The 130,251-nt window shown below is 41.9% G+C and overlaps 4 protein-coding genes across 6 annotated transcripts; 3 read left to right on the top strand and 1 right to left on the bottom strand.

The window, feature by feature from the left end:
* The first annotated feature begins 57,010 nt into the window (after positions 1-57,010).
* Positions 57,011-87,894, top strand: crim1 (cysteine rich transmembrane BMP regulator 1 (chordin-like)). The gene is made up of 15 exons (XM_031278940.2): positions 57,011-57,761; positions 62,018-62,179; positions 62,575-62,748; positions 69,768-70,010; positions 73,366-73,545; positions 75,794-75,997; positions 76,821-76,949; positions 77,309-77,462; positions 81,020-81,141; positions 82,546-82,764; positions 84,171-84,386; positions 85,542-85,763; positions 86,589-86,711; positions 87,100-87,278; positions 87,688-87,894. The coding sequence occupies exons 1-15, from the start codon at positions 57,464-57,466 to the stop codon at positions 87,880-87,882; spliced, it is 2,820 nt and encodes a 939-aa protein (XP_031134800.1). The 5' UTR covers positions 57,011-57,463; the 3' UTR covers positions 87,883-87,894.
* Positions 87,895-91,030: 3,136 nt separating this feature from the next.
* eif2ak4 (eukaryotic translation initiation factor 2 alpha kinase 4) lies at positions 91,031-114,745 on the bottom strand. 2 transcript variants are annotated; one of them, XM_031278998.2, is made up of 39 exons: positions 114,369-114,745; positions 114,105-114,220; positions 112,518-112,620; positions 112,268-112,441; positions 111,556-111,636; positions 111,268-111,419; positions 111,089-111,189; positions 110,828-110,985; positions 110,169-110,707; positions 109,421-109,536; positions 108,439-108,593; positions 107,880-108,307; positions 107,702-107,774; positions 107,524-107,613; positions 107,306-107,428; positions 106,576-106,680; positions 106,293-106,356; positions 106,113-106,192; positions 105,874-105,975; positions 105,727-105,777; positions 105,388-105,624; positions 104,429-104,504; positions 103,983-104,104; positions 103,591-103,640; positions 103,092-103,260; positions 102,349-102,465; positions 102,148-102,213; positions 101,875-102,045; positions 101,644-101,778; positions 101,321-101,428; positions 100,776-100,904; positions 97,937-98,023; positions 97,660-97,772; positions 97,514-97,569; positions 96,973-97,070; positions 96,087-96,155; positions 95,184-95,228; positions 94,150-94,265; positions 91,031-91,519 (listed from the first exon to the last, which is right to left on the bottom strand). In XM_031278998.2, exons 1-39 carry the CDS (start codon positions 114,498-114,500, stop codon positions 91,462-91,464), a joined length of 4,965 nt encoding a protein of 1,654 aa, XP_031134858.1. In that variant the 5' UTR covers positions 114,501-114,745; the 3' UTR covers positions 91,031-91,461. The 2 variants fall into 2 exon arrangements, with proteins under 2 accessions (XP_031134858.1, XP_035850738.1); XM_035994845.1 differs by having other exon boundaries at positions 107,711-107,774.
* A 2,263-nt stretch (positions 114,746-117,008) lies between these two features.
* LOC116035720 (actin, alpha cardiac muscle) lies at positions 117,009-120,367 on the top strand. The gene is made up of 9 exons (XM_031279006.1): positions 117,009-117,139; positions 118,179-118,329; positions 118,433-118,561; positions 118,744-118,854; positions 118,946-119,030; positions 119,308-119,469; positions 119,552-119,743; positions 119,844-120,025; positions 120,122-120,367. Exons 2-9 carry the CDS (start codon positions 118,201-118,203, stop codon positions 120,263-120,265), a joined length of 1,134 nt encoding a protein of 377 aa, XP_031134866.1. The 5' UTR covers positions 117,009-117,139; positions 118,179-118,200; the 3' UTR covers positions 120,266-120,367.
* Positions 120,368-121,218: 851 nt separating this feature from the next.
* Positions 121,219-128,199, top strand: arhgap11a (Rho GTPase activating protein 11A). Of its 2 annotated transcripts, XM_031279002.2 has the most exons (12): positions 121,219-121,989; positions 123,000-123,067; positions 123,172-123,268; positions 123,361-123,617; positions 123,786-123,949; positions 124,047-124,187; positions 124,453-124,527; positions 124,854-125,027; positions 125,129-125,258; positions 125,540-125,648; positions 126,389-126,503; positions 126,615-128,199. In XM_031279002.2, exons 1-12 carry the CDS (start codon positions 121,855-121,857, stop codon positions 128,102-128,104), a joined length of 2,955 nt encoding a protein of 984 aa, XP_031134862.1. In that variant the 5' UTR covers positions 121,219-121,854; the 3' UTR covers positions 128,105-128,199. The 2 variants fall into 2 exon arrangements, with proteins under 2 accessions (XP_031134862.1, XP_031134863.1); XM_031279003.2 differs by lacking the exon at positions 124,453-124,527 and having other exon boundaries at positions 121,220-121,989.
* Positions 128,200-130,251: the final 2,052 nt, after the last annotated feature.

Below are 130,251 nucleotides of genomic sequence, written 5' to 3'. Positions count from 1 at the left end.
GCAGTGTTTTGACCCATTAATTTATGATGAAACCTCTCGAGGTATCGTCAAGTCTTTAATTTTCATTTCAGTTATAAAATTTCTCTTGGCCAATTTCTCAGCACACACGTAAAGGTACAGACTGAGGAGTCTGAGGCTGACCTTCTGTCTGTGGTGGTGACGGGGGGCTGCTGAGCATGTAGTAGTAGGCGTGTGAGGTGCACTGAATGTGGTTGTGGTTATAGTTTCCTGCGGATCCTGAACGCTGAGCCAGTCCCTGTAGCGCCCTGTCTCACCATTGGCTCTTGACTTCCTCTTTGTGCTACTCCTTTTATAACATGGCTATTGTTCATCGGTTCATCTTTCTTCTTAATTTATTTTTTTCCTTCTTATTTATTTTTGTATATTTACCCATTTCTACTGTATACACTTGTGTGTGCAATTACTTCTTATTTTCCTTTTTATTTTTTTTATATTTTTTTGGTCTTGGACTTATATGCTTTAGTTGATTGACTGTGCAGAGCAGGTTGGCCTGCGTTGTACCTGATATTGCTTCATGTGATACTTAACCCCAATTCTACTTTTTTAGTATTGCTCATCTCCTGTAGGCTCTAAGAAGTTTGTAGTTTTGCCCTTTATGAAGAACAACAGCTATTGGCAGGTAGAATTCATGTTGGTTACAATGGATTTCAATGGTGGTTCAAATGTTTGCACAGTGCAATTACGTTCCACATGGTCATTGTTTCGCCAGACTCCACTGCTCCTTCACAGCTTTGAGGAGGACACTATTGTGAGTAAGTAGTGTATTCATCCATTTATCCAAAATGTAGCTGTTGTTACTATTGGAATGCATTGTAACCAACATAAATTCATTGTGACCACAGCTGCTGCTCTTCATGAAGAAGAAAACTACAAACCTCACCTTTAAGCCTACGGGATGGGTGTTTGACACTCAAAAAATAGATTTTGGGTGGAGTATTTCAGTTAAAAGGTTGTGATTTTCCAGGAAATGGCCTAACCAATTCAGACCTTTTTCATTATCTTCCACCACCCGATTCACCAGTCATCATGGGTAGATTCACAAAATGTGGTTTAGAAAAGCAGCAGCTTCGATGCATTTTAACCTTTCAACAGGATATGACCTTTCCTTTGTAATTAATGAGTCATTACCCACCCATTGCTAATGATACACATGACATTAGACATGCTTCAAAACACCTAAAAAAAGTTTTCCTTCATATTAAGTCACAGGGCGTTTGTTTATGTGTTCAATTCTTTAACCTTGATCATTGTGTCGTAATCAACATGCACTGGAAAGTACTTTGTTTCTGTAGATCCATAGGGTCCCTTATCTGTTGTGTGTTAATGTCTAGTATATACTCTGGATTGTTCTTTTGGGCTAATCTTGCCATGTGTCAGACGTATATATCTGTGCATTGACTAAGTAGGCTCGGATTGATGGCCTGTTTGATTTATTGGAAAGGGAGACAAGCCACCGTGGTGCCCTGTATAATTTTTTTAGAATGAGGTTCCCAAGCTGCACTCATCACATTACATGTGAGTGTGGAGAATCCCTAGAGTGGGACATGTATTTTATGGAAACCATCAGTGTCTTGAATTTTGTAGTCCACTTTATATAAATTTGAAGTTTTCAAGGAAGGTTTTGATTTTGAATTTGTTTTTTTAACGATAACATTTGTTCTTCATGGTCTTTCGTAACTTTTTTAAAATGTATTTTCTTAAGAAAAAGGGTCTGCTTTTTATAAGGACAGTTTGTTTGCTTGTAAAATAATTTTAATACGAGTAGGATCCTTTTGAAGTCCATGAGATCAAGGGCATTTTTTTTTATATAAAAATGAACTTGCAACATTCCTTGCACATCTCATCGTGGTGTAAAAACAAAACCAAGCAAACCAAAAGAATTCATGGTTGTGGTTAACTTGGTCCATGAGCGTATAGCTATGGAATATTTGCTCTTCTTTAAAGAACAGATAAATTGTACATGCATTTCTAAAACCCTGGAATATGCCTTTAACTGCTCAGTTTCAATGAAGTCTTGATTATCACACACTCTCTGTATACCAAGAAATGAGACCCAGCGAAAATGTAGCATTTTTGTAAACATTGACTGTGTGTTTTCGAGACTCTACTGTGCACTCATTTATGTGTTTATATATTTTTTTGGTTGTTGATATAATATGGAAGTAAAGACAATTTGTTATGTAGTGCAATATGCTGTACATATGGAGCTTTGCTCTACAAATCTTTTTTTCTGGATTTCTTGTTGTTTATTGGTACTTTTTTTTCAATAAAATTTTATTGAAGGTGTGAAGTTGAATCCAGTGTATGTCTTTACAGGGACATGTACTACCATGGTACCCATGCTCGTCTTAAGACAAAGACAAAAAGCTTCCAGTTTTCCTTAAAGCTTAAGTGTGTAACTTTTTGATATTAACAAACGTCTGATACATTCAAGCCATTGCCAAATGAGTTGCTACAAAGCTAATTCAGACTATCAGCTCCACACAACTCTCTCAGTAGTTCTCAGTATGGCTATGTTCAGAACTAGTGTCGTCCGGCGACTTTCACACGCAGAAACCGAGTGAAGATAATTACCTCTTCTGAAGAGTCCATCCTGTTGTTTTAATCCTCCGTGTTTTCCTTGGCTACTAGCAACTGTGTGGAGGAGGGGTGGGGGGGGTGCGCGATCACGGAAGGCTTGTATCATGTGGACGCGCCGACAGTGTTGTTATCATTACTTAGAATTCCTCCTGGGGGCGACAGAAACTACGCACTCTAGCTGTGTAAGAAAAATGTGAAAATTCAGAGAAATACAACTCCAATGATGGCTAAAGCGCAATAGGAAAATCAGATGAGAAATAAAAGTAACATAAATCAAATTGTTGCAAAATAAACATACATACACTAGTTTTAGGTTGATAACGATTCCAGTCTTTCACACCTAAAGCCTTGCTGTTTTTCTCTTCACTTGAACTATAATTCGATGCTTCTACCCCTGAAGAATAAATTCCCTCCTTTGCTCTTTTAAGCCTTAGCTTTTGTTTTAAGGAGTTGTACTGGGAAAGTAAGCCACTGGTGGATTAGCCAATTGTCTGAGGCTAGCCAGGCATTTAACAGAGACTGTGCTCATCACATCCCTCCTGCTGTTAGGTCATTAATTTAGTGGGAGTACCGGGGATTCCAACCCTCTATAATAACCACTGTCTGCATTCTATGTACATACAAGCAAGTGTTGCATTACAACTAAATGAGCCCATGTATAGAGCAAATTAGTGGAGTTACCCCACACTGCATTTCTGTTGCCTCCTAAAAGGTTAAGGCCAATGCTGCTAAGCTTGCAAGCTTGCAGATTAGTTACACTGCAACATGGATCCCCTCGAGGCATGGGAGTGATTGATTAGTCTTGACATATATAAACTTGAAATGTGTGGGGAGCAAAAGTCCTTTCTTCTCATAGAGTTTAAAAAAAATTAGTTTTGTATGGATGATGTTTTAATATCATTCCAATATAAATTTACTTTTGTTACAATGTGCTTACAATCACACCTTGTCGCTCTTTTATTCACCAGAACAGACAACTTACAGTCACCTCCCTCGGGGCTAACGCGTGGCACTTCTATTATCATCTATGCCAGGTACGGTTTCATGCTTCGCAGACACCTGACTTACCTGTTTGGCCACTTGCAGCAAAAGAACTCCCTTGTCTGCCCCCCCCCCGACGCAAACACATGCACACAATGACAGAGTGTGTCAGAGGATGTGGTTGAAACAAAACAACAGCTCCTACCCCAGTCACAGTTGGTTTAGTGTACCCAACTGTTCAGTGCTCCCCTTCTAACCTGTGTCTTCTGTGTTTTCAAAGGGGCTGTACTCGATATTCAGAACATTCATATAGCAGTAAACAAATATTTGCTTTGTAAAGATATAGTGAAGTAATCCTGAGTCCCAAGCAGAGAATGAAGTCACACTCCCTCTGTGTGTATTGCAATCTGAGCTTCTCTCTGGCCGCGCATGCATGTTAGTGCATGTGAGTGACTTGTGCATGAGTATCTGATGCCAAGGGCCGTGACAAAAGTGCCGTTATTTGATGATTTGGGGAACGGTCTGACAGAGCTGTGTTGAGGCAATCCCCAATCACTTTTTTTTCTGAATATCGAAAACAGCCCCTTTAAGTTTAGGGATTTCAAGCCTTAATATGAGCTAATTAACAGTGCTATTTATACAACTGTCAAAACATATAAAGATCATGAGTGTCATCCTGCAGAGGGGGTTGCTTTTTTAAAGATATTATCCTACATTTTAAACTTGTGTGCCAAGGATGTCCCCTGTCTCCTTTGCTGTTTACCTCGGCTTCATGGCTCCGACGTTCCCCTCCTCTAGGCTCAGCACTTTAATGGGGAGAGCATCAGCTTTCCCTGGCCCAAACAATGGCTCCTCTGTTCCCCTGGCCTGGCCGCCTGCTGAAAGAGACACCCATTAGAGAAGCGTCTATCTCTGGGGTCAGGCCCAGAGGTCACGCACAAGTACGGCTCTTGTTTATGTCTGCAAAGCCAATGAAAACATTGCAGCCTACGTCGTTAACTCCTACTCGCCTGGCTCTCTGGCAGACTGAAGAGGAGTTTCTGCTTGAGCTAAAGTCACAGAGTGCAACGCATTTAACCACAGCTTCAATTTGTTCCTCTGTGCTGAAGTGGTGCGTTGTGTCACTAAGTGAATTGCATTGACAGGCACCTCAGCACCTGCTCTGCACCACCAGCCGCAGATTCTTCCCCCATGCCCTGACAACCACTTTAAGTAGCTCCTCACTCCAGCACACACAGGCAATTACTAAATTATCACCTGTGAGCTCACCCTTTTCATTGAGCTATAATTTAATGTAGGTATGATTTGAGGAACTGAAGTGACATTATTGTGACATTAATCTGAAGTGACATTAATGAGTCTGTGACTCTTTTAATGTGCTGGCAGCAAGATAGAAAGGGCTTAACAGAAAAGTTTAGGACTAAATTAAGTGTTTTCAACTTCTGGAACGTCAGTGAGGAAGCTTTATGAGTGACATTTCACAGTACAATGTGCACACGAATGGTTCCTGTCCATAATAAGTAACTTATGGATTGCCATGAGATTTTGTACATTCATGGTTTCCCATAATAAATCCTACTGACTTTGGTGACTTTTCCTATAGCATCACAAACACGTTGTCATTTTGTGTGTGTGTGTGTGTGTGTGTGTGTGTGTGTGTGTGTGTGTGAAATATCTCCACAGCTATTGGGTGGATTGCATTGAAATTTAGTAGAGAAATTAATTTCCTCCAGAATGAATTGTGATACCTTTGGCGATCCTCTGACTTTCTGCCATGTAACGGCATCATCAAGTCAAGTTTTAATTTGTCCGATACTTTGCTACTCGCTACTGCTACATGCTACTTTGTGTTAAATGCTAATTATCAAATGTTAGTATACTACCATGCTAAACTAAGACAGTAAACCCATACATCCATTGGTGGACCCAGTAAACATTAACCCTGCTAACATCAGCATTGTTAGCATTGTCCCGGTGAACATGATGAGCACCATGAGTTTAGGAGGGGCACCCGAACCCACCACGAGTTTACCAAGGACACCTAAATGCAACATGAAGTCCTGTTGGAGCCCACATGCGTTTGTTACATAACTCCAGGGTAAGGGAAAATATTGCCACACCGGTGGCTTTTGGAAAGCAGGGTTTTCCAGTTAAGTAGTTTTTCATTTCTCATTCATCATCTCCACCTCCAATAGTGGCCATGGTGTCTGGAAAAGTGCAACTGCAGGCAACCAGTAAGCTAACACTGCCCTGTGTATTTAGCTATATGCTACCGGTAAGCTAACACTGCCCTGTATATTTAGCTAGATGCTACCGGTAAGCTAACGCTGCCCTGTGTCTTTAGCTGCATGCTACCGGTAAGCCAACGCTGCCCTGTGTCTTTAGTAGAGTTGCCACCTTTCATGCATAAAAATAAAGGACCCCAAAGATATTTTTCTTAAAACAACGTTGATTTCATACTGAATTGTGGCTTCTACAGGAACGGGACGCACTATTTTATTTTGAAATATGGGACGATTCCGTATTTTAAGGGACGAGTGGCACTCGAAGTCTTTAGCTGCATGCTACTGGTAAGCTATCGCTGCCCTGTGTCTTTAACTGCATTTTACTACGCTACCTAAGTTATGCTGTGTTGTCGGTGTGTTTTCTGTTTTTCTTCGGTGGGGTGGAGCAATAAAAACATATAAAAATAATATAAACATTGAATTGAAGTGAATTTAAATAGATTGGCCCCATTGTTACGGTACCCGATTCAGCTATTTGGGTTAGTATCGGCCGAAAAAAAAAATATATTTTTACCGCTTTACCTTCCATCCCGTCAGACAGCTCTTTCCTTTGGCACTACATTTTTTTTAACTGTATGAAGATAATATCTGCCATGTGTGAGCCACCAGCACCACATCCACTCCCACCACCCATACTCCCCCAACAGCCCCAAACACACACCTAATCCTCCTCTTTCAATCCTGACACCACAAAAACACTGCAGGCAGCCAACTCTACATTGAATTAAATGGAATGGTAATAAGTAGATATGCAAAAATGCAAAGTTTTTTTTCTTTGTTGAACATTACTTTGCAAATACCATTGTGTACTTACATGCTTCAGCTTTGTGTCAACTAAAAATAATAGGATTTAATAGTGCATTTGGGAAATGTCACAAATCTGTAGATACATGCGTACAAAACATTTGACACCAAACTTAACTCCTTCTAGTGTCAGTCAGGGCAAAGGAACGTCACTCCCTCAGCCGTAGATATATTTGAACACTTTCCATTCTTCCTTCTCCGTCTTTGCACACATCTGGTGCTCAGGCGGGCAGTTGTCATGGGAATAAGCGGTTAAGCCAACAGTGTTGCATGTCGCTGTGCAGGGGGAGAAGGGCTGATTGGGGTTCAGCTGGGCATGCCGTTGGCGCAGCAACTCAGCAACCACCCCCAACCCCCTCTCTCTGCTGTGACTGAACACAGCTGACCTCCTCTGGCAAAGACCCCACCCCCAGCCTCCTCCAGCCAGCACTGCTCGGCGGCCGCCCTATCACAGCTGGGAGTAGAGCATGCAGAAATTGATTTGATAACACTTTGTAGCTGATAATCAAATACATAGTCCTGTAGCTGATAATCAAATAAACAGTCCTAGTTTTTGCTTTTGCAACTGGGTCTTTTTCTCACTTTTAAAACTCCCTGTTTCTAACTTCTCCTTTAATCTGCTGTGCTCGACCGGCTCTTTTCTTTACTTTCTCTGTTAAAGGAGAGGTTGGGCAATCACTACACAGCACTGTGAGTTCCCTTTGTTTACCAAGAGCAACCCAGCAGAGCACAGTGCTTTGTTGAGCAGCAGTCACTCCCAGCCAGCGTCACAGCTGTGACACACACACACACACACACACACACACACACACACACACACACACACACACACATGCACAGAGCTGAAATCTCTGACTCACAAACACTAGCAGTATCCTGTGGTCAAGGGGAGGGATTTAAAATCCTCAGAGCATAGCACATGAACCTGCTGAACTTGTCCTCTCCGACTTCTGCTGGCTATTTCTTACTCTCCATATATTCCAACTTTATTACTTTTTCAAAGTCTTCGTACATATCGACCACCATTTGGACCCAATTAAAAGATACACCCTGTAAAGCCTGCACACAGCAGGCAGCTGTCTCTCCCCACATGTTAAAATCCATTCACTCGGCATGTAGCTAAGAAAGACGCAAGCCCAGCCTAATTATGATGGGGGATGTCACTCAATAGACAGTACATAAACAAGTGGGGTCATTGTTGGGAGCTAATTGGCAGGAAAAAGGTTCCTGTAGCAAGATAAAAATAAGCAGTCACTGTGGTTTCCTCAGGACACACAAGGAGCCCTCTGCGCTGGCACGGCCTGTGGTGTGCAGTAATAAGAGAAGAACCCGCCTCATGCCCAGTTTCCAGACGAACTGTCGTCGCAAGCAGGCTGCATGCATAAAAGGCTGGATAAAGCCTCCGAGCTACAGAACCGGGCTAGTTCAGTGAGTGCGTTTTTTTTACTCAGCAGGTTGGCGGGGCACCAGAGACATCAGGCAGGCAGCCTGTCTTGTTAGCACACCTCACCTTGATAACAGGAGTGTGGAGAGAGGGATGAGGCCCAAGGAAGAAAAACAACCAGCACACCAGGGGTGGGACTCTGGGACAAAGTGTGTGTGTGTGTCTGTGTGTGTGTGTGTGTGTGTGTGTGTGTGTGTGTGTGTGTGTTTCAGTGCGTATGTCGACTCACGCAATGGATCTCCTCCAAACAGTAACAACTGCAAAAACATTGGGTTGAGTGTTAAACTCAGAGCAGTTTTTCCGAGCTCATGTTTCACAACAGAGCATCAGGCGCTCCCTCCCTCTCTCTCTCCTTTTCTTTCTTACTCTGACTTTTTTCCTCTTGCCTCCCATCCCCCTCTTCCCTGGTACTCTTTCCCTTCTTTTTGTCTCGCTTATTGGCCCTGTTTTTCTGCACTTCCTTGCTATCTGTATGTCTATCATATACACATACACACACAACTTCTCAATCTCTCCTCCGCCCCCCCCCCCTACCATCTATCCTTACATACATGCCTTCCTCCCTTTCCTTCACTTGCTGGCTGTTGTTGCTGACTGACAGTGCTGATTTACTCCAGGTTTGGCAGGCTGCCAGCTCATTTCAAACAATTGCATGAGCCACAGGGCCGGCTGGCGGAGCCAAGTTTGGATGGCAATAAACAAAGTCGTAGATTGGCTCCTCTCCTCTCCTCCCAGTCCAACCCCAATCTTTGTGATCACTACAAAACTTTAAGAACATTATTCTTTAGATTTTATTGTTACCAAATGTTTTGAGTCCCTCTGAGACCCCTTACATGGATTAAATATAGCTGCACCGTATTTATCCAAACAAGACTTTCTTCAATCTTTCTATTACATTACCTTCATTGTCTTTATATCTTATTCTCTCTATTTTCCTCTGTCCTTTAAGATTCAAGATTCAAAATCTGTTATTATTCCCACAATGAGGAAATGCACACTGTTGCAGCAGCAAGGGATATGGGGAAAATTACAAGACACATATAAACAAGCAATAAATAAATATAAGTAAAGAGAATAAATAGTAAAATGTATTGTCCCTTAGAGAGAACAGTCCAGACGTTGACCAACCAGTTCATCTCATCTCTTCACACACAGCCTTCTCAGCACTGCAGCTAACTGTCGCTATCCCCGCACACTGATTGGCTAATGCGATTTCCCAGACGACTGTGGGTAAACTCTTCAACCCGTACTTCTCAAAGACAGTGCTTGAAATAGGGAACCACTTGGGACTGAAGCTCAGAGTAGGAAACAAACTCCAATCGTCTCATTTCTGGCTTTTCATCATTAACCTGTGGTCACCTCCATAGCACCATGGGAGGACATGAAAACCCTGTTTAATATAAACAAAACAACAGATACACAGAATCTCACTAATAACTTTGGGGAAATGGGACATTCGATATTTTGTGCAGGGATTATAATATCTGTAATGAAGCTGTAATTATATTCTTGTTTTCAAAAACAGCAAACTTTTTGTCGCTGGTGTTTTGGCACAATGGCTCCATTAAAAAAAAACTGTGATTCTGACAGGCGGTCCCTGCAGAACTCCATCAGGGGAGTGCAGTAAAGCAAAAACAAGACAAGCCATTCCAATGAACAGATTTGCTCATAAATAATTCTCTTCTAAGACAGTTGAATGAATTTCAAATGCAGACAGAGATGAGGGTGGGCTGGAAAACAAAGTAACGGTATGATGTGTTGATAATCATGGTTATGATCGTGGTTATGATAAAAAAATAAATAGCTTACCGCTTCAACTCTAATGCTGTTTGTTGCACAAAAGTTCACCTACAAATACTATTATGGCCTCAAGGGTTGACCTCAGTTCTTTGGTATTTCACTTCATGCTCCATGTAGAGCTGTGAACCGCTACATGCTAACTATATGCGATCTGGTTGAGTTGACCCTGTGACGTTTATGTCTGCTCTTATTACTCATTATTGTGCTTACCAGCAGTGACCTTCTTGTTCAGAGAAAATTGTTTTGGGTCTTAATCTACTCCCAAGACCTGACACTACACATAACAACAACTGCAGTATAACCCACTGAAGATGATGTGAAACTCCTACGACAAGAATTTGAAAGTATCACCGTGGTGTGCTTTTGTGGCATGCACAATGTTCCTGTCTGCGCTGTGACATCAAGCAGACAGAACAAGCAGCTTTGCAGACTTGTGACGGGTGTGAGGATTTCATGTGACTGTGGCTGCGCGCTTGTGTTGTGGTGCGGTGAGGTGTGGTGAGGATGGGCCCTGCCTACCGAACGGCTGCGACGCCGGAGCGAGACGGTGGTGAGCCTTGTGGTCGCAGCAGACGAATTGCGGCTGCTGAAATTCACCACACTGGGCAAAATCAGGCAGGGGCTCTCAACTGTAGCCTGACCACTCCGAAAGCCACCAGCATACTATGTTATTACGTCTTATTGAGCATTATAACATGGCTGATCATTTGGGTTTGACATGCAATGACCTGCCAGCTTGTCACAATTGCAGTGTAAAGATGTCTGCAAAACCGCAAGTCCCCTCCTATCTCACTGGCAAATGTTTATATAAATCAAGGCTGTTTTGCAGTCGAGAATGATACTGTTTTCAAGGTTTCCCGGGGAAAACATGCATGTCTCATCTGCCTCAAAGTTGATAACACAGATGTAAATAACTCCTCATCTCCAGCTTCGGTAATAACAAGAGACCTAACACCATTGTTTTTGGCACACGCTGACCTATGACAGTTGTCTGCATTTGACAAGATCACAGCCTGACAGATAATCGCACGGAAGTTGGCTCATACTTGAAAACAGAGAGAGTTCTTTATCATCTCCCCTTCGTTATCTTACCTCCAGCATGTCCCCTAATGGGTTTACACTGAAAATTAAGCAGATTAACAGCATTAGGCTTAATAAATCCAGTCATGGATGTGATAAAAACAGGGCTGGGGAATCTAAGCTGTAGCCGGTCCCTCCCTGCTGGGCTCCAACATGGGAGCACTGCTCTAATCTGGATACCAGCGGAGGGATTTCACACTGGGAAAAATGACTTCAGTTCTTACGCTCCACTGGTGGAGGTCATGGTGAATATTTATATCGAGCATCAGAGAATTTGTAATGAAATGCAAAGATGGCGCAATGGGACCTGAGAGGTCTACATGGTAGCAATAACTCAATATAACAGTATGAATGGTAAATCTCTTACTTTTAGCAACTGTGTAGCTACGGCAACTTTGTGTCCGACTATGACAATGTGGAGCCACAGTCGGTCTCATTTAGGCTGGTTGCCTAATTCAATACAGTGTCACACTGTATCATTTAGCGGTCCAGTCTCAGTCGACTCATTCAAACACTATGCTCCTCTGAAAAACAGATTTCTTGTAAAGGCCGTTCCACCTCAGTAAATAGAGGGCACCCAGGGATGAATGGTGACTGCTCTCACAGGCCCCCAGACAATACTGACTCCTACAATGCCTTTAGCTGGCACACAGATTTCAGTAATTAGACTGTGACTGTTGCTGGCAGGGGGCCAGGGTCAGAGCCAGAGGAAGGGGGTAAAGGCACTGTTCACTTGCACACACATGCACTGAATGCCCATTGCTTTCCCCTCCCGCTGCCCTGCCATGTTTGCCCTTATAAGCTACTATCCTTCAACCCCCCTCCCTTCCTCTATTCTCTTGTGTTTTTATGAGTCTGAGTCAGGGTCCCGGGGTTTGTTGGGTTTGTTTACCGCTGGGTAGTTTTGACTTTTTTTTTGGGGTAATTACAATGGTGGGGAAAACAAACAGAGGATGGAGCGATATGGGACTTTGCCCGTGGTCACATGGGAGCTATTTATTCATTATTGGTCCAATGGGAACCTTTGTTTTTGTTTTTTTTTGCTTTAGGATGTTTAGATGGGAAGGTGCCGACAACAGATATATTGTGGACCGGTAAATCTGCTGATTCATTAGTGGGCAATGACAAAACGTGGAGCCTACTTGTCTCATGATGTAGTTAATATGAAGTACTACCATGTAGTTTTTGGCTTGTTATTTCCATTTCTAAAAACAGATCAGCGTGCAGCAGAGGTGGAGTTGAATAGGCATCTGCAGAGCTTGGTGCACTGCTGCTGGCTTGGTTTTGCTTCTCCCCTCCTTTTTGCTCTCTCTCTCCCTTTCTCTCAGACTACCTCTATGAACTCAGGCTGAACCGTCCCGTACTGCCGAGGTTTTATGATCTACGTACCATGGTCAGTCACCCCAAACCAGCGCTGGTTGGCAGAGTGGCGTCGAGCGGTTAGCAACACAAGACAAACTATCCAGATACAATCTTGAACTTCTGAACTTATCGCAGATATACAGCAAGCAGGCAGTCAGTCTCACTCATTCTCTTTAAATCTCTCTCTCTCTCTCTTTCTCTCTCTCTCTCTCTCTCTCTCTCTCTCTCTCTCGCTCTTTTCGTCTTTCAGGCTCATGGCAATTAAACTTGGCAGTGAATTTCCTAACACAGACAGAAAAACTGTATGTCTGTGGTGTTACTGTGATGTTTCGTTGCAAACAATCGCCTCTCATGATCGTTGTTTTCATGAGTTTGAGCGGCGAGAGTCTGGACATCGTCTTACCCACTCCAGCCTAGCGTAGCTCCAAGTTTTCCCCAGGGGGAGTGCAGGGGGAGGTGGGGGAAGGGAAGTTGGCAATCCCCTGCTCTCACGCAATCCCTAGATTAGAACATTAGAAATCACAAGTAGGGAAACCCAAGACAGAAATACCCTCAGTGCCCCTCCTCCACCCTCTGCGACCCCGGGGTCATCTGCTTGGTAGTGACCCACAGCTCAGCTCACAGGGATCAGCTTGTCGTGTCAGTGGAGTTGTTTACATATACGGAGGCGATGAGTGCAGTTTGTGCAGAAGAATACGAACAAGGAAAATGCTATTAATCAGGAAATTAAGTTAACAGGGAACACCACAAGCATTGAACAAGTTCAATTTGACATGGAACAGTGATTCATCTTTTGAAAAAGGACTCAATAAATATATTTGAAAGTCAGATTTTGTCAGTTATTTTCTCACGCATTAAATGGTTTAAATTCAAACAGGAGCTCCATATGAAAATACATAGATTCAGATTTTAGTTGATATCTAGCAGTTTGTTGCGTCTTGCTCTGGGTAGTAAGCATCTATTAATTACTGATTGTGTATTTAATGCTCTAGAGAGAAGTATCACATGCTATCACATTATCTCCTCTTCCAATCTCTCTTCCCAATTTCTCTCACAGCAGATCACTTGACTCGCTTATTTGCGTTGGCAGCACAAGCCAAGTGAATGTTTGCGGTACAGGCCCTCGTGTAGCAGTGTTTACCAATGGCTGTATTAATTCAGTGTCATGCTGCAGCATTTGAATAATGAAAGCTGCAGCAGCTGGGCCTCTGAGACCAATAAACAAGAGACATTGTCTCCCTTTTTCTCTCACTCTCTCTTTCTGTTTTTGTCCTCTCAACAACTTCTCTCACGTGGTTCTCACACCCTGAAACCTCACGCTTTCAATCACACCCATGAGGTTTGAGTATGTTACAATGGCACCAATTCCCTGGAGTCCACAGAGCCAAGTCATGCTCATGTTGCTGCATGGGACAAGGACGTTTGTGTTTGAATTAATGCGATAATCAGCACAGAGAATTCACATTAGTATTATTTTTATGTCGTAGAATATGCACCCTGTAACTTTGTAACTGTTTACAATAAAGGCTTTACACATATGTGTATATCAGCAATTAAAGGCATAGTTTGCTATATTGTGTCTTAACGTTTGATGTATGGTTCATAAACACCCTGGTTTGTTTACATGTGACACATGGATGGCTTGATGCACAGTAGTAAGCCTGTTTATTGGGATTGAATGGCTGTTTGGCAAAATGTTGATGCCTAAAGGCTGAACTAATAAGAATTATCAATAAAGGGTTAATAACTTGACCTTTAGCGACTCTCTGGGTAAATTGTGCTTGGAAATCCCCCTCAAAGAGCGGCACTTCATCTGCAAAGCTTACATTTGTCCCCCTTCCCCCATTAACTTTCAGTCAACCTCTAACATCTATCCGACACCCCCCGCCCCCGGTCAGCCTCTTTATCAGCTGTAGTGCTACAAACACCTTTATACTGGTTGGTCCATAAATCAACTTCAATCTCTCGATGCCCAAAGGCCTGTGAGGATGTGTCAACTACAGTTCAATCATATGCCTAAGCTGCGATGGTTTACTTATCAAAGAAGTCAGTGTAAAACAGCTACTGTGTGTTACTGTATGTTCGTTATCTGGAGGAATTTTAATTTATCTTTCTCCAAACAAAAATAAGAAGGGGCCCGTTAAATTTGCACCTCCTACAGAGCTTTTGCATTAGGGAAACACGTCACAATTAACTTGAGAGGAAATTTCATTTCACAAATTGGAGCTGGCATGTTGCAAATTTGGAGAAACAGGCCCAAGGAATCAAGAGAAGTAAGCAAGACTTTCTGGAGCAACAGTCTGAGTCTGAGATACTGAGGTTGTGATTGCACTGCTGATATGCAAGAGTGTAATGATACATTTTCTGGTTCAAATAAACTTGTCCATCTCAGAAAGTGCATCTCCCATTCATCAGAATTACTGCTGATAACATCCTAAAATCTTTAGGAGAGAGTGGGACATGCCGAGTATTGATTCCAAAATCAAGTCTGATCAATGAACAGAAACAACTAGGAACTCTGCTTTAGGGTTTGTTTTCCCTTTGAGGTGATCACTGACCAACTTGAGGTGGATAAGCGACATATGATGTTGTTGGTTTGTATTGAAGACCACTGGATCCCTGAAGCATCCTGATCCTGTCTATGCTGGAGCCATGCCTGATGCTCATCTGATTGCACAAATAAAAGATCAGCAGATTAGACTTACTTCTGATAACAGCTCCATACTAGAATCGTCAGGGTTTGTATGGCGATTACTGGCTTAACCATGTGCAGTGACCTTTTGCCTACAGCCTTTACTTCATTGCCTCTATATTTAATCGGAGCAACTGCTGAGTAGAATTACTGTGAAACGCGTTATGTCTCTTACTCTGTCTGCCCCTCTCTCTTTCTTTGTTATCCTCTGGTGTCTCCGACCCTGATCTGCGGAGTTAAACTAAACAAGCTGATGTCTTCCTGGCCAGCTATTACTGCGAGGAGGGAGGAAGCCAGCAGAGGCTCCGGTCTGAGGTAATCACACCACCGGGGTAATTGCACTCTGTAAAACACTAACTGGATGTTTATGTCCAGGCCCAGAGGGAAGTCATTAATGCCATTTTAATTAAGGGTAATAAAGCTCTCTTTTTTGCCTTTTTGGGATGTAGGGACCTTGACTTGATCTCTGTTGCTCTGTATGGGTCAATTTAGAGACTCTATCATTCGCTAAACATGTTTTTACAGCTACACACAGCATTAGGTTTACCCTTCACCGCTGTGGCTTGATCTTTGGTATGGAGGAAAGAAGATGATGGGTTTTGTCCACTCTGTGTGTTTGTGTAAGCATATGTGCCTGTTCTGGCACATATGCATGATTGTGTGTGTTTTCTTATGCTGGTTAATATTTTCTGTGCCAAACCAAAAACCCTTGCACACACACACACACACACACACACACACACACACACACTCTTCTCTCGACAAACTCATTTCACTGAGGCCACATCTATAACAACAAAGCGGAGAACAATGAATACTTCATCAACAGGTCCTCTGTAACTTTCCCCTCTGCACAGTTATATGATAAATAATGCTGGGCACAATGATACTGGGAAATAGTTAAGCTCGACAAGCATTTCAAAGTAGTTGCTTCAACCACTGCGGCAGGAAAAACAGCCTGTCAGGGTTAGGCTGACTCAGTCATACAGTGACTGTAGCTCCAGTGGCTTAGCAAGAATAACACTGGGTCAGAGAGGGAGAAAAGGAGCACACACTGATATGAGTAATGGCAAACAGCTGCTCGGCCCGGCCGCTAAAAATACACACGTGTGTGACAGGTGCGCGCATATGTGTGCATGTGTGTATATGTGTGTGTTGTAAACTGCAGTGTAGTGCATGCTTCATCTCATATGAAAAGATAACATTTAATAACTGGGAAAATGTACTGAATTAGCACCACAGAGTGAGCATGAAAGATTGTGGTAAAGATTGGGAGGTACAATGGTGGATGAAATATTTGCGTCCTTTATTTAAGATAAAATAGCAATGCACTAAAAATACTCCTTGTAACATTCTGCATTCAAAATCTTACAAAAGTAAAACTACGGAAGAATTATAAGCAAAACGTATCTAAAGTTTTAATAGTAACTACTTGATATTTAGAGAAATGCTGCATGGTATATTATTATATATTGTGTTGTCTGGTCAAAGTGGAGCTGATTGTAACTACTTTATGTACTTAAGATTGACAGTTCATTCTCAACCTTGGAAACAGAAGTTGACAGAACAAACTCCACTCAAGGGCTGCTTACTTGTTCTGGACCTTTTGGTAATCTCACAACAGTCTTCAACAGCGGATGATAAAGTTTGCTCAGTTGTCGTAAAACTGTTGATGTTTAAACTTTTCATTACTCTGAGCACTTTAAGCACTTCTTCTCAATTTATGTTTATGGCTTTAAATCTGAGGTTGTCAATCTATTGTTGACCTTGGAAAGTTCACAAAACAATCTCCACTCAAGGTCAAATTACTCACTTGTTCAATATTGACAAGAAGTATTAAAAGCCCTCAGACTAATGGAAAGATTAGAAGATTGTTTTGTCAACTAGTTTATGTACCGTTGGGTAGTTTAATCTTGAACAACGCATCAATGCACGTATCTTATGAATTGATTATATGTTTTTGTTATTTGAAAACTTGTACTTGTACTAGTAGCGCCATGGAGCAATGTTTTCAAGCCTGGGTCCCCGTTTTGTTTGTTCATGTGCACAAGGACACACTTATGCTCACATGTACGTAGGTAATGCATTTTGGTTAATGTAAACAGTTTACAAGAAAACTCCACAGGGCTCCTTTAATCTGCCAAACAACCTGTAACTAGAGCAGTCACATTAAACGTATTGGAGGAAAAATACTCCTTTCCCTCTGAAATGTGGTTGAGTAAAAGTATAAAATAGCAGAAAATGGAAATAATCAAAGCACAAGTACTTCCAAATTTTTCTTAAATATTTGAGATATGTTCCACCGCTGCTATTTTAATGCACATCAGTAAAAACAATCTATTTAAAATGACGTAAACTGTTAATATCTCTGTTTTTGGGTTGCAGTTTCATCTCGCTCCCGCTCTTTATGTCCAACTCTCGGCGGGAACACTGTGGAAAGGTCCACAGTTCCAGTAACAGGATCTGGAGAGGTAGGGTCTGGACCCCAGGCAGCAAAAACAATCATCCGGCTTCTACTGGGAGTTAGGAGCAGGCCCTCCGCCAATAATAACAACTCTCATCAACTGAGCAAGAGAGAGCAAAAGAGAGCAGCGAGGGGGAGTAAAAGTGTTTATCTCTTGTGTGTTGTGTAGGTGGTTATGAGCATTTTCAGCGATGCCTTGCTTGTGGGATCAAACGTCTGAGGGACTCAGTGCCACAAAGTCAGCCTTGTGACCTTTTGTTCCGTCACATGCACAAACACACATACACAAACAGCAGAAGAAGCAACAGGAGGTACCTCTCACACCCACTGCCAATGCCACCATCCTCCACCACACACACACACACACACACACACACACACACACACACACACACACACAAAGAAAAAGAAAAAGAAAAATCTTGTCTCATCAAGGACAAAGCTTCTTCTCTTTGGCATAGGTTTGTATCCTCAAACACCATCATGCAGCTCACACAGAACAACCACAAGCTTATCTGTCTGTTAGTATAAAAATGATGATAAGGTCAACACATCATGCAGGCCATGAAGAGCTATGAATACACATCTAGATTTGCTAAATGGCTGTTAGTGACTGTGCATGTTTTCTAGTTTTGGAAATTCTGAATAACAATGCACACAGAAAAACAAACAAAAACAAAGAAACACAGATGTAAGCAAGCAAACTAATTTAGTCATATCCTGTTTTCTTTCGAAGCTCTTCCCCTAAATGTAGCGTGTGTGTGTGTGTGTGTGTGTGTGTGTGTGTGTGTGTGTGTGTGTGTGCGCGTGCGCGCGTGTGTGCGTGTATGCGTGTGTGTGTGTGTGTGTGTGTGCGTGCGCGCGTGCGCGTGTGTGTATTAGTGCGTGTATGCATGTGTGTGTGTGTGTGTGTGTGTGTGTGTGTGTGTGTGTGTGTGTGTGTGCGCGTGTGTGTGTGTGTGTGTGTGTGTGTGTGTGTGTGTGTGTGTGTGTGTGTGTGTGTGTGTGTGAGATTGCAGTCTAACTAAAGGGATTAGGGAGGCCTGTCTTAAATATTCTGTCTGGTTTCCCCTGAGGCCTTCTGGTGAGGACAGATCCTTGCTGGAGACTGACTCTGTCTGCATGAATCACAGCGTGGGCGTGTGTATGTGTGTTTGTGTGAACGTGCCTGTTTATATGTATCGGACTTTGTTTGTTCCCGCCCGTTTGCTTTGCGGTCCATCTTATCCCTATTTCCCAGATTTCCCCCGTGTCTCTTATCATTATTTTCTGCCTGACAACTATCCTCCGTACAAAACATCACCCATAGCCAATGTCATTTGCAGCGATTTAAAAAAAAGGCAAGCTCTGGTCTTCACTTCTGATTGGCTGAGTCACATTCAAGGCTGCTGTAAAACACCACATTAACACACACTTGTGACCACACAACAGCCACCCACACCAGTGCTTATGTGCCATTTAGCAGTGTTCAGCTGCTGTTGAAACTTAGAAGGACATTTTTAAAAGGACTTCATTACCCAAAAATTAGCAAAGTCAAGACTCCTTGTTCTTAAATGCCTGTCTGTTACAAATAACTTACAAAACATATGAAGTTAACCTTAACCAACTATAACAGTAAAATGCTTATTTTACATTCATGCATGAGTGGTAATAATAACCGAATGATATAATATATAATAGTACAACAGCCCCTTTTTCAGCAGTGAACACTTTTACTTTTATTACTTGAAGTGCATTTTCCTGATATTCTAAGTAACTTCTTTATTGCAGGAGTTTTACTTTTAACAGTGTGGTATTAGTGCTTTTACTTAAGTAAAGGATCTGAATACTTCCTCCACCACCTTTACTTCTTGAAGACAAAGAAGAAAACTTTTGCCAGCACTGAAAATGCAGTTAAGTCACACTCTCCCCTGCTGAATTCTGGAAGATTTACAGTAGACTGAAAAGAGGGGTCATTTTTTAAATAAACATCTAGTGAACATTTACATTTATTGTTTTTAATAAGGCTGCTTTTCTTAAAGCAATAAGTCTCTCCCCCTATGAAATACAGTGACTCAAGAACAGCTAGTGTATTTCTACTCCACTTTGTGTCACCTAATGGCTCTTAGTCGTCCTCAAATCACTGTAAAATACAAACCTCTAATATCTTTCTGCTTAAGGGTGGTTGAGTAAAGAAATCCTGACACTCCTCGTGTTGAGAGAAGAGAGCATTATTCTGTTTGAGACAAGCTGTGATGTTGGCCACTTGTGTGGATTTCAGGGTTTAAAAGTTCAGCAGTCAGACACATGGAGGTTTAACAGGGCGGTGCTGTGAAAAACCTCTACAGTCGAGGACCCACTTGTGTGTGTGTGTGTGTGTGTGTGTGTGTGTGTGTGTCTGAATATGTGTGTACGTGCCAACACGTCCTTTGCAGAGTCAAATGCAACCCAGTTAACTTGCTCCTCCAGCAGCAGACATATACTCTTATCTCCTGTGTGCATCTGCAGTGTCTGTGAAGAGGAGGTGAAGTCTGCGGTTATTCCTGCCTTTCATCGCATCGCAGTCTTTTACAGCACTGGTCGGCTAACCTGGGGTTGACTTGTAAGCTATAGTCTCGAAGTTGAAGATCACTCGCTCATCATGACACGTATTCTTCGCAGAATCAGTACAGTTTATCGTGATTCAGACTAAGTCACACAGTGTGTTTAGCTCCCTGACTTCACTGCTGCACCACACTGTATATCACAGTTACAATTCATCAATTTGCCAAGTACAATAGATGCATAAAAATGACCACAGGACTCCAGCTTTGTTGAAAAACCAGAGGTTGTAAAGGCATTTGCGGACCTCAACTCAAATTTGAGTCAGACCTTTCCTGTACAACACCTGCGGTGTGTTTCTGGTTATGTCATGAATGTCAGGTCACAGTGTTCCAGTTAGGTCCATAACTGCTGAGAGGATTTGTCACCACAGCAGGGACACATCCTGCTGACTGAGGACTCAGAAGAAAAGTGTAGTAGTTGGATTTTACTGTGCCTGTTAATTACAGAGCCTGGTTTAATATAAAATAGATAATCACTTTGTTGTTTATATATTTTAGGCAATAATCAATACATATGTGGTTAGAAAAACTGGTTGACCTAACTTAAATTGTCCAGAAACATCACCATCAATAAGGCTGAGTCCTAATAGATAATCTGGTTCATTTGTTGGAATGAGGTGATAAAGGTTTTGTGAAAAAGAAAAACTAAAATGTGATCATTTTTACCCATATTTCTTCCACTTCAGCTCAGGAGGTTAGTTAAAAGGCTAAAGAGTGTGTGTAAACACTGGAAACTGAGAAAAGTGTGCATCTGTTGCAGGTTGTTTTTCTCTCTTCTTCTTTCTCCGGAGCCTGCAGGGTCTGCCTGGGCTGTTATGATTTCGCAGCGGGTGAGTGGCAGCCTCGACCCCACCTGACCCCAAGCCCGGCTTCTGCTGATGTCAGCGTCTTGCAGCAGATTGGAGCGTGTAGTTTTTAAACAAAGCCCCGGTCTCGGCCCCCAAGGGGGGCTCATCCACTCCTTTCCTTAAAGGGGCCATGCACCAATTCAACTAGTGGCTGTTTGGATCTCTGTTTTCTAACAGCCTCTGCTTGTAATTTCTCCTTCACATGGATGATCCTGTGCAACTACCGGCTTTAAAACCAGTTAGTTGTGTCACTACTTGGTATGTAAGCCAGAATAATTTGGAGGCAAAACATAACAAGTAACGCCAACGACAGTGCTTGGCTGGATGTCGTGCCTGGTCAGGATATCCTGCCCTCTTCTTGTCTGAATGAGCTCTCTGTGGAGGAAGAACAGACAGCATTTTGAAACCTACTCATAACTTGTCCTCTTATCCCCATTGTCTGTCTCTTCTCTCCCATCAGACACACTTACCCACATCACATTCATCAGATTTATTGGCTTTTTTCATGCTACAGAGTTAAGTAAACATTTTTTTCTTTTTTTCTTGCCTATCTCTGCCAGGACACTCGCAAAAATGAGATGTATAATGTCAGTGAGGCTTTTATGGTAAAAACAATATGGTTAAATGCCTTTCTGCAATTAAATCCATGATGTGAAACAGACAGCAGCCTACACAGGAACAGGCTTATGACCATGCCTTGGTTTGATATGTCTCAAAAGTGAATACAATACAAATGTTAAAGTTTGTGTTTTAGTGTGCCTCAACAAATGTGGCTTTTGCATGCTGAACTTCGTGTCTGTGGTCAGCTAATAGTTATAAAAAAAATAACAGACACACACACTGTCATGGTGATTCATTTGTGCATCAGATTTTGCAATAAGCCAAAAGAGGTTTAGGAGACAGTCTGCACAGAGACAAAACAGAATGAGTGACTGCACAAAGAGGAGATCAGCTTGGTTAGGTCAATGTAAACATCCCATACAAAACACCCTTTACATTCATGCACTACACACACACACACACACACACACACACACACACACACACACACACACACACACACACACACACACACACACACACACACACACACACACACACACACACACACACACACATACACACTGAAGTCATAGTGCTGGCATGTTGTCTGCACCTGACCCAACTTTATTGCCCCTGTGTGCCCTCTTTGGCTGAGTGTGTTGTGTGTGGAAGTTTTGTGTGAACAGCTGGGTTGAAGACTCCAGGCTCCAGAGCCCAGTCATCTAATATCTCCTGGCTGGCCCTGAGGTCTCCAGTCCTGGGGAAACACCATCCATAAAGAACCTCTTATCTGGACTAGGCCCCTTTACATTGTGCTGCTAATAAAACACCACAGAGACTCTTTGCTCGTAGTCTAAATCCCTGCCATATTTTAGATAACAACTTTGGATCAAAATAGTGAATCATCTAGGGTTTTGCCATCTTAATCTTTCTGTTATTTGTTTGGTTCAGCCTAACTCTCATTCCTCCGAATGAAATTACACATGAATCAGTTGTGTTACAGACAACTGTCCTTCTCGATTACCCTGGCAACAAAACGAGGAGTTAATTATTTGACAGCGCCAGAGTTATTTCAGGCTTTCAAATGCAGACATCAGTCGATTTAACCTCTTCTTAGTTTATGCCTTTTTCAAATCTAATCAGTCACACAGGATGATTTAAGGAACCACCATTTAAATGTAATGTTACTTTTACACAGATCTCTGTGAATCACATAAGAAGTCATTATCTAACACTGGCGCCACTGTCTGTGAAGCCGTACAACACTGCTGACCATCTCATCATGAGATTCCCATTAGTTTTTCATTAGACCAGTGTCTGGCCTAGTTCATGTGTGTCATAAAGAGGAGGAGAAAGAAAGCATCACTGGCAGAGATTTAAGGGATACATTAATTCAAAGTTAAAAGTTAAAGTTCTCCTCCTGACACATTTAATGTATGTCAAAATACCAATATATATTTAGTTTAACATTTTCCCACATAAAAAGTAAAAAAAAAAAAAAAATCTGAAAAGGGGCTGAAAGCACATCTACTCTTTCTTCCTCATTGAGAAATTCTGGATCTGGCCCCGCCCACACCCACTGCTTGCGCTAGGTTGAGACTCACTCAGTGATCACATTCTAGCATCTACCTTAGGTTGACGCATCAAAATCGCTAGAAAAATCAGAGAGATTCAGCCAGTCATAGGCCTACATGTTTGAGCATCACGCCGGGTTCAGACAGGAGGAGGCGGACAGATGGAGCCTGGTCTCTACAGTCAGGCAACCTCACTTACTATAGTTTTGGCATCCTGTCTGAACCCGGCGTCAGTCAGCCACAGACTCAGATGAGTAATCTGTTGTTCACCAAAATAGGCAACTAGCAGATATTTATCAGAATGCTAAATGTAATCAGCATCTTTCATTTGTTTATGTTGTGTTGTGCTAACGCCTGTAACTGTCAGTGGCTGACAGCTATGATAACAATGTGTTCTTGTGCACTGTAATGACAGTCCACTCTGCGCTAGAGGTTTCAGGTTTCTTTGCTAGCTTCTGCATATTAGACAGCGATTGGTTTATGGATTAGTAGTCTCGCTTTGCCAGACCAAATAGCCTCGGGAAGGAACTTGTTTTGGTGAAACGTGTACATTAAAAAGTAGTTTTAGTCATGCAACAGAAAACTCAGATTGGACAAATAGTCTAGCTAGCTGTCTGGATTTACCCTGCAGAGATCTGAGAAAAGGTTAACCATAGTCCTCGTAAATCGGCCGTAGTTTAAAATGCCAACACAAAGGAAGCCCAAGGCAATGGATATCCAGCCTAAATAACGGGAACGGCGCAATCCCTGAAGTGGAACGTTAAGGATATAGACTAATGGATTAGTGAAGTACCAATATAGCTTGCCCGAATCTCAGATTTCAGAAAAGTGCACAGACATTTCCCCCTTTAGGATGGGAATGTGAAAACACCTCACAAGTGACTAATTTTGCAGAGATCAGTATAGTCAGTATAGTCAACACACAAGAAAAACACACTTTTGAGTGGTTGGGGACTTGAAGATTTTCATGGTATCAAACCTCATTTATATCTATTCAATGTATTTGCATTCTTTAATTTCCTGTCTACATAGTACTTATCAGGGTTACTGATGGTGTTCGCCTTTCCTGCAAATTGTGTACCCACGAACAGAGATTCACAGATGCATGCACATTCTGGATGTGATACAGCAGACACAAGTTTGCATTTCACACATTAATTGTCTATGCTCACTGATTTTTTGGGGTGTGCTGTCAACAGATACACCAGTTGCCTCTTCCTCGCTTATTTTAAAAAATCACTTGCTGTTGCCACCAGTAACCACAGGAGTCGCCAAATCAAACATGGCTAAAATCTAAATGGATATAACTTTAAAGGGGCTATAATCACATTTCTTTTCTAATAACAATGACCAAATGACCATGTATAATGTGAAAAGGGGTCACTCTTAGTGACGAAGATTTGTCAACTGACATCCAGACTAAGTGCAGCCTCTGTTGTAGTGGCCACTGAGTTCCTCTGGAGGGTTTGGGGGCAGATGTGCCTTCCACAGCAGAAGTTATGGAGTGACACTTGACCTTGTGGTCTCAGACTTGTTTTTCTAGCCTTCAGGCCACTGCTGCTTCATATACAGTACATAACTCTTTTTCTGTTAGTCCTGGCATCTCCCCAGTGCCTTAAGCCATCTGAATGGTCACAGGAGATCACTCTGTCATCCAGACGAATCCCAGCGGAGGCTGGCCGATTGTTTTAGATCCTAATGAGCTGCTTATAAAAGCAGCACTTCCTTTCTTCCTTCCCACATTTTACAACCGCACAAGTCCAAAATCAATACCACCAGATATTATTAAGGAAATATTAAAGGATTCTTATGAATTTCTTTCCCTCTGAAAACATTTTTTTTAATTTCAATAATGTTTTCATTGAACCTCTGCCATGCTTTGCCCTCTGCATCACTAGTAAAGAAGGGACATGAGGCCAGTTTGGTGGGCAAGGGTCGCTTTTTGGCAGAAACTAGAGAAGTTCCATCCAAGATTACAAACGCAGATGACAGTAACATAAATCCATTGTGTAATTTTTGGGCAAAGGGGCATTAAGTGTCTCAGTGCACTAAAATTGCAAACGTGGACTTAACCATCATGAACATGTATTGTCCTTATGAAACGATGTGTAGTCTTTGCATTTAGAGAGAAAATGAAAAAAAGGTTGTATAAGACTTAAGAGTATTACTTTATTGCTATATTATAAGGCATTGAGTCTTCTTTTTCAAGTCCTTATCTTGCTGCTGTGATGTTTTATTGGCTTAAAACAGCCTGTCACTGTCTGAGCACAATTAACATAAGAAGCATCTAATATTGAGAGTCATTACAAGGGGGACAATTAAATGGCAGAGTTGGTAACCACAATGTGACTCAACATACAGAGAGTTTGCACACACACACGCACACACATGCATGCACAGCAGTAATTAAATCTCCCAACCCAGAACAGTGAGCAACCATAGATTCATGTCCTGACATATCCCCTGACCTCAGCGGAGAGAGAAGCAGTTGGAGGCATAAATCCACAATTAATAACTCTGACGTTTTGCTTCGGCTACAATCTGCTGCTCCCGGCAATAATTTGAAAGCAAAATAATATCCATCAGTTTCCAAATGTATCCTCTCTCTAATGAAGTTACAAACAGGCTCTACTCTTGCAAAGGGTGTGTATGACTGACACATGCTGCTTTTGAAATAAGCTTGTCTTTTGGACTTGTGTTGCCTTCTCCTCCAGCTCCAGCACAATGTGCAACATAAAAGCCAGCCACTTCAGAGAGCTTGTTGAGCTTTTAACTTCAACATGTGCCTCCTGAGACCTCCACTCACTGTCAAAGCGCTCAGAACAAAGCACACCATCCACACAGCAGCGCACAGTGTGTGTGTGTGTGTGTGTGTGTGTGTGTGTGTGTGTGTGTGTGTGTGTGTGTGTGTGTGTGTGTGTGAAAGATAGTGGGGAAGGCATACTGCACTACTGCATGGATATACTGTTGCATAAGGTTGCTGTTTATCATTGTTTGGTTTCTATCTTGACTGACATTGATTTGGGTTGCTGTGTTAGTGTTCAAATGGCATTACACACAGTGTGTCAGTCAGAGAAACTGTATTAAACATGATGCTTATGCATTTGGCATGGACTAGATGCTTGCGGTATTGCAATGATGCATAATATCACAACTTAGAATAAACCTGCACAGATGTGCAACCCTCAAGCAAACATCATAAAAGAGTTTCCCATGAAGAAATAAGAAGTGTATGTCATGTGTATACATAATAAAATGCCCTTTTGTTTCTCTCCACGTCATTCGGACTCTTAATTATACAGTGAAGCTCTGGACAGTTGGAAAACCAAAAATATGGCAAAGCTTAAAAGCAAAAATGACTCAGATGACTATAAGCACACCTAACTAAACTGCAATCCATGCTCATTCAATCTAATTTGTCTCTGCTTTTATGTTGTCCTTGGCTTAGACACAAACACATCTTCAAAGGGAATAGTTGACCCATGTTCTGCATCCCTCCACCCACCCATACACTCTGTACCCCTAGCCAACACACTTTGCTTTCTAAATCTCCTTGAAGATAGACACTTCAAAGAAATCCGTTGGAATGAGTGACCTTGTCTGACCACTATGACTGGAACCTAGTTTCTTTAAACAAGCACCACTCCAAAGCGAGTGACTGCAGGTCACCTGTTCCACCACAGCATGTGGGGTTGGAAGGGGTGAGGAGAGTGAGGCTAGAGGTTTATTTTTCCCTCCTCTCACACACCTGCAGAGGTGCAATTTCCTTTGCAGTCCTCAGGTTCCTGTACTCCTGTCTCTTTTAGACATGTAGCCCCACACCTCCTCTCTTCATCATTCTCTCTTCACCTCATCTGGGCGGCATTAACTGTGCCGCTGACACGCATGGCTCTGATAGGCGAGGAGCAGTGTGGAGACATGCAAAGTGTGCCAGTGGAAAATTCTACTCTCAACCTAAAACAGCAAGCCCTTAAAGCCAGGCCACAACAATACTGCCACCTGGCTCAGCTGGACGTTTGCACTGGGGCTGTGGTGGAAGAGCAGTCCCAGAGGAATGATAAGGAAGGTTTAAGAGAAAAAGAGAGAGATACAAGCCTTTCAGAGTGCAGTGAATTGTGGAGTGAGCGGACAAGAGGTCGGTCCTGACCTGTCACTCAGGTTGATGCATTAATCTGTTGACAAGCCCAGCTGCTCCCACAGCTCAAGTCTTTCCAGAGAGTCTCTGCTCAGAGCAAATTGGCTGTCCGCTCCAGTCAGAGCTGCCTGATTCAGATCTATGGGCTTAGCTGTTACCTGAGGCGAGTCAGGCCAAGAGGCCGCCTCCCTCCCAGCCTGCTCTCCTAAATTACAGCCTTGCTTTGTTCATAGTGCCTGTGGCCGTGTGTGTGTGTGTGTGTGTGTGTGTGTGTGTGTGTGTGTGTGTGTGTGTGTGTGTGTGTGTGTGTGTGTGTGTGTGTGTAAATGCAGTGGCTAACCCATTGCTTTATACATAAACACAAGTACAGGCACCAACACCCACAGAAAAACACAGAAAGAGAGACAGGGACTCCTTGCCCACTTATCTTTGTACAGAGTGTTCCAGATGAGCAGCTCCAGCGACGTTGGACGTCCTCCCCTCCAGACAAAACTATATGTTGTAGTTATCCTGTAATATGGCTGCTAGCAGTAAATGCTCTGTGCGCAACAATTTTATATTCCTTTAGGAAGAAGCCTTAGGCATTGCCACAACCTGCATATTCACACTCTTGCTTACAGTATAAGGACAACAATGTGTAGTATGTATAAAATATATAGTTTAACTACATGCTATATAGGCTTTCTCCCCACATTGGACAATTTCTGACCATCTCTTTATAATTTAGATGGGTTGGGGAATTTAAACCTGGGTCAGAGTTGCTGGTTGCCTGTTGGAGCAGTGCTAACCACTGAGCCACTGTGCCACCGAAGTTGTAAAACGTCATAGCATAGTATGTCCGAAAAAGCAATTAAAAACTCATAGTATGGTATGTTGATAAAAGTGATAAAAAAGTCATAGTATAGTATGTGGAAAAAAGTGATGAAGTCATAGTATAGTATGTCGAAAAAAGTCATAGCATAGTACGTTGAAAAAAGTGATAAAGTTATAGTATTGTATGTCTAAAAAAAAAGTAATGAAAAGATCCACTGGGAATTGAACCGGACTGAGAATTGAACCTGGGTCAGAGTCTACATTGCCTACTGGTTGGTGACAGTTGGAGCAGTGCTAAAAACCAGCCAATAAAAGAAATTATGTTGGAAACAGTTATAGCATAGTACGTCAATAGTATAGAATGTCGAAAAAAGTGATAGTCATTGTATAGTATGTCGAAAAAAAGTGATAAAGTCTAGTATGTTGTAAAAAGACATTAAAAAGACATTAAAAAGTCAAAATAATGTCATAGGGGGCCAGCCCGGACTGTGTATCAAACCTGTATCAGTCTGCAGTGACTACTTGCTGGATGCTTGTTGGTGCAGTGCTAACCACTGAGCCACTGTGCCATCAAAGAATTTATGTCAAAAAAAAACATTAAAAAGATGTAGTATAGTATGTTGAAAAAAGTGATGAAAAAGTCATGGTACAGTGTGTCGAAAAAGTCAGAATATAGAATGTTTATAAAAATTCATAGTATAATATATAGAAAAGTCATAGTATAGTATGTTATAGTATAGTATGTCGAAAAAAGCCATAGTATGGTATGTCGAAAAAATTGATAAAAAAGTCATATTATGGTATGTCGGAAAAAGTCATAGTATAGAAGTCTAAAAAATATATATGGTATAGTTTGTCAAGAAAAAGTCATGAAAACGTCATACATTTTAATATAGTATGTCGGAAAAAGTCATAGTATAGCAGTTTAAAAACTATATATGGTATAGTATGTCGAAAAAAGTCATAGTATAGTATGTCAAAAAAGTGCTAAAAACGTCATAGTATAGTATAGTATGTCGAAAAAAGTGATAAAAAAGTCCTGGTATAGTATGTCAAAAAAAGTGATAAAAAAGTCATAGTATAGCATGTCAAAAAAAGGGATAAAAAGTCATAACATAATATGACGAAAAAAGTCATAGTATATAGTATGTAGAAAAAGGTGATAAAAAAGTCATAGTATAGTACGTCAAAAAAGGTGATAAGATAGCCTGTAGGAACACAACTTCTGTCTTCATTATTTGTATTTTTCATTCCTGTGATAGTATAGTATGTTGAAAAAAGTGATAAAAAAGTCATAGTATAGTATGTTGAAAAAAGTGATAAGAATCATAGTATAGTATGTCAAAAAAAGTAGAAAAAAGTCATATAGCATGTCAAAAAAAATCATAGTATAGTATGTCGAAAAAAGTGATAAAAAAGTCATAGCATAGTATGTCGAAAAAGTTATAGTATATAATATGTCAAAAAAAGTGATAAAAAAGTCATAGTATAGTATGTCGAAAAAAGTTGAAAAAAAGTCATATAGCATGTCGAAAAAAAATTGGAAAAAAGTCATAGTATAGTATGTTGAAAAAAGTGATAAAAAAAGTCATAGTATAGCATGTCGAAAAAAGTGATTAGAAAAAGTCGCAGTACAGTATAATAATAATAATAATAATAATAATAATAATAATAATAATAATAAGTTTATTTGATATAGCACCTTTTACAGACAAAGTCACAAAATGATAAAAAGTCATAGTATAGCATGTCGAAAAAAGTAATAGTATAAAACTATGTCAAAAAAGTGATAAAAAGTCATAGTATAGTATTTTTAAATAAGTCAAAAAAAAAGTCATAGTATAGTATGTTGAAAAAAGTGATAAAAAAGTCATAGTATAGTATATCGAATTAAGTCAAAGTATAGTATTCAAAAAAGTCCTAGTATAGAATGTTAAAAAAATCATAGTATAGTAAATCGAAAAAACGTCATAGTATAGTATGTCGAAAAAAGTGATAAAAAGGTCATAGTATAGTATGTCGAAAAAAGTCACAAGAAAGTCATAGTACAGTATTTGAAAAAGTCATAGTATAGTATGTCACACATAGTCATAGCATAGTGTGTTGAAAAAAAGTCATAGTATAGTATATCAAAAAAGTAATATTATAGTATGTCGAAAAATGTGATAAAAAAGTAATATTATAGGAAGTCGAACAAAGTTGAAAAAGTCATTGTATAGCATGTCAAAAACACCGATAAAAAAAATCATAGTATAGTAAGTCAAAAACAGTGGTAAGATAGACTGTCAGGAACAGAACTTCTCTCTTCATTATTTGTATTTTTCATTACTGTAAAGAACTTTTTAAAGCTACTTGCACCCTACAGGATTTGAACACCCTACCTTATGTCCTCCAATCATTTTCTTATCACCCTAAGCTATCCAACTTGATACAGAACTTCCTGTTTTCGTCATATTTGTCTCTTTCACAGTCATATTATAAAGAAAAAAATATATTTTAAAAAGTCATGGTATAGCATGTCAAAAAAAGTTGTAGTATAGCATGATGAAAAAAGTGATAAAAAAGTCATAGTATAGTATGTTGCAAAGGTCATAGTATAGTATGTCGGAAAAAAAACATAAAAAATACCAGCCTGGACTGGGTTTCAAACCTGGGTCTGAGTCAACATAGTATAGTATGTCAAGAAAAAATCATGAAAACGTTATCAATTTTAGTATAGTATGTCGGAAAAAGTCATAGTATAGAAGTTTAAAAACTATATATGGTATAGTATGTCGAAAAAAAGTGATAACAAAGTCACAGTATAATATGTCAAAAAAAGTGCTAAAAAAATCATAGTATAGTATAGTATGTCAAAAAAGTGATAAAAAAAAGTCCTGGTATAGTATGTCAAAAAAAGTCATAGTAGCATGTCGAAAAAAGGAATAAAAAGTCATAACCTAGTATGTCGAAAAAGTCATAGTATATAGTATGTGGAAAAATGTGATAAAAAAGTCATAGTATAGTAAGTTGAAAAAAGTTGAAAAAGTCAGTTTGTCGAAAAAAGTTGAAAAAAATCATAGTATAGTATGTTGAAAAAAGTTGAAAAAAGTCATAGTATAGTACGTCAAAAAAAGTGATAAGATAGCCTGTCAGGAAAACAACTTCTCTCTTCATTATTTGTATTCTTCATTCCTGTGATAGTATAGTATGTTTTAAAAAGTGACAAAAGAGTCATAGTATAGTATGTCGAAATAAGTTGAAAAAGTCATAGTATAGTATGTCGAAAATTGTGATAAAAAAAAGTCAGTTTGTCGAAAAATTTGATAAAAAAGTCATAGCATAGTATGTCAAAAAAGTTATAGTATATAGTATGTCAAAAAAAGTGATAAAAAGTCATAGTATAGTATTTTGAAATAAGTTGAAAAGTCATAGCATAAAACTATGTCAAAAAAGTCATAGTATAGTATATCGAAGTAAATGATAAAAAGTCATAGTATAGCATGTCGAAAAAAGTGATAAAAAAGTCGCAGTATAGTATATAGAAAAAAAGATTACAAAATGTCATGATATAGCATGTCAAAAAAAGTCATAGAATAGCATAACGAAAAAAGTGATAAAAAAGTCATAGAATAGCATGACGAAAAAAGTGATAAAAAGTCATAGTATAGTATGTTGAAAAAGTCATAGTATAGTACGTCAAAAAAGTGATAAGATAGCCTGTCAGGAACACAACTTCTCTCTTCATTATTTGTATTCTTCATTCCTGTGATAGTATAGTTTGTTGAAAAAAGTGATAAAAAGTCATAGTATTGTATTTTGAAACAAGTTGAAAAAGTCATAGTATAGTATGTCGAAAAATGTGATAAAAAAAGTCATAGTATAGTATGTCAAAAAAAGTTGAAAAACGTCAGTTTGTCGAAAAAAGTAGAAAAAAGTCATAGTATAGTATGTTAAAAAAGTAGAAAAAAAATCATAGTATAGTATGTCAGAAAAGTCACAGTATATATAGAATGTCGAGAGAAAGTCATAGTATAGTATGTCGAAAAATGTAAAAAAAAAAGTCAAGTATAGTATTTCAAAAAAGTAGAAAAAAGTCATAGGTCGAAAAAAAGTGATAAAAAAGTCATAGTATAGCATGTCAAAAAAAAGTGATTAAAAAAACTCGCAGTATAGTATATAGAAAAAATTATTTAAAAAAGTCCTGGTACAGCATGTCGAAAAAAGTTGTAGTATAGCATGATGAAAAAAGTGATTAAAAAAAAGTCATAGTATAGTATGTTGAAAAAGTCATAGTATAGTATGTCAAAAAAAAAAACCAGTCCAGGCTTCAAACCTGGGTCTGAGTCTACATCAACCACCTTTTGGTAGCAGTTCTAACCACTGAGCCAGCATGCCACCAAATCAAATTCATGTTGAAAACAGTCATAGCATAGTATGTTGAAAAGAAATTCATGAAAAGTGGTAGTCCTGGATATTGAACCTGGATCTGAGTATGCAGTGAATCCTGACTGGTTGCCTTTTTGGCAGCAAAACAAACCACAGAGCCAGTGTGCCACTACAGATTTTAATAAAAACAGTGATAGCACAGTATGTCGAAAAAAGCCATTTAAAGGTCACATTATAGTATGTTCAAAAAAGTGATAGAAGAGTCATAGTTTAGTATCTGTGATTAACTGAAAGAGTCCTGGTAAACTTCCAATTGAAGAAGCCTGAAAAAAGCCATATTGATATATCATTTCAAAGTGAAAAAATGTGGGCATTGAGGTTAATTACAGCCTTTAAAATAAACACAACAAAAAGAGATTTGCAAAGTTTAAACCTGCAGCAGAAATTATTTTTATTTTTTATTTTATTGTTTAGACTTAATGCAAAAGAACATTTTACAATTAATTTAATCTATATTCTTTTCATTTTAACAGAAACAAATTTTCAGAAACACGGTATTCAACTATGCTGTCATGTGAATTATGGAGATTACAGATCACAGATCATCACACCTCAGCACATAATACAGCAACCTGTTACATAGACCCCATTCAGCAACACTTTACACTGCCTGTAGAGCACATGATGATAACTTCAAAGTGGTTCTCACACAAGGCTTTTATCTGCTCCAGGATTTCTCATTGTGCACTCATTGTTATGTCACTGTAATAAAAGCATGATGTTGATTTAAGCACGTATACCACTACACTGAAATGTTTTCATTGTGTAATATCTAACCTCTGCAACAGTTTTCCTTGAAACCACCACTGCAGGTATAATGTTCAGTTATCAATAAGTAACTTGTTGGGGTTTCTTATGTCTAAACCACAACAGTTGCATGTTTTTTAATCTTTGATTTTACAGCTGCAACTTTCACAATGCCCTAACCAATCCATTACAAACTGAAGGTCCTGTGACAGTCTTAAGATTTGGTTTGAAGTTTGAGGTTTTGACAGTGAGAGCCAAACAAATCTGTCTCTAGTCCTTATAATTTAGGGTTAACGCCTATTATCGGTCTAAATGATGAGACATTCTCACTGTCTCAAGTGTCTGCATGGAAAAGGACTGATACCTGCAAATCCAAGTAGTCTGGGTGCTGTCAAGTCAAGTCAAGTCAAGTCAAGTCAAGTCAATTTATTTATAGAGCACATTTAAAACCAACCTAGGCTGAACAAAGTGCTGTATAAAGTTATATTATGTTATAAAAACAAAGGAAGACAATAAAATCCATACAAACAACACACTTCTATACAAATGTCCCTAAACTAAATCATACGCCAAAGAATAAAAACGTGTTTTAAGACGAGACTTAAAGATCTCGGCAGGAGAGGAGGACATAATATGAATGGGAAGTTTGTTCCAGAGTCTCGGGACCACAATGGAGAAGACACGATCACCCTTTGTTTTCATCCGAGACGATCTTAGGTTCCTGGAGGAGTGATGTAGGGTGAGATCAGCAATATATAAAGGGGCCAATCCATGTAATGCCTTAAAAACAAGTAACATTACCTTAAAATCAATTCTATGCTTGACCGGTAACCAGTGAAGAGAAGCCAATATCGGGGAGATATGGTCCCTCCTTCTGGTACCAGTCAACAATCTAGCAGCTGCATTCTGGACAAGCTTAAAGATGATTGGCAAATCACAGAATACAAGGAATTGCAGTAGTTAATACGAGACGAAATAAGAGCATTCAATGTTGGATTAAAGATGCTTCCCAAAATTACAGAAACAGCTCAATAAATGTATGGCTTACAAAAAGCCACAGTTACACTGCTGAATTTTGGAAAATATTTAATGTTTAAGTCATACAAATTATATCCAGGGTAAAGGGGAATAGCTACCTAACAAATAGTGCTAGTCTCTTTGGTACACGTTACATAAGGTTGTAAAAATAACATGTTGTATATACAATATAACTACTTGAATAGCCTAGCTAAAGCTCCTTATTATCATATCAGCTTTTACTCCTAGTAGTTCCACCGCACTGAAACCCAGATCAGTCACATGTAGGTTTAGATAATATCATTGTTACTAGCTAAAAACGCAATAAACAAACAAATGAATTAGTTAATAAGATATAGTCAGAGCTAAAATGTATTTATTGATGTTGATGTTATTAGCTAATTATCCATTTAAGAGTGTGTGTTTGTCTATGATTACTAACTAAATACTATATCTTTGGACAAGTACAGTACTCAGTCACTATTTACTGAAGGCTGTTCTTACTGGCAACACGTTTAGTTATCTGGATTGATGAAGTAATGAAGTGACTGGTCTTGAGAATACCTCTGTCTTAAACCCCTCATCCAAAACAAAAAGACATAAGTTAAAGAAAAAACATGTGAAAGCAATAAAAAGACAGATTTTAAGCAAAAAAACATGATCTAAAAAATGAAAAGGGAAGTGAAGTATAAGTGAAAGACATCTTGACTTGAAAGAAGAAACCAAAACTGAAAACTTTTTTTCTTCAGATACTTTGAAAACTCTTTTCACTTTCAAAACTTCACTTTTCTTTCAAAATGTGACTGTAGGTGCCCTAAATTAAGTACCAAAATCATGGGATTTAACTATACCGTCAATGTGAGCGAGAGGGTGGATAAAAGAAATGGGAACAGAAAGACATAGATAAGAAGATAGAGATGTCACAGACAGTGACAGAAAGAGTGTGTGTACAGTCACTGTTCTTGAGGTCTGGTGTCTTTGATGTCGACCGAGTAGTGCCCACATGTCCAGCCCCTCTCTGCCAGGAAATTACAACTCCGTCCCCCTGGAGCCCCGCTGACTGCTGGGAGAAACACTCTCTGTTTGATGTTCTAAAGAGGGATCTCCAATGCAATTTAGCCTTTCATCTCTTCCCTTCTCTTTTGTCTGTGACTCATCCAGACTCATTTTTCACAAGTCAGAAGTAATATTGTACTGTTTCGTAAAGTAAACAACTTGTGAGACAAAGAGAGAAATGCAACAATAAGCAGAAGGACATGAAGTATGTATAACCTCTGTCCCTGTAATCATTAGACATCAGTGATGGTCATTTGTGTAATAATTCCATAGACAATAAATTATGTTACCACTGAGTGTCACCAGTGTAATCTCACCTCAATGTCTATTTAGTAGCTGTTATGGAACTTTTGATCATATCACAATTTTTTAAGTTTCCGTTTTCTGAGTACTTTAAAGCTGCTATGATCAGTAATTGTATGTTAACAATGTATCAATTGAGTATGTGTAATGTGATCATAAGATGTGTTATCATCTTTTTTTGCATTTCCCCTCAAATCTACAGAGCAATTTAGCATCGTTTAGGTCATTGTTTTAGTTTTACTGGCCGCAACTGTTTTGATTCAGCCCCTGCTCTCATTAGCATGGTTTCCACACAGAGCAGGCAGACATTTAAGCAAAAAAAGCAACTGTTAAACCCAATGTACACTACCTGCCCAGCACCTAACAGCTGGCAGAGTCAAGTTAGTGACTAGCTGGTAAGCCATTTAACTGCTAAAGTGACAAATTCTTCCCTCAGGAGTTGGTGGTGGTCAGACCAGACACACATCTACAATACCATGACAACTGAGCAGGCCACATCTACTGATACAAAACATTGAGGGGACTGAGCATGTTTTGTCAACTGCAGTTTCCAAGGTTAAGACTAAACTTAACACAACTTAACTATGTTATTGTTATTTTTGAAAGAGAAACTAAAATCCTGTACTGTAGGTTTATTGCTGGGTTTAGTAAACACTGTATCTTATAGCTGTAACTGTTCAGCTTTCAATACAATTCACTGGCCATGCTGACCTTGGGCCAATAAGTTAAAAATGCAGCACTCCTTTTGTCTTCCACCCTTTTGACAAGTGGAGCTCCTTTCCCCTCAGAGCCGTGGATGTTTGGACCATAACTCAGCAGATCTGCCAGTGTACAAACTCAAGGTCCAACATCTGTCTTCTTTCTGTTGTGAAAAGAGCTTGGAACTCTTTTACATTGGATAGGGTTCAGTTTCAGATTTTATACCCGACCAAAAAAAGAAACCAGCTTCTCAGGATTCATAAGCCATCGTTGATGGGTTCATGCAGGCACAAACAGCTGTTTTGGTTTGCCCTCCGTTTGCTCTGAGTTTTATTAATCAGCTCTTGGCTCACCCTGGTGATTTATGATACAGTTTCAGTCTTGCATTGGACTGAACGAGGAGAGAACATAGTACAGTCTGCAAACGCAGCTGGGGGTGTTTGCCTTCATACTGAGTCGGATTAATGTTCAACAGGCTGTTGTTTGGCTAAAGCTAAGATTGCTTTTCAAATGTGGCACCACCCCACCTCCACTCCGTATCAACTCCACATCCCTCTACCCACTTCTCTGTAACTAGAGTTTACTACATTCATGAGGTTGTGTGGAAGACCAGGTGATAAAAAAACAACACCCACTGTTTAAACTTAATTTCTGGTTTGGTTCCTTCTTCTAATGTGACTGGGTGACATCCTTTTTAACCAGCGAGGCAAAAATAAATAAATGAAAGAGACCGCTAGCATCATTTGATTGTTTTAAAGAAAAGCAGATCTTTCATGACACGGCCACAGTGTCACCACCACTGTTTACAATGTTTTATTCTGAGAGACAGGTTTTTCTTTTACCGCTGGACCTCAGCCTGGAGAGTTAAGCAATAACAGCCTGGCTCTGGTTGACCCTAGTGAGCATTAGACCTGTCCCCTCTGACTCTGGTTAAATAGCATCTACCCAACTTTAACAACCCATAAAGCAGAATTTATCAGTGGTGGAGAACTGCTTTCTCAGAGGTGAGACAGCCATATTGACTTCAAATGCACTCAAAAGTGCAAAGCATGGGCAACCGACTTGTTGTGCACAGTCACAACAAACAATGTAATTAGCAGGTCAGCGAGAGTACTGATGAATGATGATCAGACTGACAATATTTGACAGTGTGCAAGTATATCATCATTACCTAAGCCAAACAACACCAGTCCATCTATAAATGAGTTGTACTTCGCCCAATTGTATACAATTGGACTGTGCAGTCAGGGGATTTGTTTTGAGTTAGCCTCAACCTGAAACATATGGAGCACTATAATTTCTTGGCAGGCTTATGTGGCAAGTGCCTGACCTCTTCCTGTGGTTCTTTTGTTCCGAAAGGGGCCAGGGAGGTATCAGGGGATTGCTTATCACTCTGACACAGGATGCCAGCAGGGGTCATGGTGCAAGAGGGGAAGTGACAGTGTGGCACTTGCTTGTTTTCATGGGGAATGAGGCGATATTGTGACACACGGCTGTGCACCTCAACGAAAACAGGAACAGTAATGACGTCCCTGAAGATTGTCAACTGCAATGGGTGCTATTATTTTCTGCTGCATAAACTTGGTGATATTGCTGAGTTTGTTACATTTTCCATGTTGCCTTCTTTCTGTCTTCACCTTGGGTTCACTTTTCATTATGTAACTGCAGAAGTGCTTAAGAACACCTATGGAAAGATGAAGTGAGCAGGAATGGGGCAGATATGGTGTCATGTACTGGTGTTGGGTGTATGTGCCTGGTGAAGGGATGTGGTTCTCAGGTCAGGCTTAGACAGGGGGGAGATAATCTCATTCTGTCACAGGTGCATTTCCCTCGAGTGTCTGTGGTTTTACACACGAGTCACACAGCTGTACGTGTTTGCGTAAACTCTGCAACAAAGAGACAACAGCTGCCAAAGTTTCAATAAGAAGAGTGTGACGATAGTGACCAAATGATTTTTGGAATTCGTGGGGAAACACAGGACTGTTTTTTTGAGTTTTTGCTATAAACTATTACATGGCCTTGATTTTCTAGGATGTTTTTTGATAAACACGTTGCTATTGACTGTTTCCTATATGCATTTCCAGGCATTACAATGCCTTTATACTTAGCTAATGAGAAATGGCACTTGTCTGGGTCAGTGTTGGAAGAAGTACTGCGACATAATGTATTGATGTTCACACTATCTGATTAGTCAGTGGTATGTTCAGTGCATAGCAGCAGCAACAAGATGAAAGATCCTAATAAACATATTCAGTGGTGGAATGTAACTAAGTAAATGTACTCAAGTACTGTACTTAAGTACAAATTTGAGGTACTTGTACTTTACTTGAGTCTTTTCTTTTCATGCTACTTTCAACTTTTACTTTTACATGTCAGAGGGAAATATTGTACTTTTTACTCTACACTTACACTTACTCTCACTACATTAATCTGGCAGTTTTAGTTACTAGTTACTTTTCAAATTAAGATTTTTGCACACAAAACACATGTAGTTTATAACATCTTTTTATTTTAAATTAAACTACCCAACAATGTATAGGCTTACAAGTACAGCTGAAATGACCGATTAAACACTTAGTTAATTGACAGAATTGTTTTGACTGGTTCCAGTTTCTATAATGTGAGGATTTTTCTGCATTGAGTTATTTTACTTTTAATACTGTAAGTACATTTTCCTGATGATACTTAAATGCAGGACTTTTACTTGTAATAGAGTATTTTTACAGTGTTGTATTAGTACTTTTACTTAAGTAAAGGATGCTTCTTCCACCACTGAACATATTACTAAAGCTTTTTATCCTTGCTGAAGTTTTGCACATTTTACTTTACATGCAGTAAGTGAAAAAGGTTAAAGTCGTAAGTGTCCAGCCAGATAAAAAGCTGTTCAGGAACAAAAGTCACATTGTGTGAAAAAAGAAAAAGAGTAAAAAGTCCATTAGCTTATAAATCATAGTTGAACATGTTTGTCTTGTGACTGTTCTCCACAGTAAGAAGAACGGAGGTTAGGGCTGGTCAAACGTCTCCACCCCCCGTGACCTCTTGACCCCTGATCCCCAGGTCCCCTTCAGAGCTCAGACTTGGAGGTCAGGGGTTAGACCTCACCCGCTTTAACTCAGCGGGCTAATGGGCTGCCACTGTCACCGCCTACCACAGTCTGACAGCTCTATGAGTCCTCATCATTACACTGGGCAAACCAGAGAGCTGGACCAAGGGGCAGGCAAAGAGGGTTTGTCTGTGTGCTTCAGATCTCTATATGCATTAGTGTGACACAACACTGATTTCTGTTATGCTAGAAACACACATGAGCAGTAAGCACAGAAGCTGTAGTTGAAGACATGAACACAGTGGGATTGTGTGTTTATAGTCAGTGGAAGCATGTGGAAGCATGTAAGCCACAGAATATTAAAACAAGGGCGACTGGTGGTCACACGAATGGCAGTGCAGAAGGAGAATTGTGTGTGTCTGTGTTAAGAGGTCCTGTGATGCCGAACAATGGTTCCTCTTCATCTGGTCATGTGGTGTGTGTGTGTGTGTGTGTGTGTGTGTGTGTGTGTGTGTGTGTGTGTGTGTGTGTGTGTGTGTGTGTGTGTGTGTGTGTGTGTGTGTGTGTGTGTGTGCATGTCTGATTTTGTATGCCACTATTTGAAAGTGTGTGTCCCTTGCGGTGCAGCTTGGTCACATGAAAATAGTGCTAATGAGTACTGTTCACAGCTGGCACCAGGGTCAGACACACACAACACACAACACACACACACACAAACACACACACACACACACACACACACACACACACACACACTGCCAGAGATTAGAACGCCTGGCATGGAATCATTTTCACCAGGTTTCACTGGGAAGGTTCGTCCTGTGACAGAGGTCACATGTTTTTCACTAAAGATGATTTAAACCACTACCCTCACACTGAGTTCATACACACTTGCATACATGAGTATTCACTCATATTCACATGTGCACACCAGCACATACATACAGACAGTTAAGGAGCCTATTCAGTCAGTAATCATTGTCCCATTAGGAGGCTTTTGGCCATAGGGGTCTGTTTTAAAAACCTTAATCCATTGTCCCAGTGGGGGGCTTTTGCTGGCCATTGCCCAGTATCCAGGTGATACATTATAGGAGGGCAGTGGATGCTGTGTATGTGTGTGTGTCTGGCTCACAGAGTTTCTCATTGGAAACTAGCCAGCTGACAGTATTTGGCAGCGCCTGTTGAGTCTTTGTGTGAAAACTTTCTTCAGCACAGCACACAACACACACTGTGTACTCGTTGTTTGTGTCAGACACAATCTACTACAATGTGCAGTTATTGCAGCAAGATGAAGATGGATGTCCATGTTTGAGTCATTTCGGGAAAACAAAGGATTTTGGGTTGAGTTTTTTTTCTTTGTTTGCTCTTCTGCTGCCTAATTAGAGACTTTGATTAAAGCAGCCAGCATTACTCAAGAGCAGCCATCTCATCCCTGCTTCTTTTGATGGAGGAGATCCGCTTCTTTAATTACTGGTCTACATTCATTCATGTTTCACTCAAATTGCTCCATGGTCACATGATGGGGATTATCCACTACTCGTGGTCATGGTTGGTTGTTTGAAGATCACACAACTTCTGAAGCACTGATCACACAAACACACCAACTAACACTTTAAAAAAGCACTTTCACTCGTCAGCTTCAACTCATTAAAGCATTATACTGCCTGATGCAACACAAAATCTATAAGGAATCAAGGCTACTGCATCAGAATTTTTTATCTTATCTTGCTGATATTTATCAAAGTGCATATTCATGAATCCCAGGCTGGTCAGTGTAGAAAGAATAGAAATAAATGCAAATATTCAAAAGAAAATTGTACAAAAGAGGGATCTGATTGTACTTTTGGAATAATTTAGTTACTGACTCCTCTGAAATTTGGATTGCTTCTCTGGATCCATGTGTTTATCTACTGTAACTGCTGCTATGTATGCAACATCAGATCCTGCAAGGAAACAGATGCACTTAGTCCATATGGTACACTGGTCAATACTGAGGCAACCTAAGAGAATGATTGCTCCTTGGCAGGATTTCTGCTAATGAAAACCATACACAATTCCTCTGGCCAGGGGGAAGATGTGCAGTGGAAACAGTAGACGAGCCTGAGGCCATGAGTGAAACATTACTGCCTAACCTTGAGGGACTGCTTAGCTGACAGTGGGATCAGAATAGTGCAATCAATGCCACATGCCGCAAGAAGTGGGAATCCATCACATCTCCGTGACAAGACGGTCTTAAAGTTGTGTTTCTGTTAGGAAAATGTCTTGATATGGGGTTACTGCGTGTGAATGTACACGTGTGCTAAAACAGAAACACGAAACAAGTGAATTAAAAAAAAAGAGTGAGCGAGGAAGGGCTATTTAAACCATGTGGTTGGGGCAGTGCCATACAGCTGAGGGAAGGAGAGATGGCAGAGTGATTTTGCAAGTGACAAAAAATTGAGGCTCGAAGAGCAGAGATGTGTGGAAGGAGGACGGCCTGGCAAACTGTGGTCATGGGGATGTGGAAATAAAGTTTTACATCCCCAGCTGTTTTTAAGTACCATTTACTAGTTAGCAGGTGCCAGGCTATTCAAATCTCCCTTTACTATTAAAATTACATCAGAACGACTTGCACAGCCAGTGTGTGTGAAGACAAATAGGGGATTTGCAGTAGGGTGGTAGCAAGTAAAGATGAGAAGCAGGGAGAAGCAGGGAGAAGTGTGGAGGAGTGAAGGAGTAACGGGTTATAGGTTAGTGTTGCAAGAGTTGAATCACCCCGAGTTCACAAACTTATCTGTGGTTCAGCTAAAAGTTTGTCTCTTCTTTGCTACACACACAGGGATGTGTGTAATTAAATATGCTCCCTCAATATTATACACAAATGCATGTGTGGCTCCTCACACACAAATCAGCGAAGCACAGAGAGAAAGGCACTCCCTCTCACGCAAAGAGCCGAGATTGTGTCAGTGCATCGGGTGTCCTGCCAAAAGGAGGGGGAGTGAAAAGGTTTAGGTGGGGGAGGGGCACACAGGTGCCGAGCTTTAAGCCTGGGGGAGGAGTGGAAGGAGGAAAAATCAGGGAGACTGAGGCAAGGGGATGCACTAGGAAAGAGGAGAGAAGAGGGAGGGAGGAAGCTAGCAGCTCCCCTCCAAAGCTTCTCCCTTAGTCTGTTATTCTCCTGTGAGGATGGGCAAATGAGGGCCAGCACACATTTTTATGACTCTATAACAGCAAATATCCTCAAACAGGACAAGGAGGGCAACAGCACGCCAAGGCGTGTGACAGAAAAGGCTAAAAGGGAACAGCGTGACATCCGAATGTGTCAACAAAAGGAACTGAAGCGTTTTCTAAAGATATCTGAGCCATGACATATGCTTGCACTGCTGCATGATAAATGCTTTCCATGAGCTTTTCCAAAATTTGTGTGAGAGAGGAATAACTCTGAACATAAAAACATGTGTTGTGTGAAGATTCTCAACTACTGACTTTCTAGAACTAGTTTTCTCTCCCTTCTCTGTCCTCCACTCAAATGCACACACATGCACACACATTAAATTAGCTGCTTTTCAAAAAGAAAGAGAGAGGAGGGAAAAAAGAAACATGCTGGTAGATTGTATTTGCACAGCAGAATTTAATATGAGCGAGTTGGAGGTGCTTTTCTTCTGAGTCCAACTCCCTGGAGACACATCCATCTCTGGGAGATGGTTGTGAGGACAAAGGAGGACTGCCCCCAAGGCTCAGCCCAGGCATGCTTAAACACACACACACACACACACACACACACACACACACACACACACACACACATACACACAGACACACACACACATACACACACACACATGCACGCACGCACACACACACACACACACACACACACACACACACACAAATACACACACACACAGAGTATGATCATGCACGCAGAAATCAACAGTTGCAAGCACACACATAGTGCACTTATTCACACAAGTGAAGTACTCAGACAGAGACCGCCTTGTCTGACAACAACTACAGACTTTTGGTCTAACAGAGGAAGAAGGAGGGAGAAGGGAATTGGGTAAAAAAAAGAGTTGAAAGGGACACCATGAGGTAGAGACATGTACTATGAAGTAAATGGGTGGAGTAAAGGAGAAGGCATTTATTAGAAAGCGACATACTGGATGGAGGGCATTGAAAGCCAGGGGAGGTTACTTTGGTGCTGGTGAGAGAACACTTAATGGAGGAAATAGAGAAAAGGCAAAGTGATGGAAGGTTGTAGTAAGCAGTAATGCCCTGTGACAGCCATGTCAAACTGAGAAAACAGCATGAAGACATGTGTATATGTAAAGTTGTTGCAGGTTTGCCAGGCTGCACACTAACTTCCTGTCAGAGGCTGTCAATCATTTCAGGCATCTGTCTGACAGCTGATAGCCCAGGTAACAATGGTTCATATTCTCTGAAATATAAACAAAACTGATAAAATCTGACCAGATCTAGAAAATAAGCCACTTTAAAAAAAAAAACCTTACCTCAACATATCAAAACCAACTGCAACCTATTATACAAATGTAATATGTAGTTAAGGGAATTGGGTAATTGTGTTTTGGTTAGTTGGTATAAAAAGTAATCACTCGAGTGTGAACCCCCTAGAGGATTCATGCCCTGGAACAGCCCCTAGCCTTGCTTAGTTAATTTCCTGTTCCTGGCGGAGGCAATGAGGGATAATAAGCTCTACACTAGGCTTACTGCTCTTGATGATGTGGTCACACAACCTCACTAATAGGCCAATCAGAGGAGAGTTAGAGAGAAAGGGAAAGATAGAGAGCTGTCTCACTAAATCCCACTCTTGTAATGATGGATGTGACGGTTACAGAGCGTTCCCCAAGAGAAAACTAGGAAGACTGTTGAAAACATGTCATCAAGACCACAAAATGCGATTCAACCAAAAGGAGATTGCTCATCTCCATGTCTGAAGTGACGGCTACAGTGAACCACTGGGTGCTTAAGTCCCCTGAGGAACATTGACAAGACAGGCTGTTCTCGACGGAAACTTTAAAAGATCATATTTCTGGCCAAGGGGGCTCTACAATGCTGCTGTCAGACAATTGTGATGGTGTATGAAGAGGGATGAGTGGGAGTATATGCGCTGTTAGCCACCAAACCTTGAGTGTCATGAAGTCACATTCTCTCAATTTTAGGTTTTCAAAACAATTACGACAAGCTATAACATGTGAAATACTGCTGAGGCTGTTAAATAAAACACATTTCAACGATGCGTGATTATACCGAAACCAATAAAATGGGGGATGTGTGTGACTCATTTTACAATCCTGCAGCTTGAACCAAAATGAAATGTGATTGCTACCGCAGCTTCATTCACGCCCTCCGTCCCCCACAGCACTCCCCAAATCATAAACAGATCCTCCGTTATTCCACAAACGGTGGTGCTGCCTGGGTCACATTTACCCCAGCCTGGTCGCAGATACCCATGACCAACCTTATTACACACTTACCCAATTACCTAGCAAGAATGGGCAGGTGGGGGTGGAAAGAGGGAACACACCACACACACACGTAAGCACACAGGGTTAGCAGGAGGCTACAGGGGTCATCAAGTGCACAGAGAGTGTGAGTGCATTGAGTTGCGTCCAGGCCTGGACTCTTGCCAGCTGGCTTTGGGTCACGATACAGGTGCCACACTAGATCACCACCCAGACCTCCATACATCCTACACCCTACACCCTACACCCCCCACACATACACATATCACTCTCCGGTTAGTGTGAGCCTCCACAACAGGTGCAGTAGGTTAGGCTGCAGGCCCCAACATGCGAGGAAACAGACTGTTATTGTGGGCCTTCTTTCCATCATCTCCTCTTCTTTTTTCTCCCCCCCTCTCCACCTCTTCTCTTCCCAACAGCCCTGGGGAGCAATCGAGAGGTCCAACCTGAACGTGTAACCTGAGTGCAACTCTTCTGTATTGTGTAAGGATGTTGAAAAGAGGAGGGGGAAAAGTGGAGGAGATGGTGCACATGCAGAGGATTGGACAGCTTGGCAGTAAGTGAGGATGTGTGTGTGTGTGTGTGTGTGTGTGTGTGTGTGTGTGTGTGTGTGTGTGTGTGTGTGTGTGTGTGTGTGTGTGTGTGTGTGTGTGTGTGTGTGTAGACATGTGTGCACGCTTGTGTGTATCGGGTATATTTTGGAAGCAGTAAATACGTAATAAGACCGTGAAATGATAGATTCCTTACCCTGTGGCTGGCAATGGCGCAGTCAGTGGCAGGATTAGACACACTGCTTTCACTTGCTGACAGTTAGATTGCAATTCACCCATCTGTCAGTGTCTACCAATGGTGACATTGTAAAAACACAAACATGTAAAATGGTGCTCATTTAACTGTGCATATTATACATGTGCATTAAAAATAACAACTGACATTCACAGTGACTACCCTCTCTACTGTATATTTGCACAGGAAAACTTTGCAGCCCACTGCATTTCATTATGAGAAATCCAGATGTGCTTCTTGGCTGCCAGTGAATGTCTTCAGCTGTGTATGACACTGTTGTTGGCCTCCATGCACCAAGTGCAGACAGAGAAAGACACCTCAGGGCAAGACTTTCTGCTCTCTCTCTTCCTCTCTCGACCTACTCTTGCTGATCTCCCTCTCCTTTGTCTCTTTCTTCTTACCCTCCTCCACTTACTCCCACTTTTTCACCCGCTTGCCTGTCGCACCTCTCATCTTTTTTGCTCTGTTGTGCCCAGGCTTGCTTTTCACCATCTCTCTCTCTCTCTCTCTCTCTCTCTCTCTCTCTCTCTCTCTCTCTCTCGCTCTCTCTCTCTCTCTCTCTCTCTCTCTTTCTGCCACTCTTATCACATCATCTGCTCAGAGAGACAAAGTTGGTCTGACCAGTGACAGGTAGTCAGAGGGCATGTGGGAGTCGGCTCCAGAAAGTCTGCCTACCCACTTTGACACTGGCTCTCCCTCTTTCTTTTTCTCACTCTCTCTCTCTCTCACACACACACACACACACACACACACACACACACACATTTGCAGCCTGCATGGTGGACCAATCATGTCAAATTTCAGTTAAGAAATTTGTCAAAGGAGCGTTGAAGGTTCAAAGAGAGTTAGTTGCTGATATCTGTCAAGCCACACACTCCTTGCCGCAGTATTGGCAAATTATAGCTCAGTGCTTCTTCTTTTCTGTTCTGAGTCAGAATAATATGGGACCCATGGTGCACAGTAATTGCCGAAAAAAGTTATGTTTTCCCCTGTTAAGAAACACCTACTGTTCCTGAATCTACACTACACAGATGATAGTTATGAGGGAGGTTTGTGGTGTGATTTTATAGATATATTTTACCATTGATTTTCTGAATAATGAGGTACATCACAGTTGATCTTATGCACACCTCTGAGCCTTCATACCAGCAAGACCATTGTTCTACCTGTGGGATCACTGCAGCATAGTCACTAACAATGAAAGTTATAACACTTTCTCTGTCAAATGATTCTGTATTATTTCTTAATCTGAGCGGATCAATAATCACCTCACTGTGCCATAAAATGAAATTGCTATTTACTTCTATGCAGTGACCTTAAAGAAACCCTGAATATTGGACAATTGTATCATTCTGCCCTCTATTGATTAAATCATGCAATTGCAAGATAACATTATCATTTTTAGTGCTGATTTCAAACATGTTTGACCATGTCAGATCTTATCATTTTTACCTCTAACATAAAGCAATACAACAAACGCTTGTCACATAAAGAAAAAACACAAATCCACATGATCCACAACAGGTTGCACAATGTTGGGGAAATTCTCAAAGAGCAGGACACATCAGAATTCACCTTCAAGTTTGAAATGTCGTCCATAAATGACTTTACAAGCATTCTTTATTTCTGCTAAAATGTCTAACAAAATAATGAATGAATGTACAGTATTTTTACTAAGCACAGTTTTGCTTCACAAAGAAAACAGTAAGGTCAAGCCCAGATCAGTATATCACAGGGCTGTCACAATAAAGTGTTGCCAATTAACCTAACATGCATTACGTGCATACACGATTGGCAAAACTCCACACAGAAAAAGGTCCAGAACCTTCTTGCTGTGAGACGACAGCAGGGGCGTAGCACAAAATGTTGGGCCCTGTAGAAAGGTATTCTCTATGGGCCCCTCCCCGCATCCACACCTTTTCATTCTATCTTTTTGGGCCCTCCTCACATGAGGGCCAGGGTACTCAGTCCCATTTACACCCCCAGTCAGACACTCCTGGACAACAGTGCTGTGCCTCTCTAACTTATGTCATTTCTTTTGTCAATTTGATGTCCTGATGCTCCTCGTTGTTTATAATAGTGGATGGTGTTAAGTCACTGAGTCTCAAGACGAGCTGACTGATGTGTTCATTCTGGCTAGGTACTGAAGTACTGAGGTACTGAACTTGTTTTAATGTGCTGCCAGAATTTGAGTTGTTTTTTTTTTTCAATTGTAATACTCTGTATTGTGTGCCGTGGGTACATTCTTTAGAACACTTACTGTAATAGATGTTTACACAATTCTGCATAGAGCTGGGCAATATATCGATATTATATCAATATCATGATATGAGACTAGATATTGTCTTAGATTTTGGATATCGTAATATCGTAATATGGCATAAGTGTTGTCTTTTCCTGGTTTTAAAGGCTGCATTACAGTAAAGTGATGTCATTTTCTGAACTTACCAGACTGTTGTAAATGTTCTATTATTTGCCTTTACCCACTTAGTCATTATATCCACATTACTGATGATTATTTATCAAAAATCTCATTGTGTAAATATTTTGTGAAAGCACCAATAGTCAACACTACAATATCTTTGCGGTATCGATATCGAGGTATTTGGTCAAAAATATCGTGATATTTGATTTTGTCCATTTCGCCCAGCCCTAATTCTGCGTGAAGGGTTTCAACTGGATGTTTCTCCCCATTTAAAAATTCCTACAGTTTGAGGGGGTATTTCACTATCATAAAGTGCTGTTTGCTCAATAATTGCTTAGAATATTTTCAGTTCAATCGAGATATCTGTAATGATCTTTATACAATGTAAAATGCTTTTTTCTTTTATCTATTATTTCACAGCCAATTCAGAATGTCAAGTTATTTTAATTCCTGAATATCTGTAGTATATTGTTTGTTCAATTGGGATGTTTCCACTTTTTTTTTTGGGGTCAACTACTTTGGTTTTATTAACATTTATTTTCAAGGCCCAGGTGTGGCAGAATATTCTCAAGATATCCATCCAGCCAAAAACATGAAATGCCAAAAATAAAACTAATCATGATGCATTGTTGAGGTCCCTCAGAACTAAATCACCAGCATAAAAAAAAAACATTTGATTTTAATATCACAAAAAGATAGACCTGACACTGTAGAACACTGTAATTTGTGTGTAAGTTAATTTATAGAGGTTAAAGAGTGTAGAAAAAAAGAGTGGAAAAAGTCAGTTCTGTTTGATCCTATTTGACTGCACACTTGCTTCAGTAGTGTCGGTGACCTCAGCCAGACAGTTCAGTTGTCGTAGCTGTTGTTGAGCTGCACACTGAATCAGATCAGATGCAGCTGACGGATCGGTGTCTAGACAAAGAGTAGACCCCTTCCTAGTATTGTTTGCTGGTGTTTAGTGGTGAGAGAAAAACAGGATGTATGTGAGTTTGTGACTAAGCCAGTAACAACCTGGCCAGGGAGGAATAAATGCTTCCTGCCTTTAGATATTTCCTCTCACACATAAGTTGACTGGCAGGCAGGCAGAATTATTATCAAGTTTATGCTATGTGTGAGAAAATGAGCCTGAACACTGCGGGACAAAGTGAATCTTTAGTTATTCTGCACCGCCTGCATTTTACCACATGGTGGCAGCACTACATAAAGACAAAAAGGTAATTTCAGCAACAGTTTTCTGTTTCTCTCTGGCACCTAAGCTCACACCTCTCAGACCATGCAACAAAGGTACCTGGCTGGGCTCAAACCACGCAATTAAAGGAATAGTTTGACATTTAAAACAGTTTATTATTATTCACTGTCTTGACAAGAGTATTATGAGAAGATTGCTGCATGTTTCTATGGTAAATATAAAGCTTATATACAGTAGGCTATCAGAAGAATAATTCACACATCTATTTCATGAGACAGGTGCATAGGTTGCAAACAAATTCCCACACACTGTCTATCTACAATGTGCAAATGTGTCAATTGTTTTTGCAAGATAGATCGTGTGCGGGACTTTGCAAAATATCAAGCTCATGCCAGCTGCCAGTTAGCTTAGCTTAGCATAAGTACTGTACAAAAGGGGAAACAGCTAGCCTGCCTTTGTCCAAAGGAAAACGAGTCCCCCCCCTATCTTTATACATCCACAACTTATTGTTTTTACACTTTGGTTTTTGTACAGATTTAACAACTGAGATATAATGTGTTAAGTAGTGAGCCTTTAAGGTGCTGGTAGGCAGATTTTGATACTTTTGTACACAGCAAGTCTAACGGTTTTCCCCTGTTTCCAGTCTTTGCACTAAGCTAAGCTAACTGGCTGCCGATTCCAGATCCGGACAAAGATAAGAGTGGTATATTTCTTCTAATCTAACTCTACTCAAGAAAGAGAATTAGTGTATTTCCCATAATGTAGCATAAACTTTTTTTTTTAAACCCAAAGCTACCAGGGCACTCCAACTTTAGAATTTTAAAGAAAGAAATTGTAAAAGAAAATGGCCTTTCCACTCTTACCTTTGCTATGAAGTGATAGTTCAAGCAATTTGCATCTCTGACGTGTGTTTTATATGTCAAGTAAACATGAAGTTTATGGATTCACAGAAGTATTTGTACATACATAGCTTACCCTCTCCTCCTCATTTCACCTGTATGTACTTTCCTTTGGCCCATGTGACCGCAAGCACGCACATGCCGCCTATGGTAATGATGTCAACTCGTTGCTTCACCTTCATTAAGGTCAGAGAACTCGCACATTTCTCACATTCTTGCTCCTGCCGTCTCTCCTTCCCCCCACAAAGACAGGAGTAAATCTGTGTCCCAGACATAACATTAAGCACTGATCATTTACCTTTCGCAAAGGTGGTTGTTTCACCTCAATGTTTGAGTTAGTGGCACTGTAATTATGTCAGAATTTACAGCTGAAACACAGGTTGTGACATTCCTCTGCCAGCTGGAGATCTGCCTATAAATCTGGCACCTTTACCTGAGGATCCTCCCCTCAAAGACCATAGAAAGTGCTAGAACCATTCATATAAAGCCACAGGTGAATGTTTGTACCTGCAGAGTGAAAGCAGGATTTTATATGATTTAATGAAGATGATGGACTGCGAGGAGATAGAGTTAATTATATTTTCATAATTCATAAGAAGCCTCATTATCTTGATTTATTTTTACTCAATGAACATGCAAATGATTTAAGATAATGAGTTGATATTTGATGAGTGAAAGTGTAATCAGATTACTTACTTTTGTTTTCATCATCCAGTTGTAACAGCAACTCTAAAAGATTTAGATGGTTGGAAGATGTTAGTGACATGGTAACACAAGTGGTCCTACTCACAGAGGTCAACTAAATTGCTCCTCATCAGAATAGAAACAAGTGTAAGGTTTTTTAAAGCTGCACTAATTAAGTTTTTACATGAAAGAAATGGGTTAAATGACTACATATATAATGTGAAAAGAGTCACTTGTAGTTACAGACTCAAGGGGAATTATCACCTGACTCCGCAGTTCCCCTCAGCGCTACCTTTAATGTTCTGGTTTAGTCTCATTGCTATTGTCAGTGTTGTTTCCAGACCTAGCATCTTATAAACTCACCGTATGCTACCCTCCGTTGGCGACTATTGGTAAACATAGTGGAGCATTTAGCAGCTTAAGTGCAAATTTTTCCTTTAGGAGTTGGCGTAGACAAAAAAAGAGAGCTCAAAGGAGAGTGATTTATGGCCAGAAAGATGACTCCAGATTAATGCTAATGCTTCGTCAGTGCTTGGCGTGTGAATAGGCAACTGTTTGCCCACACTTTTGCTAACAACAGCAACTTTATATGGTGATAATATGTCAATGTTTACAAAATAATATCTGTTCATGTCACCCACATAATCTACATTAAATTACCAAGTAGTTTCCAGTGGAAACTGCACTTCAGGCCCATTAGAACTGGTATATAAATGAGAACCCAAGCACAAGACAGCTTCAGATCATCTAGATGACAAATATTTCTAGCTACATCCACTTAAAGTAGTTTATAACCAGGTAGAAAATATGGGTTACAGCTGCCACTTTCCTCATTTACTGTAACTGTAGACCTTCCAAAGCTCAATAGTTCTTTAGTCTAAATGATCTTGAGTCTGAAAGGGGAGATTACACCGGCCAGGTGTTGTGGGAATGGGACACAAGGGGTCTTTTAGGTTCCAATCCACTGAGGAATTCATCATCTTCACATAGATTTTCAGATTAAAACTTCTGAGGGATCCTCTTAACGTTCCAGCGGAGCACGACAGGGGTGAGCAACTATGCCACTTACAATTGTCAAACAAGCTGGTGGCCGTTCGCTCTGCAAGGTCACAGAATCTCACGGTAGAAAGAGATGGGAGAGTGAGAGGCCCAGAGTTGGATATAATCTGCAGCCAGAGGATTCAAGCCATGCCTGTTGGAAGTACCTAGGACTGAGTCATAATGACTCTTTTTTTAAATTTATTTTTTATTTAAAGTTTTTTTTTTGATAGTGACAGTGGATAGACAGGAAAGTGGGGGGAGAGAGAGAGAGGGGATGACACGCAGCAAAGGGCAGCAGGTCGAATTCAAACCCCGGCCGCTGCAAAGGACTCAGTCTACTGGGTGAGCTAGAGGTCGCCCCAGTCATAATGACTCTTGATGCCAATCGAACCCAGAAACCTTATGTGTCATTGCAGTGCTTTTAGAAAGTGTTGATGTAGTTGGTAACAGAACATGTTGTTGTAAGTCGACACTGTGTTTGGTGTAGAGTTTAGGGTTATTCTATTAGCACTAAAAGGCTGGCTTAGACTTTGTTACTTTATCCATGGCTGATTTGTGCTCCAAAGACCTCACAAAACACGACTAAGTGATCTACAGCCACATGAGCAGTTCTCTGAGGCTGTACTTACATGTTGATGTTTAGCAGGTATAATGTTTACCGTGTTTACTATCTCAGTTTAGCATGTTAGCAGCACCAGGTATTTGGTCACAAACCAAAGTATTGTACACATTAAAATGTTGACCTGATGATAGTGCTACATAAAATGTTTTTGTTACACATCATCCTGAGGGGAACATGAATGTCTGTAGCAAATTTCATGGCAATCCATCCAATAATTGTCGAGACATTTGAGACTAGATTGCAAACATCAACCTCATAGTGGCACTGGAGGAAAAGTGGGAGGATCACCAAACTATTTAATGTCTAGGAACCATGGTATGTCTGTACAAAAATGTGTGTGCCAAACCGTCTTGTAGATGTTGAGATATTTTCATAGAATACGTCAGTAGGCTTAATTCTCTGGGTACCATGAATATCTGTAGAGAATTTCATGGCAATCCATCAAATAGTTGTTGAGAGGAGTTGATCAAACCCAAGTATTTGGGACCGCTAAAGGGCTAGTCCTTCAACACTTGACCAATTAAATCTCATCTGCTTTGCCCCCCTTTATGAAAACAACTTTGAAAACATTCACATTACCTTACACAGCAGTGATTTACATGTCAATATTTAGGATGCATCACTCACTAGATGACCAGGCATCTGCTCAGATTTACCACCTCACCCCATTACCTCACAGAAAACCGCCAATTGACTACAAAGACAAAGTGGAGTACCTCACCCTCAGGGCTGGTTGAACTCACTGAACCCTTTAACGTTTGAGCAGAACTGCTTAGAGCCAGAACAAGAAGAGAAGGGAGGGGAGGTATTTTTTGTATCACTGCTGCTGTGATGACTCTGGGGGTTCTGCAAAACAGAGAGAAGAAGACAGCAGGAGACCCGACGGTGTCAAAACACATTATTATAGTCCCCGCATGGAAAACAGCAACTGGACAAGACCTCACAAAGAGAAAGACAAAACACAGACTGAGGAAGCAGAAAGGCAAAACAGAAAGAGACTACAACAGATAAAAAGAGAAGAGGATAGCATGGATAAATAAAGGATGTTCAGTGTTCTTGTAAACTAAACTTGGGAATCAGTTCTGATCTCCTGCAAGATGAGTTACTCTTTCTGTTGGACTCTTCTGAATGTTTCCGAACTCTTCTACAGAGGTCCAAACAAATGAAGAGTGCAAAGTGAGAAACAAAAGCACTTGTGAGTCCCTCTGGGCTTTCCAGTAATGGAAAAGAAAAGTAATCATCTCAATCGACTATTACCTCAAAACGCTGTATAGCCATCTGTTTCAAAAGAAAATCATTGTGTTGTTCTCTTTCTTTCTTGCTTGTTTTCTGAAAAGTTTTGGTATGTTTTTAATATTTTTGGCGGCTTGTATAAAAAACAGATAAACTCATTAGCTCTGAGTTTGAAACTGCCGATTCATTAGTCCATGTGTTGCTTAACCTCCATACTAAATGCTCCATATCGCTGCCATTCAGCAGATGTCTAAATGGCTTTGAAACTCCTTCAACTGTCAGTATGCATTGCCATTATACCCCCTCACCCCTATCCCCACCCCCACCTTTTGGCCTGGATCTGCAAAGTATGGTTCACTCCAGCACCATGCGCTCACAGATAAGTTAGGCAAGGGCGATAACCAGCACTGTACACTGATCCTCAGGGAAATATCCCGGAGCACATCCTGGTGACTTGTAATCAGGTGTGCCGCACGCTGTCTACTCGACATGCACTCAACACTCCATATCACACTCTACATTCGGCCTTGTGTCACCCTCAGCTGTGGATTGCAGCTGCCAATTATCTCACGTCCAAACCATCATTCACACCTATCTACATCCCAGAAACACCTCCTCACCACCAGCCTGACACCTCCACTGCAGGCAGGTTTAAATCAGCTGCCTGTTGAGTGGATAGACAAGAGCAACAGGGGTGGATGACAGAGTGAGGTCATCCAATCTCTGGAACACATCCCACACCATGACCCCTCCATTTTTCTGGGGCCAGGGATGATTATTCCTACCTGAAGCTGGTTCCACAAACCTGAATTACAATCATGAAACCAGGGTCTTCAGTGGAGGACAAAACTGGTGCCACTACTGCTATATTTTCCCAGAGATCTGTGGCTCTGAACATCATTAGCACACATATTACTGTTATTCAGGCCCTGCAAAACACCCTTCACTGCCCCTTCTCCCCCTGTTTGCTCCATTCAGAGAGTCACAGGCACATGGCAAAGCAGATTGTGCTCTGGTTTTAGTGAACGTGGCACTCAACTCTCTAATTAGCTTTGTTTGGGCCTAATTCTGCACTTATTTGAAATTAAGAACAAAGCATAAATGATTGATAATGTCACTGTGGTGTTTGACGCCAGACTTAACTACAGGGGAGTTTTCCAAATGCCAAATTCATGCAACATTTGACACGGGGCATATGCTCATAGTGAGTCTAATAGGGTTGTATTCTAGTTTGGTCCCAGTCTTTGTATTGTTGATTGCTGCCCATTGCCCCTCTGAGAGGAAAGTGCACCCTTTATGATCCTCTAGCATGTTTATACATCTAATTACTAGTATAGATAGATAGAAAGAGGTCCACAAAGTGCTGTGGTGACCTTTCGGATGGCAAAAACAAACTAGCCCCGTTTGAAAGCCCATTGCTTGGGCAAAAAGGTCAGTGCCGCTGGGGCACAATCTCTGCAAGTGATGGAACCCAAGGCTCTCTAAGGTCCTGGTCGGATCTGTCGTCAACCAGCAGTGGGTCTGGCCAGCGGTCAGCAGGTCGGCCCATTTGACAAGAGCTTTAAGGAGGGGATGGAGTGATGGAGGGTGGAGGGAGAGCCGGAGGACAAGGGCCGAGTTGTGTTGCAAGGGTTGATTATGCGAGCTGCATGGCTTGTTTCCTGGATGTTGTGTTTGTGTTGGAGCGAGTGGCTCCAGGCAGATGTTGCAAATGAAGGAGGTGCTGTTGTGTGTTGACATTGTGGGGAAAAGCCTCCCAGATGACATCTGATTGGGTTTTGAAGAATAAATGTTTCCAAAATCCCAAATATTGGACCATCTTCACACATTTCATGTGTGATATCTATTATTGTATCATTTACTTTCCACTAATTCTTATTAGTTGCTCAGAGCTGGCAACCAGCTTCATGTAAAGCAGACTTAAGTGTTACCATCACACTTGACTGGATCTGAAGACTACATGATCTGTCGCTGTGGGAAAGAAAAATCTGTCTGCTTTGCTCTTGCTCACTTGTGCAGCAGAAATGCATTGTATTGCTTTCTCTAGGTCTTCAGTGGCTGTGGCACTGACACAATCGGCCTCCAGCTGTGCCCACTGCCCACACACACCATCCATCTGCCAATGTAAGCACACAAACACTGCTTCAACAAACACCAGATGACCTTTTACCTTCCCAAAGCCACCTGCATACACAATTGGACACCTACAAACACAAGTAAGCACGCACTCATTCACACCCAAAGGGCAAAGCTGTGGAATGATATATGGCCTTGATAATGTTTGATTATGGGGCTTTGACAGACTTTATGGCTGTATTGTTGAACAGAGATAGAGAACAATTATAGGGTTGGTGACAAGAGCCCCACTGTAGATGCACTAGATATGATGTTAATGAAGGAGGGAGTATATAGACTGTAAACTATATTATGATTATATTGCAATGGATTCATACTTTAAGTAAAATATAGTCAAAGGTGGAATGTAACTAAGCACATTGTAATTTCCCCACTGGGGATTAATAAAAAGTATAAATTATTTAAATTATTAAATTTACTCAAGCACTGTACTTAAGTATAAGTTTGCAGTACTTGAACTTTACTTGAGTATTTCCATTTTACTACTTTATACTTCTACTCCACTATATCTCAGAGGTAAATATTGTAGGCTACTTTTTACTCCACTACATTTATATGACAGCTTTAGTTATAGGTTACCTGCAGATTTAGATTAATAATACAAAATGTAACTAATAAATTATAATAGCCTATATTATTATAGATTAAGCTACCCAGCAATATATAAATAACTACAATTAGCTCCACCTTTACCAGCTGCAAAATTAAAGTGATGAACACATTAATGCATCAATGTTTACAATCCAGTAATATATTATATACATAATGGGCCATTCTGCACAGTGGGTACTTTTACTTTTTGTACTTACTTTGTACATATTGATGCTAATACTTTCGTGTTGTCTTTTAATTACATCAAAATTTGAATGCAGGACTTTTACTTGTAGGGTATTTCGACATTGTTGTATTGCTACTTTTAGATATCAGTACCTCTTCCACCACTGAATAAAGTCTAACCACCTTTATTGGTGTGTAAATATTAATAGTATGACCTAAAGCAATTACTGAAAACAAATAGCTTTTACACATTTTAAGTATTTGAACTACTAAATCCGTTTTTAAACTAGCAAATATAATAAAGAAGACACAAAATTGCACTGATTTACAGAATATGACGCAGAAAAGCAACTTGGCATTCAAAGTGGCATCGTTGCGCAACACAGAGACGGGTTGTCGAGCTGGGATACATCAGTTCAAATCCTCCCTCCTTTCGCTTCGTGTGACTGGTCGGTGCCTGTGTCAGTCAGAGGGAGGGGTGCACCGCTAATTTCTATATGCCTGTATGTCAATTGAAGAGCCAGATTGTGTTCTCGTTCGTCGCTGTCAGTAGCAGCAGCAAGCCTCACTGGACGTCCACAGCCTTGGTCTGGGATTTCTACATGTAACTAGAGACGCTCGAGACGTGCGTCTACCTGCTCACACTGAACCTTTGGATATTGCTGCTACTTTAAACGCATCAGCACACTTCAGTCTCGTGGTATTTTTGCTTTTGAAGTGAACTGTGGTGTGTCTGAACTGCACGCCCGAGGAAAGACTCATCACAAAACTTTAAAGAAGACTTTACAACTTTGGAGTTACATGTAGTAAGTGTACATCGCCGTGAGTTCACTTGGTTTATCATCTGACAGAAGCGGACTATTCCTCTGGGGAAACTTAACAGAAGGCTTTAAAAAAAAAAAAACATGTTCAGCAAGTGCTCCGTTGTGTTATTGAATGTTCTTTTTTTGGTGCGGGTGCTCTCGGCTAATGAGTGCACACCGTGTAATCTCCGGACTTGTCCTGTCAAAGCCCCGCACGGCTGCGAAGGTGGCCGGACCTTGGCCAGGGATCCGTGCGGATGCTGTGACCAGTGTGCCCGGCTGGAGTGGGAGCCATGCGGCGGACAGGACTGGGCGCACGGCTACTGCGCCCTGGGACTGACCTGCGCCTCTGTTAACAAAACAGGAGCAGCCACAATCCCTGAAACTGGAGTATGTAAAGGTGGGTAGTGTAATTATTATGAAATCATATAACTTGGGGCAGTATTGAGAGAAAATAATGTGCTGCTGTTGAGTTCTTTAACAGTGAAATAAAAGAGCTGTAGGTGTCAATTCATCTGGTTAGCAACCATCCCCTTTCTTTAAGTGGCTTGAGGGCATCTCTATTCAAATGTCAGTTAAGTCCTGACTGCCGTGACTGTGTCAGTGTTTACCTTGTCTCTGGCTGCCTGGAGCAGTTCCCCAGGTCTGAGGGGCTCTTGACTGCCAGAAGAGGAGTCATGTTCAACTGCTCTTTCTCCTCCTCAAAGCTTCATTCACTCTCAGCTCAGAGACATGACAATTCGTTTGGCAACACTGATTTGGCACTAGGTAATAATTCAGCCTAGTAGACTCTGTTCTCCTTTCTTTAAAACTCAAAGAGACTTTTTTTTAAAGGCAGGGAATTGAAATAAGCCAAAAATGAGTGTTTGAATCAGTGTGAGGGCAACATTGTGGATTACCCATGGTGTGGCCAACAATGATGATTGTGTTTTTAAACTTGGAATGCACTGTATTTTAATAATAAGCTGCCCCTTCTGTGTCTGTATTGTTAACCACCATGGGTTTCAGTGTGTGCCGTAATGGTTTGACAGCACAATTGCAAAAGTCCCCTGCAGATTTTCATTCACAATCTTGTGATTCCACTGTGCTGTACTGTTTTGTTCCAGCCAAGCAGAGCTGGGCTGATATATTGGGGATGTGCTCATTTTAAGCACAATTGGGGCAACTTTCTGAACTTCAAACAAATGTGTAGGGTGTCAGGTTCCGCGCTGTGAACGAAGTAAGTAGCAATGGCCTTCCCCTGAGGAACAAATAACTGCTGGGAGGCCCTCCCCCAGCCCCTCCACCTGCACTGTGTCCAGTCTTTTTTCGGGATGATTGAAATGGACTGACAGGACTGTAGGAGAGAGTAAGCAGCTCTCAGTGGGTGTCTGGATCCCCTGACCCTGCCCTCCTATCACCCCTCTGTGGGGTGGTCCAAGTCAGGGCTTCAGGAGGGTTTTCCAGGGGTCTCGAGCCCCAGGCCATCCCAGGAGACTCTGCTGCTGATTGTGCCTCATGTACAGGTTAGGCTGGCGCCTGGAGGACATCTCTTCTGCAAATTAACAGCTTTGGAGTGAGTGGGAGACCTAAAGGCTCCTCTGATTGAGTCGTGCCTCTTCTGGTCCTGTGGCTCCACTGGCCTCGGAACATGCTGCTGACCCTTAAATCAGACACACGTACACACAATCTCAAGGGGGTCTAGGTGGGGGTAAATCAACACTTCCCGGTGTGTTTTCAGGGGCCACAGTAGGCAGGCTGCTGGAGGCTGATCCCAGATTTCCCCCCTCAAGCTGCAAGAGTCTTAAAGTGATTAGACTCGCAATCAGGAGTAGGGGGTAAATGTTTCCGCTTTCTGATCCCCTGCTTTTCTGTTCACAGTTTTGATTTACTGGGTGGTCAAAAACTGTTTGTATGGAGACGCAACAACCTGTGACAGGTGACATGTTGCATATTATATGAGAATTATACCTTGTTAATGTGTCATCCCTCTGTTTTTAATGTTATTGTTGATAGGATTGACAAACCTGTTGCAATAGCTATCAATTATAAATGTTTCAGGGCTCCTGTGTTCAAGGGTAAATGGCAATAGTCATTAAACTTGTGTTTTCCAGACTTGGAAATGTTATTTAAGATACTGGTATCTGAAAAAAGAATTGGAAATTAACTTTTAACCCTGTTTCTTAAAGCAACACTAGAGAACTTTTTGTAACTTAAAAATCAACTCGTAACAGGGTGAACGGCACTTCTGCATTCGCTTTGCGGCACTCTATCGGCTATAACCGCAATATGCAAGTTTGCCAGATCGGGTAGCGGATCTGTAGTTCGAATGAGACATAATGGGACAATTCCGCTTCCAACCTGTAGGGGGACCGAAGTAGGAAAAGTTCTCTAGTGTTGCTTTCAAATCAATACATTGTCATTAGATCTCATTACTTTCAAAGGTATAATAACCATATAATATAATAAACATATAATTACACGTAAGCCCCAACAAATGGTCGTAGCTTTCCAACAACAATACCTGGGATATTAAAATCAGTTATTCTCATGAAGGAATTTGGCATATAAACACTGAAGCTTACAAAAATATCTGAAAAGTGAATCAAATGTTGCAGCTTCAGGTTGTAGGTTGAGTCTGAGGCGTCTGATGAGTACTCAGGCACCTGCTCTGGGGTATAGTCATCCAGGCCTTTCTCCTTAGTCAGTCAGGTGAAATTGTTCAGTCTTTGCAGCTAAATGATTTGTTTTGATGTTCTCATTGTATTCTTTTGTCTGTCCTCCCACACAAGTTTCCCAAAAGCTCCAGAGGCACTTAACATACCATGTAACAGAATGTCTTTCTTACAGGGACGCTATGTCCACTGCACTCCTTTCGCATGCCTTCTACTTCTCCCTTCCTCTGGTATTATCTAATGTTTCAAAGACTTCCTTTTTAGCTCGCTATCAGCCAGAGGGCCTCTAGAGGTCAGCTTTCCCATCCTGGCCCTGGATGCCAAGACAAGCAGTCTCAGTGGCTGAGAGAGGAATCCCCCTGGGATGAAGCCATAGACCTTGGCGAGAGTCATGCCAGGCCAGATAATAGCTAGCAAGACTAGACCAGGGTCAGGCTAAAGGGGGCTAGGCTGAGGCAGACCCACTTAAAACAAACTGGGCTGACAGGGGTCAAGCAATTAGTTAACGAGACAGTAATGTCTTTAGTGTCCAGCCTTTCATTCATTGTTTTGACTTCTACCTCCTTTTCTACATGCCAGATTTAGCACCCCACATAGATAGGCATCCCTGCTACCACCACCTCAAATGAAAATACCCTCCCACGCACAGGAAAGCCTCGGGATGGAAAAAATGTGGAGCTGAGGATCATTTTAAGGTAAAAGGAAATCACAGGGAAAGTTTTGGTGCGGTTAATTCAAAAGGCTGCTTGTGCTTTGCCGTTCTCGCTGGCCGTCTGGGAGAGCTATTAACAGCACAGGCTGGCTCAGGTTAAAGGTTAAAGGTAGTATTACCTTCAACTGTTGCATTGGCCAGTGTGTACTGTAGTACTTGTGAGCATCGTCCATCACAGAGGAATCGTCCACACAACCAAATATTAACTTGGGGAAAGTGTTTGTGATGCTTTCTTCTGCAGTCACATTGATTCACTTCAACAGCAGGATTTATCACAGCAAGACTGGACTTTTTCCCATAGTGAGATATCTGTTTTAAATTAATATGGATCAACATATGTGTTTTATTATGATTTACAGCAAAAAACAAAGCCATGGAATTCCATTTCTTTCCAGTCACTTTGAGTCATCTTATTATTGTTTCTCAGACCCATAACTGAGAATGACAATGATTTTCATTTTAAGAGGCTTTATTTCAGGTAGGATTGCTACAGTAGTCCGGTAAATATACCATGAAGTGCTCATGTTCTGATAGATGGTTACATCTTTTCACCTTTTCCTCTTGTGCATTTTGGTTTGAAGCCAGAGTATTATGATAAGCTCCAATCACGCTTCCACACTGTTGATTGAGGCTTGGGAGCTAAATTCTTGGAAAGGGGTTACTCAGGGTTACAGTTTGTCTCATCCTGTTTACTCTGCTGCCACTCTTAGTGCGATTGGACAACTGTGAAGGAGGGTAATTTGGGGGTATAAATGTGTGTTAATTCATGCGTGCATGTGAAAGGAACACTATGGGTGATGTGTATGTTGGGACACATCACTCCCTCGTACATTCCTTCCTATGGTAAAGTTGTGTCCAAGTTGGGCTAAGCCTCAAGGCGCCATCACTAGGCGAAGAAACAATATGTGGGCATGGTGCTAGTGGCCTTGGTACAGAAGAGGTGTTCCAGCAGCCAGCATAGATAACCCTGTGAGGGGGCCCCATGCTGTGGAACAAAAGCAAACAAATGAGGGCTCAATGGCTGAAGTAGCGTGGCGCAACGAGGAGGGATAGCAGCCCAGAAATACATTGGTCACTTCAATAACGGTGGTGCCAGGGCAATGTGTTGCAACCTAGGCTGGTAGCTGGCTCACCCTTCAGCACTTTTAGGGAAACAAATCTCAGTTTCTGGCACATTTTAGCTTGTGATTACGCTTGCCTGCCAAATGTCTTTTCATTCCCAGTTAAAATGGACAAACCAGTCATTATTTCCCTATCCTAATGCCGTCCCTAATGTTCTCCCCATCGAAGTGCTCCCTGATCATCCAGAGGCAGGCCTGGAGGATGAGCGCTGTTCCCTGATGACAGGCTGCGATAGAGCTGGAGGTCAGTGTGTGTGCGATGCCCGTCACTCCTGCTTGGGCTCCTTCACCTACCCAGACCAAGAAACCTGCATGAAAGCCAGCAAGTCAGGTGAGCACTCTCCTCCCATCACAAGCATGTATGTTGAAACACAGATGCATGCACACACACACACACACACACACACACACACACACACACACACACACACACACACACACATACGTCCACAGAATTTGAGTCAGTGGGAATAATGCTGTCCATTCACAGGAGATAATCCATAGCAGATGTGGTTCTGAGGTGACTAATGCTACTTACATATCATAGTGATGACACACATGCTAAGACTTTGTGTAGTGGTTCCCCACTCACCCTTGAGTGGTGCCATTGTCTGTGACTCATTGATGACTGTGGTTTGTGTGTGTGTGTGTGTGTGTGTGTGTGTGTGTGTGTGTGTGTGTGTGTGTGTGTGTGTGTGTGTGTGTGTTTCCATGGCTGGATTTCAGATGTTCGCAGGCACGAGCACCTGGAAAGACACAAAGAGAAGTATGTGGGACCATCCAACCGGGCCTGTATGTTCTCTGGGTGTAACCTGACCGCCGAGGGCTGTGTGTGCGAGTCTCAGAGCTGCCACCACCACTTTGCCTACATCAACCGCAGCCAGTGCCAGGAAGCCGCAGGTAACCTGCAAATGACCTGCAACTGGAACTGATGAACCACACGGCAGCCAGTAGCTTTGCTCAGCTCAAGTTATTTAATGTTAAGCTGTGAGGATTTATACCTGAATCCGTAATAGATTCTGCAACTACACAGTCACTTAAACATATCAGAATTGTGTCATTCATAGTCCATGCTTAGTATAAACATTGATATAAAGTTTGCTTCAGCTTTGGCAGCTCAAGGTTTCGCCCCTCTCTTGTACAAATCACCTGAGTGGAACACAGAATTCCTTATGTCCTAGCTCATTATGTGTGAAAGGAAGCATATTGCTGCCAACCAATGAAATGGTCACCTTTCATTTTAAGTGAAAGGATCCTTTAAAGATCAAGTTAATCTACCTGAATGTTTGCACTGGGAAAGCAGGCAGATAGCATTATGCACGGCACTTCCCATGATAACAAGAAGAGAAGTAAAGAAGGAAGATGAGTGAAAGAAAGAGAGCAAGGCTGATGTCATGAAAAGAAAACAAGAAGGGAAGATGAAGAGAGTGAAAGAAAGAAGGTTTGAATCTGACTGAAAGAGTAGCTAAAACAGAAAAAGTCTCCATTGCGAGAGAGGGAGTTGCCGAGACTGATGATGGAAATTGACGACCTTCAGTCACAGGATACAGTCCTTAAGGTGTAACAGTATAGAGTGTAAGATGAATGCTTAAAAAAGAGAATCCCTTGAATGATGTGAGAGAATATAAGAATGTGTGTTTACCTCCACTCACCGTGATTGAAACTTCTAAGTGAACATTTTTAATTGGCACAGAGTTTAGCTTCCTCATTTCAATTGTGAGGTGTCTGGCAGGTAGACAGGTGAAAAGTAGCGGCTGCCCCCTGACTGACACTTGCAAAATAGGACAGGACTACCACTGAGTGAACTCACTGCTCTTCTGTGAATGTAATAAAAATGGCCCAGGAACAGATTAAGTCCAGAGCATGTGACTTTGACAGTTTTTATCTACATGTGTTGCTCTTGTTTGCAATTTGCTGACATTTCAGAGGAAGACCGGCTCTTTAGATAGACAAAACAGTGGCTGGCAACGTGCCATGGAAACATATTTGAGATTATTTAGTCTGCAACTAACACAGCGGTTATTCCAAAACATTTACACTCCAGCTGTGTGGATGTTCTTGATCAGTAAATCCCACAGGAAGTGTGTTCATCAAACATTACATTGTTTAGACGTATATCATCATTTAAGACTAGTGGTACAGTGAAAGATATACTGCTGGTCTTCTGTTTTGTAACCGATCTACAAATCAGACAGATGACAGTTTAAACTCACACCAGCGAAAACTGTAAACAACATTTTTCAGCAGCTTATGAGTTTGTACTGCAACACACCCACCCTTCTGATGGCCCCTCATTAAGTAAGAGACCAGGATGTGTGTGTCTGTTATCTCTGCAAGTATGCATGTGCATGTGGAAAGAAATAGATATATCATCACGTGTGTTTGTGTGTGTGTGTGTGTGTGTGGGATGAGCCTGTATATGTAAGCATGTGGGTTTGTGCATGTGTCTGTGTGTGATAATTATCTTGGCCGAGATTTTCCTTCATATGTCACCAGCAAGAGCTTCCTCTGTGACCAGACCAGGACTGCGGTTACAATCTTATTCGCTCTGTCCTGTTGGACTCCATAGAGACTGCGTCCATCGACCCCTCGTTGTCTTTGGACACAAGCAGTTAGTGTTAGCATGCCCTGCTAGTGTGTGACAGCAAATGTATCCTATAAACCTGATCCCAGGGCATTAAGTGCCACCGATCACACTTTACACACATAGCAGACTTTGTGTCCTGATCAGTCAGAACATAGATTATCGTCTTGAGTAAGCTTACACATGGTAATGGTTTGGCCTCTCACTTTCTCTCTGACTCACTCAGTGGTCTTGTTAGTTCATCCCTCCCCTGTGGCACACAGTGATCTGGTAAAACTCAACATCTTCTCTGCTTCACCACTGCTGGTGTTCAATCACCTCATGTTGCCTCTTGTTGTTTCAGTGGGATCCTGCTTCTCTGCTGGTATTCAAGACACTGATGTAATTTAGCTGCAAATGTTCAATCTCGAGCAACCCACATGTCAGGGAGAGAGGATGATAAGTGATAAGTGTGATAAGTGTAAGAGAGGGAGGGGAAAGGCAGACGCAGGAAGATAGGAAATCACAACTGAGGCTGACCATTTTGTCGAGGTATTTGTGTCAAGTACAGGCACCAGGGTCTTGGTAGGGTGGTGTTTGGTAAAGTTACACTCTAGGATGGTTTACATATTTCATTCATGATAAGGCCCCTAACTGTTATTTTAGAGGAATTCCCCCGCTGTTGCTCACTGATGGAAACAAGTAACGGAAGTCAGTGCATTTTGGAAGTGTTTAGATGATTCATATGACTGGCATCACTTAATACTAACATTTGCTAAGAAGAAGTGATAGTTGAAAACCCAGCTATGTTGAAGCAGTCAGGTTGTCTACTTACTTGTGGACTGATAATAGGGATAGAATAGAGTAAACTTTGTCCCTCACAGGTATGTGGAAGTTCACAAGCGGTTCATCAGACAGGGAAGCAGTGCCCACTATCATGCCATGGCACAAACTGACCTTGGTCCCACAAATCTACTTGCCCACCTATGCCACCTCCGTCCTGCGCCTTCTCTGCCCTTGTGAAAGGACTGTTAGTTCTGCTTGGCTGCAGCCTCTTTGTGGCAGAGCTATTACTGACCGAGCCAGACCACCGCCGGCTGGCAGGGGCGGGAGACATCTCAGCGCTGTGTGTTTGTGTGCCATCTGTGGAAGCTATGGTCCTTGTTGTACCCTGCAAGCTGCTCGTTTCCCAGTGTGTGCGTATTTGGATGTGTGTGTGGGTAGGGATTTCAAAGAGGAAACAAAACTCTTGTGTGGCGATTGAGACAAAGAGCGTCCCTTCAAGGCATGTTGGGATTGCTGTCAACCCACTCACTACTCATGGTCAGCCACTGACCAAACCATCCAGCATTAGGCTAGTGGGAAAAGCCAAGACACACACATGGAGTCTTAGACCATTCCTGCATCTCCTGCTCTAACCCTCAGTCCATTCATTAAATCTAGACCTAAAACCCCAGACTTAACCATAATTATTAATGAATCAAAGACACCCCAAATGCAAACTAAGCCAACTCCTTTAGTTCCCAGGCACATTTCATCCATCATCAGCTATTATTTTCCTGTGAAAGGGAATAAATCCATATGGCCAGAATCCATATATAACTCAACTGCCTCTTCTACAGCTTATTCAACAGCTGTCTACACCACAGGTCTCCTATACATTTGCTATAGATGAGGGTTATCTTTTGATGTATAGTGTCCCCTGAGTGACAGTACACGTGACAACTATTCAGTTATGTTTCCCAGTGCTTTATGTTCAGTGACCCGGAGCAGTGTGTTCACCCTTTTCATATGCATGTTGTGCCTGATGTAACAATAGACCATGCATGGTGTTGATCTCTAAGGCATGGGCCCTTTAGCAAGATAGAAGTCCTTTGCGCTCTCCATCAGAAAGGGTGTGTTTCAATGGAATGCTCCACACACATATATATATATATATATATATATATATATATATATATATATATACACACACACAAATATATGTGCAAATGTGGACCTACATGTGGACATACTCATTACCTCACCCAAACATGCTCGTTCACAGCTGCAAGCGGTGTTACTCAGGACACTGGGATCACATTTTTCATCTGCAAATATTTAGCCAAAGAGCGAGAGAGCAAGACGTGCAGGCAGCAGATGCAGGCCTGCTGGCTGCTGCGTGCCTACGCCCGTCTACCTCAAGCTTCTGACCATGGTGTGAAGTTCCCACCCAGTGTTTCTTCCTGGTGACCCCGTCTGTGCCTTTTGGCCTGGACCCCCTCCCAGACCTGCTTTGCGGTCCTCACACATATACTCACACATGCTGATACACATGGCAAACAATGCTGACTTTTTCAGCTGTAACTGCTGGTGGGCACAGGGCCAGGGCCCCACAGCTTTATGTGAGAGACGGCCCTGATGTGTCCCTTTTGCGGAGCAACTTTATAAAACCTGAGGACAGACCAGAAACCCACGGAGGGCAGCTGGACTGAGACGGCTTTGTTCTCTGCTGACTTGCTTCCAAAGTCAGTCGTTGAACAGAACTCACATTGTGCGCTTTTTCCATGAGTAAACTCAGGCTGTCAACACAGCCTCCTCTGCCTAGACGAGCCGCTCTGGTTCGGGGAAAGACTGAGCTCCTTGTACCCAGAGTTTAAGAGAAGAAAAACCCATTTAGATAGGAGGTGTTTTACTTTCTTCAATGAGCTGCTGAGATGCCAGAAATATGCATTGTTAACAAAAGAGACCATTCTGTGGTAATGAAGCAATTTCCGTATCCCACCTATTCTAGACCAGCGTTTCTGTGTTTGTGTGTGTGTGTGTGTGTGTGTGTGTGTGTGTGTGTGTGTGTGTGTGTGTGTGTGTGTGTGTGTGTGTGTGTGTGTGTGTGTTCCAGGTTGTGTGTTGAGGTTTCATTCTTTGCTATCATACAGTCATACAAGAGCATGTTCCTAATCTGCAGAGAGAATTTATCAAGCATACCAAATCAGGCCTTTTGTGTTTGTGCAAGCTGGAGTATGGCCACTTGTGATACGAAGAGTGGTTCTGTGGTTGCTCACTATCTAATTACAGCCATTTATGCTCAGAAATAGAACACAAACAGCATAGGATACAATCCATTTGCTGCTGACTTTTACTGTCCTCGCTGTCTGCCTATTGTGCTTATGAATGTGCCAGCTAGAAAATTATATTAATTGGACCTGCAAGGGTTGGAACCTTTTCCATGGATGGATATAATTCTGTTCATTTGAATGACAATGGTATGTCTGCCAGCTGCTTTTCCCAGCGCACTTTAACCCCAGTCATTATCACAACTGAAAGGGTAATCAGCCTTCTCTGGGACACATACAATACACAGAAAGTGTTTTTCAGTGCAGAACGTTGTGGAAGATCGTCCCAGGGCATTTTCTATTGCTTTAAACAGCGTGAGGTTTTCATATGCAAAACCAGTCTTCAACTGAGCAGCAGCAGACTTAATTAGACTTTTTATTGGAAGTAAAACATTCACCAATCAGCGCTTCCAACTGAAGTTTATTTAACTCCAGCTTAGGAATTAGGCCAAAAACCGTTAAAAAGGTTGTAGCCTCCCTTAATTCAGGGGTTTTCCCCCTCATTTTCTATGACACTATTCAGCTGCTACGTTTATCAATGAGAGCTTTGTGGCAGTCCTCACTGTTCCCAAGTTGCTTGAGTAAACAGTACAGTACAGATACCTCACACTCCTGCTCTATTTATCTGGAGCCAGAAAAAATCAATGTTTCCCTTATCCTCATTTCATCTGTAAGAAATGTTACCCCCCCACCCACCAAAATACAGCAGTCACAGTCATACAGACCCATGTTTATTTTAGGTCAGACATCAAACGGCTACTTAACCGAAATGTAGGCAAAGCATCAGGTCATAAAGAGCTGGAATGGTTGAGAATATACAGTACGATTCAGAGGTCCAGCTCTGGAGTTGAGGACTGGCAGAGCAGAACCATTACCAGGGGATCAGAAGTTTGGACCCCAAACTTCTCACTGGTTCAGTTTCCCTCATCTTGTGGCAAAACCCAGAGGGATCCATTTACAGGTCTTCAAATGTCAGGGATGAGGCATATCCTCTGAGAGACTCATGTTGCACCGTGGAGCCAACAGCAGTCTGGGAAGACCATCAAGAAAACTCAGCTTCTGGAAACACGACCAAAACCCCAAGCGCAACTTCAGCCTACATCAGTCCCTCTCCTTAAAAACCATATGCATGCAAAGATTGTCAAGTATTTCTCATTACTAAATCAAAATCCACTCCAATTTATCTTTCTTATAAGGCAGTCATTTGTTGACACATTTTCTGCTTTAAATGTCAGCGATTACCAGATTTTCCTCTTCCTCATCTTCCATAATCTCTGCACTAGTTAACCTTGCCTTTCCACTCTCCTTCTCAGCTGTCAAAGTGCTACAAAGTGTGTATTTACTGTGCTTTCAGCAGGGGATCTGGGAAATTACTTAGTGATTGATAATTATAGGACATGAATCTGCTCTCCCCAATTCTCTTCTACATGCACTGTATACATTACAGTGACACGGAGAACCAAAATAAACATGTCCCTTTGGTTTGGGTAATCCAATCTTTGTAAGGTAGCTACTGTTCTCATACAATGGTTGTACAGAGGGGCGCTCCACTTTTCTTTTCCTGAACAGGCTCCAAAATTCACCCCTGAGCCCCTTGCCCAGATTTCTAGTACCCCTGCACCTCTTTTCCCTTTTAACAAGGGCTATCAGAGCTATTAAGTTGGCTCTGGCAAATGAAAAGACAAACACATCCTGGTATGCTAAATGAAGGGGAGATTCTAAACTGGCAAGAAGAAAAGCTCTGTTGAAGGTTGGCTGGTATTAATGACTGGTTTTAGAGCGTGAGGGGCTGTTTGGATTGGAGCCTGGCTGGGTGGGATCAGAGGCCCGTAGACAGGATATGCAGAGAGCCTTGTCGTGTCTAGAGCGGCGCTCTCACTTCTCTGACAGGATGCTGTGAAGCTGTCACGGACTGAAGTGGGGATCTGATGACTGTGCACAGAGTTTGTGTTGGGTGACTGTGTGAACTTAGCCTTTAGAGACTGTAACATGAGTAGTGCTGTTCCAACTACACTATGAGTAGCCCTTAAACACACATGCACACACACGTGCAAGCACAGAAAAAAACTTCCTGCCTCTAGGAGAACAGTGTGGGCACTGTCAGAGCCTAGAGCAGTTGAAGGTGCTGTTACGAATGTCTTAAAAAGGAAGAAGAAAAATTGATGAAAAAAGATGCAAAAGCCGTGTCTGTCCCTTTCGCTATTGTATGCTACATACCCACATGTATCTTAATGTGAACATGTGTCCATGTCTGTGTGTTTCAGAGGAGCTGAGGTGTGCCGGGCTGACATGTCCCACTCTGCAGGTGCCCTCCTGCCCCAAAGGTTCAGTCCTGACCAAGAGTTACACGTCCCCTACTGGTTGCTGCCCCTCCATACCGCCCCAGTGCACTTGCGACCTCCGTGCCTGCCGCAAGCCCCAGTGCCCGAGCGGACAGCGAGCCGTGCCACTCAGCCAGGCCAGCGGTCAGCCAGGAGACTGCTGTGATGTCTTTGAGTGCCAGAAAGGTGATTGCACTAAACTGCACACACTACACAATCTGTTTCGATTGGTCTCCCACTGGGGGTAACAATGGCACAGTCGGTGTGAGATTCATCGCCTTTGAGGAAGCAATTATTTTCCTCAGAGTAAGGCTTTTCTCCCTGCTGACCAAATGTCCACAGATGAAAATAAAAGTTGTTGATTGGATAATTACTGTTGGGCTGTTTATCAGGTTGGGCCGATGCCTGCCAGGGTTAAAACCATGGTTCAAAGAAATGTTTGCAGGGGTGTATTCACAAATATTGTTAATGCCTGAAGGGATCTTAAATATAATGGGTCTTTTAAAGCAGATTTCTGGTCTGAAATACGCCCTTGCAAAATGTTCTCACCTGGTGAGAAAGAGACAGGAAATGCAGAGAAAGAGAGGCGACAGAGAGCAGATGTTGAGCACATATAGATAGACCTCAGCGCTCTCTGACATGCCCCAGAGGCAGCCAGGAGAGTCAGGAAGGCAGGGAGGGGACCTGTGGTATTGGTCTGTTTACTCTGCGCTCCCAACAAATATTCGCTGTTTTACCAACAGAACAAATTCCCATTCTGGCCCCTCCACATGCATAAATGAGTGCTGTGTCCCGGAATGAATGGACTTAACGAGCCCAGTGACCAGAAAAGTGCTTAGGCTACGAATTTGCTCAACAGAAGTGCAGTGTCAAAGGGTTCCTGTCTGGTCACACGTCCAAAGGGAAAAGGTTCAACAGTTCATTGATGGGAATGCTTTTTATGTGCTCCAGTCTGCCAGTGGGGAGGGTAATCAAGTCCGGCAGGCCGGCGGGGGCTGAATGGCGGACCTGGGGGCCATGGGATCAGTGTTTTGATAACAAGTGTCTGCTGCTCTTTGGGCCTGGGGCTTGATGCCTTTTGTGCTGCCCCTACCGTCCGTTAGGCCTGCATGACTGCGCCATGTCAGAAAGCTCCACAGACAGGGACAAGGACACACACTGGGCCCCCTAGTCACCTCCCCAGTCCTGCATTGGTCCCCAAAGCACTGGCTACAAATACTATATGGTATACATATAAAGTCTAGTCTAGTCTAGTGTTTCCTCTAATGGAACACACTTTAACACGGCCCTCTCAATGTCTCTGCATGTCAGGCTTGGACTGATTAACTTGTTTCCATTGCCCACTAGGCTGAGGGCTCATATTTAGTCAGGGTCAGTGTGTGCAGTGACAATAAATCCCACCTGTGTGTTTTGGCCTCTGTCAACGTTAGATTCTTTCCACTGTTGGCTGGAGAATGGCTGTATCTGGGTGGCAGACAAAACCTGGCAGCACCGTCCTGACCTGATGTCACCTGATGTTACAAATTATCCTGTTTGGTCCTGTTTAGATGTGGTCTGCTGTTTATCAACACTAGCTGGCACAAACTCTGCATACTATGTCCCCTGTAGTGAGCCCTGGATGCAGAGTAGGTTCAGGACTGCACGTTATTTTGAGATTTACATCAATGTAAAGCACTAAGGCTGAGATCACACTTCTCAGGGGGCTCAGCTTAAATTGTTTATAAATACGCAACAACCAAGTCTTTAGACATTGACAATCTAATAAACTGAGCTGATTAAGTATCACTGCCAAGTTGATTTTAATAAATCATTATTATTCTCTGGGAAAAAAGTCATGTTTCCCACTGTGGTTTTGCTTCTTTTGCCTGTCAACCAGGAGAAGCGCCAGTATGACAGTCCATTATGAATGATTTAGAGCGGCTAAGGGTCAATGTTTTATGGTCCATCCATCTCCACATCCAATCCAATCCTCAATTTAGAGAAGACTGAACATCACAAAGCATGACTGGAATTTAGACTCTGTGCTGCAAGTTGTTTTAGGGATTACCATTAACAAACACTGCGGAAATCACATGTGAGCATCCCGTCATGTGACTTCCTATTGCTTCTGTGAGCGTTAAAAAACGTTGCCGTGCCTTTTGATTTCGGCCAGCTAAAGTGCTTATTGCATTTTCTCTGCTTGGTTTTGCTGCACGCAAAGCAGGATGACAGGAATACTGAGAGAGAATAGTGCTGGATGGAGCTGAAAGAATGGAACAGAAAGGAAGATAATAAAAGATCAACAAATCCCTGCTCTACTTTCAAATCAGTTGGCCCACCTGCTTTGTATTAGAGTGCAGTGCTGTTTGTCAGAAGGCATGGGGTCATTGGCGCAGACGCTATAAGTCTGCAGTCAAAGGCATACAGATGCTGCTGTAACCTCTGCCTCTCATTTATAGAAGCCGCTGGCCCCACATGTGTGCAATGCATTTACTTGCCTAACAAGCGTTGCTACTCCTCTATAAGTCTGGAGACTTTCTTACATAACCACATTGCCTCACTCCCCTAATGTTGGAGCGGGTTTAATGAAAAGTTGCTGTGTGGTTTGTTAAGATCTTACAATTTTGAATCACCCAAACCACTGTGGTACATTTGAATGTGTAATCTAGTATTACCATTGAGATGTCATGCTGTAATCTTCCTGCTCCTTTGGCTACAAAACAACCACCATTCATTTCAAATAATGAATCGTATTAGTTTTAATTTGTAGAAATTGCAACTTAGGATGTTATTGTAGTTATTATGCATACAGAAATTTATGCACAGATTCAGACACTTTAAGGGCCAAGTGTTTAATGAGCAGGTCAAGGTTTTCCCGTACGTATTCTGGTCTTTACTGGGCCTGTTGTCTGGACACAAGCTCGGACCTGTGCTGTAACCAAGCTCATTTTATTTCATAGACGGAACACGGCCAAAAGAGGTTCTAAGTGCTTCGATGCTTTTGGGAAAGGCAGGCCAGAGCATTGATTCACTACACCTGCCACCAGCATACTGAGCCCAGATTCTGCCAAAGCTTCAGACCCACTACTCTTCTCTTTTACTCACCTCTGCAAGAGTTCGATGCCTTTTCAACACTTGATAGATCCCTGTGAAATTCCTCCTCATGGACTTGGCTTCATTGTCTGATAAATGCCATTTCACCCCACAGGCTTAACCTCAGCCGTCAGTGTCTGCCTCAGGACCATTAGGTTCAGATAAACATTTCCATCAATGGCAGAAAATGAATGGATGTGTTTATGTATTTCTAATTGATTGTATACCATTGTGATAGGCTCTCACTGATCAAGCTTGACATATGTGATTAAAAACTGCATTTTTCTGTCATATAGTCATGAAGACAAAGTCCTTGTGTTAATCTTTGCCAAATGTGATGGACACCTGACAGAGCATGGTGCCCTATTCGTCAACTGCAGAGTGTGTTTAGCATTATCGCCCCCACATGGTGTTTAGTTTAAGGTTGTCAGCAGCTGTCTGATTCTTCTTTTCCTTGGCTTCTCCTCAGTCTCTCCCAAATGTGTCCACAATGGGAAGGAGTTTTCCGAGGGCGAGGTGTACCGCATGGACCCCTGCTGGCTTTGTCAGTGCCGCGGAGGAATCTCCTTCTGCTCCAAGGCGGAGTGCGCTGAGCTGGACTGTGAAAACTTCTATATTCCTGAGGGCGAGTGTTGCCCTGTCTGCATAGGTACACACCTTTACCTTAATATTTTGTTAAGAAGTGGCAACTTAATTCTTCATTACACTAGAATGGGAGATTCTGTTCTACACTTGTGCTTTTGAGGTTTAAGCCATGGGTGATGTGGCACAGAGGAGAAGTCCTGTGTGGCCAGCTGGCAGAGTGGAAAGCTGACAACAGGAAAGGTAGAGGTGATATCAAAATCCACCATGCCCGACACCTCCAGTGTGACCCTACCTTAATGGCTTCCTACATAACCAGTTTCCACAGTTGTTAACATACCTGGCATACAAGACGCACACTAAAGAGCCAGCCAGGGAGTCTTTTCCACTGGGGAGGCTTAAGAACATAAAAACCCTCTTTCAGAGTGTACGGCTTGGCTTTATAATATCTGGCTCTGGGGCTTAATGAGGGAGGGGGGGGGGGGGGGCAATTGCAAAACACATGTGTTCAAAGCCAGGTAGGGAGCATTGATATGTGCACTTGTTAAAAAATGGGGTTGCAGTGCATATGGCAACCACATTACAGTCTGCCAGGAGCCAGTGGATGGAGACGGTAGCCAGTTTTAGCATCTGCCCGTTTGGCTACAGTTGATCGGGTGCATGAGAGCGAGGGGAGAAGACAAAGAGCAAGACTGCATAGGGGATCATTTTAGATCAGTGTTGGAGGTACACCTGGAATATGTAGGCATTTAGATGGTATGGAATGCTTTCATCTTTTACTTATGGAAAACTGCTCTTACTTAATGTATGGCTCACTGTGGAGACTGTAAGGCTCTTAATCTAGATTAAGAGATGTACAGTATTTAAAGCTACCTGGTGTGATTATACTTAAAGATGTACTAATCGATATTTAACAGTAGATCAAATGACTATTTGCAATGTCAAAGGGATTAGTTGTAATGATAAGCCCATAGAGAGTTATTACTTGACACTCTAGCATCTTTCAGTTTTGGTTTTATAGCCCTTGACTTTACTGTTTTGGTTCATTCTTATCAGACAGACAAAGTTAGTGCTTAGCTAGTGAACATAGTGCATAGGTATTTAGCAGATATTTTAGTCATAAGTTGGTGGAGACCAAAAACAGAGCTAAAAGGAAAGTGAATATTGGAGGTAGCCAGAAACACAACTCCATGTCTGCTGGATGAAATTTATGAATTAATAATAGATCAATGCTGTGTATTCAGGAAGCAAACTGAAAGATGCAAGATCCCGTTGCATTATGGGAAGTGTAGGATTCAGGGTTTTTGGAGCTTGACCAGTACTGGTGACAAAGGAATCACAATACTGTATATTGGGGTCTGCCGCATCACTTTCTACCACTCTTTTTTTATTTTATTTTTTTAAGTCCCCCAGCTACATGGAAGTGAAGTGCTAAAATCCTGAAGCGACCCTTCATTATAAGGGTCATGGTACAGCAATAGAGAAAAATAGATCCTGTTCAGGTTAATCACAGCCAGATGGATGGAACCTCAGTAGCCAAAACAGATAGGACAAATAGGATCCCTGTGCACAAAACACAGCACCCTTTCTTCCTCTGATACACATCCAGTTAGCCGCACCAAACACATAAACACAGAAATATGAACACACTTTTGTTTCATACAAACACACAGAGAAAATGCTGAGACTACCTTCTAACCTGCATTTGTTACCAATAAACAGTGTAACAAAAACAATTAAAACTGTGTATAGTAAATGAAAAAAGACTCCCAGAGCTGGGCTTAGGCATCATACATCCCCTCCAGCTGAGCAGAATGGCTTCCCAGATTGGCTTTTAAACTATCCCAAACTTTATGGTTCCTACTTAAGATTACGTGCTACAGATCTAAAATTCACTGTGGACACTGTGGGGACCAGCAGTTATGAACGTAAACCCCCTTGCTGTGTTTCAAATGATCAGATCTCTCTCAGGACGACACGGCAATACTCAAATACTCAATACTAAAATTCGTCTGTCTTGTTTCAATTTAAATCCCTATGTATGTTGTTGCAAAGCCAGGGTCCCTCTCCCTACTTATAAAATGTAGATAAGTCATCCAAATTCAACAGCTCTTGGTGACAAGCCAGTTTCCATATATTGTTAGCTCCCTCATGGAGTAGCCTGCTTCCTTCAGCTCTGCTCTCTGTCTCATGTTAATTCAATTACAGTAGAGGATGTACCAAACTATACATGTGACTGCTGAGAAACGGATCAAAGATTCACCTCTTCTCTCGCTCCATTCCTTCACCCACAATGTGTCTTTCTTTCCTGTCAGATGTGGAGTTACTGTCAATGGACAGCACAAAGGCCAGTTGCTGGGTGAATAATAAGCTGCGGGGCCATGAGGAGCAGTGGAAAGAGGACGATTGCACCTTCTGCCAGTGTGTGGATGGGGAACCGCACTGCACGGCCATGGCCTGCAAACAGAGCTGCCAATACCCTGTCAAGATCCCGGGAGAGTGCTGTCCCTTCTGTGAAGGTATAGAGAGCTGTGTTGGTCTTTTGTATATATCATATCTAATGTATAGCTCCATAACTATAAGAGGTACACATTAGCCAACATACCACATGTCGGAGTGGCCCCACAGCTTTGCTACAGAGGACATGTCGGCATGGGCTCATTAAAGGGGAGGCCACAGAGCATTCTTTAAGCTGCAGGGTTCTTTGTGTGCCTTTATTACCCTTGCCCGCCAAAATGAGACCCACCTGTGTGTGTGAGGCTTTTAACGCAGGAGCCTGCATAATTGAAGTGGATCCCTCTTTTGTGAGTGTAATTAGTTACAGCTCGTTGGGCTGCTCCTCCCACTGAACGTGGCAAGAGACGTTTGACGGGAATAGCTATGGTGCATGTCTGTGTGTTCCAAACTGTCCTTATTCTTTATTGTGGCTTCACAATAAAGCTGGCTCTGATTCAAGAGGGTCTGTCTAACGTCAGTCCAGGGGACACTCTTATTGTCTTCACTGGTAGTCCTAGAGCTGAAACATGCTTTTTAAACAAATTTAACGTATTAATGGGAGACAGTTCCACACAATAAGACGGAGAGGTATAATCCCCCTTACAGTGCAACCCACCCTGCTGTAATTGCTCTACATTTATCTGTAATTACTGTTTACTCCAAAATAAGAGCAGTGTAAATAGGTAGCTATTACAGTTGGCACAAAAAGCATTGAACACCTGAGGGCATCCTAGCACACATATAAAAAACAGAAAGAAATTTCTAAAAGAAATCAGTTTGTTCTTTGTCGTATACTGTTGCTCTCATGCAAAGTTCCTACCTTCCATCATCTCTTTTGTTCTCCAGAGCCTTCTTACGAAACAGTTAGCCCCATGCTATGCCCTCCTCTGGTAAACTGCTCCCTGTCAGGGAATGACTGCCTCTACGGCTTCCAACAAGACAGAAATGGATGTCTGCTCTGCCAGTGTCTCAACAGTAAGTTCACTTTTCTCACTTTACGTTGAACATAAAGGGTTAACATGTTAGGCACTGACTTGCAGAAGCATGAACATGATACATTTCTTCTGACATGCTGCTTCTTGCATTAAAATGGTGCACGCTGTATTTACCTGTTTGCTCATGCTGATGTCAAAACACTCTGGAAACCACTGGTTTTTGACAGCAACAAAGACATGTTCACATTCATGACAGCTTATTTTTGTACATGGCTACAGTCTTTGAAAGGTACTCTGTCACAAGAATGTTCCTGTGAGCAGCCCCAAAGCAACTCATGACTTTGCCTTTGATGGATTGTTGCGCCCTTGATCAGAAGACCTCTCCCTCAACTCTTTCAGATGACTCCTGCCCTGACCTGGGAAAATACTGTTCACTGCAATGCCAAATGGGCTACAAGAAGGATGATTTTGGCTGTGATGTGTGTGAGTGCAGCATGCCTGTGCCCAAGTGCCGACCTTTGACCTGCACTAAGACCTGCCCCTATGGATATGTGTAAGTACCCCCAGTGACACCGTGGGTTTCTCATCCCCCAAGTCCAGCTACATGTGTGTGTCATCCGTGTTTTCAGCCTGTTTAAAGGCATCTGTGGCTGCCAGTGACGTGACATGCAGCTATATGAGGAACTATACACTTTGCTCTTACATGCTCATAAGCTCATAAAACCTAAGTGGCTAGTTTGGAAATTCTGTTATGTCGATGAGAGATTGAGTTTTTCTTGATGGAAAATGTTTGCGTCCTAAAATCTGTGTTTAAAGGGGTTTAGTTTTCATAAATTCCATTAACAAAGTTTTCTCCCAGTCACCTCCCGTATTTAAATTGGTATGGTTGAAGAAGGAGTTAAATACTTACATTATCAAGTGATGCTCAAAGGCCAGTGGCTGCTTAGTCCTGGTAAAAAGGGAAGTAGAACAGGCTATTGCAACAGTAGTTTGGCATCCAAGATCAAAGGGCCTACCTTGGTGGCCAATCCCAGATCTCTAAATCTGTGTTTGTGCATGTTTGTGTGTGAGTAATTAACTGTGGGGTCCTTACCTCTCAGCTCCCTGCAGCTCCTCTCCTCCTAATCCCATTTAACCCAATCAAATATCTGGAAGTGCTCTCTACCCGGACGCTCGGTCCCCAGGCACCACTCTCATTTCATAAATCATCGTTCAGTCTAAATACAACGATCAAAAACACATCAGGACAAAAGCAGCCTTTATGAAACTTATAGAGTTGGCATTCTTTCGGGTATCTCAACCGTGCTCTGTGAAGCCACGGCTCAAGATGGGCCCGATATGTCTGCGCTGTATACCAGAGGAGAGGAGAGAGGATGAGGGGGACCCTGTGGGGAAAAGAAGAGCAGGAAGTCCTGGCTTTATCCTTCATAAGCAGCTGTTTAAATCTAGCCTCAGAAGTCTGAAATCCTCTGAGAGCTTGCCAGCCCTACAATGCAGATCTGTCTCCTCACACAGGACTTATGCATGCAGCCACCACAAAGAAACAAAAGGCACAAAGGATCAGGCCTCCAAAGCAGGATGACTATAAACTATGTGCAACTATGTGCTGCACATTTCTCTCTTGTGTTAACAGTCGAGATGAAGGACATTCTTAGGGCAGTTCTTGCGACTGAAGTTATGATTTCCATCCTTCATAGCTCAAAATCATCACTTTAGCATAAATAGCATTCTTCTGGCCATCACAGTTGCTGCAAACTGGAAATTGTGCCGAGCCAGCAGTCCCAGGGCCCCAGGGCCCTTAGTGCCTCCCCAAGCCCCTCTATCCCCCTGGAGCCCAAAGCGCTGCTTGGCATTCCACACACCATCTTCAAACAAAGCCTTGCTCTAAGGTTGCAGCACTCTCTGTCTCTGTATTTGTACAGTGAGGCACTGGCCATGTGTTGTTTCAATAGCTCATATTGCTGTTTCAGCATAGATAGGGTCTTCTGTTTGCCGAGCCTGTGATGCTCTGTCCTCTTTATAGGACGCAGCACCGTCCATGGGTTTGAGGGCTTCTTTTATTTATGCTGCCCTAGCAGATGAAGATTAATGGAGTCATTAACCAGGCCTAATGAGGCCACTGCTTCATAAAATGGGTATCATCACTTACACTGTGGGAGAGACACAAGAGAGAGGCTAGCTGGGTGAGAGAGGCTGAATGAGACAGGGAGGGATAGAGAGGATGTCTTGAATGAGAGAAGACTAGATACAGGTCATTGACAATTTATCAACCTGCAGCTCATCCATGTTTTATTAGGCAGATAATTAGATCCAACTGGCTTATTTCCACCCTCTGCAGCTTCTGCACTTCATGCTGCTCCTGTGTCTTTGTATGTGAGGATATCCTTTTATTGTTGCTTTACTCTGACAACTGGACTCGTTTTCTGTCTTTTTGTGTACTGATCAATCAACATGCCTACATCAGGTCTTATCTGAGCACTGCTCTTTGGTGCCGCCAAAGGCTTTTGGAGCAATTCAGATGGCAACAGGGTGAATTAAAAGCATCTGAATTGGCTTTAGATTGCTCCTTTTTCATCTTTGGGTTGGTATAATGTGCAAACCACAGGGATGTCACGTGTTGGCCTTTTATTTGGCCTTCTTCAAAGGCAGCTAATATAGAGAGGGGAAAGCCGGCCCAGATGTTGATTATACCAGACTTGAGCATCTGGGTTTTACTCAGTCACAACACCATGTTGCTCCATAGACCCCTGTTCATCTTGGAGATATCCTCAATGTGAAGCCATTTTTAAACTAGCGGTATGACATCTTTATGTCTCCGTGCTGGTGATAGCCGTGGCCGAAGGATGAAGTGATTCGATTTTGGAGGGTAAAGGTTGCTGTGACTTCACAAAACACATTTCAGAATCAGAATCAGAAAGGGCTTTATTGCCAAGTACGTTTTTTACACATACAAGGAATTTGTCATGTGTTGTTGGTGTTGTTGGTGCATGTCACACATTCTCTAAATATAAGAAGGATAAAAAGAATATAAACAACATAAGTATAAACATATACACACAGTATGTATAAATAAAGATACAAATACATGTAAAATAAATAAGAAAATAAGTTAAACAGTAGTCAAAAGTAAAAAAGAACGCTACAGAAGAGTAACAGTGGCATGTACAGCCAGAGGTGTAGTGTGGAGAGAGTCAGGGTGGTTTCTGGGCCTTGTTGGTAAGGCTAGTGGCGGAGGGGGAAAGACTGTTCATGTGGCGTGTGGTTGTGGTCCTGATGGACCTCAGCCTCCTGCCAGAGGGGAGTGGCTCAAAGAGTTTGTGTCCGGGGTGGGAGGGATCGGCCACAATCTTTCCAGCACGCTTCAGAGTCCTGGTGGCGTATAGGTCCTGGAGCGGCGGCAGATTGCAGCCAATCGCCTTCACTGCAGACCGAATGACACGCTGCAGTCTGCCCTTGTCCTTGGCAGTGGCAGCAGCGTACCAGATGGTGATCATTTATGGCCATAACTAAAGAATTCCTATGCTAATTTATGTTATATTTATGTTTATATTCATAGAAATGTCTAACAGGATAAAATTATGAAGTGATGACATTTAATATCCAAAAGGTCAAAGGTCAACCTCACTGTGACATCATAATGTTCTGCAAAAACTCTTTTCTGCCGACTATTCAACGCCATAACTCAGGGACAGAAGGAGAGATTGTGACCATATTTCACATTCGGTCGGATACTGAATTGTAAAGATCTTCTGTGCTGCTGGTTTGAAGATGTGTCAAGCATCCCCGTTTTAGAATTTGTAGCTTCTTTGCAACAACATCCATATTTGAAGCATTGTCTATTTGCATAGCTACAACTTTGCGTTCTATCATTCTATTCATCTGATAGTCCACCACAATCTCATTGGTTTTGCTGATATTAAGGTGATTGTCGATTTTCGAAGCTAGTACTTTGTACTCTCCTGTAAAAAAAAAAAAAATCAAATCTAAGTGAAGACAGCATGTTACTCACTGGAAATGATTCACTGGAACACAGTGATAACTTCCATTTCACCAAAAAAAAAAAACTTTTTATATGTGTGCTTCATCATGTGCGTGTTTGTTGCCTCGCAGGAGAAACAAGCATGGCTGTGAGATGTGTCGCTGTGTCAAGTGTCCTCCCTTCACCTGTGACAAGCACTGCAACGACGGCTATCGGCAGAACAGGAAGGGCTGCTCCATCTGCATGTGTAAAGGTAAGTGACAATGTTTCTGATAGTTCGGGGATGATTTGCTGATGCTTTCACAAGATATTGTGATTGATTCAGTCCTCAGAGGATGAACCGTGCCGATTATGGCGAGATCTTGATCTTCCCTCTACCACCAGTCTAAGGCCAAACTTCTCATACATAACAAATCTCAATATTAAATGGGGAGGCTTTGTATCTTTAACCCATATCCTGATATATTAACATATAACCCCTACTTTTAATTATTCATAGCTACATTTTAAGAGTCATGCATCGAGTTACCTCCTGATACATAACTACAGTTCCACCACAAGGTCTTAGTTTTAAGCAGTGTAAAGGGTAGTGGGTAGAAGGAGATAGGAAAGCTCTGTCTGCAGAGTTGAAATTCTGCCACTAAGCTGCAGCTTTGATTTCCTTTGACCTTCAGCTGCTCTACTGTGGAGACTTTTATGTATGCTTGTTTTGATTCTTGTTGGTGTTTAGCTTTATCCAGGGGCTGTGTGTGCGCAACTCAAATTAGATTCCCTCAACCCCTAAGTTTAAAGCAAGTATGCAGATGCCATATTTATGCTGCACCACATTTTATGTGATGTGTTTATTTTGCCAATAAAGCTGTATTATAAATACTTCAGCTTCAAATATACTTGGTGGTTTTCCTGTATGGTGAGGTGATCAGTGCAGCTGGCTCCTAATCTCCGCAAACAGGGACACACAGACTTAAACCTAAAAGTTGCTGTTTACCTCACTTTGAAACTCTTGTATCAGTCTCTCTGTGGACTTTTAAAATATTCAGGGATAGGAAACTTTTTTTTGGAAGTATGTTTTTCTGTGTGTGTTGTTTTTTAAGTATTTAAATAAAAGGGAAGCGACAAGAAACATCTGCCTGAACTCTGCTACACCGTACAGTCCACTGTGTTTGTTCAAGATCCCAGTGGATCCCTACGAACTTTAAGAGCCGTGCTGGGTTTAACACATGCTGGGGCCCAGTTACGGGCAACTTAGGCCCTTCATAAGGTCTGCGTGCCCCTCAGTTACAAGTTTTTTTGTCAGTTGGCAAGAATTGTGGGAGATTAATAAAGCTTTCTTTGTGGCTGGATAATAAATGGATTATTGGGACATAAATACGCAATAAAGGAAGATCAAATATTCCTGACTGGTGTATGTTCCAGTATACTGTAAGGAACCATTACCACTTAGCGCTCACTTTAGCCTCTAATGAAATTGGACCTAAGACAATAATACTGGCCCATTTTACTGTAAATCATAAATGTACTTAATGAAATTTCCAGAGTGAATTTACAGGGTTCCTTGACAAAGCAGACTATATGGCTTTTTGAAAATTTGGACAGCTACTCCACCAGTCCTCAACCATCCCAGTAATGTCTGTGCCTTTAATGCTTGTGTCTCTAGAAAGCGTCCATATCCCAAGCACCACTCCCCCGGCCCCGATGCCTAACTATTGCCTCACCTCCAATGGGCACCGATATGAGGAAGGTGACAGCTGGCACGACGGTTGTCGTGACTGCTACTGCCACTCCGGACGGGAGATGTGTGTGCTCATTTCCTGTCCCGTACCCAGCTGTTCTCACCCAGTTGTAAGGCCTGACCAGTGTTGTCCTACATGTGAGGGTATGTCAAACTTTATTTTATATCCAACTTTAAAGAATAATATCATTTTTAAATTAGATCCAGTTTTAAAGGACGATTCATAGTTATTATAGTCTCGCATTGCCAGACCTTCCTCCACAGCGCTGCGGAGGAGGGACTGGCTAGTCCACATAACATTCCGGGATGGGAGAATAACGTGCTCTGGTTTATTGGCATTTCTTTAAACCAATCACAATCGCCATGGGTGGTGCTAAGTGCCGGACAGAGCCACGGTGCCGCTGCAAAATAGCCTCAGGAAGGAACTTGTTTTAGTGGAACGTGCTCGTTTAAAAGTTGTTTTAGTCGTGCAACAGAAAACTCAGATTGGACAGATAGGTAGCTGTCTGGATTTACCCTGCAGAGATCTGAGGAGCAGTTAACCATAGTCCTCATAAATCCACCAGAGTTTAAAATTCCAACACAAAGAAAGCGGAAGATAACAGGACATCTGTCTGAAAAGAGCGTGATCCGGCGGAATTTCCGGCAGCACCGGAGCAATCCCGGAAGTGGAACGTCATGGATATAGACTACGGTTATTATAACTTGGGTCTTATATATGTAGTTTTGGCCATTATTCCTGTTGGTAATAATGATATTGTACTCATCAAGTTAATTTTTAAGGTCTGGTAATATGGTGACATCGCTCAGAGGAAGACACATCACACAGTCAGATGGCTTTAAACAAAAATGACAAAAATAATGGCCAGAACTACAAAAACGGGACCCACGTTCTGGAAATACACAGTATAGAGTCCCCTAACAGCTCAATCAAGTTGAGAGTCGAGAGTTTTTTTCTATTAATTTTTTCTATTAAATGTTTATTGATCCCCAGTGGGGAAATTACAGTTTTGAGTCATTAGCTAGCTTTTAGGCTTTTTAGACTTGCTGGCCACTTAAACTCTCAAACACAGTCTCTGTCTGTTTCTCTAAAAATGGAAGGCACACTGATCCACACCCACACTTTCTTTTTTAATCCACAACCCTCCAACTCATGCGGGGTATTTATGGAGGAGTGACTCAGTTGGCTGTTCAAATATTTAGGAGTGAAAGAATGTCTACAAATTTCAGAAGCTATACACACTTTGCAGTCAGGGGACAACAGGCTAACTCTTTGCAGATGTCTGCTACTCTGCTGGACAGAAAGATGTTTTCAACTAAACTAGAGTGAAAACACAACTTGGACACAACCCTAAACTGCCTGAGGCTTCTTTTTAATGGCAAGTGGTCTCCCATGCATCTTTATTCTAGTAACCTATGACTCTGTTACTCTCTCAAAATGGTTGTTTCACTTCATTGTGCACCAGATATTAGTATGGGCTGAATGCCTGTGAATTTGATAGCACACACCTGACTGTTTCCTCTCTTCCTCTCTCCTCATTCTACTGTAGATGAGTCAGGCAGCGGTCTGCCAGAAGGGATGGACATGGTGGTGTGCAGAGCACCTGGGGGGGAATTCTATGTGGAGGGGGAGACCTGGAACCTGGACGAGTGCACAAGGTGCACCTGCAGGAAGGGACGTGTCCTGTGCGACACTGAAGTGTGTCCACCGGCTCTCTGCCAGACACCAATCAGAAACAAGAACACCTGTTGCCACGTATGCCCAGGTAACAGAAAAAAGGCCAGAGGAAAGCAGGGGTAATTTCAGATAAAACTCAGCATGGGTCACATCAAGTTGTGATAGTGGCTAGGGAAGTAAAAAATCTGTTTTGGATGTGCTATCAGCATGTGGTTTTGGAAGGTCTTGCATGTTGCACTCTGTAGAGGTTTTATGTCAGGCACACAGGCTCATAAAGAAACCACCAGCCAAGACCGGTTGGATTTACATAGTGATCCTCCGGGCAGGCAGCAGCACATGTGAACTGCTTTCACCCAGCGGCCCACACTGGAGGTTCATCCAACTCCCTTATAGCTGGAAGGGCAAGAATGTACCAAATTTTTACTGAATCTGTGCTATTCCTCCTTTTTCATGGGAATAAACTTTTGACACAAATGTCTAGGCGAATGCAAAACCACAAGCATATTTTATTTACAACTGTACCCAAACACTCAAGCCTCTTCTCATACACTTAGAATCAACATATCCCAAACACTTACAAGCATGAGGCCCACAAATCAGCAATGCATGACTGCGCCTGAGAGCTGCTCCTCGAGAATGCCGGCCCGCCTTATCGCTGCATCTTCCTTCACAAAAGCAGATTGTCAGCCACCCTTTGATATATGTATGGGCCTGGTCACCAGGAATGTGGGAATAATACACATCTCACTGACAGGCCCAATGATGTATGTGTACAGTAGGGTAGTACAGTGTGTACATGCTAACTAAAGGCTTTGGTCATGAGAAGGCCATATATCTCAGGGCCGCGGGGTCTGATGAGACGGAGAGATAAGGCCTTCAACTGAACTGACATCTGCCATATGGAGACACTTGTGTTTAACATTCAGTAAAGCATCTTATCTTGAACGTAACCCTAAAGGCCCAATAACTTCAGTGGACTGAGATGTTTTACAGCTGGGATAAATGCAGGAGTCACGTAGAAGCTGGTCTCTCCATATAGTTCTATATAATTTAGACAAAATTACGTTATTCCTTTGAAAATGGCAGTTCTAAAGAAGCTAAACTTGGGCTATAACCTTACTTTGCCAAATCATATTAAGTGAGGAAACAGGCTGGGACATGACTTAGCACACAGCCCCATGTCTTACCTTAACCTTTGTGTATTTTTATTATTAACCCTATTTACACCTGTGTGCAACCACAGAGGAGACACTGAGCCCCTTGCTGCCAGTGAACAACAGCCAGCAGGAGTACTGCATAACCAGCGATGGGGATGTGCTACTGGCTGGGGACTCCTGGAAGGCCAACGCCTGCACCAGCTGCACCTGCAACAATGGCACCATTCAGTGTTTCTCTCAGCGCTGTCCGGCTGCCAACTGCAGGGTGCCCGTCTTACGCAAGGGCCAGTGCTGCCCACACTGTCTCGGTGAGTATTTAGGTGCGTCTCATTATAGAGAAAGCTGCATTTATACAGTAAGTATATGTGCCAAAGATGCCGCTTTGAGTATTTTTATTACACTAAAAATATACACAAGTTTGAGTTTGTATTACATACTAAAATGTGGTTTACGTAACACTTCCACAAAGTGAGAACAAGAGCTGTCAAAGTTGTGCAAAACTACCATCTTTATAATAAGTGGTACCACTGGAACAGGGCACAGCCTGTTGTTGGGAAAGTTATAATTAATAATGCTACATGTTAAAAAAAGAGGGCGTAGCTGAGGGACTGCCGGTTTCTAGACTGAATGTGTATGTGTTTGTTCATTAGACACAGCCACTCTGGCGCTACATGGGCAAACACCATCATTCGCAACAACATTCCATGTGACATACACACACGCTCCACTCGGAGCAAAAACATTCCTCGAGCATCCGCACATTCACACGTGTTTCCTGTCCCCGGCTGAATCGACCTGCAACACTCGCTCTGTGGCGGCACAGGAAGGCAAAGCTCCATGTCAGCTTTTCCTATAGAGGAAAACCTCGGCATAGACTCCCATTGTTCACCCTGATATGTAGCCGTTTTCTGGCCTTTGTTTTTGTTATTTGCCCTGTGGAAAACAGAGCTTTTTACGTAATGCCTTTACAAAGCGGTGCAGTGGAAGTTAAGGGGACAGTTCCTATAAACACAGCTTATCAACTGAGACACCAGGGAGGTCATACACTAACTCACAGTTGGAAATGTTTATGTCTGGAATCTTTTGCATTACACCAGCGACATTTGTAATGGATCTTACTCCTGTTTAAACAGAAATTACAACATCGGTGCCGGTGATGGTGTCTACCGACGCCCCCAAGACAATGGTCCCTATTACAGTGGAGAGTGCAGTGTGGATGACCACAGTCACTGTACCACCCATCATTGCTGAGACAGGTACCTGCCCACTAAATCCCTCCACACACACTCCTCTCCCTATTCCCTGTACACTGTGTAGTGGTAACCCCATCCTAATTATTGGCGTCATTGTATGCACTCTTCCTGCCAATCCATGCAAATGTTTATACCAATGAAGGGTGTTTGGGACGCCTTGATGAATGAGTGAAAGTTCTACTAACTTATGCTGAACTAAAACAATAATGATAAATGGATTCTGGCTAAGCATGATCTCTCTTGAGACACCCAGAGTTGATTTTTTAAGTGTTTAGTACTGAGCTGAGATTTCTGCCAAAAACAAAGAAATAAGCTGATTTCAATTAAGATTTGGTAAATAGGGTGGGCACGGTATCGAATATCGAATATCGATGTTGTCTGTGTCCCGCAGATGAGCCAGGTTTGCGTGAGAATTACCCCAGCCAAACAGAGATGGCCATCATCTACCAATCAGCAGCCTGGATCCTGGCAGGTCTCCTCCTGGCTATCATCATCTTCCTCGTCGTGGCATTACTCATCAACAAGAAAAAGAAGTGGGTGCAGATGTCCTGCTACAGTGCACCAAAGAAGGTGAGAAGTTAATCTGTAAATCACATGAATCAGCTCGTTGTTTTGAGGGCTTAAAATGACAGTGTGGACAGAGTTAATCTGTGGATGGGTCACAGGGAGTTTTCCTTGATCTTCCAGCTTCTGCTACAACCAGTGCTAAAACTGTCACGACATTAGGATTAATGTAGTTTCCCCTCGTGCTGCACTTTTAACTGGAACAAGGTCATGTCCATCATAAAGTCTACAACTCTACCGTGAAATGAGATAGTAGTTTCAGAAAATCTGAATTCGTCAGAGTATTCTCAGAAGCCATCTCGTGCAAGCTGACATAAATTAGTAAGCTTTCATCACCTACAGTACTAGCCATCATGACCTGAATTATGGCTTCAATCTAACAAGGGATTATGTTCTTTTTCCTTTCCCTGCTCAGACGGTGATCCTAAAGAAGCACGTAAACAAGAACTCAGTGGTCTACATGGAGCCCTCCAAGGAGAACAAATTTCAGAATGTGAAGAATGACTGCGGCATCATCCATTTCTCTCCAGAAATGAGCTCCACCTGCGCAGACAAGATGACCATCCCCAGGGCCAAGCTGAGCATGGGCAACGACTGGACAAAGCGCTAAAAGAAACACACACACACACACCGCTCAAACTCTGCAGATCAGAGCTGTCCGGCACCTCCCACTCTCTCTTATTGTTGTATCCATGGTGATCAGCGCAACCGTGCACACACACACACCCACCTTGGGTGCCGCCGACTTGTTCCCACCCTTCTGTCTTTGTGAAACTGAGGATGCTCTACAAGAGACAAAGCAAATGACCTCTATTTCTTTTAATATGTTTCCATATTGTTCTATGTTTGGATCTTTGTGGTGGAGTGAGACGCTGGGAGGTGGATGCACGGGTGGACATATAAAGGACACAGCCACTCCGGGCTCTGCTTTAAAACAGAGAGGGAGGCAGCCAGAGAGGCTCCTCGGTCAGAATCAGACTTTGACTGTGAACATTGTAATATTATTGGCTCCTTTTGAAACTGGACTTTAAGGCAACAGGAGCATAAAAAGCTTTAGGACATGGGGTTTGGGCTGTAGTTAAAAGGGGGTGTCGAGGATGCTGCGCCTCTCTGAGTTCAGCAGTGCTTCATGGATGTAATCGTTTTCATCAGCAGGGAGGCCAAAGGAACTGATAATCCAACTGGATCAAATTGGGTTCAGCAGCCAAGTCAACAGGCTTTATATAGACCCCCAGATCCAACCCCCTGCTTTAGAATGTGTGGTTTCCATCTTAGTTTTTTGTATATTTCTACAGTATTTGTACTAGTTGTAGTGTTGTTCTTGGCCATATCTCGTTATTACTATCGGTGTCTCTGTGGGGCACGATTGACACATTCCCGCGATCAAGTTCAGGAAGGACCGCTTCCCAAATAATAGCCTAGTTTCTACCTTCAAATGACCTGAGTCATTCCATTCAGAAAACTTCGACAACAAACCGCAATTCTACAAAAAAACAATTCTACAAAATTAAATAAGTGAGCTTCCTCTCCCAACTTGTCCGCAATACTCAAGTCGTACTTCATCATTACAAAAATTGCAAGTTCAAGTAGAGTGATGTTCATCCAGGAGGAATGTCATTTTATTGACTGCAGAGTGGTGCCAGACGCTTTATCTGGACCTATATGGAATGCCTTTGATACCATGCCTCACTTCATAACTTCATTCACAGCTGTGAGTGTGAGTGTTTGTGTGTGTGTGTGTGTGTGTGTGTGTGTGTGTGTCTCTGTGTACGTGTGTGTGTCTGTGTGTGTGTGTGTGTGTGGAGCTACTGTTCACACCGAATGTTAGCGATAGTATTGATTCATTTTAAAGCCTTAATTCTATAGCCTTAATGCATATATTGTTTTCATTGAATAACTGTGTTTGCCCATATCAAGAAAAAACAGTAACATACTGTATTCACCCAATATTAAGATGAACAGATGTTCATTGTTGTACTGATGCTTCTCATTAACTCTTCATATACAAGTGAATTATGTGATGTGGAAGAGCGTAAGGGAAGCTTGCTAGTAACTGTACATAATGGTACACATTACAGAGCATGTCAAAGAGATGTAGCACTTTTCTTTGGAGCCAGTGTTTTTTTTTTTTTAGAAAGCTCCCTGCAGGATTCTTGTAGGGATAAAGTCCCTAATCAGGGATTTGATAGGCATATTAAGCCCACAGAGATGTTAAACCACTCAAGTGAACACGCGGGGGGGGGGGGGGGAATAGAATCTTAGAAGCATTACGAAACAAACTGGGGTTTCATATGAAAAGGTTTTGGATCAGAGTGCTCAATCCATTGCCAATTTCTCAATACAAAGACCTTTCTGATGCCAAAATTGGTTGGAGACCAATTCATATTGAAGTGTTTTAGTAACTCAGTAGATATGTGTCTGTTTGAATCATGACCATGTGCTTTAAAATGAAGAGGCGACTGTAAAAGCTTACGCAATTCTTTGTTCTTCTATGTGTAAAAAAAAGTAGTTTAAATTAGTAGGACAGAAGAGTACCTTATTTATTTTTTCACATAGCTTTATTTATTAATACTATAGTTTGAGATTTTTTTTTGTTGAACTTTTGGTAGCCAAAGCTGCTGTACATTGTAGACTATTTACCGTTTCTATCTGCTATATTCTATACAACCTTATTTATTTCACTGTTGAAAAACCTGTAAATATGTTTCCCTAGATGATGAACTGTAACATTTACACTTATTTTGAAAAATAAATGTGTGAACCAAAGAGGCCCGCACGGATGGTACTGATAATTGACAATCTGCATATTGAGAATAACCTCATAAGCTAATGCTTATCCTTATTATAACTGATACTTATGGATCCAGTTATTGCTCAGTTAAGACAGGAGTTGGGAATGTTTGGGGTGTTGTGAAAAGTCAAATTCCACTACTTTTGAGTAGTCTGAAGGCTTTGTGCTGCAGTGTAGGCATGGGCCAGTATGAGATTCTGACGGTATGATAACCTTCAGCAAAAATATCACGGTTTCACGGTATTGCAACGACAGCTATAAATGTATTATTTTTTTGAACATTGAACACAATGTATTTTATTTTTAAACACACTGCACACTGGCAGGGAGAGGGATTTCTAAACTGCACTTTCTGTTCTGAAACCGTGACTTTTTCAAACCTCGGTATACCTTGAAACCGGTAACCAGCCCATGCCTACTCCAGTGTTTGATATATCCATGCCTGGGAAACTGACCCTAATGTTGACTTTATTGATCCTTCCGGAGAAGCTTTCTCACCTTGAAGTTTATGAGCAAGCTTTGACGGACAAGTCAAAACAACAGCACAGTCTGCACTGAGGATTATCCAGATTTCCAGCATGCCTGGCCTGCGTGTATTTGTGTTTTTCTGTGTTTTATTAGCCTATTGGATAGACGAGGTCTACTTCCTTTCTCTAGCACTCACATCTCAGAAGACCCCCCTCAGAAACAACCTACTAAACACATCTGCAAGTGCTACTGAAATAAGAGAACAAGGACAAGCGATCAGATCTAAAGCAACGAAGAGAAGACAAAGTCCCATTTGGAGCCGAATTCCATGGCCAGATGTGCATGAGCCCACAAATCTGCTAGTGAAGTTAAAAACCACTAACAGATACCATCTTGAATGACATCACTGCACTTTAGGGAATTGTTCCTCCAACCCAGTTCAAGGCTGCAAACGGCTGTGTTGTACTCACACGTACAATTAAAACAGACACAAAATCACAGCTTCATGTGGGAAAAGGTGATTTATTTCTACTATCCATCCCGTTGCTAATTAGACATGTAAAATTGTTGCCTTTATGGGACATAATCTTCAGTAAAAAGCCCTTTCTCTTTCACCTTCTATAGTTCTATTAAGGCAGTAAAGTCAAGTTGTCCATGGTTGTCTGAGAAAGACCACAAAACACTGCAAGGTTTTAGGAAAGCTCTGGATTTTGGGTCAAATAGCTGAATTACTATTCAACATGGTAAAAAAAACACACACACAAACAAACATCATGTCTTTGGGGCTCTTGCTTTCCAAAAAGAAAAGCTATGAGTCTGTAAGTCTTGTAAGTCCAGATTCTGTAGGTCCAAGGTTGAAAACAGTCTCTGGGAGATACTGAGTCTCAAGCTGAGCGGGACATCTCCCAGGCCAGTGGAACCCCCTGGTTTTCAGAGAAGGATCTTGTAATAGTCATCCTTGTAGCTGTACAACACCACCACACCCAACCTGCAAGAGGACGTCATCAGTTATAAGATTCAAAAGAATATTTACAAAAAAATCATTATGCAGAACCTCCAAATTGGACATCTAAAAATTAGGACAATGAAATTCAGCCTGGAGGGTTTCCAAAATCTTCTCTGGAGAAAGAGAGTCAGTCTAGTTTAAATGACACAGGATTCAACCCTGCCAAGAGTCCCACAATGAGAGTAGAAATGAACAAAAACAAAAATCTAAATTACTCTACTTATTTCCATTATCACTTAAAACATTACTCTCCAGATGTTAGCCACACTAGTGGCATCTAATTCATGCTGATGGGACATTAATGTTCCCTCAGGATGAATTGTGATACTTATGGTAATCACTTAACTTTTCAACTAGCGCCATCATCAGGTCACATTTTTAATCTGTCCAATACTTTGGTTTATGACCAAACACCTGCTAAACAAATGACATTTCAATCAGCCTCAGCTGTGCTAATTAGCAAACGTTAGCATGTAAAAAGCTAAATTAAGATGGTGAACATGGTCAACATATACCTGCTTAACATGTTAGCATGCTGATGTTAACTCAAAGCACCACTGTGCCGAAGTACAGCCTCACATAGCTGCTAGCATGACTTTGTAATAAAATACAGGTCTTGCCCACAGTGCAAGGCTAAAAGGAAGGCTCAGTGACTGTGAAGCTGGGATAAGTTTAGTTTGTGTCGTGCTGCAGCCAGGTGACTGCATGTGGCATTTAGCCCACTCGTCTGGCCTCAGTTGCCTGTGCCCTACATTCATTGAAAACAACTAAACAAACACATAAAAACACGCTGAATATATCCATTGTTGCCTCTGTGACGCTCATTTATCAGTTGAGACTTTATTCCAGTCAGGAAATTAAAACCAACTGCTCTGGAGAGGCAGAAAGAGAAGCTTTGATTTTTTTTTTTTGTTACCATTTCATTCATGAAAGAGAACATTCGCTGAATCCCTCACAGGGTTGCTCTCTATGAGGATTCACAAGTGTCACAACACAAAAAGCTCAAACACTGAGGATTTAGCCTGGGCTTTGGAAAAAATGTTCTGCTGGGAAGCTCAGGGACATTAACCGCTCGACTCCACAACCCCAGCAATGGATGAAGTTAACCTCAATCAACTTGGGTGTTAAGAGACAGACATCAGAAGACCAAACAAGGCAAATCCTTCTCCAAATTTCACCTCAGGAAATGGGATCAGCTGAGGATTTAATGTTGTTCAAGGTAGTAGTTATGTGTATTACAGCTTCCTTTGAAGGACTGACTGTCACTGTTACACCTGGAGTGTGGGGGCTTGGTCGGAGCTTTAGAATGGCAGCTGCTCATAAAAGGAAGTCTGCCGTTTTTAAGTGGTCTTTAATCTATTCCGCTGTTTGCCTCAGGTTTCATTTTAATAAAAATAACAAGTCAGTAGTGGATGGAAACGTGGGGGTGAGCAGAGAAGCGAGGCAGTGGGGTCTCTGGCTCATCTTCCATCTTCATCTACAACGGTTTGTTCAGAAAATGTCAGTAAAAATCCTAAATCAGGTTCCTTCCGTTTATTAATTTTTGAGAGGAGAAACATTTTGACAAGGCTGTGCTAATTACCAAATGTTCCACTTCATTCAAGTATTATTTATTTACCTCTTTAGATAAGCCTTCACCCTCTAATAATATTACATTTCACCTGCTGTTATTTGCTGATTTGATCGTTTCACTTGCTTTAAATATGCTTGTTTTTTTACGTGTCGATTTTATTGCTTCACTTGTTTTTAAAGTGCTTAATGTACTGGTTTTATTGTAAAGTGTTATATATTATTATTATTTATTCAAATGAATAAATAATTCAAGAAATGTTGATGGTCGGTCCACCACTTTGGCTCCGTTATCTCAACACCTATTGGATGGATTGCCATGATTCTCTCCCTTACCACTAGCGCCACCAGCAGGGTAACATTTTTGGTTCTCGGCCAACTATTGCATAGATAGGATTGCCATGACATGTGGTACAGACACCCATGGGACCCAGAGGACAATTCCTAATAACTTTGGGGATCCCTTGACTTTTGATCTAGCACTTTTGATCTTAAACCCAAGGTTAAAGTATAGCTAGCTAGGCCTGGCAGGAAACATAGCTAGATCCGCAACCATTCGTTCTTTTTCTAACTTCGTTTGGTGTTTCACTATGGGAATCGCCTCGGCGTGGCCAACTATGGAAGCTCCAATGACACCACGTCTGTCTGTGACAGACAGGTCAAACTGTGCTAGGGCCACGCCCCCTCATATAATCACAGTCGACCAGCTCCTTACAAATCATTCTCGCTTTCTTCTCGTGAAGAAACTATACTAAGCTCCCTCAGCGCTTCTAGGCTAGCTTGGTTGGTTTATCTGCTAAACAGTTCACAGACGGACCGCTGAGGACTACGTCGTCGAACGCAGTTCCTGACCCAGTCTGGATTTGCTGAGTAAGTACTTCGCAAGAAGTTTTTACCTTGTTGTTACAGTTTATAAGCAGTGTCCTCGTCAAGGCGAACTGCTCTTCTGTCGGATAGTCGGTATTTGTTTATCGGTTGCTTAGCTGTGTAACTCTTTTACCCTCTCACAGGACTACACAAACAGGCCAAGGCACCCGACTCACTTTTTGGTAATTTTTAAATGGTGGATCTCATCGCAGATGGACTTCAGGTAGCGCTGCTTGGGAAGACGAGACAGCAGAGTCTTCACACTGCTGTTGAACTGCTCTTCGCTATCAAACTGGAAAGAAAAAAAGAAAGATAGAGCAGGGGTTAATGCAACAAAATGGGAAAGAGTGCAGGCTAGGTGACAAAATGTGACACACAAGACTGCTCACTGACATCAAACAAAGCCTGGTACAGATTAGTTTTACTTTGAGGCTATCCAACACAACGCCTCACAAGGTGTCAGTTTCTTCATGTTTGTTAACAGAAAACTAGATGGCACTTTAGAGGAATAAATGGGGTTTTTCATCTGCAGCCTTTGGAGTATATTTTTGTATGTCAAGTTTAGTGGGGCAGTGGAGGCACAAAGCTACAGTGGGTTTATAGATTTCCTTGGCTTCTTGTGTGACTTTGGGTAATTTGCCATATTTGAAACAGGCCTTTCCTGCACGCCTGGCTATACCCACTGTGTATTGTCATGCGTTTTATATACTAAATGTGTTTTCTTTGACACGTGCTGCAAGGGCCGACTGTATAGGTGGCCCATTCATTTATGGAGTGGATGCTTTTGCTTATATAACAGTGGTGGTAAGAGTGTTTTTCAGCTTTCTTCATGTTTCAATATTTTTTTTTTAACCTCTGCTCTTAGGAAACAGTTTTTTTATGAATGCAGCCTTGGTCAGGAGTTTGGAATGTGAATATTAACACCTCTTAAGTATGCGTTTTGTTAACTGTAGTATGTGTCTGTCCCATGGGTAAGCCTTTTTTAAAGAGTGCAAGTTAGAGCCTTTAGCATATCTCCCCGCTGTAGAAAAAGGCAGGGTGTTCCCTCATTCCACTCCTCATCAGGACTGTAAGGAAGGAGACGGGATCCCCTCTTCCTGTCTAGGATCTTGACCTCTATTGGCCGTTCTTTCCACCTCCCACCCTTCATTAAGGATGTAGCCTTTTATTAACTCTGCAATGGTCTTGATGAAGCCAGTAGGGAACCAACCTCCAGAGACAGGAAGTTGATCAGCGTTTCCTTCTGCAAGTCCACCTGCGGGATACAAAACAAGCAGGGTTACACAAAAGCACAATGGAGCCTTATCTCATGTTGCAACAACACCATAAACGCATTCATAATCAAGCTAAAAATATCAACCGTTGCACCCGCTGCCCAATAGCTTGTGTAATTCTTTCAACAGAAGATAATCCAGTTTACTCTGACATCAGTAAATTACTTATAATTCCACTTTCACAATGCTCTCGCCAGTCTTGAAAGCACTCCATGTCCCTTCAACAGGAAGGGTCTAATGGCCTCCTGGGTTTATCATTGGAAAATGAGTCCTGCTGTGTTCCAATCTGACTGAAAGACAAGCAGGCTGCTGACTGGCAACAACCAAGACTTATAGGACTGTGCAACTGCTTACTAGAATCAAGGTGATTATGTTTCAATAACTTGGATTTACTGTTGCGTCGCTGATGCAATCCAGACCCCAACAGGGATGACAAATGTATTTGGAGTATGCAGCGACATGGTAAATAAGACAAGCAGGCATGATTTACTTTGAGAATATCTGGCCATAAATCTACAACACAACCACAAATAAACTCAATATGGCAGCCATTTACATCCACTGAAATGACACAGTGATTGCCTTCTGTTTAGCGTTCATTGTTCACTGTAGCAACTGGAAGGGATTCACAGCCATCTTAACCTCCAGCGGGGGGTTTTAGCACGAAGCAAATAGCTATAAAAGGGCTGCTCCCAGTGATGTTTGTGGTTTTAGCTATCAAAAGGACTTTTCTTGCTCTGTGATTTCACACATGAGTTCAAGAGATAAGGTGGGAGAGCAGAAAAAAGGGGAGCTGGGATTGGGAGGGATAAAAGGGGGTAAACAAACAAATGACTTACTGCCAGAACCTCAATGTCATTGCTCTTGTTCTGCAAATTGCTACCGAGATTCTGTAATCTGGTTTGGATCTGAAAGAGAGGCAGTTAGAGAAAAACAAAGTAAGAAAGAAAATTGAATAGGCTAGAAGAAAAAAGTTGTTTCCATGATCAAAATGTAGAGGGAAAAAAATCATCTTCAAATGCAGTCATTTTATAATCAAACCATTGTCCTGGCCTACAGGCTACATGCACCATATTCTTAACGACAAATACTGCAATGTTTAAGATAGACACACAGAGACACAAAGAAGAAGTGAATATATGACGAAGAGACTACTAGTAACATAAGTCAAGACCTTGTATCACAGCTTTCCTTTATGTGGTTTCCAAAAACGATGAGTGCAGGTATGAGGAGACAATCTCTCTTCATACAATACAATAAACAATAACATACTTAAGTTTTAATTATATTTTCAATCAACAGTTGCACTTTAGAGGGCTACTTCACCAGCAACAATCTCAGAGAAATCAGAGAAAACAATTACCCAATGTTCCTGTGTTTACTTCTCTTGCGATATTCACTGTAAATTAAGGTACTTAATGGAGTTTTTTCTGTACTTGTGGTGTTGTAGAGAAATCTTTAGATGAGCAAGTGCAGAGACATGGTCAAGAATGGCAAACATTTGCGACTAATTTTGGTGGCCCCCTCAGAATATCTGGCAGAACCCAATCAATTCAGTAATGAAACAACCTACAGCCTTCAGCATCAGAACAGGTGGCAGAAGATGCACAATGTGTGTGTGTGTGTGTGTGTGTGTGTGTGTGTGTGTGTGTGTGTGTGCGTGTGTGTGCGTGTGTGCGTGTGTGTGTGTGTGTGTGTGTGTGTGTGCGCGTGTGCATCACAAACCTGAGTCTCATAGCGTCGTCTAGCACTGGAAGAAACTTTTTCCGGGCTGATGACGTTCACATTCATGCTGCCATTGCTCCCATGCTGTTCTGAAGAGCCTGGAGACAGAAAAAAGGATTAGCTTAAATAAATCCTAGCTTAATCTCACATTTACCCATTGCAATGAGATGACAGTGAAAACTTTGTTTAACTTGTTACTCAATTTAATTAAATCTGTTTGTTGGCTACCTATGTGCATGCCAGAAGTTGTGAACACTTAAATTCTTTTATTGCCCTAATCAAATGTCAATCTGGGTAACAAATCAGTTAAATGCCAGAAGTGAACATGCAACACTTGGATCATACTTTGCAGATGCCACATTGATCACAATATTGCGTTTCATAATTTAACACTTTTATTGCAGCACTTTGGTTCAGTCAAAGCACGACTGTATGAAAACAGAGGTGCGACTGTTTCATGCTGCAGTAAGACGTAATGTTACAAATATACAGTTTAGTCTGTATACAGAGGCTGACTGTAAAGAGCAAGTGGTAATCAGACCTGTGGTGTTGAGCAGTGATCCTTTAGGGTTCTGCGACATGCTTTCAGAGATTTCTCTGCAGGGGCACAATGACAACATTATACAAGAACAACCCTCTTACATCATTTAGACATCTGAGCAGCACATTAAACCAAAATTTCTTTACCTGGTGTTTCTTTCCTCAAAGAATTTGGTCCGACACTTCTGAATGATGTGGTCCGCCAAGTCCGACTCAGGGATCCGTTTCTCAGACTGTCTGTCCTTCTCAAAGGATTTGACCTGAAGACAGAAAATGACTTTAACATGTGCTACTGTACACAACATTTCCATAATTCTTTCTTATCAAAACAGTTTGGAAAGCATCATGATCTACAACGCTAAAGTAAAAAAATATGTTGCCTTCTCAAAATGTAAAATAATACTACTCTGTAAGGCTGGTTTACCTTCACATAGTTTCCCTCCTTGTCAGAGACCAGGGCCATGCAGTTGATGCCGGCCAGCCTGCAGTGTTCCATCAATGTCTCCTGAGACTAAACACACACACACACACACACACACACACACAATGGGAGTGATGGTTTAAGGGTGCAACTCAGCTGAACTACGAGTGAATATTCATTTTCACAACATATTGCATGTGTGAGCCAATCACTGCTAGATAGATATGGTTGCAGTGGCTTGATGATGACCTTTCCCCGTGTTTCACTGTTGGGGCTTGAGGATGCCGGCCAGACGGCCCGCGTGGGTCGAGTTTAGAGCGAGGTGTTTACTGAACCTGCAGACTGCTGAAAGCTTGCTGCCGTCATACAACTTTTACAGAGTGCTTTCTTCCATTAATTACTAAAAGAATCATGAGTCAAGTTTGACGTTCAAGTTAGAAAATCTTTTGAAAATGGAGAGCTCATTCGGAACACTGGACTCATCATAGCTTAAAAAAATCTTCTATAGCGGCATTTAGTCAGTTTAAATAGAGTTTTGCTTGGAACAAGAGTGTGAGTGTGCACTGTGCTGAGAGTCAAGACCAAAAATCAATGTGTATTCAGGTAATGCATTCAACCATGACGGTGTGTATGCATGTGTTTGTTTCAGCCTAATTAATTCCCACCAACTTCAGCCTGAAAGTTTAATTTGGCTGCTCCACTAGACGAGCTAACGGTGGTGCAGAACAGACCCTTCTGTGTGTGTGTGTGTGTGTGTGTGTGTGTGTGTGTGTGTGTGTGTGTGTGTGTACGTTACTTCACCTCGTCATCATTTAGGCATTGAAACTTCCTCTTTTCTTCCAACTTTCTCATTGACAGAACAAATTAAGTCAAAAGGTAAGCAATTGCCCGGAGACCAGTGGGCAGCTCTGGGCCACATGCCTAAGCCGACCGCATGTGGAATGGGTTTGCCATACTTGGCTAATAAAAGCTAAAAGAGTGCATCCATCTTCTGAGGATGAATTAGAGCTGCATATTCGGGCCTGTTAAGAGGCCAGCATGTGAAAGGTGTTAACAAAAGTCTAGCGAAGGGGGAGGGATGAGTGAGGCAGTCCAAACAAGGTGTTCTCACCATCTCGCCACTGGCGCCGCCAACATTCATGATCAACAAATAACCACAGAAACACTTTTGATAATTTGAATATAATGCTGCTTGTTTTCAGCCAAACCCAACCTTTCCAAAATGCTTCAAAAGGACTACTTAAGGGAAATAAAGGTGGCCAATCACCTGTCCTGTGCCAGTACAAAAGACAATGAAGACCATTAAAGCACAAGTGGAAAGTTAAAAACAATAGGTCATAAAGATAAAAGGAGGAAAAAAAAAAACATGTGAGCGTAGCAATATTCCAGGGAGGGCGTTTACACCAACACACAAACACAAGGCTTGTCACATAAACATAAAGAATGTGACAGAGGCATGGCATCAGGAGTTTTGGACCAGAAGATAAACAACTTCACTTTGAAGGGACTGATCTCAGCGTGGCTGTTTCCGAACAAGAGCTTATCATTAAATTTATTTGGAAGCTTGTCTTGACTAACAGATGATTATTGCAATAACAAAATAAATCCACATTGTATTGTCCCAATATGGTCAGCAAAACCTCTTTCAAATGCAACCACAAAGTGGCAGTTCATTCTCTGGGATGATGCTGTCACGATAAGTCTGTTGCTGACGGAGGAAGTGTTGCCCTCTGTAGGAGGCAGAAAGTTACTACACGACAAGAAGGAAACTACCTATTTTACATAATGGCTAATTCCCATTCAGGGATCTACAAAGTCAGATTGTGGTTGAGTTTTATTTTTATTTTTTTTACATACAACAAACATGAGGGCTCAGTTATATAATTATTACTGTATGAACACAAACTCAATGAAATCCTTCTGCTTGAATTACTACATGTACAGTGCTGCTGTAGCTGCGTCCTGTCTGCAGATTCCTTCCTTTCCTTTCGCAGGTCCGGAAGCAACAGTTAGGGAGTGACTTACTGAGAAGTGGACTCTGCTTCCTTTAGCAAAATCATATTCAGGCTTTGGCCTTAATGGCTCTGGCATGACTTTGTTTGTTTTAAAAGCATTTTTACAGCACTAATGCTTATTTACAGTTCAATCGCACTTTTTGATATTTTCAATTTAATATTTTGTTAAAAATAGAATAAAAACATATGAAAAGCTTACCATCCTTTTTGGCATTTTTGGTTCTCATGATAAACTTCATATATGTAGAAAAAAAAAAGTCATGCCCTTTTGTCATTTATAAATGCAGGCAAAGTGTATGTTTATAGTTTAAAAGTTTCACTGCAGACAAATTCCGACACTTTAAGTGCTTTTTTTAACTCCCAGATCCCAACTGAAGACATTTCACTAAACTAAGATAAAAGGTACCATGTGCAGTCTTTGACCACTAGAAGCGCTGTGGTGCAATATTTCTACGTGCACGCACTCGCACACAAGGTTGACGGGATACACATTACTGATAATGGTTTAACCCACTGATCTCCAGGTGGTGGTACTGCACCAGCAAATGGAGGGAATTAGACGACTGCTAGCAAGCAAACATTGATGCAGGTTTCAAAATGTAGACCAAAAAAATGCAAATGCTGTATGAGGAAGGAAATGGATTCTACACTTTGTAAGACTTCAACGATACAAACAATGCGCTTTGGTGAATAACACAGAATGTAGACATACCTTCGTTTACAAGAAAACTCCACAGAGCACAGTTAAATCAAAATTGGCTTGAGTTGAGTTTCCACCCTGAAACCATTCAGACAAATTATTCACGTCTATCAGGCAGGCTGCTCACCTGTGAAACATCATAGGCAATGTCTGCAGAGACGCCGGTGCTCCACAGCTTCTGGACAACATTAATGGCTCTGGACATTGAAGAATGCCCCACGGGGACCACCAGCGCATCGCAGGAGCTCACTGATGGCTGATACAGAGATAAAATAGAGAAAGGAAAAAAGAAAGTAAAATAACTTCATGACATAACTGTAACAAATAAGTAATTTTAATACTTCTGTCTTCACACCTAAACAGTATTCTGGGCACATCATTTCACATTCTGAATATAGAAAATGACGCACCTCCAAAAATAACTCCATGGCGTCAAGAGTCACAGTGATCATAGTTATTAGCATGTTTTAAAAGTGGCTGTGTGGCGGCCGACTGCTGTAATAAGGCATCATTAAATATGTAGCTGTCTGCTGCTCCTTCATTACAATAATTAGGAATGTCAGATCCCTGTGTGTGTGTGTGTGTGTGTGTATGTGTGTGTGTGTGTGTGTGTGTGTGTGTGTGTGTGTGTGTGTGTGTGTGTGTGTGTGTGTGTGTGTGTCTCTCTCTCACTGGCTCCTCCATGTTGGCTATAGCAGCACAGACTTTGTCCAGGGCCACACTGGCCCCGACTGCAGAGGGCACCGGCACTGTGGGAGCTGGCCCTCTAAACTCCAGGATCTAGCAGTACAGAGAACAAAGCACATGAAGGTACCACACAGACTGCATCACCGCCACTGCATCATATGGAAATAATGGAATACAGACAGAAGACTTATATTTGAATATGGAAGAAATATGGTTCACATATATGCATGTGTAGAATTTAAACTTTTGGGCACATTTCTTTTAAATAATAGCTGCAGATTTTTGTCATGATTTGACAGAAAACCTACCAAGTGGTCGTAGCGTCCTCCAGCAGCCACTATATCCGGAACAGTTCGCTTGCGTTTCCTGATGAAAGCCACAAACTGGAAGATGACCCCAGAGTGATGCTGCACCTTGTATACTAGGCCTAAGTTAACCACCACCTATAGAGAGGATACGTCTGCGTTAAAAAGGGGAAAAGACATACACAGTGGCTCTTCTTTGAGACATAACATTCATTTACCCAGAATCCAAATCACCTGCAGTTTAACTCCCAGTCTACGCAGTAGCACTGTGAGCTCCTCCAGGTCCTTGAGGCCCTGCTTGGCCAGCTGGGTGACGGCGGTCTTCTGTTTGGTGAGTGATGTCAGCAGTGGCGCCAGGTCCTGCAGATTCCCCTTCTGTTCTATGTATTTGAACAGCATCTGAAACTGGATGCAACAGAGCAGGAAATCTCAATGTGAGAACAAGTGTGCTGCAGCAGCAGGACTGATTATTTTTACAGGAGGTTCATGCACCCGGTGGATACTTACACTGTTGGTTGACAGGGGTAAGTTGTAGAACTTTGCCTCCACCTCACGTTTGGTCAGCTTTTCGCTCTGGGGCAAAAGACCATAAGAATGTTACCACTGCTATATTTGGGAAGAACACAATTATATATTTTCACACCAGGATATTAGCAACAGTCACGCACTGTGAATAACATCTGTGATGCACGTGTGACCTGCACTGACCATAGCGTCACACAGTATCGTGGAGGCCTGGCTCAGTTTGTCCTCAGGGACTCCACAGTGGAGCAGGATGGCCTTCAACAAGCTGGTGTGGTTCAGGTAAATGTTATAGTTCCTTTCCTGTGGTCACAAAACACACGCAAACACACCTTTAACCCACTCAGCTGCAATTACAGTCAAAACCAAGAGCACTACTGTACAATGAGCCTCAGTGAATAATGACTGTTGTGTCCCGCTGCCCTCTCATTCTGTTTGACTCACGTATTCTTAAGAGCTTTCACACAAAGAGCAGGATGGTGGAGAGGATCAGAAACAGGATCTATGAGGGATGAGGCAGCGGCCAGACCCCTGGGGTGACTGGGTTCATGAAATATGCAAGGAAAGCTGCAACTGGGGAGTGACACAGCACTGGGTTGTGTGGACAGGAAATGGATTGTACTGGGAGGCAGGGAAGGAAGTGGACAGAGCTGTGCATTACAGATTTACTATGCAAATAATAAATATGGTGTAAATCTTTTCAACATTCCTTACATATGTACTTTGGTATGTAAGGAATGCAAGTGGGAAGTGAAAAGGGAAAAAACAACAACGGGACAGGTTGCGATGATGGCATCCGTAGGAAAATAAAGAACAATAGATGCATCCAGACTGTCAGACTGCTCTTAATGTGAATCAAGACGGGGCAGCACAGCACAAACTGTCAGCTCACTAGATCATTTAAAATACAGGAAGTTCATGTGTGTAACCTGGAGCACGGGGAATTCCTGGACTATTTCATAAATGGTGTAAATGGCCTCGGCATCAGGAAGCAGGCTGTTAGTGACGGGTGTGATGATGTCAAAGGCACACTCCAGAAGCTCCCTTGGGTGCGCACGATCTAGCTTCCTGGGGCGGAATACGCGTTCGATGCTATACCTTGAGAAAGAATAAGAGAAGCACAGAAACACTTTGGATTATTCCTAAGAGAGAGAACTTTTTTACTTGGTGGTGATTTGACTTAATATTATACTTATTTTATTAAGTATATTATGTATTGAATAATATATAATATAATATTGATATATTATATCACAAAAACATCACCATTTTCCTAACTGTAACTACTAACTTTTACGTTAAAGGAAAAAAAAAGAGAAGACAAACAGGTTCCTATGAAACAGTCAGTGTGATTTATAAGTTACCAATAACTGTAACATATAAATGTGTATAGCTAACAGCTTGCTGTGTTAAATCATTTAACTTTACCTCTTCAGATGCGTTATATTATTGCGAGCGACGAATCTTGAAAACGCCATCTGAAGTAAAAGAAGAGTTGAGACATTGGGTGCACATGTATAATGACAGTGAAGTCAGTGCATACCAGGCTGTAATCAATCACAGTGTCGAAACAACCATTTAGTCCTCAGGGTTTCCTGAGGTAGCAGGATCTAAAGGCGGCTGCTGATTGCAGCCTCACACTATGTGTGTGTGCTTGCATATGCTGATGCAAATAGTTGTATAATTAGTGTTTGTATGCAAGCACGGACATGCACGCCTGCGTATGTGTGTGTGTGTGTGTGTGTGTGTGTGTGTGTGTGTGTGTGTGTGTGTGTGTGTGTGTGTGTGTATGTGTGTGTCTGTCTGTCTGTCTGTCTCACGCGGAGGTCATAGGGCAGTGTAACCAGCATTCCACTGTGGTCCATGAAGCAGGCCAGCTCGCTGCCATCATACAACTTCCTGTTTCTGGGGAGGAGCAGCGGTGTCTGGAGACGCACCGCACCTGAAAACAAACATCATGCATTACTGCAACATCTGCATAAGATAACATAACCCTCACCCTAAAAGAGATGATGCATGTGAGCAGATACCAACTGAGCATGAACAAATAAGTACAGCTGGACATCATCAGCAGTGTGCATAAAAATAACACTAGCACCTGCACAGAATCTTCGCTGTCCAACAGTGCACTTATTGTTTAGATGTTACTCACTGGAGCAGATGTTGGGGTCCCAACACAGCAGCAGGTCAGAAGTCCAAGTGGTTCGCAGTGGAGAGTCAACAAAGACTCACACGCACACTCATCAAACAACCGTAGTGTACTCACCATGCTTCTTGAAGATCCTGGTGATTGTTTCATACACATGCTGCTGCAATTTGGCACCGTTAAAGCTGAAGCTGCCCTGGAGGGAGACCAAACAAACAGCCTCTGTTAGGGATCGGGAGACATCGATTAAGCATTAACAGGCCTTCTGCTGGTCGGGTATACAGACCAGATAAGTGAAGTAGCACTGAGGGGTTGGTCAGACATTCATATGTCTGCAGTGACATCTTCAGGTAGAGAGGGGAACAACTTGCAGAGTACATTAACTGCCTTTTTACCATGGCTTTACACTTAATTCACCACATATCCTAAATACTGCCTTTCATACGTAATGGTCCAATATTGTAAACAAATGGGATTACCATGATTCCTGTCTTTTTTATTATTATTATAAAGCAGGTCTAGGTGCTATACTGTGAAAGTATCAAAACACTCAATCCACAGAGAAATGCACACAGCCTGTTTTCAGAAACTGTGTCTTTAAATGAGCCGTCAGGACTTCCATTTGGTTGTAATATAGTATAATGTCACAGATATACTAGACAGGTGCTAAAACGAGTTTCAGAGGGTGAATACAGGTATATTCAGACAGAGAGTATGAGAAAAACAATGGGTTTTTTGAACATTAAAGTATGTAAACATGCACTAGTAGAAACCCAAAATACAATGTGATATGAACCTGAATGAGCATGATAGGGGACCTTTAAACAAAATCACTCATCTCAAATCTCTTCAAATGGAAGACACATGACCGTCCCTCTGGTCTTGTATAAAATATTGTAAATATAATATCTTGTATATTAATATTTGTATATGTTTTAAGTCCTTACTGTATATACCACACATGCATTATTTAAATAAATGCCAACATTTAAACCATTCATATGCTAAGTCCAGCACATAACTGGTACAATATGGCCACATGTAAGAAAAATAAAACACAGCCAAAGCAGTAGCCATACCTTGTGTAGGTCTATGTCGTAGGTGTAATCCATGACCGGAGAGGTGTTCTGGGCAAACAGCTGGCCCACCATGTTGCGGTAGGCCTTGCCGTTGATATTGGCCATGGTGTGCTGCAGCACCTCATGCAGCTCTGACTCCTCCATCTGTGGTGGAGGCAGCAGTTCACTCTTCAGCAGCTCCTGGGCCGTGGGCCGCAGGGCCGGGTCGTGTTTCAACAGCCACTCTATCACTTTCCTCTGATAGATGCAGAAAAGAGACACAGAGATCCATTCCATTGTTAGACTGAGAACACAGAGGAGAAATATTCATGTCAAAATGCTGTGCTACAGCGTCCTCACCTGTGTTCCTTGCTCATATGCAGTGAAGTCCTCAGGGAAGACCATGGGCTCCTGCAGCATTAAAAGAGATGAGTAGTCAGTAACAAGCCAGTTTTAAAGTCCCATGCAGCCTGCGTGGATTACTCCCAGTCCTGAACATGGACGTACCACACGTAGCTGGCTCAGGACAGAGATGCGCTCGGCCCCTGTGGTCATGGGCCGGTAGCACATCTCAAACAGGATGATGCCCAGGCTAAACAGGTCCACTTTCTGAGGACAGAAAGAATGGATGAAAACCAGACACTCAAAAACTCAGTGGTGGAACGATAACAAACAAAAGTCCCATGGAAGCCACTGCACAAGCTTAAATGATATCTTATTATTTCAATAAAAATCTGAAATCTTACTTGGTTGTAGGTGGCTTTGGTGTTTCCTTGAACCTCCGGACTGACGTAGAGCGCAGTACCAACCATGCCTGTCATGTTACCTGTAGAATAGGGATGCAAAGTCAGCACAGTGTCAGGGAAGAACACGCATATCAGACAAAACAGAGTTACACCGTGTGAATGTATTCAAACTCTCTGCACCTGTTGGGTCTGGTTTGGGCATCACTGTTGAGCTGCCCTCCTCCACTTCAAATTTACCTGCAGCCTAAGAGAGATAAACAGTATCTCCAGAAGAACATCTTCATCACTGGAGTTATACATTTGATGTAGATGAACAAGCTACTATTAAGCTAAGTAATGAGACACAAACAGTTTTAATGTTTCACACAAAATCCTTCACATTAACTCCACACCACAAGCAGTCAGTGCAGCCTGTCAGCATGGTGAAGCTGTTAACTGAATACCACATTAAAGTAATGCATACCACATTAGCAGGATGGTCTGTCGCCAGGCCAAAGTCTCCAATCTTCACATGGTCTTGTGAGTCAAGGAAGATGTTGACAGGCTTCAAGTCCCTGTGAATCATTCCCTAAAAGAGAGGATGATGGTTGAATATATCTGCTCGGTCATGAGTAATGGAAAACATGGCTTTCCTCTTGTTAACATTTATGGTACTGAAGAAATGCACAGCTAACTTTAAAAGGAGGGTGAAACCTCAAACACATTAGTCTATATCCACGACGTTCCACTTCTGGGATTGCTCCGTTCCCCCCAGAAATTCTGCCGGATTTCACTCTTTACGGCCGGATGTCCTTTACCTTACGCTTTCTTTGTGTTGGAATTTTAAACTCCGGTGGATTTATGAGGACTATGGTTAACTGCTCCTCAGATCTCTGCAGGGTAAATCCAGACAGCTAGCTAGACTATCTGTCCAATCTGAGTTTGCTGTTGCAAAACTACTTTTGAACGTACACATGTTCCACCAAAACAAGTTCCTTCCCGAGGCTATTTTGCAGCGGCACCGTGGATCTGCCAGGTGCTTAGCGCCGCCCATGACAATTGTGATTGGTTTAAAGAAATGCCAATAAACCAGAGCACGTTTTTCTCCCATCCTGGAATGCTGTGTGGACTAGCCAGACCCTCCTCCGCAGCGCTGTAGAGGAAGGTCTGGCAAAGCGAGGCTACAAACACATCAACGCACACAGATTAAACACCTGCTCGTGGATGTAAGCCAGGCCGTCCAGTATTTCCCTGAAGAGTCTCCATAACCGATTCTGGTCCTGGTGCAGGCCGTGATCTATTGTGTCCCTTAAAGTGCTCTTTTCACAGTATTCCATCTGTCAGGAACAGAAAACATGCATTAGATGTGAGGCAGATACCTCTAGTGGTAAAAAATAAATAAATTAAGAATGAAGTTGAAGCTTGTACATACTTGTATGTACAAGTGATGTGCTATTAGGAGGGGTCGATCGGAGTCTGTGCTCTCCATCGTGATGATCACTGGCATTTTGCTTGGCTCAACCTGCCAGAGGAAATACCATTAGTTGCACTTTGCCTGACAATGACAAACACTAATAAGAGAATGAATAATGAAGTGTAAATATTCAAACCTCTGACATCTCGTCTGTGCTTTCATCACCATTGTCAAAGATAATGTCACTACTTGAGTCACTGTCTGATGGCCTAAAATCCACACAAAAAAATGGTGATGCATCAAGAGTTTGTGCAGGAGAAAATCTTGCTGGATTTACTGCCACTAAAAAAAAAAAAAAAAAAAAAAACACTTACAAAAAAGAGGCCCCAAACACATCTTCGTCGTCATCATCTTCATCACTCGACTGGTGTCTGCTACATTTGGCGCTGGAGGATCTCTCGATGGAGGTGGACCACTCCACCGAGCTCGACAGGGCTGGAGGTGGCGCGATGTCCTCTGCGTTGTCAGCGAGGCCCAGCTCGTTGATGCGCTGCCGAGGCTCTTTGCGCTGAGGAGGCTTGTCGGCAGTGCTCAAAGGCTCAGAGCTGTCGGTGTTGCTCAGCACCCCTCCCGAGGGCGTCTCGTGCCGCTCGATCCACGCATTGTAGTAGCGGACGATATTCTCATGGTTAAGGCGCGAGAGCAGCGTCACCTCGCCTTTGATCCGTCTGAACTGTTTACTAGCCGGGTTGACCTGGATGCGCTTCACAGCATAGTAGCAGCCGTCTAGGTTATTCTGAACCTGGAGATGCAGGAGAGGGAAAGTAGAAGAGACAAAGTGGACGCAAAGAAATCGAAGCCAGCTTTCTTGCCATTGTAACAGCATCTCCCAAGAAAGCTAGTGTGTAAAAAAAAAAAAAAAAAAGAGCCTACCTTAATAACAGCACCAAAGGCTCCCTTTCCAAGAAGCTGGAGTTCCTCAAACTCATTAAAGTAGCGAGAAAACTGCCTCAGCACCCCGGAACTGAATGGACCATTGAGGATGTGGCTCTGTGGGATGACTGATGATGGAAAGTCCACGGCAGGATCTGAGATGACAAAAAAAAAAAAAAAAAAAACATGACAAACTACTGGATTGCCTTGTTGGAGAAGTTGTTGACATCACAAAGTGGGGGTTAGATCAGCTCCTCTTCTTTACAGTGTATATACTTATTATGTAAAAAAAAAAAATGGAAACACCTGTACAATGTACTACAATAATCCTGTAATAAATACTAATGCTGAAAACATTTGTCAATTCATCAGTTTGTCAAACAAAAGATTGGTCTGCAACAATTGTATCAATCAATCATTTTCTCTTTTTATTGCACTATTTGCACATAACACTGTACATTTCATATTTTATTTATTATTACTGTATATTTGTTTTTATTATATATGTTAAAAGTCTGGATAATATATGTCGTTTGTATATGTTGTTTGTATACCTGGAGTGGTAACAAAAATAATTTCCCCCTGGGATTATTAAAGTATTTCTGATTCTGATTGTGATTCTGATTGAAATAATATAATTATAATTGATTCATTGTTTACATCATTTATCGAGCAAACATTTACTCTGCTTTCACCTCCTCAACTGTAAGTAGTGCTGCTGGGAAAATCAGTATCTTTCTATTGTTTGGACAAAATGAGCTATTTGAAGACATCATCTTGTTTTTTGTGATGCACATTTTTCAGATCGTTCTGATATAATATAGACTAAAATATTTCACGGTTAAGTTCTTACAAAGAAATATCTAACTTAATTGTTGGTTTAATTGTTTCTTGACTCAATTTTCGTTCTACGGAATTTTAAATGGTGTTTCTAATATTTTGTCCACCTCATTTACACATTGTATATGGGCGTGTATATCACCTTCTGGGCTGGTCTCCTGGTGCCGTGGCAGGTTTTTAGGCGATGGAGGCTTGAGGAAGGAGTGGTCTAAAAGCTGCTGGGTTGTCCAGCGTTCAGCATCATTCAGGCACACACACCTATGACAAAGACACATACAGCATAAAAGACGGATCAACTGTAGAACAGGAACACTCTAGTCTACTGTACGGATCCACATTGTGCTGGTGGTCTGCTGACAACACAAAGCAGTCATATCAAAAACAAGGTCTGTATAATCTAAATTAACCCTTTGTATAAAACAACTTTATGTGAAAACCAGTTTTAAACAGCCAGCAAAGCAAGCAGACAGACTATAACTATATATAACATCAAGACCTACAGGAACAAACCAGGGTTTTTGCATGTTTTAGCCTATTTACATCAAATCAGATAAGCTTTACATTACTGCCAACCATTTTCCAAGGCAAGGCCCTCAGCTTTAGAGTTTTGAATGTGTTTTTCTCCTTTACAGGCAGTCACTGGTTTCCCTTCATGGCTACAGGGTAAATCAACTCAGAGACACAAAACTTTCTTAGCATTATATCTTTCAGTGTAGCGCTGCAACGATAAGTCAGTTAATAGATTGAAATGAGTCTATCGAAAACAAATAATCCAACAACTATACTGTATAATGGCAAGCATACAGTACATGATTTATAGTATATAGTATATGAGCTGAAACACTGGTATACTGCTGGTATAAGCTGCTGGTGTATCCATCCATACATACTTGTGGAGGAAATCCTGGAAGTCAGCAGGCAGGCTGGCTGGCACTGTCACTGGATACTGCTGCACCTCCTTCCCCTGACTCAGAGCCAGCAGCATCAGCCCCAAGTTCCACACGTCCCCTTTTTTGCCCGTTTTCGTTGGCATCGTCGTATCCTCTGAGAAACGCACGTGGACTTGCTCAAAAATGTCCTCTTTGCAGATGTCAGCCAACCTCTTCGATAAGCTGTAATCAGTCAGTCGGATGTTGCCCTCGGAGTCCAGCAGCACGCTGGAGGCCCCCAGCTGTTTGTGGACCACAGAGTTGGAGTGAAGGTAGTCGAGAGCAGCCAGCAGCTGGGCCGTGTAGTGGCACAGTTTATCCAAAGGGACCGGGGTGTGGCTGATGAGGCTTTTGGTCAAGTTGATGCCGGGCACATGCTCCACCAGCAGGTTAACTATGAGGCAGTCCTCTTTCTCAGTGGAGCTCAGCGCCATGTAGTGCACCAAGTTCGGGTGATCCAGCCGCAGGAGGGAGTTGAACTCATTTTCTGCCCCGTGGATCTACACAGGAATTCAAAAGCATAGTATTTCAGAAGTGTTTTAACTGCTCTTAAACACAGTCAAATGCACTATTTACCCATTCAATTCATAATGATAATAACTGCTATCTTCTCTACTTGCCTGCTTTTTGCAGTTCTCAATCCTTCCTTTCTCCTGGCTGGTGAAGAATTTGCCCAACTTCTGGTTCCAGCGTAGCGACCACTCATAGATCACAGCAAAGTCCCCTGAGTTTGCCTCAAATCCATAATAAACGTTGCGGCCGAGCCTCTCGCTTACACCTGCCAGAATCATGAACACAGACGTTAATGTACATACAGGTTATTGGGGTGGATTAAGCGACTTTTGCACCAGAATGGCTGCATCGTCTCAGACAGCTCTCACCTAAGCTTTTCCCTCTGTGGACAACAAGTTCTCCAAAAGTGCTGCTGTGGAAGTGAAGAAGCTCTTGGGAGCGAGGGTTGTCTTCATTAATCGTGTCACGTCTGGGAAAACAGATACAACTTTAAGCATTATTACAATGTTTCTTTAACATGAGGTGCATCCATTGGTTTGCTGTGTACCTGTGGCGTGTATTTGAGGCAGTTCGACGGCGGTTAGTGGCTGCTTTCTTTGCTTCTATCAGTTCAGTAGTAGCTCCGCCCGGGCTGGGTGGGCTCCTGCCTAACATGGAGCCGTTAGCAGGGACTGGCTGCTCCATACTCTCAAGTCGCTCCTGTGAATATGAACACCACACAAAAGGTCAATCACAACACCATTTTTGTTCATGTGATTTATCTGCGGGCGATACAAACTGTGCATGTTTTACTGTTTTTCTGTGGAGATCATTAGAAATGGTGCAGCACAGTCACCTGTTTGGCTATCTCCTTTCTTCTCTTTTCCTCTCGTTTCTCCTCTTCTCTTCTTTGGATTTCAGCCATGATTTCTTTTTCCTACACAAACAAAAAAAATCTCAGTCAACATCCCGTTGAACTGGAACTTTTGTCAGTTGTTGGGGGTTCCGTTATTTAAGGAAATAACAACATGCTACATACACACACGTAACAAAAATCCTCTATAATTTCTCAAACTCTGGGAAGAGGTCTTTCAGCAAAGGCAATACAAGCAAGTGTGTAGCAGAAGTATCTTATTCTGCATTTTTGTGAGTAGTTAGATGTAGATTACTAGTTGTAGTTGACTATCTGTCCAATCTGAGTTTTCTTTGCACGACTAAAAAAACATTTGAACGTACACATGTTCCACCAAAACAAGTGCCTTCCCGAGGCTATTTGGCAGCGGCACCGAGGCTCCGCTCAGTGCTTAGCACCGTCCAAGACGATTGGTTTAAAGAAATGCCAATTAACCAGAGCACGTTTTTCTTCCATGCCGGAATGCTGTGTGGACTCGCCAGACCCTCCTCCACAGCGCTGTGAAGGAAGGTCTGGCAATGCGAGACAATGGCTCCCACAAGAGGAAATTTAAGCTCCTTTGTGAATGGGTCGGACAAATCACTTAGAAATAACATTACCACAAAACCACAGACAAAACTAATCCAGAATGAATAGCTTTTTGTCTTTTCCTAACCATCTCCTCCTCCTGCTTGCGCCGCTGGTCCATCTTCTGCTGCTCCTCTTGGGCTCGCTTCTCCTGCTGTCTGCGTTGGTTCTTCAGCATCTCCTCATGGAAGGAGCTTGACGGGGGCTTGTTGTGCTCACTCAGGAAGCCCTGGATATAGACTGCTAGCTCGTAAATCATCACCTAGGTGGACAGGTAGGTAGGTAGGTTAAAAGTAGTCTGTTTATATACTTGTATCTGTGCATCTTTGCATCCTCACCTCCCCGCATCGTATTGCAGCCAGCTTGGTGATTTCACTCTGAAGGTTCTGGAGGTTTTCATTCGATAGACCTTTGGCATTATTCAGCTCCAGCTCCGGAGGCCTGTAGGTGCCCCAAGACATAAGTTACCAAGAGTGAATGACCACTAGTATGCACTAAGAGGACATTCACAACTCCACAGTGGATCTTTGTTCTCATTTTGTCTTGTTAACGGTCAGAGAGGCACATATGGTAGCTGTCCTGCATGTTAAACAGCCACAGTTTGGAAATATGCAGCATCTTTCTAATTTCTTTCCGATCAAGTGGGCTCGGACTGTTTTTAGTTAGTTAGTGAAAAATCTCCGTTGTCATTTAGTGGTGACCGTGCTTTTAGCTCTTGTCCTATTTCCTTCAAGCTGTACTGTATATTATGTGTTCATGCATGTGCTTATTCCTATTGGTCAGATATTAGTTCCAACATCTGCGAATCAATCACGAGTCAAATCTCTTTACAAATTAAAAGCAGTTTTTATATTGTGTACGACATGAGACATACTGTACTTGGGTGGGCACTGTAAGGAACAGGTAATATGCGAATGTAGAGAGCGGACGATGCTGATAACAGACACTGAGAGGGGTGGAGGCAGGGCCCATTAAAGTACATTATTGTCCAGGAGCCTTCTAGCCTGTTAATCCAGCCAAAATGTTGACCCAAGCAGGCTGCTTTGCCAGAATAAAATTGGCTAAAATGTAGATTTAAATCTGCAACTATCTGATCAAAGATAAAGTAAACAATATTAGGAATCTGATGAGACATGCAGTACCAGGATTTCTGGATAAGATACCACTTAGTCACAACTCTGTTTTGCATACACAAGTAAAAATTAGGCTCTAAGGCTGAGTAATAAAAATAAATAAACTTGTCAATGCTGCTAACGTCAACTGTTCCATTTTAGTGCTTCAAAGATGGTGTTTTTATCTTCTTTGTTGCAAGTTTCGAGAACATACAGTGCAACGGTCAGTAGACATACAAATATATTGTGTAGAAACAATATTTAAACAGTGTGATAACGTGAATATATGTAGAGGAAAAAGAAATAAGTAAATAAAAGACTTGTAGAAAAAAACAAGGTTGCCGGAAGCATTTTTCTTCTAGTATAATCTAACTACAGTGTCACAAGTTATAATCCCACATTCAGATAAATATCTCTTGCTTTTTATAGCAATTTTGTTTTCTGAATTTTTATAAGAGGTAAGATAAGTGTCCACATAATCTTACCATCTCATCTTACAAATAAAGAATTTGCCAATAATGTAAAGGTTTGCAATAAATTAAAGTTTGAAGTTGTTTAGAGAGCATTCCAATAAGATATAGGCAGCCTCAACATGAGTTTCTCTGACCAGTAGTTTCCAGAATGTTTCTCAGAATGTGGACAGACAATGAATAAGTATACTATCTGACTCAGTTATACATTACTAAAGATACAATGTTATAACAATGTATCTTTAGTAATGTATACATGGGGACATGATTTAGAGACAGCTTCATACAGGAGTAGCACGGAAACCAAAGAAAGTTACACCCTTGGTCAGGGGTCAGTACTCACACGTCAGGGTATGTGGATGGGCATTTGACCTGCAAATCCACAGTCACGTAGCATTCCTGTCCATTGTTTAGCCCGTTGGGCCGCAGGCAGAGATGCACCTCTGGAGGCCTTTTAACCTGAAAATACAGTCAATGAATCCTCATTGGTAGAGCTGATCACCTTGGATCACAACACGTATAGTCTAGTATTAGTAATGCGTTAACTTTTACCCATCATCGGCTCACTAAAGGCAGTGCATTCTGCAAACACCTCTAGCTAACGTACCTTCCAAGGATCCTTGTTCCGCAGATCCTGGAAATCATCTCCAAAGATAGACGCGAGAGCTTCTAGCTCATTTTCCTGCTGGACCGTGTAGTCGTCTGTCCCTTCTGTTGAAGTGTGCTGCTGACTGCTCATTCTTCTTCCTTTAACTACATGGCAGTCCCACTGTGCTGTCACACTCGCAGCCGACAAATAAGAGGCTCCGCTGCGCTCACCGCCACTCTCCTCTGTCCCTTTGTTAAGTCAAACTTCAGCAGATACTCACCTTACTGTCATTAACTAAGCATTCGCTAACTTATCACACTAACGATAGGCGATCATACATCCTTCCACAACAACGCTGCCAACTGGCGCATGGCTGTTGCGAGCTGTGTCGCAGAGGAAACGTCATCACGTTGCTTTCTTAAAAATGGCCTCTAGAGGGCAGTAATTATCCTGAACTGTCTGATGCTGGGAACGGAATGTTCAGCGTAATTGTTCCTCTTAATTCATCCATGAATGTTCCCCAATTTACTGTGTTTTTTTTGTAGTAACAGGGACCAGACCAGTATTGTACGTAGGCTACTGATGGGTACAGGTAGGGATATGAAGTTATGGAACACGAGTGTAACAATTACTGTAGCCCACTATGCAACAATTTGGTGTTTGGGAGATGGAGTGGGAGGAATTTAAACAGAACTTACACTGTAGACCCATGGTACACATTATAATGTTTGCTGGTGAAGTAAGTGGCAGCTGAGACGGAGAAAGACAGAAATCCATTTGACTTTTTTCCCTCATATTTGTCAAATTTATTTTCATTTTATTTAGACTTTTGTTTTGTTTTTTTGTTTTTCAGCAATTTGTTTGCAGCTTTTTCTTTTCCTTTCATTATTGTGTAGCTACCAGGTAGTGCAAACCATTCCTCGTATACAGGAGAAATTAAGTAGTCCAAATGATGTTCTCAATTGTCCAGCATAGCCCTACTAACAAATGTCTGATGTCCAGAAAGTCATGTTTTGGGCATGTCCTGAGACAAATGAGATGCAACCTTAAAAATACAAGGAAAATAACTTGAACATGAGTACTCAAGTAACTTCCTCAAATGTGTACTTCTGTACAGTACTTGAGTAAATGAAGTACACTTGAATAAAAAGTGGATAACAAACCTAAGACATGATATAATATTAAACATACTTACAAAGATTTGTAGCAAGTTTGCTCCAAAAACCCTTACAATCTCCTCAGCAGTTATTTAGTATGCTATGACCTTAATGGAGTTTCACTATAATGTTGTATGAAGCATTTGCAAAACACTCTCTATATATTACTTTTTTATTTTATTTTTTACAAAGCTTCAGAATGTAGGAGTCTCCCACTGTTGCTTGATAGAAAAGCCTGATCATGAATCACATCTCCTTTATTCATGTACAGTATCAAAACAATTAATCAAATCTATAAAAGTGTTCTTTGGCATACAAATAACTTTGAGATGCTTTAGCTGCATCCCACTCCTATCTGTGGAGATAGAGAGGAACACTATATATAGAAGGCTCTGTGGGGCAGCCTGGAGCAGAAGAATGCTCTCACATACCTCTAGCTTTGATACACTGCAACCTCACGTAATATATACTGCTCTTCTAGATCTGAGTCATTCTTCCTCACCTGAAGACCTAAATCAATACATTTATTTTATCAATACAAATACATGAATGGTATTCCCTGAGATCTGACCATATATGATATTGTCTTTGGGAATGATGTTGTATCAACAAATAATCTGTCAAATGTGTGTATCATTCCTGTATAGATGAGAGTATTACCTCATAAGGTACACTGTACATGAAGGCAAATATATGGAAAAGTGGGAAGCACAAATATGGACCTCCACTTTGCAAACTCACAGCTCGGGGACGTCAGTGGCTGCTCATTAATGACTCTGCTGCTCACCGTAACCCTATAAGGAGACAGCTGGGCCAATCAGCTCGAAGCACTGACACCACAGGCCACTCAGACAGCCAGATCCCACACAGAGCCCGGCTGGCGTTGCCATCAGCTGTTCCTCAAGTTGAGGAAGCTCAGTGCACATACCAGCACCATGGTTCACAGACATGTGCAATGTTTTCATTTCCTTAACAAGACACCAGTGATGCTGTCCTGACTGGGTCATCATAGTTGGCCTTCTGAGTATAGTAAAACCTCTTTAGAGATGTGACATATGTGCAGAATGGCACATTATGCATCAAAGTAACAGAAAATACAGTATTTTGAAACTCTAATTGCAAGACATTCACAGTGTCTTAATTTAGATGTATGATTGCAGGGCTATGAAGAAATTATACTGTAACACACAGCAAGTATGCATTGCTTTAGGACATGGAGTTACAAATTTCATTAAGTTCATGAGATAAACTTTCATCTTAGAAATGGAGATTACTCTTTATGTTCCTTTCAGAAATTAAATTGCATTAATGTTAATGTTGCTCTTTTGTATTCAATAATACAATAAATCCAATAATATTCCATAAACTTTTACATTAACTTCTAAACTTTTTATTCTCTACTGACATTCATTTAAACTGTCATTCAAGTGACTACATTGTAGAGAAGTCCCATCCATGTATGTAAAACACGTTCAGTGGCTTGTTGATTTTTTGCTGGCAGCTCTTATTTGGACTTGTGCGAACCCCCGGCCCCGCCCCTGATCCCTAGACCCAGTCTGGGTCTTATTTAAGGGGCTCTTCTCACCCTCAGCCTTTGTCCCAGTGGAAGCATCTGCCTACCAGTGCACCTTGGTGAGTACATTTCACAACTTTTTTCTCCGGTCCACTATAAATATCTGTGTCATTTGTATGATTAGTTTCATGAAGTCAATTTGTTGGGATATAAATGAATGAATGGATTATGTAACTTCAGCTATCCAATGGTTTTCATATGTTGTAATAACTAATTGAATGTGCTGACAACAGTTAGAACTGGAGTTACTTGTTATGCTAGTTTGACTGCAATGGGATGTTGAAATTAAACATAATTATATGATTTGATTTTCTACTATAAAGAAACTCCATGCTATGGAAAGCATCTGTGGAAAAGCATAGAGAACTAACAAATATAGTATCTCAACCATATCCTATTGGAGTAGTACTTGGATCAGTGCACAAAAGCTAGGGAGAAGGTAGCCAAATTCACCCATGCTCCAATGAATGAAGTTAATAGGCAGCTGGGGCATGGAGCCATGTAGTAAAACAAAAGTGTCACAGTGTGAGGACAGATCGGTGCTGGCCTGGCTCTCAGACGAGCTCTCTCAGACCTGAAATAGCAGGAGATCCATGTGTCACTTGTTTCACCCTGTTAAGCACTGTGTGCTGAGCTTAAAATAGATCACAGGTCTTTCTGTTATGCCCCTTTTTGGTGCTACCTCATAAGCTCTGAGATGGCCCAGGAACAATCACGGCTGTGGTGATATGGTATCAGTAGTTGTACAACAATGCTGGGACCAAAATAGCATCCAAATGCATGTCTAATTAGCTCTCTATAAATAGCACCCATTGAGGTGGGTTGTATTGGTGTTTGCAAAGTGATAGAGCAGTTATAAGAGAGTGTTGGCAGGTCTTCAAATGTGCTCTGGATCACAGCTAATACATATATTAATCATATGAGTCTTTGGTCTCGTCACTTCATCACATCATCAGCCACTCCAGCGATAAAGTGTCTGTGATTGTTCAATTATAACAGGCCTTCATGCTATGTATTCTATGATGGGCAGTTTAGACAGCTGTTCCTAACACCCAGCCTAAATCTCCTTGTGTTTCTACCCCACCCCTCAAACTTTAGACCACCCCAGTGAAGCCTAATCATGTGTGACGACGATGAGACTACCGCCCTTGTGTGCGACAACGGCTCTGGCTTGGTCAAGGCTGGATTTGCTGGAGATGACGCTCCCCGTGCTGTCTTCCCTTCCATTGTTGGAAGGCCCCGCCACCAGGTAAGCTAAAAGAAAACTGAGAAAACACGTTTACTCAAGTAAGTATGTATGTATAAAAGTATCATTTTCCTATGTCTTATATTCCTCGTGCTTCTTCCCTCAGGGTGTGATGGTGGGTATGGGTCAGAAGGACAGCTACGTAGGTGATGAGGCTCAGAGCAAGAGGGGTATCCTGACCCTGAAGTACCCCATTGAGCACGGCATCATCACCAACTGGGATGATATGGAGAAGGTGTGTGTTGACAGTGAGACTCATTAACACCATTCATGGCAGCTGACGTTCCACATCCTCGAGAATTCACAGCCTGGCATCGTAAAAGCTGCTTATTTTTAGAGGACCTGGTTGTTGTTGTTGTTGTTTATTCAGTTGAGTTGTTTCAGTCCTGACATCAGCTGTTCTTTCTCATCCGTCAGATCTGGCACCACACCTTTTACAATGAGCTGCGTGTGGCCCCTGAGGAGCACCCCACCCTGCTCACTGAGGCCCCCCTGAACCCCAAAGCCAACAGGGAGAAGATGACCCAGGTACTTTACAGTCACTACTTTGCGCTCTGCTCTTACATATTTGTTCTCGGGTTAAGACAAACTTTTACATTGTGCTTGCTTTTTCTTCCAGATCATGTTTGAGACCTTCAACGTTCCCGCCATGTATGTGGCCATCCAGGCTGTCCTGTCCCTGTACGCCTCTGGTCGTACCACTGGTCAGTATAGGCCTACTGCAGCTTTTTCACACAATTAATCTGTGGTCAGTTACGCAATGAGCTAAAATAAGAGTAAACTGTTGAACATTTACATTCGGAGGGTGTCTATCATCTGGATAGATTCCTGTCTCATTGTCAAGGGGAGGTGTTAATCCCTCTTCAGCAGACTGTGTGCCTGTGATGTCAGCAGCATTATGATGTGAGACATATTTGAAGAGGGCAGACCTTTGCAGGCATGCATAGCTTACCCACTGTTGTCCTTTTCTGCTTGCTAAAGGTATTGTGCTGGACTCTGGTGATGGTGTGACTCACAATGTCCCCATCTATGAGGGTTACGCTCTCCCACACGCTATCATGCGTCTGGATCTGGCCGGTCGTGACCTGACTGACTACCTGATGAAGATCCTGACTGAGCGTGGCTACTCCTTTGTCACAACTGGTAGGTTTATGTCATCATGGTTTTTGTTTAATGAGAGGTGCACAAGTGTTGTTTCTCAATACGTGAACTTTCTGCTCCATAGCTGAGCGTGAGATTGTGCGTGACATCAAAGAGAAGCTGTGCTACGTGGCTCTTGACTTTGAGAATGAGATGGCCACCGCTGCCTCCTCCTCCTCCCTGGAAAAGAGCTATGAGCTGCCCGATGGTCAGGTCATCACCATTGGTAATGAGCGTTTCCGTTGCCCAGAGACCCTCTTCCAGCCTTCTTTCATTGGTGAGTAATTGGTTTTATTTGTTTGTTTTTTTGATAAATCTAAGAATTGCAGTACTTTGTCTCAGACAAACTACTCATTTTTTTGCTGGTCCTCTACCAGGCATGGAGTCTGCTGGTATCCATGAGACCGCCTACAACAGCATCATGAAATGCGACATTGACATCCGTAAGGACCTGTACGCCAACAATGTGCTGTCTGGTGGTACCACCATGTACCCTGGTATTGCTGACCGTATGCAGAAGGAGATTACGGCTCTGGCCCCAAGCACCATGAAGATTAAGGTGAGAGAACGGCAAAGGTTTTAAATCAAGTTCAAGTTCATCCATTAAATAATTTAACACTTGTTACAACTTAAATGGTGTTTATTCCTTGCTTAGATCATCGCTCCACCAGAGAGGAAGTACTCCGTCTGGATCGGTGGCTCCATCCTGGCTTCCCTGTCCACCTTCCAGCAGATGTGGATCAGCAAGCAGGAGTACGATGAGGCCGGACCCTCCATTGTCCACAGGAAATGCTTCTAAACACACAACCAACCTCCTTCTGTCCAAACATTTGTATGTTGTTGTCTCCTGTACATATATGTTGATGTTCTATTGTAATAAAGATAAGCATTTATGAGAGTATCTCTGTACTGTGCTTGCTTACAGCAATGCAAATACACAAAATAACGTCATTATGTGTGCGATTTCAGCATACACCACGGATTGTTATGTCAATCCATCTTTGCCTCACAAACCTGAATGAGCAAGTTTGCTGAAACGTGGTGATGCTTCCACCTAGTGGTTGAAGACAAAAGTGAACATTCACTTTTACCGTAGCCTACTTGAGAATCTGAACAAGTACAGCCATTGTCTTACGTTCCTTCTTTCTTATCTCTTCTTTATTTGTTTTAAAGATAACTATGTATATATGATGTTAATATGTGCCTCATTCCTGATAGAAAGATTAGTGAAGAGAACAGTGAAGGGCTCTTGCCACAAATGAGACCATTTACAGATTAGGTTACACTACATGGCTTTCTTGCAGCCAGGATAGAAGATGTGATGGCAGTCACTAACTTCTTGTACAATACACAGTTTTGTAACATGTATTACTTCACAGCATTTGATGTTGCAATCCATTACATTTAATTTCTTGGTCCGAGGATTGGCCATCTTACATTTTTCAGTCCTCTCATTCTGTTTGATGTGATCCCATTAAACATACTGGATATCATTAATCTATACATGATGTGCAATAATCATAGCTATAATGCACAAAAACAGGGTGAGGGAGAATTCACCAGCTACTAATTAGAACCGAATCAAATATGGTCATTTGTCTGAAAGGTGCGACTAGTTTGACTTACAGAGTCAACCGGTTGACAAGAAGCGTCCACTTGAGGTTTCATCTAGAAACCACCCCGCCCAGTGAGGCTACCCTGGGTAGTAAAACACACGCCCCAGAGAATGTTATTCGAACCGTTACTAGCCAATCATAGCGTAGAGTGTATGGAGCGCCGCTGTTTGAATGCTCTGCGGAAACAGAGACAGCCTGGCAACCGATTTGACGAGTGAACTATTAGCGCAATGCAGTTAGCTAGCTAGCTAAAGAATTTAATCGATGTAATTCATACCGTTTGAGAAGAGGTAAACACAAATTTTCAGTTGTGTGACACCGATGAGCTATTTAGTTAATTTACGTTAGGTTTGTAAATGAGCTAACGTTAATGTGACTTGCTAACGTTAGCTAGCTAACTGCATTGCAACTGAAACACGGAGCTAGTCATTAGCTAGCTAGCTAGATAGATAAGCGCTTCATAATGTAATGTTAGTCAAGTCGTTAAAATCTCTTTGGGACTGAGTAACTTTGTAGTTCTTACTATTGAGACTGCAAATGGTAAACGGTTGTAGGTATCAAGCGTCTTCTAAGTTAACGTTAAGCAGTTCAGATCCACGTGAGGATGACTTAGCTAGCTAGTTTACGTCAGAGGTGTGGAGAAAGTAATAACGTTAAAGTTGGAAAGACTGGTCAAAACCGATATAACGTAACGTCCGGTCCTGTCAGAAGAGAGTGAACGAATTGTTGCAAAGTGCATTTGAAAGTAACCTTACAAGAGAGAAGTGTAAAAATGAAAGTCATGGAGAGAAATGTGATGCGTCTAGTGGCTGTGCAGCACCTCCGCGCAGCGTATGGGATAAAGACAAAAAACTGGAACAAAAACAAAGCCGCCAGCTGTAACGTTAAGTCAACAGCCAACAACTCGGTAAGTTTAAAGAAAACTCATGCACAGCACAGTTTACTTGCGTTTTTATTTGCAGTGACTTTTTTTGACATGACAATCTGTTATGGCAGACCACGATTTAACGTTCACAGTATCAACCTAACGTTACATACTATGGTTTAGGCAATTGAATCCAATTAGCATATTACTGAAAGCATGCCCCCACTGATGAAACCCATTTGTTCGCAGGCTGTTGTCACCCATGTCAGTCACTGCATATGCTTTGTTTGGCTGTGCTCGTGATTATTCACACCATAAAGTTCTTTACAAGTCATAGAAAGCCAAACTCGACGACACAAAAGGGCAATGTGTTTTCATAAATATTTAGGGCACATTGTTGTAATGTTTTTGGACATATTGGCAAAATAAATTTGTAATTTAGATAACTCAGAACAATTTAACCTCTACAGGATATGCTATGCTGAATGTTATGGCAGTTCATTTACTAACTGTGAACGCCCTGTTTCTTCTTGTGTAATTGGTTTACAGGAGTCACAAGGTTTGTTGCAAGAGACTTTGTGACTTTTCAAATGAACATTGAACTTCTGCATTTGCAGGGGGGGCCTTAAAATGTGGTAATAGAAAACAAATGCAATTAACTTGAGCTCAGACTATATGAGGAAATCAGCAACTGAAATGGAAGAATTCTTTTACTTGCTTAAAAACTCAGGATGGATTCAGATCATTAAGGTTAAAACCAGCATGAAGTGGCTACTTTCCATTGTTCTCTCAAACATAGGAATGTCTGGAAGTGGAATTTCTATCACAGAACAATACGAGTATGGTTAAAAAAAAAAAATGAGGCAGTGAGTGTCCAAGATTTTGGACTCTCAGATTTTGATACAGATGAATACACAATGGTTGTGATGCTGATGTTATTGGCGTGATTTAACAGCTGGTTGGGTTTTTTTCTCATTGTTTAGCCTTCCTGTTTAAAATCTAACATTAATACAGTTAATGTCTTGTTTTTAATTGTTTGATTGTTCACCCAGGCAAAGGTTTTCGGGGTATCCCTGGAGAGCCTACCGTACTATAATATGGAATGCGGGAGCGTGCCAAGGCAAGTAGACGTGCTTTACTTTTATGCGAGCCTAAAGTCGCTTAAAGTTATTTCTTGTCCTGTCTTGTACATTTTATACTAACAGCATTTCTCTGCTTTCTTAGCTTCCTGGTCGACGCATGTATGATACTGCTGGCACATGTCGACACAGAGGGCCTGTTCAGAAAATCGGGCTCTGTCATTCGCCTGAAAGCACTCCGGGTGAGTGATGGCTGAAGTTGACCTTGCATTCACTGAGGGATGTTGACCCTGAGAACAAGGTCTAACACAGCAGCTGTGTTTTGTCTGTCTAGGCAAAACTGGATGCGGGTGAGGAGTGTCTGTCCAGCGCACTTCCCTGTGATGTCGCCGGTCTGGTGAAGCAGTTCCTCAGGGAGCTGCCGGAGCCTGTGCTACCCACAGAGCTGCAGGAGACCTTCCTCAAGGCCCAGCAACTCCCCACCATGGAGGATAGGACCTCTGCCACAATGCTGCTGTCTTGTGTACTACCCGACAGAAACTTAAGCACCCTGCGTCACTTTTTTGACTTCCTCCACAATGTGTCTATGAGGTGCCAGAAATATATTTACTTGGATTACTTTGTTAGTTTTAACATTATTATTATTATTTTTTTTTTTTACAAACATCCATCTACCATTACATGTTTTTTTTATCTGTCTTTGCCTTCCTCTTCATATATACATTACAGCTGTTTTTCTATCTCTTTGCTTAATCGCAGGAGTGCAGAGAATAAGATGGATAGCAGCAACTTGTCTGTAATCTTGGCTCCCAACATCCTTCATGCTGGAGACTGTACAGAGAAGATGAACGCCAACACTGAGAAACGCCTCAAGCTACAGGCAGCCATAGTACACTGCTTCATAGAGAATGCCCACAACTTTGGTATGACTTGAGGCATCTTACCTGTAGGTCATCTTTTGTGTCCGTGTACACTGTAGCTTTTTAGCACTAATTATTTGGTTGTGTCTGTGTTTCACAGGTGTGTTACCACAGTTTCTTCTAGAGAAAGTTCCAGCCATGATGGGCTGTGAGGCGGGGGTTCTGTCCCCTACTCACGATGGACTTGAGGAGCTGGACATAAACTCAGGGACGAAGAAGAGACACAGGCGCAGCTTCGGAGGTAAGACTATACCATCAGATATCTGTCTTTGTTTTTTGTTTTTTTTATGAAAGCTGCAATAAGATTTACAGTAAATCAAATCTCAGATTGGTGAGATAAATTCCAGTTGCACTGGTGCTACCACCATGAAAATATCTAGAGACACTAAACAGACATATTCAAGTAAAATGGAGCCCTGTATTTCAGTAACTGTAAATGAATCATGTTATTTTTAAGCAGCTTTAATCAGTATACTTTATATGGTTCGATTTGTCTCATATTTCAGATATGGTCAATGGTGCTCTGAATAAGATAAAAACTAATAGAACGCCCACAAATGCCACCCAGTCAGAGAGTCTTGGTAGGTACTGAGGTCAGATGAGATAATGTTGCCTGTCCTATAGCATGATGATCCATCTGCTATGCACATGAAACAACAAGTTTTCTGCAAATTGATTGACGTTTGCCTTTTAATAATGGGGGGGAAAAAAGTAATTTTAAATAATGGGAAATTATGCTTTGTTTTAAATGTCTTTATTGGCTTTTTTCTTTGCCTGTCATCTGCATGAATCATCTTCCATAAATTATAACCTGCAAGTAAGTGTGTGTGTGTGTGTGTGTGTGTGTGTGTGTGTGTGTGTGTGAATATAAATATAAATGTATTAATTCTTTTGTGATTTTTGCCAGTCTTTTCCTCTGCAACTCCTGTGATTGCAACACCAACCTCAAAGCGAAAACTTCCTTTGGAATCTGGTTACTCTTTTGGATTCTCAAACAAGAAACGTAGATCTGTCAAAAAGACTCTTGGGATAGAATTACTTCCCAATACTTTGTTCAGTGCAGCTTCCACTCCTGGATCAGGTATTGATGATTGTTTGATCAAATGGGAATCAACTATTCTGCTATCTCTTAAGCTTGTGGTTAAGTGTACATGTTCTTTCCCTCCTTTTTATATATGGCAGCTTACAGTGCCTCGGGGGTCTTGGACTCTTCCCAAAATACCCTGTCATCAGCAGGGAAGTCTAGAAGGCAGTCATCGGTCTCTGCAAGGAGGAAGAGCCAACGACTTAGCAAGAGACATGCTCTCAACAGGTACACACTTTCTTTGTCCTCCAGTTATCCTTCAAAATTCCCAATTACGTTTTTTGTTTCTATGACAGAAGTGACAGTATGGCCATATCTTACAGTATGGTGCCGTAATAGACATTCACAGTACATTTACTGAATACAAATAATAAAGATCAAGTGATGCCATAAAATGCATTGTGCCACACAGCCATGCATTTCCCACTATGCTATACTATACAGAAAGATAAGAGTTTGTAGAACATTATTCTTATGCTGATAATGGTTTGAATGTATATCCTTTTCAGAGTTGAATCTGGAAGAGCTGGCTGCTTTTCTCCTAAAGTCGACAAAAAAGAAGCACCACGCAAATCTCTGCGCTTGCGTTTTAGCCTGGGGAAGAGCAGCAAGGAGGCTGTAAGTCTAGTTGCTCAACAGACTTGACATTCCACTTATCTGGTTCACAGATTATGAAAAATGCTGTTAATGAATTGCATTGAGGCATATGCTGCAATTAACTATTAAAATAAAATAATAAAAAATAAAGTAACATTTGCACAGGGGGTGTTTTAATGGGGTAAATTGTTGCACATTAGCACTTTTTACTGTGTAACATTCTAAGTTTTACTTTCAGTAGCTAACACATTTAAACTAATGCATGCACGATTTAAAAAAACAAAGTGGATTGTGTTTCACATTTGTAATATTACAAATACATGGTGTTCATACTTGTATGGTACAAAGCCATATGTCAAGCAGGATATGTCCTGTGATTTACTATGTTAAGCACTCAGGTGAAATAATGTTATTATATATATATATATATATATATATATATATATATATATAGTATATACATACAATATATTGTAACCTGTTTTGGGGTACATTGGGTGAGCTGTTTAAGGTGCAGAACTTTCTAATGCTCTATAGTTATATGTATATTCTTGACTTAATAAAAAGTTGATGACCAAGAAATCCAATATCTTGTTTCTTCTGAGTGACTTTTATCATCCTCTGAAGAACTAACCACAACAATCATGTAATTAACATATTAATGTTACATTTTGGGTAACACCTGTGGGGTCCTTTTTAACAAAAATAATACACTAAAGCTTCTTTCATCTTTCATGTCTCATTCCATGCTGGTGGTAAAGGGATCTGAGTCCATTGGCTGGCGACTTGCCACTCAGGAGAGCACAACCAGTTTTCGTTTCACCAAAGAGACAGAGTTCAGTCCATCAGTTCTGCCTAGAAAAGCTGAAACCAAAAGTGAGTACCAAGTAATGAAATCCAATCAACTGCTAATAAAAATATCTCTATTCCAGTGTGATGTTACAAATGTAGTCATTTTGAGTTGTAATAGCCCACATTGTTTTACAGGCTCCAGGTACATCAGCAAGTCTGAAGACAATTTGCTGACCCCCCAATGTGACTCAAGTGCCCACCGGACCTCATGGAGCGGGGAGACTCCCGTAGGAGCCCAGGCTTTCAGCGGAGGATCTTTCACGGACACCCCCATGCACATGTGCTTAAAGAGCAACTACATGTCTGAGCCAGCCATCGTTGTATCAAAGCCCCCAGCAGTGGCCAGCTTTCCCAAAAAGCTGTGTTGTGCTTCCAGTGCTGAGAGCCTAGAGAGCGAGGGCTCCGTCACTGAAGCCCAGAGTCAAACCGGCCCCACCCTGCTGAAAATAAAGAAGGCCTTCACAGAGTCGGCCAGTGACCTCCAGGCCGTCACACAGGACAACTGCAACTCTGTCACTCCATCACACAGCCTGCTAGTCCCTCCACCAGAGACTCCCACGGTCAAAGTTGTGTGTGTGGACACAGATGCCTCCAGCTTCCCAACGCAGAAGAGCCTTCTGGCTAATGAGCAGAACATTACCTTTGGCCAGATTGAAATTGCCGCTCTATCACCTTTGCATATTGACAGTGTAGTTTTTGAGTCTGGTGCATACTGTACTCCAGCAGTACAGGCTGATAAAGGCTCTTTCTGTGCTGCTCCCATCAGTAGCTACAACAGCTCCATGGTGGGAGAAAGTGAAACGGAGGCAGAGCAGGTGAACTGCAGCAGGTTGATCGACGCTCTGGACATCCAGAGTCCTGCTCTCTTCAAACTGGGTGTCTCCTCTGGGCTGCAGTCCACTCCATACAAGCTGCGCCTTGAACTCAAGGATGAGCTTGGTACAACTCCTAAAATTGGTACTATGGTCAGTGCGATACATGAAGAAAATGAACCTTCCCCAGAGAGTGGTACCAAAGTCCAAAACCAGCAGCCCCTCTCACCACGCAGCCTGGAGACTGAAAGGCGTCGGGTGGCAGACCACATTCATCACTTCAACAAGCTCACCCTTCATTCTCCCAGAGGCTCCAAGGCCGGACACATCAGATCACCGCTCAAGTTCCAGCGCACCCCCGTGCGTCAGACCATCCGCAGGATGAACTCTCTCCTGGGAGAGAGCAGGAGACCGACTCGAAATGCAGAACTCGCCATCAGCCAGAGCGGTCAGGTGGCGAGGGCAGTGAGCCTGGAGAGTGGCCTCTCCCCTCACCCACAGCTCCAGCCTTGCCAGGGGGAGGCACAAGTGGGGCTGTCCAACAGCATTCGCCTCATAAAGAAACCACCTCCAGTCCCACCCAAAAAGCACAGCACCTTGGCCCGTAAACTCAATCCCTGTGCTTTGGCCGACATGACCAACAAGGTCCAACCACAGACCAAAATGAACTGTTCGGTCCCTGATCCACCAGGAGCTCAGAAGCCTCTTGTGCAGCAGGTAGTAGAGAAGGACGTAAACCATTACAGAGGTTCACCTAGAAACCCCCTCAACCAAGTGAGACTGCTGTCTGCCACCAAGCCTGTAGATTTATAGTTTAAAGTCTTTTGCCTTATATGTTTCCTCCTTACTATGCAGGTCTCTGTCTGGTAGGACGACGTGACATTAAACATGGCCTCTTATATGATCCATATTTTTTTCAGGGGTTTTAATTTATTTCTTTAGCTACGGTAGGTGCTGTTTGTGCTATGGTCTTAAATGGGAGATGTTCATATGTTTTAAGTTTGTTTAGGACAATTCCGGCGCAAAACGAACCTAGGGGTTAATAACAGATGTGTACCCACTCAATCACTCTCTGGGACATGTTTTCATGCTAATCGAATGTGTTTGTAGCTTGAAACAAGCTAGCGCGGACCGCTGATTAGCTTACAACGCTAGTATACGGGGCACAGGGAAAGTAAAAACAAATCGCTTATTATACCACTAAAAAGGCTCAAAATATCACCACACTAAAACGGTAGCATAATGAGGGGCCCTAAATGTTAACCGAAGCATTGAGAACATCGTAAGTGTACAGACAGTTTATTAAAAAGATAGATTATAAAGACAGTCGCGTTCTCGTATACAGGCGGCCGCCGTCTTGGGAGCTGTCTTTCTAAACTATAGTTTAGAAAGACAGTAGCTCCCAAGACGGTAAAGAATGCTTCGGTTAACATTTAGGGACCCTCATTATGCTACCGTTGAAGTGTGGTGATATTTTGAGCCTTTTTAGTGTTATAATAAGCAATTTTTTACTTTCCCTGTGCCCCAAATACTAGCGTTGTAAGCTAATCAACGGTCCGCGCTAGGCTTGTTTCAAGCTACAAACACATTCGATTAGCATGAAAACATGTCCCAGAGAGCGATCGAGTGGGTACACATCTGTTATTAACCCCTAGGTTCGTTTTGCGCCAGAATTGTCCTTTTCAAACAAGTTTAGGAGTTAAATATCGACACATATCAGCCTACTGGATTATGTTGCGTAGTGTTTAGACTGTAGCGTGCAGGCCAAATTATGTGAAATATGATTGATGGTATGACTGGAAATGTTGAGCTCAAGTTTTATGCTTTTATTTATGCATTTCATATCTAATCCTTAGTTAGATTTTTTTTTTTTTTAAACAACTGTTTACTGAAGTTGTGGCCATTTCTTAATTATACAATACTTTCTTACTGTCTTTTGTCATGGACAGTAACAAGAAAAAAATGCACCTTTTTGTTGGATTTTATGAAAAAAAAAAAGAAAAGCCAAGCAGTATTGATTACATCATGTCGCAGTCCATTAATTTCAGAATCAACAGTCAGTAAAATGCTTTGCCATGTGAACTGCTTCAGACAAATAAAATCAAAAAGCATATACCTAACATTTTTCTTTTTAGTTGAATTATTCTGGTTTGCAGAAATAATTAGCACTTTTTTGAGCCACAAGGGGGAGTCTTACAACCACTGCTTAAACAATACTAGACAGATGTTCAGTGAATCATGTTCATATTGTAATAAGGCTTAGGAATTTATTCTGTCAAAAACCCAGACTGCCCCAGTGCAACTATATCCTTATATAATGTACTTCTGGTTGTTTGAAGGATTTCTTTGAACAATGTAGGTTCTGGTACATTTGAAAATCTATCGTGCTCTGGAGATTCCTTCATAATCAAAATAAAATGTTCTTTCTGCTTAGTGTAAAATCAGGTATCTGAAACTCCCACCTACTACTAAAAGCCTGTTTGGATCTGGCTCAGTGACTTATGTTGACATAAAGCTGGTGAATGGCCTAGGCATGATTTCTCCTGTAAGTAATCTGAAGAGTAGACAGTGAAAGGGTTAAGGTCAAAATCATTCCCGCTGATTTATTCTCCACAGCCCATTGGGAGGCTGGCATGCTTCTCATGTGCAGTATATTGGACTTGGACAAAAGGTTGTGTTAAAATGCTCTAACTGTAGCAGCTTATAAATATCACTGCAGTGACTGTAGCGCATTGTCTGATTCTGCATTTTTATGCATACATATTGCAGACAGGTGGTTGGGCTGAGGCCATGTGTTCAGCAAATGAACTTTTAACTTTCTGAAACATGAAATGTATCAAAATATATTAGAAACATACTGTATACTATTATGGAAATCCAGTAATGGACAATTCATAATTTAGTTGAGGATATGAGCATGTTTGGCCTATAATTATTTTAATCCTTAAAAAACAGTGCGT

This window comes from Sander lucioperca, chromosome 18, assembly GCF_008315115.2.
Source record: "Sander lucioperca isolate FBNREF2018 chromosome 18, SLUC_FBN_1.2, whole genome shotgun sequence".
Taxonomy (NCBI): Eukaryota; Metazoa; Chordata; class Actinopteri; order Perciformes; family Percidae; genus Sander; species Sander lucioperca.
The sequence above is the reverse complement of the archived record's forward strand: the minus strand, read 5'-3'. Positions and strand labels throughout refer to the sequence as shown.

Coding starts and splice junctions, on each gene's coding strand:
- crim1 (XM_031278940.2), top strand. CDS start 57,464: ATGTTCAGCAAGTGCTCCGTTGTGTTATTGAATGTTCTTTTTTTGGTG. Junction 57,762..62,017: donor TGAAACTGGAGTATGTAAAG/GTGGGTAGTGTA, acceptor TCCCCATCGAAG/TGCTCCCTGATCATCCAGAG. Junction 62,749..69,767: donor CCAGTGCCAGGAAGCCGCAG/GTAACCTGCAAA, acceptor TGTGTGTTTCAG/AGGAGCTGAGGTGTGCCGGG.
- eif2ak4 (XM_031278998.2), bottom strand. CDS start 114,500: ATGAGCAGTCAGCAGCACACTTCAACAGAAGGGACAGACGACTACACG. Junction 107,614..107,701: donor GCACAGACGAGATGTCAGAG/GTTTGAATATTT, acceptor TTCCTCTGGCAG/GTTGAGCCAAGCAAAATGCC. Junction 97,773..97,936: donor AGGAGGGAAACTATGTGAAG/GTAAACCAGCCT, acceptor TTCTGTCTTCAG/GTCAAATCCTTTGAGAAGGA.
- LOC116035720 (XM_031279006.1), top strand. CDS start 118,201: ATGTGTGACGACGATGAGACTACCGCCCTTGTGTGCGACAACGGCTCT. Junction 118,855..118,945: donor ACAGGGAGAAGATGACCCAG/GTACTTTACAGT, acceptor TTTTTCTTCCAG/ATCATGTTTGAGACCTTCAA. Junction 120,026..120,121: donor CAAGCACCATGAAGATTAAG/GTGAGAGAACGG, acceptor TTCCTTGCTTAG/ATCATCGCTCCACCAGAGAG.
- arhgap11a (XM_031279002.2), top strand. CDS start 121,855: ATGAAAGTCATGGAGAGAAATGTGATGCGTCTAGTGGCTGTGCAGCAC. Junction 123,950..124,046: donor AGAGAATGCCCACAACTTTG/GTATGACTTGAG, acceptor TGTGTTTCACAG/GTGTGTTACCACAGTTTCTT. Junction 125,259..125,539: donor AAGAGACATGCTCTCAACAG/GTACACACTTTC, acceptor TATCCTTTTCAG/AGTTGAATCTGGAAGAGCTG.